The 144179-nt window shown below is 42.6% G+C and overlaps 1 protein-coding gene across 4 annotated transcripts; it reads left to right on the plus strand.

Moving 5' to 3' along the window:
• Positions 1-14089: 14089 nt before the first annotated feature.
• Positions 14090-69910, plus strand: SMARCAD1 (SWI/SNF-related, matrix-associated actin-dependent regulator of chromatin, subfamily a, containing DEAD/H box 1). Of its 4 annotated transcripts, none has more exons than XM_063136170.1 (24): positions 14090-14251; positions 16241-16577; positions 26363-26534; positions 32334-32523; positions 33098-33161; positions 38938-39029; positions 39781-39864; positions 40959-41043; positions 45862-46253; positions 54510-54712; positions 55255-55345; positions 56663-56762; positions 57711-57770; positions 57958-58033; positions 60033-60168; positions 61577-61714; positions 62057-62152; positions 63100-63217; positions 63398-63519; positions 64344-64532; positions 65530-65648; positions 67017-67199; positions 67417-67526; positions 69375-69910. In XM_063136170.1, the coding sequence occupies exons 2-24, from the start codon at positions 16325-16327 to the stop codon at positions 69434-69436; spliced, it is 3135 nt and encodes a 1044-aa protein (XP_062992240.1). In that variant the 5' UTR covers positions 14090-14251; positions 16241-16324; the 3' UTR covers positions 69437-69910. The 4 variants fall into 4 exon arrangements, with proteins under 4 accessions (XP_062992240.1, XP_062992243.1, XP_062992245.1 ...); XM_063136173.1 differs by lacking the exon at positions 14090-14251 and adding an exon at positions 14893-14910; XM_063136175.1 differs by lacking the exons at positions 14090-14251; positions 16241-16577; positions 26363-26534; ... (4 more) ...; positions 40959-41043; positions 45862-46253 and adding an exon at positions 46351-46912.
• Positions 69911-144179: the final 74269 nt, after the last annotated feature.

Genomic DNA, 144179 nt, shown 5'->3' on the forward strand with positions numbered 1-144179 from the left:
TTTTGATGTTAACTTTCCTCTTCTGGGGGCGATGCATAAGTGGCCACCCTCCCTGCAGCCCTGGTTATAAAGGCCTGTTCCCGACCCCTTTAACTTCAGTGGAAGGGTACTTTCTACCAATAACTGCATAAAATTCCCTAAAGCCTGCAGCACTGCTGTTCTGTGCAAAGGAAGCCTGGCATCTAGTGGACATTTAGCTGTTGTGACACAATTCTGCTCTTGAACAGAAAAACAGTTGCGCACACAGGGCAGAGGGAAAGCAACGTAAACAAGCCTGTAACCAGACAATTTGTGGCGAGGAGGCCAAAGGGAGAGAGGAATTACTGAAGAACAGCCAGAATATAAATATGGTAGCCTAATACATTTAGGGCGCAATCCTATGCATGTTTAGACAGAAAAAGTCCTACAATTCCCAGCATTCTCTAGCCAGCATGCTTGGAGTTGTAGGTTTTTTTCCTGACTACATGCATAGGATTGCACTCTTAATTGTATTTCTTCTTAGTGAGCAACTGGATTGAATGCAGCCTGCATGCTTTTACTTCTATCTTCACAAATAAAAGAGAGTAAGCCCCATTGAACAGAGTAAGATTTTCTGCTGAGAAAACATGCATAGGATGGCCGTGTTAAAGATTTACAGCACAACTCCTACACCTGTCTACTCAGAAGTAAATCCCATTGAGCTCAATGGGACACACTTGCAGGTTAATGTGTACAGGATTTCAACCTTACTCTTTTTGCTATTTTGTTTTTAATGAAAGCTAAAAAAAAAAAAATCCAAAAAAATATATTGATGGAGTGGGTCTAGAATATCTATTAGGTGATTAGGCTCTCTCTGGCTAAAGCCGTGAACATAAATTTTAAATACAAACGTTCTAGATGTGATTTCAAAAAGCATTTTGGCTAGCTTTTAGCATGCTGCAAAACGTTATTATCGTCCAAATTAAATGAGATTGAAATGTATTAATGCTGAACTGAAATGTAGTGTTTGGTTCTTTGGTTTTGAGGTGATGTCACATCCCTTCTCGTCTGATATTAATTTCTTTCACACACTGGTTCTTAGCACACAGTTAAACGTCACAAATGATTTAAATAAGGGCAAGATGCCAAATCCTCATGTATGTTACAAAACAGAGGACTGGTACGCTGCCAAACTACTTGGTCCAACTACAATCAGTCCTTAACTACAACAACAACAATAACAACAGCAAGAAATACATCAACAAATATCCATGATGCACATGAAGCATTGATGGTATCTTTTAATATGCATGCCTTTGTAAAGGGAGGGCCTGCCCCATGCTTCTAGAGATGTGGAAAGGTCCAGTGGTATCCTAATGCCGCTAGACAAGTTATCTAAGTTATCTATATAGTGTCCTCCCATATGGGCCCTGGGCTTTGCTTATTGTTCCACACCTTACAAATATGCTTTGGGCCATAGTCAGGGCCAGCCCAAGACATTTTCCTGCCTGAGGCAAAGAACAAGATGGCACCCTTTCTCATTCAATGTACAAAAGCCAACTGGACTGACTGTTGAAACAGGTAATGGAATATCATTCTCCACTGCTCCTGAAGGCAGCAGGCTAGGTTAGGGGAAACAGGACAAGCACTTGGCATACAGGTCTCTCCTCCAATTACTTGCTGCCACACCTCCCAGCATCTGCCGCCTAAGGTGACTGCCTCACTCTGCCTAATGGTAGAGCCATAGTGTGGAGGAGCATCCTCTCCATTGTGGCGTCCACCATATGGAGGCATCTCCCCGAGATCAGTCGGGCTCCTAGTGTGGAGTATTTCTGCCAACAGCTAAAAACATATTTGCTTGTCTGACTGTTTTCCTGCCAGCTCCCCTTGCTTATTTTAATGAGATGTTTTATTGCTTTATTACTGTATTACTGATTCATTGATTGGTTTTATTGTATTTGAATATCATTTTACTTTGTAAACAGCTTTGGGATTTATTTATTTTTAAAAATGAAAAGTGTTATAAAAAGTTTCTGAAATAAAAGAAAATAAATAAATATATGTGTGGCATATGCCTATAGAAGGATGGCACTGCCTCTGCCTGTGCATCACCATCAACTGGGCTGAGGAATCTTAGAATGGTGAGAGAGCAGCGGGGACAGCAGTCAACCGAACATTGGTCTGAAGTCCCCTGGTGGACCTGCTCACCTCTCTTGTAAAGATATGCCTGCATAACATGGCAAACTATCTGCCTAATCGAGTGGTTCCTTGTATGTACTGGAACTGTTGGACGTCACACCCATACAAAGCCACACAATGACCCTGTTCAGAAGACACGCTAAGCCATGGTGGTTAGCATTTTGAGCTAAACATTATGACTTAGCATGTCATGTGAACCATCCCTAACCATGGTGGCTACATAACCACAGTTTACACACACTCACTAATCATTTACTTCAAAAAGGGTTAACAGCCTAACCATAGCTTAGTGTGTTGTCTGAAAAGGCCCAATTGGAGATTTTTAAAAAGTAAATAGGAGGCACTAGTGGAGGCTGAGTAGCTCCAATGTCGATAGGGCAGTGAATCCACTCCAGATTTCAGCCGGAACTCTGATGGACCTATCCAAGGTGTGAAGCTGCCACTACATACCATTGAACAGAGAAACTAAACCTATAGTTTTTGTTCTTTATATAGGGCTACATATACTATGAGGTTTTAAAAAGCATGATTCAGCATATGGAAGGCACCAGGTTGGGAAAGGCCATGTGGCATTCAAGCATACAGTGCACAGTCCCCGTAAATACAACCCAACCTCCAGACTCTGCCTCCTTCATTTTTTTCGGATTAGAGGAAACCTTGCTGCAGACCTGTGTTTGAGAGCCCTGCCAAGGATCTGTATACCCTGCATTAAAACTGAATCAGTAATCGAGGTTCAACATAAAACACATAGATTGCCAACTTTATGCTTGCGGTTTGCAATGTTTTGTAGATGATGTGTTAGTTGGGGTGAGTCTTTTCTTCCATGTTATCTCCTGATTCATTTCTTCCTTATGCAGTACACAAGGGATAGGCAATGCGGTGCTTTGCAGATGTTTTGGACTACAACTCTCATGATTTCTGACCTCTGGCCATGCTAGTTGGGGCTCATTATCAAGCAAATGGAGTAGTCCATTAAGAATGGGCATAGCGAGTGAAGGAACAGCGACTGAGTGTCAGACTGTCTGCACTACAGTCTTCATAGAGCTGAAGGACAGTAACTGTGCACTCTACAATTTCAGCAGATCACATCTACTTACACAACCAAACTAAGTGTGTTAAAGGATTGCACACCTCTCTAATGCCACTTCTTGACTTATCATTAATGTACGCCCAAACTTTCTGGACTTATCAAAGTGATGAAAGGGCCACCCACATGGGCACAGTAATTATTACTGAGGAAGATTTTTCTATTGCGGTCATGAATATGCATCCTGAGAACTAAGGGCCTTCCTAGACGAGGCCTTAGCGCGCCTTCTGTCCCGGCTTCCCTGCTGTGCGTCCAGATGACGCACAGGGGAATCCAGAGACAGGCCACACTGAGGCCTCCTCCAATGCGCCATAAGCGAATTCGCTTATGGTGCGCCTTTTCCCCAGCTCCGGCCTCAGGCCGGAGCTGGGGAACGTCTAGAGACTTCCGCAGCTTTTCGCGGCTCCTCGCTTACTCGCGAGGAGCCGCGAAAAGCCGCGGACCTGCCTGGCACAGCGCTCATAGGAGCACTGTGCCCATCGGCGGGGGGGGGGGCGAAGGCTGGGAGGGTGGGTGGCAGGGGGGGCACGGGGGGAGGGCGGGTGCGATCGCGCCATGCACCACCCAAGCCCGGGCAATGCCTGGCATGGGGCGGCATTGCCCGGGCAATGTCGCCCCATGCCAGGCATTGCCCGGGCTTGGGCGGCGCGCGGCGCGATCGCACCCGCCCTCCCCCCGTGCCACCCACCCTGCCACCCACCCTCCCAGCCTTCAGCCCCCCCCCCCGTAAAAAAATAAATAAATAAAACACTAACCTTGTCCGCCGTCTTCGGGCCGCACCCGGCCCCTTTAAAATAATAAAAAAATGGCGGACGCCGCAGGGACGCGACGTCCCTACGCGTCCGCCGTGTGGTAGCCTGGGGGAGGCGGCTAATGTTAGCGCGCCTCGGCCCCGCCTCCCTGCCGGCGTAAGCCGGCAGGTCTAGCAAGGCCCTTAGATGCACAACCCGTCACTCACATGATGTACCCTCACCAAAATTGTATGACTTCAAAGGGCAGAAGTGGAAATCAGATTTATTTATTGCATTTATATCCCGCCCTTTTTTTTTTCCTCCAAGGAACCCAAGGCAGCGTACATAATCCTCTCCATTTTATCCTGACAGCAACAACAACCCTGTGAGGTAGGTTGGGCTGAGAGTCTGTGACTGGCCCAAAGTCACCCAGTGATCTTCTATGGCTGAGTGGGAACTAGAACTTGGATCTCCTGATTCCCAGTCCAACACTCTCACCACTACACCAAACTGGCACTGAATGCTCATCCACATGGGGTGAGATGTGTGTAATGCTCTACTTTCATGCACATTCAAACCTGTGCAGGGACTGTGGCTCAGTGGTAAAAGCTTCAGTCCCTGACATCTCCAGGCAGGGCTGGAAAAAATCCTGTCCAAAACCCATAAGAGCTAGTTCCAGTCAGTGTCGAAAATATTAGGCTAGGTGGCTCAATGATCTGACTCAGTGTAAGGTAGCTTTTTTATGTTTCTATGTAAAACTATAATGTTAGGGAGAAAAATAAGGTAACAAAACATGGATTTAGGATAACTTCAGTTTTTTGAAACTACATATCAAACAGTGACTGTTAAAATTGGTCTGGATTTTGTAAATGAACAGTGTAATCCTATAGATGTCTACTCAGAAGTAAGTCCCATTGAGCTCAATGGGGCTTATGCCCAGGTAAGTGGGTATAGAACTGTAGTCTAAAAGAGACATTGTTAAATGAGGGTTACCGCCTATGATTCTAGGATATGAACATGAATCACAGACTTTCCTCCCCCTAGTGGACATGAAAGAGGATTAAAATAAAAACAAAACCTACATCTTCCCTTTGTGGCTTGGGCAAAGCTCGCTTTGACACTCAGCAAGATTATTAGGTTCATTACTTGCCCCAGAAATAACTTTTATCCCAAATTTAGAGACAAGTCACAGTTCAAGTGATAAAGGGGCGGCATGGTAGCTCAGTGGTAAAGAACCTGCTTTAGTCCCCAGCAGGAAAAAAATCCTGCTTAAAATCCTGGAGAGCTGCTGCCAGTCTGTGTTGACAATATTGGGCTAGATGGACCAATGGTCTGACTCAGTAAAAAGCAGCTTTTGATGTGCTTCAGCCCAGCCTTCCCCAACCTGGTCTCCTCCAGATGTTTCGGATGGCAACACCCAGCATTCATGACCATTAGCCATGCTGGCTGTTCTTTCATAGCTGCAGATCCTTTGGGGGATCTTGAACAGGAAAAGGTCTCGTTGAATTGTGCACTGTGCTTCCTTGGTGTAATTAGGATAATAGTTAAAAACTCCAGCAGATGTTTTGCATGTTAAAATGTACCGCAGAAGAACAGACCTGGAGATATTATTATTATTACAGGTATTATTATAAGTCCTCTGGCACATACCTCTGGCTAAAGGTGCATTATAAGAAGATAAGCATATCATCAATCATTTTGGGCTAGTTCGGGCTAGTAAACATTCATTTTATAGAACATTAAGAAAATAAAAGGGATGTTATTATCGCTAGGTGTGGTTGCCTGGGTGGATGAAAAGAAAGTGGCATTGATCTTTGTTGGTACTTCAAACCACACAAGCAACTGTTCTAACTTTATTGGAAGAAGCAAACTCATTATTTTTACTGGACTGATTCCACTATTTAAGTCTTTATTATGCTTGCTACAAATTGCAAAATCAGTTTAAGGCAGGTATTAGGCAATATCCTGGGGCATGTCCCCATAGCAGGTTCCTGTACTCCAAGGATCAGGAACTAAAACATTCAAATAGGAACCAGAGAATTCACCCTGGAAAGAGCAGTACCTTGTAGTCCTTCACCATCTCATAGGAGACCATAAGTCTCCTGCTTTGGTCTTAGCGTGGCCCTTAAGAGATCATCAGGGGCAAATCTACACAGAGTCTTCGGGGCGCCTGGAGTGTGCCTGCAGTGCGCCCTGAAATCGATGATGTAGACAGTACCTCAAGTGTTCCAAGAAGAGGCGGAGGAGGAGGAGGAAGAGGAGGAGGCCCCGCATCGCCCCTCGCAGGGATGGGGTGAAGAGTTGCCTGGCCCGGCGGCTTCGCCAGGGAATCGGCTGCGTCCTTGGCGCTGCCCACCTGCCCGCCGGCCTCCTGTTGCCGGCGAAAGAGCCACCCGGGCCCACCCGGGTCGGAGAGCTCAGCAGAAGAAGCCGCCGCCAGCTTCTTCTGCCGAGCTCTATGACCCGGGTGGCTCTTTCGCCGGCAACAGGAGGCCGGCGGGCAGGTGGGCGGTGCCAAGGATGCAGCCGATTCCCCGGCAAAGCCGCCGGGCCCGGCAACTCTTCACCTCATCCCCGGGAGGGGCGATGCGGGGCCTCCTCCTCCTCCTCCTCCTCTTCTTGGAACGCTTAAGGTACTGTCTACATCATCGATTTCGGGGTGCACTGCAGGCGCACTCCAGGCGCCCCGAGACTCTGTGTAGATTTGCCCCAGATCATTCTGCAGGGAATCAGATTTGCTGAAACAATCTACCTGATCCCTAAATCAAATCTGTCCAAGATCCCTAAATTAAATCTGGGCTGTGGACCTTCAGCAGATGCCCAACTATGCCTACCCTTGACACTGCCAATGACCCTAAGGTCATTGTACATGCCCGGTAAACCCCCCCCCCATCCTCTCCCTTCCCTGCCTCCATCCACGGTCCCTCGGCTTCTTCAATTGAGCCCGCGGTTCAACCAGGAAGTCTAGGCCGCACGGCCTAGACTTCCTGGTTGAACCGCGGGCTCAACTGAAGAAGCCGAGGGACCGCGGACGGAGGCAGGTAAGGCCCCCCTCCCCCTTGGTCCCTTACTGGGCTCTGCTGCCGTTGCCACCCGTGCGGCGACGGCGGCAGGGCCCGGTAACACACACCCCCGCCCTCCTCTCCTGGCCTTACCTGGCACCACTCCCCTCCACTGCAGAGCTCCGATTCGGAGCCGGAGCTCCGCGGCGAACAGGAGCGGAGTATGGGTGGAGCGGCGCGGAGCGGGCCGAAATTTTCGGATCGGCCCACGGGGTGGAGCGGGGGGTCCGTGCACACCCCTAAATTAAATGGTCCCCAATCCCTGTCTCTTTAGAGCAAATAATAGGGATGTGAGCCCCAATTACTTCTATGGACTTTTTGCAGATTGCGATCCCAGAAGTGTGAAGATTTGTCAGATAGTTATTACCGTATACATTTTTAAAGTTTTAAAAAAGAGATCTTGAAACAAAAGAGATAGCACTGGCGCAATTTTGACCTGAGGCTTTACTCTGTACTCACCAAGTGTTCACTTCAAAAAAGTATGAGAGTCTGTGCTTAAGGTATGGTGCCATTGCTATAGCAACCTCATGTACTCCATACAGCATTGCTCACCAGTTCGCTAACTACAGATGTGTGAGTTAGTTTAAACATCTTTGTATTTTTTTTTAATTGGCAATCAAGTACAATCCCATCTGCCGTTGACAGCTTGTCTTGTTGCTCACAATTTATAATACTAGAAATACCTCCCACCAATTTTATACAAGAGTTAGAAGCAGGCCTCGACGTGTGCTTTGAGATTCCATAGAAGACCCTGTGCTGCAGTTTACGTTCCCATACTAACTGGTTTCAGACAAATTTTAAAACTTACTGGATTTGCTGTCTAGTTTTTCATGAGAATCTACACTTGACCTTACACTATATTCAACAGCATTTTCCCAGCACCCCAAAAGAGAACATAGTGATACAAAGTGCTTTGTAGAGATAAGTCAGGGATCGAAGGTTTTGTGGAGCTCAGTTAAGATCTCTGGCTGGTCTCCTCAAAGCACCTCGTATCTCCGTTTTGGGCTGCTGGCAAAACACTGCTGAGTATAGCTCATTGACAAGTGTGGCCAATGTATCCTCAAGGCACTTTTACTAGCATTTTATAGAAAAGTGCCCCCAAATAGCCTGCTGCTATCTGCAATTACATTTCAGTGGTTTGTAGATGTCAACATATGTCAAACAAAAGAGGTGTACAAAATTATGCATGGTATGGAGAAAGTGGTTAGGGAAACATTTTTCCCCTCTCTCATAATACTAGAACCCAGGTTCATCCCATAAAGCTGAATGGTAGGAGATTCAGGACAGACAAAAGGAAGTACTTCTTCACACAATGCATAGTTAAACTATAGAGTTTGCTACCACAAGATGTCGTAATGACCACCAATTTGGCTGGCTTTAAAAAGGGATTGCACAAATCCTTGGAGGATAGGGCTATTGCTGGATACTAGTCAATGATACCTATATACTACCTCCAGCATTAAAGGCAGTATGCCTATGTATACCTGTTGTTTGGGAACATGAGCTATTGGCTCATGACCTGCCTGTGGGCTACAATGGCAACTGGTGGGCCATTGTATGAATGGAATGCTGGCCCAGGTGGACCTTGGCTATGATTTAGCATGGCTCAAGTAAAGTGTTATCCAGGTAGGGTGACCAAAGGGCAGGGATTTGGTATCTGTAGTAGTTTGCAGAAGAGGGCATTTTTGCAGAAGCAGCTTGTCACACCAATGTGTAGTACAGATGAGAACATTCACATCTACTGAAAGTCCATCTTCTACACAACTTGTAAAAGTATAGGTGTGCTATCTATAAGATCTTCTCCCCTACAAAAGTCTGAGGCCTTTCCCTGTGTTCTCCTTTTCAGAGGTTATAAGAATGATGATGATGAGAGAGAGAGAGAGAGAGAGAGAGAGAGAGAGAGAGAGAGAGAGAGAGAGAGAGAGACTTTTTCTTGTGGGGTGAAATTCTCTCTTAATCACAACAGTTAAAGCTGCAGAAGCTATACTAGAGTGACCAGTTACAAAAGAGGGCAGGGCTTCTGCAGTTTTAAATGAAGAGGGAATTTCACCAGGTGCTGCATGCATACAAGACACCTTCTGAAATTCTCTTTTCGATACAACTGTTAAAGATATCGGATCCCTGCCTTCCTTTTCATATGGTCACCCTAGTTGACTCCATAATTATGACCTTATAAGCACCAGCAAACACTATCCCATTTGCTCAGACTTTTAATAGGATTGGATCCAAACTTGGTCATATTTGGGGTAGACCCAATGAAATCAAAGGGACTAAGTCTAGGAGCAAAGTCAGTCTTATTAAGTGTACAATCCTATGCATGTTTAGGCAAAAAAAAAAGTCTTACAATTCCCAGCATGGAACTTGTAGGACTTTTTTCTGTATAAACATGCAACTTAAAATACCCATTGATTTAACTCTAAGTATGACTAGGGGCTAATCTATACCTACAGCTCTTTTGGAATGGAGGAGGGATAATTGCGATGGTTCCCAGCTTCCACGGGGCGCATGCCACTGATGTTTCCCACAGTTAAAGGACAGCCGTTGCGGGAGCACATGTGCCCCGTGATGGCACTTCCACATGTGGATTGGGAGAATTGGGCAGGGATAGGCAGATTACGCAGCTACAGGGATGGGTTTTTTTTATCACTCATCAGAGATGCGTACGAACGCAAATGCACAGCTACAAATGGGGTGAATAGGGAGTCCATCAAATGTGTGATGCTGTACAGAGATATGTTTGTGTTAATGAAATACATACTCTTGGTGCCACAACACGCCAATACATATCCAAAGCATGTGGCGAAAATGGCGGCACACGCCCTTGCCAGCAGGTTGGCTGTTCGCTGAGTCAGGAACTTGCACTGAACAGCAATAGCTTTGTGAAAGGGGGGGACACCACCCACAGATTTCAGATATGTAGCGAGACAGCTGGAAAAAACGTGATAAAAGCAGTCAGCAATATTCCAGGAAAACTGAGGGGTGGACCCAAGATCACCACAGGAGGAACTGTGCGTCATGTGGCCCAGTAGGGATGACTTCGATATTATTTGGAATAAATGGCTAGTGTAGACAAGGCCCCGGTCAGGTCCAGCCCATAGTATTTAAGATCCCTGCTGTAACTAATACCTTTACAGCCTTTCAAAGCTTTGTGACATTCTTGATGATTTGTGATGCTTTTATGAGTTTGAAAGCCAACTTGAGAGCTTTTTCAGTAGAAAGATGGGGCAATATTTAATTTTAAAAATTCACATATTCTATTGTGACCATTTACTGTAGGCCAAAGGCTTGAGAACTACACTCAGATCTGGAACAGCTGAGTTCAGATCCTGCCTCTGCCACAGACTTATTGCATGGGTTTAGACAAACTGCAAAGAACATCATCTGAAAAATAGGAATAATAGTGATCCACCCTACAGAGCTGTAATTAAAGGGAACATCATAAAGCTTAGAAATTAAAACTAAAACCCCAAATTAAAACCACAAAGGGTTGGATCCAAGTGTAGTCATATTTAGAAAAGACTCATTCAAAGCAATGGAACTGTAGCTAATTCACTACTGCATTGGGCACAGTTCAGCTGCATAACTCGTTTGCTTTGGGTAAAATCATACATAGAGTACACCCATTGAAATAAATAGAATTTAAGTTAGTCATGGCTAACGAGTCCTGTTAATTTCAATGGTTCTACTGTAAGTAGGGCTTAGGTTGGATTTCACCCTTCAAGAGCACTCATTTTAGGAACTGTCCCTGAATCAAAAGTAGTAAGTGCACTGGCTTTAGTGATTTATAGACTGAACTGGAAAAAAAAGTGCTAAACTGCAGATCTTCCATGATAATATGTCAAACATTTCTGCTGATATCTATGCTTTTGTTCCTAAAATTACAGCTCTTTTGATGTGCAAAGTTGTTGTTTTTTCTTCCTTACTTTTTTAGGACATTGTCCTAAAACACCCCTTCTATTCTTGGCGGTTGGATTTTCAATCCTACACAAGCACAAGCACCAACAAAAACTCTGACTTCTGCTTTCCCACAAAGCAAGCTGGTGCACCTGATCCCTCAATGGGTTTTTTTAGCCCACTTCCTTTGCCAGGAAGTCATCCCAGATTGTAATATTTGTAATCATAACAACACTGAGCAATTAGAGAGTCTTTACAAATTCAAAACAGTGTAAAAAATAATAATCCATCTATTGCAGTATTATCTAAACTTCCACTAAATGTTGTTTTAATATCTGACATGCTTTGCCTTGTTTGTATTCTGTAGCTGTGTTTTCTTAATATTTAATCTTTACATTAATTCTCTCTTCCTGGTTTTCTTCACCCTGCACCTCATCAGTGTGTTCCTTCCAGTATCCTGCTATCTTTCTTCTGAATCACTTGCTGCAGAATGTATAGAATGCTCAACCATTATGGAATTCTGTTGCCTGTCTGCTTTTTTATTTTTTTAATCTAGTGGCAGAACAATGTGGAAATTTGTCCTTGGCAGCTATAGATATTTCTCTAATAAGCACTTTCCTATTCAGCTTGTTCATCCACAGTAAAACACAAGCAGAGCTCAGCCCACTGATTTCCAGGAGCATATATATATATATATATTAGTTCTGCTTCTGCAGGAGACTGCTAAGCTCCACCCCCTGGCCTGTTCCTAGATCTACGCAGGTACCAACATGTTGGAAATCCAAAGTGGGCAACCTTACTAGCATCTCTGACTCTGCTTTACTCTGGATCAGTCTTCCCCAACCTGATTTGGATTTAAAGTCCCAGACAGCATGGCCAATGGTCAGTCTTCCTGGAAGTTGTAATCTAAAACATCTGGAGGGTACCACATTGGGGAAAGCTGCTCTCCAGCATGGATCAATGTACACATCCATTCTGCAGGGGTCTGGATCAGGTGTGCAAACTTTTTGGCCCTTAGGGCCACAGTGGGCAGTGCCATCCATATATACACGCATGCACGTTTGCAGAAACATGAGCATATGCACACAAACATGCACACACACAAAAATGTGCATGCATGCATGCACACACACGTACACACATGCACACCTGGGGTTTCCTGTGCAAAGGAATCCCTTTCTTATCTCTCATCAGAGATAAGGGAAGGGATTCCCTTGGTAGGAAGGAAAAGGTTGGAGTTTCTCTTGCTAGTGCTGGCAAGGAACCCAGGCTTTTCATAGCTAGCGCTAGCAAGGAACTCCCTTCCTTATCTTTGATCTCTAAGCAGAGATTGGAAATAAGAAATGGATTCTCTTGCTACTGCTAGCACAGGAAACCCCAGGCAATGCCACCACAATTCTTTCAGCAGCAGCAGATGCTGGGTGGAGTGGGGGGCGGTCTGGTGGACTGCCAGAAAGGGCATGGTAGCTGGCACTTTTTGCACCCCTGGCCTGGACAATGCTTATTTCAGCCTGGACTACAGGTAACATTTGTCATGAGTGTAAACCAAGCTGATCCATCACTCTAAAGACAAAAATAGACCCACCTCTAATGTGATGACATGTTACAGTATGTTATCATTTGTTTTCAAGTCACTTTATGAAACTTGTAGGTTTTCCAGATGGGATTCTATATCTTTAAGAGTGGAATACAACAGTGAATTTCCACATGCACAGATTTGTTCATCCTTTCATTACTATGATTGCTGAAACTGCAGGATCTTCTCATCCTATCCAAGAACGCTTGTCCTAGGGTCGGGCTATTTCCCTGCTTTCCTGCAATGTCTGAAATTGAACTTTCTCATCTCCTCCCTTGTGGTTGTTGTCTTTAAATTATGCTAACTTTTACATAAGGAGCACATTAAAATAGTTATCTTGTTCCAGTTCAGGAAACAGAAGTCATGCGCCCCAGTGTCCTCTCCTTTCTTCTGATGCACGTGAAGTCCACAGAACTGCTTAGCATTAGACCAGTTATTCTCTTCCCTCCCCACACCCACCTGACATTTGCAGTTCGTTTGTCCTTGATTCTCTGTACATCCACTTCTGATATAATTTTAGGTTTGTCAGGATGCAGTCCTATGCTTGTTTAGACGGGGTGGGGTGGAGTCTTACAACTCCCACCATGCCACAACCAATATGGCTGGCTAGGGAATGCTGGGAGTTGTAGGACTCCCCCCCCCCAAATATCCATAGCATTCATCTTCAAAGGCTTCTGCATGATTCCAGCACATCTTTCAACCCTGCCTAAGACTGCAGCCCTCAAACCAATGAAGGGTGGTGGCTCCAATGTCATGGGGCATTATATCAGTTCTCAGTTTCAGTCAAAACCAGCTAGAACTCTAAAGGAGCTATCCAAGGTGCTGAACCCTATAGACTTCTATTATCACATTGGAAGGACAAATTCACAGCTCCCATAATGCAATGGATCGAGGCCCTAATAACATTATCAACTTTTGAACGAGTGTTATATAGGCGCAACTTGCAAGTGGATAAATATACAGATATTTGGTCAGCTTTTCTTGAAACCTTTATATAATTCTTTCCCTCCCCCACCCCCCACCCCCGGTTCATATGCTGGAAATGATAATTCAATATACACAATGTACGGGTGGGGTTTTCTTCACGTTTTTTCACGATTTATTTTGTGTTTTGTTTGTTGACATTCACAAGCCCCATGGACACGAGAGCCACCAGCCTCCACTGCCTACACCCGTCCAGCTCCAAAGGCCGTGGCTGAGTTCGGACGACACACTAATCAACGGCTGTTTCCCATTCTGCTTCTATTACCACCCCGCAGTTGATTAGCGGGTCGTTCGAACTCAGCCCGTGAACGAGTGGACAGAATTCGCTAACCAAAGAAGGCAGGCGCACGAGGGCGCGCACGCTCCTACGTTCCTGCTTGCGTGCGTGCTCGCGCGCCTCCCTGTCCTGTCCCTTGTGCGCGGACCGAAGCAACGTTGTCCCTCGGCATAGAGGAGGAGAAAGAAGAAAAGGATGCTGGGAAAAAGCCAAACTCAATGAGGTCATCACTAAGCGCCCATTCTCTCTCTCTCTCTCTCTCTCTCTCTTTTTTCTTCTTCTTTTCTTTCCACAACCCTCCAGCGGTGCTTTCTTTCTTTGATGCTTTGAGGTGCTTTTCGTCTTCGTCATCATAATCGCCGCCGCCGCCGTCATCGTCCCCCTCCCCCGCGTCTCCTCATCTCGGCATCCACCTCGCGCCGCCGCCCCCGCTGGCCGGTGTCGGCGCTCTGAAGGCTCGCGCCTCGTCGGAGTGGGGGCGGGGTAAGGAAAGAACAAGGGAGGGGGAGGCTCCTGGCTGCGCCGGTTCCCTCCCCTCCTCTTTGTCTGCATCTCCACTTCTCGCCTCCCCCCTCCCCCCTCCCTCTCCACCCCACCCCCACCCCAGGTCTCTTTCACACCATTTGCTTCAGCCACGGGGCAGGGTGGGCGTCCCTGTGGAAGAAGTTGTGAGGTGGTCTCTGCCTGTGGGAGGTTTAAAGCGGGGGATGGGGGAGAGAGGAAGGGGGGCCTTTCCTCAGCAGGAAAAGGCAGGCAGGAAACCTGGGTTCTTCCAATAAAGGGAGGCGTAGTGGGGGGGGGGGGAAGGGGGGCATGATGTACGCTCAAAGCAGTGAGAGAAGATGGTGGAAGGAAAAGGCCACAGCTATTGTGTGGTGATTATTAAAAAGGAGGGGCGAGGAAGGAGTGGGTGGGGGGTTAGTGCAAAGGGATATCTCAGAGTAATGCTCTCAAGGCAATGTGGGGATTAAAACCGGCTGGATGATTATTATTATTATGTAGCCATGCAGGGGACGGGGCGGGGGGGGGCAGTGCGTTTAGTAGGAGGGGGGTGTAAAATCTGTTTTCTCTTTCCCTCTCTGTTTTGTTTTCCCCTGTGGTGTCCCATGTTCTTGTCCCAGGAGTCTGGTTGCAAGCAAATGGTGAGCCGGTTGTTAAAATAACGTCAAGAATGTGGAGGGAGGGAGGGAGGGAGGGACAGGACGTGAAGGGATCTGACCAGATATACTTCTGTAGTTTTACTTCATGCCAAGTTGCTAGTTCAGTCCATTCTCATATGAGGAAATAGGGTTTTGTTTTTTTTCAGATTAAGGATTTCTGGAACTACTATTAAAACTATTCCATCACTGCTTGAAGTGCCACATTTAAAAGGCACGCAATTTAATTTGCTGAGTGTATAGGCAAATGAAGCCCCATAGCTGTGGGCTGTCACAAAAGAATTACTTTATGCTAATTCTGAGCTGCATGGGCATGCATAAACTTGGTTAAGTCAAGAAGACGATGGTCTTAAATATTTTGGTGTAACAACATGGTGAAGATGGTTGCTGAGATGCGTGGGGTCCAAGATGTTTAAAAATAAATAATTCAGAAGTAGTGACTTCAAATGCACAAATTAATAGTGTTGATGCTATAGTATTGGTGAAATGCACTCTTAGACTGCAATTCAATACACACTTCCCTGGGAGTACATTCTATTGAACTCAATGGGGCTTACGTCCGAGTAGGTATGTATAGGATTGCACTGTGACCCAACTCCACATTACACAGCATTTTGCACCAGTTGAAGCCTCCAGATGCCTTCTGTAGATAATTTGCAGCAGTACATAGTACCAGAGAGAAAAAGGGATGTATATATTGCACATATAATATCTGACAACCAAGATTAATGCTAAATGCGTGAGATCAGTTTAGCATGTCATAATAAATGTGTTGGCCTTTAAGATGTCACAGGACTCTGCAACAGAAACTACAGACTAATGTGTCAGCCCACTCACCCCCAGAATGTATAATGGGTGTCCCTCTCCTTGAGTCGGCATAGTTCCTTTAGTTGTGTCTGAATGCAGCTTCAATTGGTTTACTTTTATTTTTCCCAGTATTAGTGCTAGATACTGAGCTAGCACTGAGACTGCAGAAGTTCAGCTGCTGAAGGATGTAGATTTGTACATGATCAGCATATTTATGGATGACTCCAAACCCCTGCATAGTCTTGCAAAGTGATTCATACGCATTTCAAACAGGAGTAGGACAAGATGAAACCTTGTGAAACTTCATATGGAGGGATGCAAGAATACGATATGTAGTCATCACCACTGTATTGAATGTTGTCACAGTGCATCACTTTCTTTTGGTCAGCAGTATCAAACACTAGATAAAGCAATAATAGGATCAAGTCGTATAGAGATAAGGGACTTCCATCATATTCTATGGCTTTGTCATGTCTCTTCCACCCACACCCTGCTTCTTGCTTTCCAGATACACTTATATGGTGCCATTGTCATTCCTTTGGACTGCAGAGTTGCACACCATAAACTGTAGTAGAAGTGAAAGGCTAAAACAATGAGTCTGTTTAATTTGGACCGCTTTCGCTTTGAAAAGAAGAAAAACATTGAGGAAGAGAATGCTTCATCCCCTGGCTCTCCTGCAGATCAGGAGGAAGCTGCTACTTCCGCTGCTTTGGATGCTGTAGATACAGATACTGCACTTCCTTCGGCTTCAGAAAATCTTGCTCCTGTTGGCGGGAAAGATGGCAGTGCTACTGATCATAGTAGCAGGCCAGCTACTCCAGTATCTGATGTGTCAGAAAAAACGGGTGAGTTCTGTTTTGTCTAATTCATAAATTATTAGAAAGTCTATGCTTTAATTTAGTTTGTCTTGTAATGCACAATAGTTTTCATAGTTTTCAGTTTTGGATTTTCTAAAAAAAATATCTTTCATTGAAGTATTTTATTCATTGTACACAGTTTAAATCTCTCAACGTTATAGAGAAGTTTAAGCTCATCCAAGGTCTGAAGTATGTTTTGAATTGTGCAATTTTTTTTCTTTTTTTGTTGAGTTAACTGCTTCTTGTTAATCTATAAACATAAGTACAATAACATGGAAGAAATCTATACAGTAGTGAGTGCTGGTAATCAGCGGCTTTCAGGCCATTGTGGAAAATGGGATTTTAGACTAGATAAATCTTCAGTCTGATCCAGTAGGGCTTTTTAATGGTATGTCCATTATGTTTCATTATTCAGTCTCGATTGGAGGTGTTTTCCAAAATCCTTGCCCGGAGAGGGTCCCTGTTGATTTGTTTAAAATATTTCTAAAGGCACAATACTATTCACGTTTAGACAGAAAAAGTCCTACAACTCCCAGCATTCCCCAGCCAGCCATGCCCTTCATTCAGAGGATCCCAGGATGGTGTACAATAGTGTGAATAAAGCTACTTATGCAAAAATAAAAATACATTACAATAAAGACCAGCAAATAATCGCAGTAGACTAGAACATAGGAATTAAGCAAAAACAAAATTTAAACAGAATAAAAGCATAAAAACTGAATAGATTTTCATCTAAAATGCCAGGTCTATTAAGAAGGGTAGAAGGCCGTACTGTTGCCAATAAGTTTTTAGTGTCAGCACTGGTCCAACCTTTTTGGGGAATGTATTCCAGAGTTAGATTGCCACCACAAAAAAGGTCCTCTCCTTTGTAAATGCATAATACACCTCTGCTACAGAGAGTAGTTGGCTAAGGTTCTCTGCAGAAGTTCTTAAGGCATGGGCAGGCCGGTATAGGAAGAGACACTCCTTCATTTATTTAGGTCCCAAGCCATTTAGGGCTTTGAAGGTAAACGCATTAAACTGGGCTTGGAAGCAACCAGGGAGTCAATGAAATTCTTTCAGAGTTGGTGTAATATGAGCAATTCTGGATAAACTAGTCAGGATTCTGGGAGCAGAGTTCTACACTAAGTAAAGTTTCTGGGTGATCTATAATGGAAGCCCAACATATAACACATTACAGTAATCCAGTTTTAAGGTTCCTAGAGTGAATTGCTGTAGCCAGTTCTTAAATACAAACCAGGTATTTTCCATTGGGCTATTTGACTAGTTTAAAAGGTCTAGAAATGCCTTCCCAAATCTGGTGTGCTGGCTGGAAATGATGGGAGTTGCATTCTGCATACATGTTGAGGGCACCAGGTTGGGAAATGCTGGTCTAGAAAGTGGAGAGAGAAAGAGAGGTGTGCTATACGTTGGCTTAGGAAGGGTGAATTTGAAGCTGACCTATGAGAAAGCAATTCAGGTATCTGAGATTTTATTCTCTTCAGTGGGGAACCTACTTAGCTTATGTGATTACCATTCATGCAGTTTTCCATAACCTGCCTTTTTGGTGGTTTATTGCTTTTGTGATTGCAGGGATTTGCAATCTAGCTTAATATGACTATTATTTAGAACAGTGGTCTTCAACCAGTGGGTTGAGACCCAAAAGTGTGTAGTGGTCACAGCAAAGCTGTTGCCGTCTTGTTGGGCAATTGTGAAAGTGGATTCCATGTTGTAGATTGGGAGTCCAAGGTGGATCTCAGGTTTGGGCCAGTTGAAGACCGCTGATCTGTCATTTTCTTTCCTGGATTTGTGTATAGCTCTGTGTGTGTGTGTGTGTGTGTGTGTACGTGTACATGCATGCACACTTCTTGTTCATTGTTCTGTTCATTTGAGTAACCATTCTTGCCACAAACCTGAAAATTTATAGCCTATAAAAAATTATACTTTGCTAACCTTCGAGAGGTCAGAATTCCTTATTAACATGTTCTTGTCTGGAAGATAAGCATAGCTGTTATATAGAAAAAAAAATGTTGCATTCAGTATTCATGGTGATAACTTGGTGTTTGGCCCCAGCTTAAATGACAATGCAGTATCAATAGCAATGGTGGCTCTGCATTGCAATATCTTCCTTGGCTCTGTGTGACCCAGACTGAATTCTCATTGTTTTTTCAAAAGAATAGTTTTAATTTCTCTCTTGAGTGTGAATGGGTAGACTAACCATTCACATACCCTGATCTCAATGCTTGTGTAGCCAAAGATGTTGAGGAAGTCTGGGCTGATTAAGAACATGCAGGTAAATACCAATACATCGGCCCTAGTAACTTTATATGCAAACTTCATTTACCCTATTTCTTCGATTCTAAGACGCACATTTTCCCCATCTCAAAAAATGGGGTATGTCTTAGAATCGCGAGTGTATCTTGGGGGGAGGGGGAGTTCTGTTGGTGGTACTGAAATTAGTGTGCATCTTACAATCGATGGTGTCTTACAATCAAAGAAATACGGTATATTAAAAATTCATGACAGAGCTTACCTATGACAAAACATGATGCTGCAGAGGAACAAGCCAGACGACCTCTTGATATGTTCTAGGTGTGAGTAGAGGTATCTACTATTGTCATTACTATTCCATGTTTTATTTGACATATGTATCTAGCTTTGAGAGCCACTGTATTGTTCAGTGATAATGTGATCTCTCTCTTCCTCCCTCACCCACCTTGTAGAGTGAAACAGTGTAGACAATATTGTTGCGTAGATTCTTGTTTAGTCTTGCTCTTGTATAGGTTCTGTTTAGTCCTGCTCTAAGGAGGACTAAACAACAATATTTTTTTCTAAAACAACATTTTTTCCTCTCCTCAAAATGTGGGGAAAACTTGAACCATAGGTGATGCTATAAACTCAGTTGATAGCATTATTTAGGCTGGAATCAGTATGGGTGGAAATCAATGCTGTTTTTTTTAATTTTAAATTTAATTTTTTTTTTAAAAAAAAAAGCATGAATAAAGTGCTAACCTTTACTTCATTTAAAAAGTGTGAACCTTCCTGTATTTCCATACTTATGTTGCAAACCTATAACCACTTGCTTGGAAGTAATCCCCATTGAATTGTGTGGAACTTATTTCTGAGTAGAAATAACTGCCATGGGTGCCGGTCATAAGAGAGACCCTATATGGAAATATTTTGAAGGCATATCCCTCCATAGGTAAATATATACAGTGAGACAAAGAGATGCAAAGTCTGCTTATAAGAGTGAAACAGTGACCTTGTTAACCCATGACAAGATGCTGTTTGTTTTTAAGCTTTGTTCTTATTCAAAAGACTTCCATACCACCTTCAGCAGAGCTTCCAGGATAGTTTACAAAAACAAGCTAAAATACAAGTAAAGCATACAATGTATTTTTAAAAATCAGTAATACTTTAAAGTACATTTAAACGCCTAGGAAAATAAAAATGACTTTGCATTGTGCTGAAAAAATAGCAATGTTGGTGTCTAACATATTTCTCTGGGGAGGGAATTCCTCAAATAGTATGTCTCCACTGAAAATGGTCTCCTTCTGGTCACCACCCTCCTTACCGCAGTTGTTGGGGAAACTAAGAGGGCCTGGAGGAGAGCCTCCAAAGATTATTTTGTGGACAGGGAGGTTGATATAGGAGCATTATTTGTTCAGGTACCTAGTAAGAACCAGCACTTACCAAATTTGCACACAATTATCACGTTTCACAGCTGCATGAATTGGAGCATATCATTGTTATAATATTCTGTCATTACTTTGACCATTGCTTTGATATCAACAGAGGCAGGCCTTATCAGTTCTGAGGCTACCAGTCTGAACATCCCAAGCCAGCTGGTTATGTTTCTAGATTTAGCCCAGGCTTTGATCAACTCAAGACCCAGGTCTACTGGGAAGAGATGACTTCTGGGAGGTTCATCATGGGTTGTTCAACTGCCAGTCAATACATTTGTTTGCATTTAAAGAGGCAATGTTTAAATTATTATTAATAATAATATTAATATTTATTTATATAGCTCCATCAACGTTCATGGTGCTGTACAGAACAAAATAAAACAGAATACAAAACACCCTGCCATATGGCTTACATTTTGGTGTTGGACTATCATTAGTCATGCATTTGGAAGTATACATGGATACTATCTACACCGCATTTGATTGTATTATAATAATCTCAAGCTTAGATTTGTTGTTTGAGATTGCTGCATCTTTATGGATCGAAGAAAACAGAATCACCGGTTGAGAATATTGTATGCAAGCAGTGTGCTAATGCATGCAGTCTAGTTGTTCCTACTTGACTCCTCTCAATATCTCGGGTGAGCAACTCATGGTCTTCAAGATGTTTTGGCTCATGTCTCCCATCATTCCTCACCGTTGGATATGCTGAATGTGCTGATAGTAGTTCAAGGCCAAAACATTTGGAAGGCCACAAGTTACCTATCCCTGCATAAACAGGATCAGGAACTCACCAACAGAAGCTTAGTGTTACATAGGAACCAGAACTCCGGTTTTGTCACTCCCCCAACAAACCTGAATTGAAAAGCAGGTTTTGTTCTTGGTTAATGATTCGTAGTTTGTTTGGGAATGACAAGCTAAGAGTCCTATTTTGGAAGTAGCACCAAGATCTAATTTGCATGTTCACGGCAGCCCACCATGGGTTGTTTAATCCACAGTGAGCCGCAGCATGTTCCAAGTGTTTTTTGAATATTCAAGCTGTTGTCCGAACCTGGGCAGCAGGGGTTGTGTAAGCTTAAACAACCCTCACATAACTGCAGAACAGTCTGTGGGTAGTTTTAACTTCAAATAATCTCCACCGGCCAGGTTCACACACCACAAGGCATGACAACCTGGGTCTGGGGCTTGCATATTGATAATGGCGGCCAGTTCACACCAGAGCTCTTTGCAGGTAAATTGGCCAAAGTGGGTTGTTGTGCTGTGTGAACTGGCCCACAATCTCATAAAAATGAAGTTACCTACTAATCCAACGTGAGCATTCATTTCAGTTTTACATCTCATGAAAATGACTTTGTCCAACCTAACTACTAGTTCTTGCTTCTTGAATATTCTAGGCTTTCAGTTTCTCTTATCAAAGTCTCATGTGGAAAAACACAGGCTAGATAGCATACTGGATGTTTAAAAAATAAAATAAAAATTATGGATTTTTAAACATTCAAATTGGATTTTTTTCCCTGCCCAGTAATGATTAAACCTTACTTTGAAATATCAGTCATGGACATGTCGGTTTTGTTTGCTACTCTGGTTTCTTTTGAGGTCAAGGCTGGGCTAAGAAAGTGTGAAGCAGGAAAGAGCAACACTGGAAAGGAAAAGAGAAGACAAAATTGTCCAATGTGTTTTCCTGTATTTCCATATAAAGGTTCTAATACTATACTTATGTACTTGGGAATAAGCAATGGAACATATTTATGAATAGAAATGAATAGGTTTGTGTGCTGGTCATAAGAAAGACCCTATGTGGAGATATTTTAAAGACATTTCTTCTATACTTTTTTTAAAAATGAAAATCATGCAAAATATATACAGTGAATCTGGAGATAGAACCTCCCTTATGAGAATTATCCCAGTGCTTGTCAGATCAGGGAGTTGGATCATTACAAGGGAAGGGTATTAGTTGTTCCCAAACTTCATTCTAATTCCGAAAGCCTGGGTGGTCCTGGATACAGTCCCCCTAGGTTGAAGGTACTGCTGTTGAATGCCAGATTGGAGAATGGGAAAACAACCATCCAGGACTTGATCTTGGATGAGCAAGTTGTCCTGGCTTGTATCATGGAGTCTTGGCTAGATGGGGGTGCATTGAGGAATCCTTCCCAGCTGTACTTGCTCACTTGTTCACAGATTTTATGTGTGAGCATTGGATGGAATGATGGTGTTATGGGTGTGGAGGGACTTCCTTTAGCTGTCATGGACATATCACTACCTGGCAGGGTTTACACTTACTGGGAGTTGGAACTGCTGCAGCAGCACTGGGGGACTAATTAAGATGGTCTGCCCCAGACGACTGATGGATTCAAATGGCTTCCTGATGGCTATTGGAGGATTTTTCCATCATCTTCACATGTGATTCTGTGGAAGCTCTGGTTGACCTCTAGAATAGGGAAATTGCCTGGCAAATGACACAATCACCCCTGAGCACCCTCCCACTGAGTAGAACCAAATGAACTCCCTTTTTTCAAGGAAGTTGGGGGTGATGAAGCAAGTGGGATGACAACTGTAGCAACATTGGCGGAAAACATGAAATAGTTTTTCCAAGTCCCCTCTCAGTCCTACCACTTTCAGTGGCACACTTGATGGGGGCATGGGAGAGGGCCTTCTCAGTGGCTGTTCTCAGGCTTTGGAACTGCTAGCAGACTGCTTGGCAGTAGGGCAGGTATTGTAGGCTCCTGTATTAGTTGGCAAACCAGGATTAGGAGATAATTTAAGACAAAACAGGCTTGCCTAAAATCTCTGCAGCTCAAGTACATAACGTGTTTTGGGTGCGAATCATTGGATCCCCTGATGCCATAAAGCACTATTGCTAGGGTTAAAAGTTCCCTTAATGAACTTGCTGCCTGTGGGTTTTTAAGCTGGTGGGTGCTGCTATTTCTTCCTTTTTGATGTTCTTTTACTTGTCTTTTTATTTCTGTTTTATTGAATGTGTATTTAATTGATGAGTTTGAATGTCATTCAGGGTTTTGTGTGTGTTTTTTTTGTATGTTATTGCTAGCTGCCTTGAGAGCTATTATAGTGGAAAGTCGAGATATCAATTTAATAAAGAAAATAAAGCTTGTCTGCTCCTCACTTCCAAGTGAGACCTTATCTAGTTTAATCCTTGATTCAGCCAATGTCATAAAAAAGTTTCAGCTTCATTTCAAACTATACCAACAAGGGTTCTCCATTGTCTGCATTTGGACAATCATATTTTCATATGTCTGAATGAAATTCAGATGTTTCCAATTTACCATAGTTTCCTCCTTTGTCCAAACCAGGGAACTATGGGCCAGTGTGGTGTAGTGGCTAAAGTGTCAGACTGGGAGTTGGGAGATCCAGGTTCTAGTCCCCACTCACCCATGGAAACTCACTGGGTGACTTTGGGCCAGTCACAGACTCTCAGCCCAACCTACCTCACAGAGTTGTTCTTGTGAGGATAAAATGGAGAGGAGGAGGATTTTGTATGCTGCCTTGAGTTCCTTGGAGGAAAAAAGGTGGGATTTAAATGCAATAAATAAATAAAATAAATACCATCTTTGGAACGAATAAGAATCTTTAATAGATATAAACATTTTTGTTTATTTACGCAGTTTTTTACCCTACCTTTTAAAATTTTGTTTCCCCACCAGGTGGTTAACAAACACTGATGCTGTAGTATCCCGTGAAACACACACCACCATTTTTTGGGACAACATCTAACAGAACTGTTTAATTTTATGTTTTCAGATAAAACTTAGTATGCTGACTCTGTTTTGAAAGGGAGTGGTGGTAAAGCATACTCTTTACACATAGAAGATCATGGGATCCATTCACGCATCTCCACTTAAAAGGATCTCTACCTAAAAGGCAGTGGGGCAGGAAAGACTTCTGTATTAATCCTTGGAAAGTATTGTACTAAAGTATAAAATACTCAGCTAATTGGACCAATGGTCTGTCAAATTTGCATTCATCTAGAAAGCTGAAGCATTGAATTTATAATGGGTTGCTTGTTTATTTATTACTAAATATATAATCAGTAAACACTGTAATAAATAAACAAGCAACCCATTATAAATCCAAACAAGCCATTTATGCTTCAGCTTTCTAGATGAATGCAAAGTCCAATTAGCTGAGAGTCTGTGACAGGCCCAAAGTCACCCAGTAGGTTTCCATGACCAAGTGGGGACTAGAACCTGGATCTCCCAACTCCCAGTCTGACACTTTTTTTTTTTTTTGAGTGATCAGCACAACTGGATCAGGCAAGACCTTTCTACATGCAAACTTCCCCAGATATTATTCTTGTTGATTTATAGTTTAAGTGGTGTGATTTGTTCTGTAATTTATAGTACGTCACCGTACATGGCGTAGCAGTTCTTATTTGCTGTACTACTTTCTGTTAATGTGACAAAACAACTGGTATTTTATCTTCCCATCTGCCTTCTGGTGGTTCTTTCAGTCTTTTTTTTTAACCAGCCACAGTCCAAAAGCCTATAGAAGGCTTTTCAGACTTCCCCTACCCATACATAACACAGCAGCTATGCTCCGCAGCTGATTCAAATCCCTATTTTCTGCTTCCTGTCTATTTCCTCTGAATAACCAAAGTAGCCTTAATTCCAAACATATATATTTGGGGGATTTGCTTGGAATAATTGTTTTAATCTATTATATGAAGCATGATGTCTTATTGAATTTTAAACAAACTAGTGAAACAGCTTGATGGCTGGCTGTTGCTTAACCCTGGTTTATTGGGTACTCCAATGCAGGTGCTCCTAAGCTGCATTTAGCATAGCTTTAATCAAGCTTGATGATAACGGGCTCAAGTTAAAGGAAGCCAGATTCCAGCTGGACATCAGGAAAAACTTCCTGACTGTTAGAGCAGTGCGACGGTGGAATCAGTTACCTAGGGAGGTTGTGGGCCCTCCCACACTAGAGGCATTCAAGAGGCAGCTGGACAACCATCTGTCAGGGATGCTTTAGGGTGGATTCCTGCATTGAGCAGGGGGTTGGATTAGATGGCCTTGTAGGCACCTTCTAACTCTGCTGTTCTATGATTCTATGGTCAAGTGAGCCATTGAATAGTGAGAGTGGAAGGAACATGTGGTCCCATGGCCTGATTATTAAATCATGATAACCTCGTTTTACAACTAAATACAGCTGTTTCTGAGCTCATAATTTAAATTTCAAAATCTCCTGCACTCCCAAGTTGCAAGTTCTTTCTTGATTTATATCCCCCCTCCCTCTTCAGTAATCTCTTCAATTGTATGCCCTTGCTACCACTTGGCAATAAACTTTGTCTAAAACTCAGGGGGCATGTCACATCTCCCAGCTTCGAAGTTCACGCTGTGTAGTAGTTTTCAGTGTCAGTAGGTTGCTTGAGGTTATAAATGCTCAAGATTTATTGAGGTTTCCATTAAGCATCTCTTGAGCACTTTCAGATTTTAAATTTATTTCCAGTAAACTTTTGTCAGGCAGCAGTCCCATTCTGCAGCTGCTGTTCTCCTGTGTGCTGCTGTCTTTTCTTTTTAGCCTTGCATGCCTCCAGGGTCAGAATATTTCTAGTCCTGAAAGGAGCTATAGATTGCTATTTGTTTTTGTTTAGGTTCTACACAGTGGGGAAACCATTATCTTTTCACTTCTTTCCCTGTCCCCTTTCCTGCTGCCAGACATTTAAAGTAGGAGTGAGGAAGGACACTGAGGCTCTGCCCTCTGATGCCAGAAGAGCTTTACAGGCACACACTAGTTTCTGAACTTACACATGGCTCAATATCTGTGTTCAATATTTTTTTTGCCTTTGGGTTCGGTGACTTTAAAAAAAAATGTAAACTGAAGCTTTCAAAATGCCACAATTAGGACCAGATTTTTAGTAATTCACCACATTTTCATGCCACTTTATAACACACGTGTTCTCAAACAGTGTATATGTATATAACAAATACCTGAAATTGCAGAATGTTTAATTAAACAATTCAAACGCAAAAGAAACAATAAAAACACACTTCATGTTAATTTAGCATGGTTTTGTCTGGTGAAACATCAGTTAGAGTAAGACATTTATGTTTATGTGTGATGTATTTCTTCTCCTTTAAAATGCTTTCAAAGATGACTCCAGTGTTCCAGAAACCCCTGAAGCAAAGAGGACGACGCAATTGTCTTACTTTAAGTTTCGGAAAGATGTTATTGAATTATCATCAGAAAGTGAAGAAGAGGAAGAGCCACCAAAACACTCCCCTGCAAAGCAACTCACTGCTCCCAGGAAGGATGTGATTATAATGTAAGTGTTTATTACTCCTTTTGTAATGCCTGCTCATTTTGAATTTGGCAATCAAACTGGATTCCCAAATTGTATTTGTGAGGTGATACTGGGTGCATTTGGATGACACTTTAATCCATGGAGTGTGAATAGTCCATTCCACGGATGACTATTTGCGTGCCGCGCTTCGACGACACGGAAGTAGTGCTCTGTGCAGAAGAATATTCACACTCCGCTGGTTCCTGCTTACCTTATCAGGGCACCACCATTCCGTGGGGAGGGGCAGAGTGGGGAGGAGAGATGAAGGCATGCTGCGGCTGTAGCCGGAGCAACGGCAGAGCCAGCACATTTATCCACCTCCTGTCAGGAGGAGCGATGGCTCCACTGCCGCTTCTTTCTCCAGTGATGGCCATGCAACATGGCCATTGCTGGAGAAAGAAGCGGTGGCGGAGGCATCGCACCTCCTGACAGGAGGTGGAATCAATGTGTCGTTGCTCCAGCAGGCACATCGCCTCCCCTGTCATTGGAAGCAATGCGCCTGCCAGTTCTCTCTGTGGTATCCACGGAGGGAGAGGCAATGGGGATGCAGCTCAGTGCTGACACGTCCTTCACTGGTGGATGGAGCCCGTGCCCTGACACACAAGGAGACCATTCTGTAGCTTCTTGCTTCTGTGGCACACATGCATGGAGGAACATGCACCACCCTCGCCGCAGAAGCAAGAGGCTGCAGAATGGTCTCCTCATGTGTCAGGGCATGGGATCCATCCACCTGCAAAGGATGCGTCAGCGCCAAGCGACATCATTCCTGTTGGGATCTTATGGCTCGGTGGCGACACATCCTTCTCTGTCGGGGCCATAACAGGGAAGTGGGCAGCTATAGCAACGTCATCGGATGGATTTCTCCCATTGACATTACATGTTCAGCCGCAAGAGACATCCTTTCCCCTCCCCCCACCCCGCCCTGCGATCCATTTGGGGACTGGCTCGAGGGGATAGAAGGAGCTCCTTGCCCCCACCCCACAGGAGCTCCTTGCCCCCACCCCACAGTGGGGTGGGGGCAAGAGACATGCACATCCCTGGGAACATGTGGGGCCCTGCGATCAGTGGCACCCCATGCAGGGATGGCATGTCCTCATCCCAGGAAGCACGTGGGGAGCCCCCAATCACTCCACCCCACCAAGGGATGGCACGATTGGCAGCTCCCCAAGTGCTTTCCACAACGGGTTTATTTTCCATGCCACATGCGCTAGGCAGGAGCGGCAGCGGTTTCTGCCACTCTTGCCTCGTGACTCTGTAAGCACGGGAAATAATCCATACAACACGATAGTCAACAGTTGTGCAGATAGTCAACTCTGCAAACCGTTGGTTATTTCTGGAAAATAACTAGTGTGTGCTTTCCCCCCCGAAAGATGACACATTAGTCAATGGGGGACTATTTAAGCAACAGTTGTCTGAATTGAGCCATTAAGTTCATGTTTCTGAATGTTTCCTTCCCAGTACTGAATTTATAGCATAAAACAATAAGATCGCAATCATATACCCCCTTACCTGGAGGTAAGCCTCATAGAACACCATGAGACTTCTAAGTAAACTAAAGCCTTTTAATCGGTAAGTTTGTGAGAGCCACCGGATGGAGTGTGGGTCTTGGTCAAATTCCTGTTCAGCTGTAGAGGCACTAAGTGTTTATGGAGAAGCGCATCTCTGAGAATGTTCAACCTGTGTGTGTGTGTATTTTTTATATGTCTGTATCTCACATATACATGCATGCCAAGACGGAGGGAATATCCATTGAAATCAACTGTAAGATGCAGCCTTAACTTTATTGCTGTTTGGTCATTGTACCTCTCAGGATGTCAACAACATCAGGAACCATTTCTTGTGTGTAAAATAACTCTGTGGGGGATATCGCCATATAATGAATTATTCTACCTCATAGTACTACTTTCTAGCTTAGTTTTGCGGGGATGAGGCAAGGCAGAGTGAAGCAGAAAAAAGAAATACCGAAAAATAGAAGACAACTTAATCTAGAGCTCCTCTTCCTATATTCTCATTCATATATATATATATATATATATATATATATATATATAGTGTCTACAGGTTGTAAGAAAGACCCTATTTGGGAATACTTTCAAGACATTCCATCTATAGGTTAAAAAGCAAGAACCATGTGCAGTGCAACAAATATATGAAAATCGTGGTTGAAAGAATGAAACAGTGTAGATAATACTGTAGTTGTAAATCTACATGGTCAGATTTGCACCATTGTTTAGGAAATATATGAAGTCTCAATAGGAAACTTTATTTAAATTGCCCTCTTTTTCTTTCTTATGTAAGAAATTGTCTTCTTTTTTCTTACTTATGCTCACCATTGCCTGTCATAATCAGGAGGGCTCACCAGAGCTTCAGGCATAGGTCTTTCCCAGTTCTGCTACCTGAGAACCTTTTAACTGGAGGTGGTAGAACTTGAATATTTGACCTTGATGCATACAAAATATGTGTTATAGACCCTTCTGTTTGAACTTTCTTGTGGTTACTGCTGCATGCCTTTGATGCAGCAGTCCCTGGATCAGAAGTTGAAGGTGGTTAGAAAGCTTGTTCTATGTGTTCATCTCTTCACATACACACTTATCCCTAGAAAAGAAAAAAATAGAGAATAAACCATACTGCCAACCACTTGAAATTCAGGAACTTCTGCATCAGAAGCAGAGATTACCTTTAGAAGGGATGCACTCCTTGCAGAGATAGGCAAGTGCAATGAGTAATCTCCACTGACATCTGCTTCCGATCTGAATAGCTCAGATCAGAAGCAGGTGAGGGAAGGGGGCACAGTGTTCTCTGGCTTCGAAAGAAGATGGGGTTCCTGTAACACTCTCAATTCTGCCTTTACAACTGTGCAAAGTGGCAAGGGAAAAGTGAGAATGAAAGTTTCTAGGGCCCATTCTTTGCATTTATGCTTGAACAGAAGGGACGAATCTGACTCCTAAGTCATGAACATTATATGAAAAGGCAGGATATAAATAAATGCAGCCCTTCATTTTCATTATACTTCTCATTTTCCTAGCCCAAGATTTAGGCCAAATAGCATATATTCCAACTATTGGGCAGCATTGAAATGTAATAAATAAATAAATACAAATATTGACAAGAATGCAAGAATGTTTTATGGTATCGTAATGTAATGTTCTTAGTCATAGCAGCATTGCTCTGTGCCACTCATCCTTTATACACCCCATACTGTTGAAAGTAAAGTGGAAAATTTGAGATTGAAATAATCATCCATTTTAAAATATCTCCAAATTATAGATGTATATCTTCAACATTCTGAATTTTAAATCTGTCTTTTGTTATAAAATTATTTTCCAAAATCATAAAATAAATTCTCAAAAGAATACTTGTTTATATGATAAATTAAACGTCTTTGCTTTATTTTGAATGTGCTAATACTTTATGCTCATTAGTTACATAACATCTTCAAGAAAAAAATATAAATGACAACTTGGTAATTAGATATGCACTTTAACATGCCCTCAAGTATTCCATTTTATAAAAGATTTAGGAGATAATGTCTTGAAAATTAACTTTTCAGAGAAATGAATAGGGTTTTGGAACTTCTACTTGCCTATGCAATTAACGCAAATATTTAATCCTTTTTCCCAAGGCAAATTTAAGGCAAATTGACATGGATTTAACACCTTCTGTTAAAAAGTTCTCCTGCATTTCACTGTCTTCAGATGTTGCAAAACAAAACCTCAACAAAACCCCTCTTGCTTAAGCATGTAAACTAGTTAATGTTGGCAAGAAGCTTCTTATTCCTGTTTGTTTCTAGCTGTGTTTCAGTGTCTTCTGCTCTTAAATATTTACTGTGGTCATGAGATACAGGCTGTGTTCAGACAACACAATAGTTGTTTATCTATGGGGTACTCCCCACACAACATGGTAGTAATCAACCATGGGGTGGATTAGGATCAGCAAGGAGTTGATTATTAATCCACGTTGAGTTGACTCACTCATCCCCCACCCTCTCTCCCCACCTCAGTCCTCCCACTAGTATCCCATCAGTCATTGCTGCCAAAAATCTATCCTGCCAGCTAGACTAGAGCTGCAGTCACCATTTTGACCGCTCTTGCCTTGCGACTGTGTGGCTGATGAAATAACCAAAGGTGGCCATGGAAATAACCAAAGGTGCCCTCCACAGAACACAATAACCAATGGTGGTTCAAATAGCCAACTCTGCACAGCATTGATTATTTGCATGTGTTATTTCAGTCAAATAACCTACTGTTGGTTAAAAAAAAACTCCTGCCTCACAACATGATAACCCTCTGTGGGTTAAATAACCAACCATCGACTATTTGAACACCATTGGTTGTTGTGTTTTCTGAACCCAGTAACAGAGAGAGAGAGAGAGAATATTTCTCAGTCTGTCCCTATTCCATCATGGTGTGTTCACTGCCTTTTTCCTATTTAGCAGGCTTTATAAGTAGACAGTAACTTCCAGGTGTGCAGGAGGACAGATTTTTGTAAATAAAAAAATGGGTACTTTCACCCCCATTTCATTGACAGCTAGCAGCATTTGTGGATATCATTTGCAAATATAGCCCCATTCCATTTTCGTGGCTCAGAGAATGACCCTGGATTGCCTAAAACCTTTATGTATGACCAGTGTTGTCATATGACTCAAGGGCATTTAGTGCCATACTCCCCTCCCACATTTTCCAGTCAGGATTGGCTCCCAAAGGCTCTTAAATTTTTTTAAAAAATGCAGACAAAGGTACAACTATGTAGTAGAGATATGAGGGCAAGAGATGAATGGCTGTTGGTGACATAGCCCAGGAGAGGGTCAGAAGAGGTTGAAGATGGATTCAGGATAGCTGATGGGGAAATTGTCAGCCCACAGAACCAGCCGCTTCATTGATCTGCAGAGTGTTCTCAGTCTACAATGGAAGACATGACCAATTTATGCATGAGGCATGTGTTACCTAGGAATCATTGTTGTTAATGCTATACAACTAACGCAATTCAGATGGCCTTGGCTGTTCCTCTATAAGGTTTTTATTTTATTTTATGATTTCTTAGCCACCTTTCAAGGCAGGTTACAATGGGAAACATACAATTCAGTATCACCATAACAAATTCACAAAATCATAATGTGGTTTAAAACAAGTTTAAGAGTGAGCTAATTAAAAAAACAATCTAAAATGTAAAACAAAACAGCACATACAATAAAATATTTCAGCTAAAAGCCAAAGAAAACAAATCAGTGTTCCAAACCATAATTAAAACAGCAACAGAATGAGCCAGCCATATATATAAGGCAAGAAGCATCATGAATATAGATGCAATATTAAAAGCCAGAATGGCTGGGATACACAAAATTTAAAACAATGGTCCAGTACACTGTACAATACAGCTCCATATTCTGACATGATTTTGAGGATGTTTTAAACGTAATTCTGGGCTTGTTAACATCAATTCATGGTTTTTGCTTTTGTTTTTTGCTCCTGTGTCACTTCGTGTGTGTGTGTGTGTGTGTGTGTGTTCCAATTTTAGTGATACATTGTGTTTCCTTGTTTGTTTTTACAGTTCCCTTTCAGGGTGGGTAGGGGGAAAAACATACCATATAAACAACTTTTCTGTGTGATAAGAGCTTATGAAATGGCCAGAGTTGAGTACTTGCTCTCCTGAAAATTTGACTGTTGACAGGACAATTGGTTTCTAAAAGTTATATTCCTACAGGTGTTACTCCAGTTTTTGAAAATTCTATTTTACAACTCTAAACTAAAATGGCCTTCATATTTTTATGTTCACACATGACAGCTCTGAACCTTCTGATAGTGAAGAGGTTGAAGATAAACCATCACAGTCTCTACATAGAAATGGACCGGCACAACCTTCAAACCCTACAAAGGAAGAGGAAGAGGAGGAGGAGGAGGAGGATCTGAACTATTGCAAACTCCAAACACTAAAGGAACTCTTTCCACAAAAAAGTGACCAGGAATTATTAAAAGTACAGTAATATAATTTTGAATTATTAACAGTTTTAAGTGAGCATCTATATATAGGCCTCTTGTACATTTGGAAGGTAAATCTCACTCACAAAAATCTAGTAATAGTATGCAGATTGGTTTGTTTAGTCTTCTTGAGCAGTGTTAGTATACAATTTGAAGAAAGCTCCTTATACACATACACTACATCATTACTGTAGCGCAGTGATTAATACCGACCCATGCTCTAGGAAATCCCTGTTACAAATCCTGCATCTACCTGAATGCATCAGCCAACTCCTATATCCATATAATAGGTTAGCAAGTGAGACTCCTGTGCTATCTACCTTTCATGGTTTATGTATTTGTTGGTTAAAATATTTATACCTTGTCTTTCTGTCCCACAAATTCCCCCGCCCCAGGTGCCTCACAAAAATGATTTAAAAACATAATAAAATAACGGTTTAAATAAACATCAACTTAAATGGAAAACATTCAAAGCAGCATATAAATGTTAAGTATTGTTACTGCCATTGTCCATGCAAGAATATAAAGTGACACAGAAAATATTTGGCTTATTTTGTTTTCTCTCTCTAGCTGATAGAATCTACTGATACAATGGATGAAGCTATAGCTGCTGGCCTGAAGTTGGTTGAAGAAGGTATACAGTCTTTTTCTGTTAATGATTTCTTTTTCAACCAGGGTGTTCGATGTAACTTCGCTTCCAAAGAAGTCCTTAGCTAAACAAGAGTACATTGAAGTATTAGGAATTACAAGGCCTTTGTTGCTATGCCTTTCTTTACAAAGAATGAAAGGACAGTTCCCTATTCCAGGAGACTTACATTCTTAAAAATAGACACAACAGAGATGACAGAGAAATAGTTGGGAATGGAGTCAAGACATTTAGGAATATCTCTGTGTTCTCGCTTCCACACAGGTTGGAATGTGCATCTATCCAGGCAGCTATGTAAATTTATATCCAATCCACATTTTCATGTAAATCAAACTTTAACTTTATTGAAAACAAAAGTTGAACAGCAAGCAACTAATAAATATAGAGTATCAAATACTCAACAGTAGAAGGAAGATGAATGGAAGTTGAAGCAGTTGAAACACAAGAAATGGTATGAATGATATGCAGCTCAGGATAGCAGCAGAGAACCAAGCTGGAGGGATATTTTGCCAAGAACTACAAACAGGATTAGAAGTTATTTCTAGGAACAACCTGTCACTGTATGATAACAGGGCATGTCTAGACAAGGGGGGTGGAGGGCAACAATCTCGCGATTTTATGATCGCAAGATCGTCACCCTCATCTACATGTAGCCTGTGACGTCCCAGGAGGAAGAGGACGTCATGGCCGCCATTTTGTTTTTCAATTTGAAAAGAGCGCAGGAGCACTCCTACAAAAAAGGTAAGTTTTTTTTTTAAAAAAAAAACCCTCCCACTCCCCCCACCCCACCCCTGATGGGCACAGAGCTCCTGAGGAGCTCCGGGTCCTCATGGTTACTCGCGAGGAGCCGGGACAAAACTGCGACGCCAGGCCACGCATTCTGCGGTCTCAGGATCATCCCAAGACAATGGAAAAATCGGAATAAAACTGTAGAGCGATATCCTGGGGCAAGGGAGGGATCATCCCTCCCTGCTCCCGGGATCCCTTGTGCGTCATGTGGACGCACAGGGATGATTCTGGGGCGATCCCCAGAATATCACCCCAGGATGCCATGCCCACAGTTGGGTGATAGATTTTATTTATTTAGAGTATTTATTTATCCCATTCTTCTGCCAGAAAGGCTCCCAGGGGCAGCTTATATGTAATCAGTAAAACAAGATGGTCCCTGTCTGCAGGCTTACAATCTAAAATGACACAATACACAAGGAAAAAGGAATGAAGAGGGGTGGGAATGGCCCTGCTTTCCCTGCATCTATCTCAGTACAGCCTGCTGGAGTGGCTGGTGAGGGTGGCACTGGAGGGAGGAAAAGCCTCTATAGGGACAGTCTTCAGCAGGTCTCTTGGACAGCCCCTGCGTCCGGGAGCAGGGAGGGATGATCCCTCCCTTGCCCCAGGATATCGCTCTACAGTTTTATTCCGATTTTTCCATTGTCTTGGGATGATCCTGAGACCGCAGAATGCGTGGCCTGGCGTCGCGGTTTTGTCGTCCCCACCCCACCACACCCCTCATTTCTGTCTGTACAAATCTATAAAGAAACAAATCAAAGCACTTTTAAATGCAAAGGTTTAGAGGAGGCAATATGATGTAACACAAGCCCCAATTGGGGCAGGGCACTCTTAAATACCTTTCCCCTTATCATCCTTTTCTAATAAGAGTTCCCCCTGCGAGGTATGAGACCTTGGCACTGGAGCCTGTGAAAGCGTGCTACTAGTAACGCTTTTGGTCAGAGGAATAAAAAGCAGACCAGAGCGCTTGCTTCTGTGCCCTCTGTGCATTTCGATTATAATTTTAATCAATGAAATATTAACACAAATTATGGGCTATTTTTCCAGTGTCCTTTTTAACATAAAAGGCTGGATTACGGAGCGAGCTGAGCACTTCATCTCAAATAAAATAAAAATTCATTGGCTTAGAACTGCAGCAGTTCTATTATCCAATGTGATATTGTATCCATGTGTTTGATGCAGTGCTTCCCTATATCTTTTAAAGCATTTAATCCAATTTTGCAAATGTCACATTGCAGATTCTCTTTCGCCTTATCATCCTAAATTCAGATATGTTCAGCCGTGGTGATTCTGCCTCCAGTTTATTCCTTTGCGTGGTTTTTCATGTGTTTATATGAATATTGGTTGTGTGTTTGTTTGTTTTTCCTTTTCTTTTTTTACTTCATTTGCTCTGAATTATAAAGCTTATTTTGAATGCTACGTATGGCAACAGGACCCAGGGATCCCACAGCTGAGCAGATACAAATATGTAGTGATCCTCTATGTGGAAGTAATTTCTTCTGAAATTAAAGGGAACCACAACACAATCCTATGCATATTAACTCAGAAGTAAGTTTCACTGTGTTAAATGGGGCTTACTCCTGGGAAAGTGTACATAGTATTGCAACCCTAGTAAACTACTGAAGTTTTGGGTATGAGTCATTTCAACGATACATCTTGTAAATGTTCCAGAATGTGTTGTATTTTTTAGTTTCAACACTTGACTTTTTCTTCTTCAGACAAGTTCTTGTTTTTCTACAACTAAAATTTCAGATCTTGCTTATAGTCTGTCACATGAGTATCATCTCTGCGACAGCAAAGATTTGTGGCAAATATTACAGTGGGTGTTCCTATGTATAAAATGTTGGACAAGAATAAACATGCCTGAACATAATGTAATGATGCCTCTGACTCTGGGCACATTTTAAAAGGCAGAAGAATTGCTGAACACCTGTTTTTCAGTCAGTGCGTTATTTTGTTTTTAAGGCTATAGTTTATTGGACAGTTTTAAAAGGTAAATTTATCTATTTTTGACTGCTTGAGTAATCTGAAGTGTTAATTTAAACCAGTGGTTCCCAAACTTTTTCAGGTAACCGCCCCCTTGGTTCCACAAACTCATGTCCAGCGCCCCCTACCCTACACTATAAAAATCATTATTCAGAATAGCGGTTTTCAACGATCCGCTAAGGAAGACAGTAACAATTAATTGAATACTTTATTCAAATTTTTTTTCCTGTTTTTTTTTCTGTTTTTATTTTCATTTTACCTTGTACACCGCTCTGAAATTTTTTCAATGAGGAGCTGTATATAAATATTCTAAATAAATAAATAAATAATAAAAAAATCCAATTGGTGTGCCCCGCATACTGGCTGCAAACAGAGGCGTTCGCTCTTTTTTCCCCCTCCTTCCCTCGGCAAGCCTGGGGCAGGTGCTTCCCATTTAGAAGGGATTCTAGGAGCTTGAAGGACTTTTTTCTGTCTAAACATGCATAAAATTGTGCCTTTAACTTATCATGTCACACTAGCATGAATACAGGACTCAAATAGGATTTCCTTCTTCAGTGGAACACACTTACTTAAGAGTAAGCACCATTTTGTTATAGGAAAATATAATGTATTTTAATTAAAATTTAAAAATAATTATCTGCCACGTGGTACAGAGTTTTCCTATGGAAAACCTGGCTGGGACTGAAGTAGAGGGGCACTAATTTTACTGTACTTATTGTCTTTAAATATGGTTAAATATCCCACAGTTACCTTGCTATTCCATTTCTACAATTCATTTTCTCCTGTCTTTTCTTCAACCTCTGTTTGTTTTCAGGCTGAATCCTATGCACATTTACCTCAGAGTAAGTTCTGTTGATCTCAGTGGGGCTTACTTCTGAGTAGACATACTTAGGATTGTGCTGCAGCTCTGTTTTTATGGTGCCAGAAGATACACAGATACTATGTTTACCAAAAGAACGCTTGAAAAAAGGGGGTTGGACACCCTGAAATAAGCAAGGGCAGATAGGAATTGTTTCCGCAAGCATCCTGGAAAAAGGTGCTGCTGAATCTTCTTTAGCCAGGAAGGACCTGGGGAATTGCAATTCTCTCTCCCTCCCCCTTTTTCTCTCTCTTCCAATCCTGTTGTAGTCCAGATTTTTTGTGGGGTGGGAACAGCCACACAGCATCTCTCTCTCTCTCCAACCCCCCCTCCCCCCAAGCCTCACAATAGCTGCCAGGCTGATTAGGACAGGAGGGCAGCAGCTCAGAGGGGAGGTGGCCCCAATCTGGAACTCCTGATGGGGGAAGGGAGCCTGGTGATACCTTGCAGCAGCACAAGCAGTCCTGCTCCCCACCCACCCAGCTGGCTGGCCGCTGTTCTTGGCAGCTGCTCTGCCGCCCACCAACCTCCACGTGCTCCTTCCTCTCTGCTGCAGGGCTGCTGCTCCTGCCTTGTGCAGCAACTATCACGAGAGGTCTGCTGGGGCAGCTTGTAGTAGGGAGCAGCTCTGGCCAAGTGGGAGGGAGCAAGCGAGCGGGCTGCGGTGGCTCCAGCAGGAAAGAAGCCCTGGACCCTCCTAGGCAGGAGAAGAGTGGGCAGAGCAGCTGAATTCGCTGCTGTTTCCTGCTCTGCTGCCTCCTGTGGGCTTGAGATAGGAGGAGAGAGCAGCTGCATGAGTGAGAAAGTCCTTCCTGAGCAGGGGCAGTGTGGGGAGAGCAGCTGAATTTGCCGCTCTTTCCTGCTCGTTTCCTGGGTTTTAGGACCTTCTGGAGAGTCCACCTCAAGCGCCCCCCTGCCGCCCCTTTCCCTCTTAACGCCCCCCTATGCAATCCCACCGCCCCCAAGGGGGCAGTACCGCCCACTTTGGGAACCACTGATTTAAACAGTTTTTAGTTGCATCAAATTTCTTCTATGAAATATTTTTATATTATGTTTATTGCTTGAATTATGTTGTCATTTCCTTGATAGTTATTAATATATAGTAATATACCATTTAGTATATAGTTGGTATGCATAAAAAGTGTTACTGATTAACACCACTAACAGAGCAATCCTAGGTATGTTTACTCAAAAAATTAGCCCCAGTGTGTTCAGTGGGGCTTACTCCCAGGTAAATGTACATAGGATTGTACGTAAGATTGAAACCTAAGTGAATTATAAAGTATAGCTCTCACTTGAGAATCCAGCTATTGCTGAGATCCAGCTAAGCCATTTACACATATCAAGAGGTTGCATGCACACAGTTTGACTTATACGTTATAACATTGTAGTACCATGAGTCCCTTGGATTTCAGAAGTGACTTATAATTTAATGCTGACAAGTTGGAGGGTTGCTGTGCCATAACAAAAAACCCTAATATAGTGGATGTCAAATAATCTAAAATACACAACATAATGAAATCATGCAGTATTCTGGATTGTGGTTAATGTCTTTACTCAGCCTCTAAAAATGTGCAAAGGTGTTGGATATTCAGCCAACAGTGTGCGGAATGGCCCTATTTTCAGATATTAAGACTGCAGCATAGCCTTGCTGAAATCCGATGCAACATCATATTTATGATGGGCTGATTCAGAAATTGTTAACTGCTTGCTTGCTGGTGCAGCAGATGTAAGATGGGGCCGTATGTAGATATGTCTCTTCATATCCTTGTAAGCACTAACTTATGTAATGGGAGAGCATGAAATGGACTTGAAGTGTTAATATGCTACATTAGGACAAAGATAAATTTATATCTCTATAACCGGCACATGTATAGAAAATAAGTGTTGGATTTCTAAAATGTGTGGGGATAAGACCGGTCAGCATTTTTAGGTCTTTCATTTTGATGGGGAAGATCACGAGACTTGTTTGTTAATGGGATTCTGTTCTGCGTTATCTGCTTGTATAATAAACATGACGAATAACTATTTTGATTAATTACCAGAAATAACTTAAATACCGTAAAGTACTTTAATAGTAGACTAAAAATAGTTTCCAATTGTATTTTTTATATATCCTTTTTATTTTAAAAGGTGGATCTCGAAAGAGGAGGCTTGAGGAAAGCGATACAGATGGTCCTGAAGATAATGATGACCAAAGTACAAAAAAGAAAAGGCTTGATCCTGTAAGTAGATGGTCATGCCTTCTTTACATACTTGAAACTAAGAGTAGAATTTTGCTTGGGGCCCAGATATCTGAGATATCACCTCTGCCCATATGAACCTGCTGCAGCCTACATTTTTCATCTGATGCACTGTTATTTGTCCCACCTCCTGTACAAGTGAGGTTGGTGGGCACCCAGGGGGAAGGCTAAGCTCTTATTAACTAAGGCTGTTTTTTGGTGTTGGGAGATTCAATTGTTTTAGTATAAGGGGCAGCATTCAGTGGGGCCAATCTGTTCCTCAAGCAAGTGGTAGGTCTTGCTTGAGGAACTAGAATCAGCGCCCCATTGAGATTCAGAAATATATTCAATAGATTTCATTGAATAATTTGTTAAGATTTTCCATCTGTTTTCACTTTGTGAACTAATTCTGAGTACAAAGACAGCGTAATCAAACCTGAGATGTGCTGAGAAAATATTAATGGCATTAATATTTGCAATACTTACTACTTCTGGTTGGAGGAAGGGAATACTTGGATACAGTCCATAGAACTTAAGCCATATCTGGCTACACAGTTGCAGCTGCTGAACATAAAAGGTCAGTTATATCTGGCGACACAATTGTATATTATTATCATCATCATTATTATTATTATTATTTTGTTCAAGGGGAAAGTATATGTCAGATTTGTAGGACTATGTTTTTCTACTTAGTAGTATTTTAATTAGTATAGTAAAATCGCAGTTAAATAAATAGAACCTTTTTGAACCATAGTTGCAAAGTCCTGAAAACCAGTGGGAAAAGCGTGAGAATTTGGTAAGCAAACTGCATAAAGAATTTCCCAGCTTGGATAAAGAGGTATGTTGTGTTTGACATTAAAGGTATGTTTTATTTAACCGTTATTCAGAAACGATAAATAGATCTATATTCTAGCTACTGTTATTAGCTGCTTCTCCTTTTGAATACATTTGGACTTGCACAAAGTCAGTCAGTTCTATGACTTTGGCTCCCTAGTGCTTGAAAGTATTTCCATGAAGAAGTGTGAAGCGTATATTCCCTTCCTGTCTGGCTGCTGTTGCTCTGGGCCCTTGGAAGTACATTAGAACATAACCAGCATGTGGCTTTTGGCTTGCCCATTTTGCTTAAGTAAGGTTGCAATCTTATGCACACTTACTTAGGAGCAAGCCTTGTTAAACTCAGTGGGGCTTTTCCCCAAGTAAGCATACATAGAACTGTTGTGTAAGGTCTGTCGCAGGGTATAGACTTCTTTCTGCCTTAGGCTCTTGCTACATTATGAAAGTAGTCTTGCATAATTTGTTACCTGGCTATTTTTTTGGTGGAAGAATTGTTAGAAGGCATAATGGTTGAAATCCAAGTAGTTTAAGCAAATGGGACATGCAATGGAAAGTTAAAGTCTGGAACGTTCCGATTCCAGGTACATGCCAGCCATGCCCTTTTGCAGGGTGCTTCACGACAATTCATTCCCCATTCTCCCCACATGGAATTCTGTGTCCATGGAGCATGCTCAGTCCTCATTGGTCTGTCTTTGTTACTACGACCCAGTTAGGGCTTTTTTTCTAAAGACTGCAAACCTTGTGGTTCCCACAAGCCTGCTGATAATTCCACCAGCACCTGCATGCATGGTGCTGTTTTGTGTCTGGATGGTACCTTTTTGACTACGTAAGAATTGGCAGTTGGAGATGAGTTTGCTTTTAGTATATATTTGAGCAACCCAGTACGAGATTCAGTGAGCATTCTGCATTATGAAGTAAAATGGAAAGTTATTGTCAAGTTGAAAGATTGTGTCTGTAAATGCAAAGATCCCTAAAGTTTCTCTTCCTGGTTTTAATGTGCATAGACGTACGTTCGTGTAGATGTGATAATACTTTGCTATTTGTAAGTAATTAATTCTGTGACTATACAGGATTTCTTGTGATATTTTCCTTAACTAGGAACTGAGAGATGTGCTTCGGGAACACAACTGGATATATCAGGAAGCTCTGGAGTCTTTAAAAGTATTTATGGAAGATCAAGATGGTAACTATTACTTCATTTTCGTTAATATGTATCATTCACCTAAGAAGCATAAGTCTTTTTTTCTGTCCTAATTTGCTTTATTTGTCCCAATGTGTTGCATTTCTTGTTGTAAGTATTGTTTGGGAATAATTTTAAATAGGGAAAAATGTCTATATTTGATGTTAATGTGGAAATTACCATTAACCATCAATAATTTTGTGGAGGAGTTATAGCTGAGTATCCATTAGTCATCTAAGGCTTGAGTGAGAACTGTTGGCTAATGTGGGCAAAGATACTGTAATTTATTTTTTAATAATGCAATCTCTTACCTTTGGTAAGAGCCTCATATATGTGTACCTAAGCCCCTTCCATGTAAGGAGAATTCACCAATTGCTGCTTTTGCTTGAAGTCCCTCACATAACCTAGTTCACATGTAATGACAACCCATTGGTTTAAAAACTGATGGGGTATTCAGCAGGGCATCCACCTCTTCTGCTGTTACTTCACAACCCATAATCAGCTGTTTTGTAAGTTGTAGAGTGTGACATCCAAACCTGGGCTTTTGTTTAGAGGCTAAAGAACCCAGCAGTTCATCCATGTGGTTTTTTTTCATTAATTGTGATCAGGGCCATTATGTCAAATACCTCTCCGAAATGTTCCCTGACCTTCACACATGACTTTTGGGCAGTGGGGTGAGATAAGGGTGAGGCTGCTGTGTGGAGGGAGAGCTTCAAAAGTCCCAGTTCTTGAGCAGAAGCAACTTATTTGCTGAGTTCACATGATTACGGGGGTAAAAGAACCCACGTGTTCTGGTTGTTACATAATTCAGCATCTCATCTGAATGTGGTGCAGCGATGGTGGCGTCATACCCCCCCCACACACACACACACAACGTGCATTTGGGGTCATGGGGTGGGTATGAAGCCACCCCCGCTGTGGCGCTCACTGGCTTTGGATGACATACCAAGGCATGCTGCAGTGCAGATAATTATGTGAACAACCGGCGCAGCAGAGGCTTCTTTTACCCTTGCAATCATGTGAACCTACTCTTAAAGTGCTTCTATGGATTTCTCTCATCCTGTGTTGTTTTCTGCGTTTCCTCCTCCCCACACAGATATTTATAAGATTGATATAACAGTGTAGGTGTTCTGGTTATTTCAACCAGCCACCTTTTCTGTTAATGTCCATTTATTGCTATTATTACTATTAAAGTAATTTAGATTGGACGCTGTACAGGCACAGACCTTGTCTGCTTTATTCTCCATTTAGATTGAAGTGCTTAATACACAGTGCTACCATATCCTCTGTTCCTTGATCATTACTAAATTTTGGCATTCTTTTGACATTCAAACGCACTGCTTTCTTAATTTTCAATTCAATCTTGATGGCGCTTTCTGCTGCCATTTAAGTAGGTTTTCACTTACGTTTTCTGCCAGAGAGCTTCCACATACTTACTGCTACTACTACCACCATTGTCATTTGTGGTGTTTCCAAATAAATGTATTTCTAATTCCAGTCCTGGGCTGATACCCAAGGGCACCAGGCCTGAAGTCAGTATAAAGTAAAATGGCAGTCTCACTCTGTGCTTTTTTTTAAGGTGTATGTATGGATTATGTTTTCATACAACAGCCAGTTCTCCGTGGCAGCTCAGAAGTTTTATGATATCTGGATAGGCGAAGCAACCTTTTCTAACTTAAACAACCGGTCTTCTACCTGTTACACTGATACTTTCTATACAGAAAGCATGACATTTCCAGGCATTCTACAACCCCACCACCACCACCACCCTGGGGCATCAAATGAGGAAAAGGGTCCTGTAAAAGAGACAATTAAAGAAGGTTGGCATCCTGTAAGTTTTTCATTGCATGCTGAGCGCATGGCATTAATTGCCAACATAGCATACGAATGCATAAGGAACTGGGTGTGTGCACCAAACATCTTTGGAACACACCCAAATGATACACTGAGACAACTGAGAGACTGTCCCTTATGAGAAGGCCTAGTGTCATGTTGTAGAATAAGAAACTGGCAAGCATGGTGCTCCATTGCCATTTTTGGCAATGTGCATATAAATACAGAATGGGATATATAGCCCCAAATAATCTTTAGGGCACTCCAAATCCTACACCGATACTGCAAGGGAAATTGCCAGTACAAAATACCATGGCATTGTGTCCAGCCCAGGGCTTCACTTCTAGAAATGCTGCTATGCTGCTGCTTCAAATTCATGAGCGATGAGAATACCTTGGCCATTTTGGAAGATGAGAAAGGCTGCAACACCAGTGAAAAGGTAGCTCTGCTTGGTTATAGTGTATTGAATTCAGGTCAACGAAAGAAATGACATCTACTCCGTCTTTTTCGTGTGTGATGGTGGGGAGTTTTTCCAGTCTAAAATGTGGCAGGTCAGATATTCTTGAGGGGTAGTAGAATGAAAATGTTACATGTGATTTAACACATGTAAGTTACAAGCGGACGTATGGCCTCATGGACCTTAAGGCTGTCGGTGGCTACTATTCATGATGGCTGTATGCTTCCTTCCAGGTTCAGAGGCAGTGTGCCTCTACACCAGTTGCTTGGGAAGTACAGTGGGAGAGGACTGGTTTCCTTCATGTCCTGCTTGTGAGCTTCCCAAGGCATCTGACAGGCTATTGTAGGAATCAGCATGCTGCACTAGATAAGCCTTTGATCTGATCCATCAGGGTAGTCGTTATAGTCTTAGCTGGGCCTCCGATTGAACGCATTGGGAAGCTTATAGGATGCATGCCTGCTTTAATTGCCTCTGAAATGAGGAGCATTGTCCAATCTGTCTGATATCCTCAGAGGGGTAGGTGGTAGAATGCCTGCAAATGTCATGCCATTTGGATGGGAAGTACAATGTTAGAGGCAACAGAAGACTGGCTGCATGTTGACAACATAAAATTTCTAAGGTGCCACTCAGAACTGGCTATCATAATCCATACGTACACGTACACCTGTTAGAAAAACAGAATAAGCTTCTGCTACCTTACATTATACTAAGATGTTTTACTTTATAGGCAAGAGCTTGAAAAAGTAAGCACATAGCTTACTGAGAAGTGTTGGGGAAAGAGAATAGGTTTGTGTATCTTGAATGTGAGAAGCTAGAAATTAATCATAGATTAAACATATAAACTTTGGAGCACATTTATTGATTTTAAGTATGTATATCTTGTATTTCTGACTAACAACTGGCCTCTGAGGCAACTGACCATCAGAAAACTTAACTTATGATAAATAGATTATTAATTTTTAGGCAGTTGTGACTGATTGAAGGCACTGATTGGAATGATAAAATACCCACTCCTAGTCCTTAGACTTTGCTGCAGCTGCTGTAACTGCTCCAGCTACTGCATTTTAGTTCTGCAGTAGCTATAGGGGAAATAACCTCACCTTGGAAATGTGCTATTTAATGTCCAGAACCAGACAGCACCAGATGTTTTTATACAAAATGAGTGAAGCTTATTACGTGGGTGGTCGGACAGTCTGCAGCTCCTAGCTCTACCCAGCAGCAATGGTTACTGTTGAAGACTCTGAGATGCATAATATGAAACATCCACTACGCACGCACGCACACATTCATGTACACACACACACACACATACACACATACACGTCATGATGTTACAAAGCCTCGTCAGTTTTAAAAGCAGTATGTATTTGTGTATAGAAGCATCTGAAAAATACACATTTAAAAGCATTCTTGCCTTCACTGTTCTTTATGTGGCTTGGATATGCTCAAGTGAACTGCATTAGTTATTTCATTTGCAAACATGCAGACTACTTTAGGGAACAATCTTATGTATGCATAGACAGAAAAAAAATCCTAAACTTGCATCATTCCCAAGCAGTCATACTGGGTGGGGAGTTCTGGGAGTTGTAGGACTATTTCCTGCCTAAACATGCATAGGATTGCACCTTTAACTTCAGTTTTAAGTATTGTGTGGATTAATTTAATTGCTGCAACTCCTTGATTTAAATAATGTGCTGCTAAAATTCTGCTAAATGCATTCCATTTGCCTCTATAAAAGTCTGTAATATGTATTCATACTGTATGGTGAAATTCTTAGACTTCCCTTAACAAGGCTGAAATACAAAGGCCACTTACTATGACAGCAAATTCTTGCTCTAAAGTTGAATTCTGTAACTGTGGTCTATAAACAATACTTATTACTACTGAGAAATATTACAAAATAGCAAGAAACAGTTAAATAAATAATGCTAGAAGGAGAACTGAAAAGAGTACACGCATTAAAAAGATATGTGTTACTTTCTGAAAATATTTCTCAACAGGTAACATGTCTTTAAAATGTAGGAATACTTAAAACTGTAGGTGGTGCTTGGATTACTAATTACTAATACAGGAACATGTTTTGCTGTTATTGAATAGTGCTGTGTGATCACTTTATTAAAACAGAAGTGCAAAATAATGTGTTGTGTTTTAAACTGTCAACAAATTCCCTTGGGAACAAGACATTAACTTTAATAAACTTAATTTTGAAGACAGTGGGTACTTATTGCTCTGATTTAACAAGGTGTGATTTATACAGAGCTTGGGGAGCAAATATTTATTCCTGGTTTTAGAACTTATGTCCACTATGTATGATACTGACAATGATATTTAAGCTTTTAGATGCAATTGTAAAATGTTCTGTTGCAACTGTGTCTATGGTGTGATCATGGAAAGACTGCCAAATATAGGATAAAACGTTTCAGAGTGAAGAAAAGATATGTATTAATACATTCCAGTCCAACTCCCACCACCACAATTTTTACTGTCCAGCTCTTAAGTTCTTTGTATCTCTTTTTATGTTGTATGTACAGATACACAATATCCTTCCAAAAGTGAAGTTTCAAATGGAAAGGGAGTCTCCAATAATAATACCCATTATCCCCAAAATGACACTAATGTGATGCTCAAAGAGAAACCCACAAAATCTCAGAATGGCTTCAGGAAAAAAGATAAAAAGAAAAAAATTTGGAGTACTAAAAAGGACTCGCAAGATTTGGAATACGAGTCTGCTTCAGAGGCTGGTAGCTCCCTTGATGGGGACTACAGCAGTGGTGATGAAGTGATGGAGGATGGTTACAAAGCTAAAATACTTAGCTTTCTACAAGATGCCTCACTTGGTGAACTCACTTTGATTCCACAGTGTTCTCAGAAAAAGGCTCAGAGAATAATAGAGCTCCGTCCCTTTAATAGTTGGGAAACTCTGGTAAGTCTGCATTAATTTTTTTTAATATCCACAGAATATAATATAATCAAGGATGTCTTAAATCCATGAAGACATAGATGGGTGGCCTTTTCCTGATTAGGCTAAAACACTATGCTCATTCTAAGCCAATAGCATTTCAAATAGTGTCATATGACCTAATTTTGAATGAATTAAGGGGTGCTTTTCCTGAAAAACACAACCTGATTGGCTGGCAATACTGTCACTCACTCTTTAGCACCGAAACTTGGTTCATTTCACTGCAGAAGAAGAACTTCGAGCTTTCATTTGGGAAGCTGTTGTTTGCTAGCTTGTTCTGATCGGCTGTAGCTGAAAAACCATGCAGAAAGCAAGAATGTGGCAGCATTTTTACTGCAACAACTTCAGAGAATCAGCAGCCAACTTCCAGGGTTGCTCCATGATTGAAGATGCCAGGATGGATATTTTAAGCTGCTCTATTTCTTCAAACAGTTCTTTTGATGATTAGTATTAGTATTTCGTTGTTGTTTCTCCTTTAAATCATTATTATGCGCTGTCTCTTTAACCCTGGTTTTGCTAACTAAGCAGCGTGGCCATTTTATGGAGTGCTGTAAGTTTTTATTTTCAAAAGCAAAGTCAGAAAGTCTTAACATGGGGATAAAAAGAAGAAAGCATATCTACTGGTGAGTACTTGATTCACTTCTCAAAAGTACAGTGCTGGTTTTTAAATGTTTTCCATAATGGTGTGCTTCAAACTATGTGTGTTCCAGCAACGTGAACAACCTCCAGACTGAGCAGTGTGAATTCTGTGATTAGAAATGCTAATTGTTCAAAGGGAAAGTTGTGGAATTCCATTATTTCGTACTCCGTTACTTCTGTTTGAAGTAGTTTTAGAGAAATATTAGAACATGGGCCCTTTTATCCAGTGAGCTATTGTGCTAAGAGTTTGTTCTTTAAAACAGCATTTCTTGTGGGAGAGGAGATTCCCAAAAAGTAGAGTTTTGGGGAGATGTATTACATTTTTTAAAAAATTGTGTGGTTGTTCTTGTGTGTGTGTTTGAAAGTGTTTTTATGTCTGCTGTGCTACTGTGTACTGGGAATTTCATCGTAGTAGACCCTAAGATAACTTGGTCAGCTTTTGGAATGAAAAAATAATTCATGTATATTTTAAAGAGCATACGTAAAAGATGCAAAAGTAGAGCTTTACAGAGACACTGCTACAGAGACTGTTTCGCCTGAGGCCTTTTAACTTTGAACAGAACATCTGTCCCTTTTGAAACATGTTGAGCTTTGCCTAAACGGATTCTTTCCAAAAGTAATTGCTAAAGGGCTTCCATTCTTTGAAATAGCCCCATAGAATTAAGTTGTGCGGGCCTGTTTGGATTCAAAATCCCTTTCATAAAAAGTGCATTTGTCAGCACAGGGAAATCTTCATAGTTGCTGTAGCTACATGCCCAAAGATTAACAAAATGCAGCAAATTAGAGTTCTTGGAGGTTTAAAAAAGGAATAGCTTGAAATGTACTTGAGACAAACTGTATAGCAGTCGAGCATTTTTGCTACTAAGGCCTAAGAGGGTGTTTTGTAACTTGTTTAAATCTATTTTGTTTAAATCTATTATTTTGGTGAAAGCTGTAAAATAAAGAAGAAGAGTTCTAGTCTGTTTTCAACAACACCATGTTACAAATCTTGAATTTTATTTTATGGTCTCTTTATCCTGTTTAGTCACAAGTTAAAAATTATTTTCTTATTTAACATATTTATAAAGGGTCCCTCCGGTCACCAGTCATTTGTGGAGATATGCACGATTTAGAATAAATCAGAATGCAGCCAGACAATTCATCACAATAAAATCAGAAAACAACATTAAAAACTATTAAAAGCTTGACAGAACAATATAGTATTCACTGCCCACCTAAAGTATAATAAAGAGGGAGTTAGTCTGACGTCCCTAGGCAGTGAGTTCCATAATCATCAAAATACAGTATTCAAGGAATAATAGTTCTTAATGCTAATAAGTACATAAATATGACAAAGCAGAATGAAAATTAATTGATTTTATCGATACAGGTTTGCACTTCAAATATTTGCGGAAACTATTCATATAGATTAGGAGTCTGTGTATTTAATTCTATGTAAAAGAGCATAAATTTAAATAGTTAGTTGGAAATGTGCTTCTTTAATGAATAGAGAAGTTGTTAACTGTTAAGTACATCCAAACGTTCCCTTCCTCCAGCAGTAGGAGCTTCCTCCGAAGCAAGGGCATATTTTGGATGCAACCCATTATGTTCATTCTGGCCAGTTACACTTTTGTGGAAAGGAAGCATGTGCCTAAAGCTTCTCAAGCGACATTGGTACTTAGTGGGACCTCATCTTTATATCTAGTTTTTTCTACACTTAAACAAAAGCACAGTCTTTTTTTAAAACAGAAACCACATGCTTAAACCAAAGCATGTCAGTTGTTTTAAATATGAAATGCTGCATTTTGCCGTGTGATATTTGTGTGTGTATGTGTGTGTGGTAGGGTGGTTTTTTGACAGATACCTGGTGAAATATGTGATACTTTCATGTTAGACAAGGGGTATAGCTTGGAAGCCTGGCATGCAGAAGTTCCCAGGCTCAATTCCCAACATTTCCGTTGTTGTTGTTGTTGTTGTTGTTATTATTATTATTATTATTATTACTATTATAAAAGAAGACAGACCTTGGAGAGTAGGGCTGAGAAACAATCATTGGTAGCCAGTATGGACTTCATATATTTTATTTGTTTTACTATTTTTAGACTGTATAGCCCTCATAAAAGTGGCTTACAGGTAATCATAACATATAAAATATATATTTTAAAAAAAACAATTTAAAGAAATTAAAAAGGGGGCAGTATCCAATGGTGTCATTCAGCAAACACAAAACCACTAGTGAAACACTGTCAAATCTTTCCATTGTTCAAGCAGTTGCGAATTATGCTTCTGCAACTGATTGCACAACGCGTTGCAGACACGTTATATGCAACCGCTTGTGCAAGAATAAAGTACAATCACTTGTGCACCTGTGCTTGCACAAACATAACTTCAGCTGAATTCTCCTTTTGCGCATAGTTTGGGAACTCGTTTCTGCTAGCGCAGTGTCCTTTCCGTTAATGGAATGACACGGTTTCATGCTGCTCAGTATCAACGGTTATATAAACAGCAGCTTAACTCCTTATGCTATACTTCCATAAAAGTCGGCTTAAGATTTTTCAGAATTCACAATTAAGAAAAAGCAGACAATAGGAAAGTCTGTTGGAAGGTTTTGTACAACCAAGGGTCATCATCATAAAGGCCCAGCCCTTGTGCCCGCCATCCTGAGAAATCCCTTGGAGTACTTATGAGCAGACTGATATTAAAACATGGGAAGGTTCATATCAGTAGAGGTGGTCCTTCAGGTAACCTGTCCCCAAATTGTTTCAGGATCAAAGGTCAACACCAACATTTTGAATTGGGCTTAGGAATGCACTGGCAGCCAGTGCATGTGGTGCAGTATTGGTGCCGCATGCTGTGACTGCCTGGGCCCCATCAACTTCTGGGTGGTCACATTTTGCACCAGTTGACAATTCAGAACCATCTTCAAACGCATCTCCATGTAGAGTGCATTACAGTAGTCTAGACTTGATGTACAAGATGGACCAATGGTCTGACTTGGTTTAAGGCAGAATCATATCTTCTTAGATAAGCACTTAACAGATTTATTGACTGAAACTCTTCCATTTAAGTCGATTGGACTTTAAAATGCTTAACTTTGGCTGGATTGTGGCCATACTTACGAAATGGAACAATGTCTAAACCTGAACTTCTGTGTACAAAGTGGGTTTCGCCTATTATTCATGTGGCTCATATTATAAAACAGCTGAAGGTACTTCTTGTTGTGACTTGGAAACAGATGTTAACAATCTGACATGAAACAAAATGGGTGGTGCTCTTCTTTATAACAGATGGTTTCACTTCAGATGCATTATTTAAAGATTACAAGTCTTATCTTCATGCCAACATGAGCTTTAGGCATTTAGAATAATTATTAAAATGTTCAGTCTCTTATTAAAAATATTTTTGTGGTTTAAAAGAAACCCACTTCTTCTACTCTTGGTGGTTCAGAGTTGCTTAAATTCAAAAATAATTTATAAATGTTTAAAAGGTTCCACCAAACTGCCAAATCAGAACTATACCAAGTTCTTGAAAGTGCTGAAATACCCTTGTTTTCAAATGGAGTGCTACTTAATCTTGGATTTTACCATTATAAAGTAATTAGTTACCATTTGAAAGGATTAAATGGGCTAAATCCATTGGTATGCCACTTTAAAAAAAAAAAGCCCAAAAAATAACAGTTACAGCTGAATTAAAACTCTTACAATAGGGAAATGTCCTGAATAGTAAACTATATACAAAAAAGTAATTGAGCTGCTACAGAACTCCCTCTTTTCTTTTAAGGACTAATGTCCCCAGCTAGTATGGCCAGTGGTCAGGAATTCTGGGTTTTGTATTTCAAAACATCTGGAGGGTGCCAGCTTGGCAAAGGCTGGTGTGGATATATGCTCCTGAGCATTCCTGCTCACATAAACCATGCTTAAATAAGTGGGCACACACAGGCCATGCTTCCTCTCCTTTCATGTGGAAGTTACAGCGTTAATCATGAGTATATATTAACACCAACTGGTTAATGCTAATCAACCTTCATTTTTTAAACCCGCTTCAGACCCTGGTGAAGAGCTAGTCCTGGGTTCATATAAATCAAGATTAATGTTGGTGCTGATGATAATCTTAATCGTTGAAGTTGTATGAATTGTCTTATGAGAGAGGGAGAACTGTGCAGACTCATGATCTATTCTAAGCCCTTAGCTAAGGTTAAGAGATCAGTAGCATTATGTTTGTCTGTCATTAAGAGTAGAGATGGATTTGCTAAGCAGTTTATTCCCTTTTCTGTACATAGCTTAGAAATTAAAGACATTCCCTCGCTCTAAGAACTGTAATGTTTGAAGAGACCTCAAAAGCGTTAGAATGTGTCAACACAGCCTAAATATTACTATTGACCTGGTTCATACATAACAGCCCATAGTTTAAATGACCCATGGGTTGTCATGCAAGTGGGAGAGAGTGGGCGTATTGCCTCTCGCCCACATGCCATTTCCACTTCCAAAGAACAACCTACAATCAACTCATTTGAATGCAGTTAACATGATGCCTGAACCCAGACGTAATTAACTCATAATTTGCCACCAAATGCCACAGCTACATGCAAACAGGCATTGAATGCTCCCTTTGCTCTCTTCTCTGGCATCTTGTGGTTTGCCAAGTTATCACTCGTGATGGTGTCTCCTCTATATCCATTAAGCTATCTTTCTTTGCTTCAAATTCATCTTCAGTGCTCATTTGTTCGGCAAACCTCTTCTTAGACCAATACTTTCATATACTTCCTGTTGCTTGTGAAGCCTTCTGACTCCCATCCCACTACTCTACCAAGTGACTGCCATGCCATTAGGTAGGGAGTACTCATGCAGAATGTGAGAATGAGTGGTAAAGTAGACTGTGTGCCTAAAGACTATTGGTAGAATCTCTCTCTTTTTTTTTGTTCCTCATGAATAACAACCTCCTTGGAAAATAGAAAACAAGCCCATGGGGGAGGTGTTCTCTCTCAGCCCTTTGCCCGATGTGCTGGCTTTCTATTTGCAGGGAGTTTTTGGACATGTATCAGATTTTTAATGCCCCCCATTCTGCAGTGTGAAATGGCTCAAACCATTCTACCGTCTCATTCTGCTGCAAGTATAGACTGTGCCATACTCTTGGTTCAAAGGAAATTTTATATAACCTTTTTTAACTCATGATTTTTCAAGATCCATTTTAATGGAGCCCAACTTGTGAAGCTGCATCATGGCAAAGCAAAATAAAATAAAAGAGGCTTCATCTTACACATTATGTGTGAGATTAACTTCTATAGAAATAGATGCTGTCTCTTACTGATATGCAATAGTAGGCGCAACAAAAGAATTTTAGGATTAGAAAAATACTGTCTTATTTCATATTCTGGTTTTCGTATCCTTGAATCACATCCTTGTTTAGACAAGTGTAGAGGGTGGCTCTGGTGCTGGAGGCAATCTTAGAACACCAGCCAGATACCTTGACAAGTATTGTCTATGTTCATTATCTTGGCTTTGAAAGGCCATTTCCCCCCTGTCCATGTGGGAGGTGCAAGGCCATCAAAACCTTAGCTGCTCGTGCCTCTTTTTCGAAATGGCAGTCTGGTGCATGACAACCTGCAAGCTGGAAACCTAGTCCCCAGGAGGTCACAAGTAATCTCCACAAATGCTCTGTAGTTCTTTATTTTGACTGTGTATGATCCTTACTTTGTTATCTTATCTGCAGTTGAAACATGCAAAACAAATAGAAGCATGCATCAAAGCCACTTACATTTAACTCTGTATTGACAGTGCCCTCTGTTGTTGAAACATGAATGTTCAGTTCTCATTAAGTGGTCTAGATATGATAGTTAGAAACTCTACTGATTTTGGAAATGTTGATATTTTTAGTTCAAATAAAAAGACCAACAAAAGCACATCAATAAGAAAATTAATAGTATCCACCAGATTTAAAACTCAGTTTAGCAGCACATCTGCTTAGATGTCAAAAGCCTGCCTGCGCTTATATAGCTCCTCTCTGCCAACGCTATTTACAGTTTAAAATTCTAAAACAAAACTAATGCTGCAAACGACTAAAAAGAGAGAGTGAGTTAGTTGTTTTGGTTGTGGATGATCCCTTCAGGAGCTGATTGCAGAAGAGATTGCTTATCTTCTGCATTCCTTTAGGGCACACAGGTCTTTTAACCCTGGGGAAATTTAGAGAAGGAACTGCTCCATTTCGTTTAGCCAGGATGGCTATTAGCCACTGATAGACTTATTTGCCATGTATAATTGAAGCCTTCCAAGCCAGTGGCTGTTTCTTTTCTAACTTTTAGAGGTTTCTGTCTTCTCTATGTCACACGCATGGATTTTCAAGCAAGCTTCCCATCTTCATTTTGCTTTTGCTAACTCAGAAGGAACTCCTGGTACTTCAGAGAAAGCACAAAACTTGTGTAATCAAAGTGCTAGGGAAGGAAATCCAAAAGCAATGTCTGTTACCAATAAACACATTTTTAAAAGCCTTCATTGCCACAAATAGATTTACAATTGCCCATCCAAAGGACTGCTTTTTACTCATGTCCTGAAAATAATAATCACAAATATGTGTTCTCAAATATAAGTTGCACTTTCTTCCACGTACATCAGTATTGCCCTCTGTTGATTCGGGCATGATAAATAGGCTTATATAAATCTAAGAGAAGTCCTGCTGGATCAGACCAGAGCTCGGTTGGCGAAACATGGTGTTTCTCACAGTGGCCAACCAGATGCCTTCAGAAAGCCTGCAGGCAAAGCATGAAGACAACACCTTCCCCACACCTGGTACTTGGTGGTATACTGCCTCTAATCATGGAGGTTTCATTTAGTTGTCATGACTAGCAACCATTGCTAGGCCTGCTCTCCAGGTATAATTAAAATCTTCTAAACTGGTAGCCATAATGACATTTTGTAACAGGGAATTTCACACAATAATTGTTGTATAACTACTAATTATGGGTAATTGTCAAGATTTCTGGATGTGCAAGTGGCAAATACATCCCTTTGTTTCCTCCAGTAAGTGGGTTTCCTTTGCAGAAAAAGAAAGGATCTGTACTCGGAGACAAAACTTTCCTCTTACCTTGTGTTGGCCAGCCTCAGCCATTGGGGACCCTTCAGTATACATGTGGTCTGGGTATTTTATTAGGACAAAACATTTTAATGGACTTTTATTTGCTTATTCTTTTGCTGATCTCTAACACAATAGGCTGAATCCAGAGTTGGGTAGAGTGAAACTGTGCACACTGGATGATCCAGCAGGTGGAAGGGGAGAGACATCTTTTATTGATACTCCTTCCCCTTTGCCCCAAAAAAACTGCTCTGCAGGGTTGGGGGATCCTACAGAACAATGTGTGAGGTGGTGCAAGGGGTCACACAGGGAAGGAGGAATTAGAGAAAAGTGCTTCCCCTTCCTCCAGTGGGAAGTCTTACCTGGGCCCCTCTGCCAACAGAAGGAGCTGTTCACAGAAGGTCAACTCTGGACCCAACCCAGAATATCTGAGTAGTCTGGGGCACTAAGCGACATAGGAATTTCTTCAGGCTCAGTTCAATTTTGTCTGTTGTATTTAGGCCTAGTGGCTTTTTCTTTCTTTCTGTCCTCCCTCAGTTTACAAAAATGTGCCGAACCAATGGCTTGTCGGAAGATATTATATGGAACTGCAAAACGTTACTAAGAGAGAGGGATGTTGTGTTAAAACTTATGAACAAATGTGAAGAGATCTCAAATAAACTGAACAAGCAAGTGACAAGGATCACCAGAGATGGAGAAGGTGGCTGGAATATTGAGCAGCCTTCCATTCTGAATCCAAGGTTGGCAGGATTACTCTTTTCTAAATTCTAGAAGTACAGAAAAGATGAGGTGATATACATTTCTAGAAGCCAGGCTTCCAAATCCTCAAAGTCTAAGTAAGGAAATTGGCTTTTGAGAAGTGACCAACTCTTCAGCAGCATCCATGTGCCTTTCTTGAAATTCATGTTCAACAAATCCTGAGGAGTTGCTTAGAACTCCCCATCTCTGTCTTTTAGCACTAGTTGTCTGTATTGGATCTAGTATTAGTGTCCAAAGTGTTATATATGCATTATCTAGTCATAATCCTTACAACAACTATGTACACTAAGTCAATATTTTTAAATATTGTAGTTTGTTTGTGGGGGTGGGGGTGGCTGAGGCTGAGTGTGAGTGGTTTGCCTAAGGCTACCTAGCGAATTCGTAGCAGTGGCAAGATTCAAACTGGGAACTTCCTGATTGTAGCTCCTTCTCTTAGCCAATACTCTACATCTCATGTGAAGTGCAGGTCACTAGTTTTGAGTTTTTATAAGAAATAATGTTGTACTTTCTTTTCTGTTGTCAGCATGGAGCTTAAGCCATATCAGAAGATTGGTTTAAATTGGCTAGCACTTTTGCATAAACATTCACTGAATGGTATTTTAGCTGATGAAATGGTAAGTTGAAAATATTATGATAATTCATAATTGCCAGCACTGAATAAATTTTCTAGGGCTGGCCTTACCTATGTAGAATGACAGTGGAATAGGAGATAGAAAGGAAGTTTCCTTCAACTAGGCCTTCCTGCAAGTTCTTTTGCTAATTAGTAACAGCAGGAGGGGTGGTTTAAACTAACCAAAGGACTGATGACCAGCTATTCAATAGTTTTAGAAGCTGGACCATAAAAATGAATGAGGAAGGTGATGGAAGTAATTAGCATATGCATATTAAGCTAGGTTGGACACTTGTGGAAGAGGCATCTGCTCCTCTTGAAGGAAAGTGGGGAAAATTGCAGATACCCCAGCAATGAATTTCAAGTTTCCACTGTATGAGTGAGAGAGGGAGGCATGTCTGAATAGGTTTAGCTGCTGCCATCTGTAAGGACCTGGGGGCTGAGTCGTACTGAAAGAATTAACCCAGATCGCGAATAGAATTTGGCGAGTAAGAGGAGTGAAATAGTGATCTTATAACTATAGGAAAGAGGGACTAAAATGTCAAGCTTCCATTTGTAGGCTACTGCTTTAGCCAGGATTCCAAAATATCAGCAGCCTATACTGACAGTGAGGCAGGCAGGCACTCATGGATGGATGAATAGCAGTTGCCTTTAAGGACTTGAGGATCAAGGCATACTCAGACCTAGTTCGCAAGATCACCGCTGCCTACTGTTTGTTTATGCCATGATGAACCATGGCGCATGCCATGCAGTTTTTGAATATTCAGGCTACAGCTTGTTGTGTCATCTGAAACCAGGAACCATGGGTTATGCAAGGATTAAACAACCTCTGCATAACCCATGGTGTGTTGTTAGGTTATGAAGAGGTTGTTTAACTCTTGCATAACCCATGATCCCCAGTTGTGTACAACAAAACAAGCCGCAGTTTGAATATTCAAAATAACCTCCATCCACCTGTTTGATCGTGCAAACTGACCCAGAGAGCGAGGATAGATGGGACAACCGACCCAGTTGGTTGGTGGAACTCTGTAGTTCAGAAAGCATTCTTATGCCTGCAGAAAAAGCAATGCATTTCAGTACTTCAGTGTTTAGGGTTGTAATACCATGCGATGCATTCTCTGCTGGTAACAAGAAGTAAGTAAGCGATTTTAATATAGTTATCTTGTGTGGTTAAAGAGTAGAATTTAACAACATGATTAAAGTGTTTAATCTTAGAACAAGAAATAGTTTGAAAAGTGCAATTAAAGAGCCAAATATTAATCCACAGTACCAAACCATAAAAGTAACCATATTGTATTCTCTTACTCCAATTTTCGCTTAGGGTTTAGGAAAAACCATTCAAGCGATTGCATTTCTGGCATATCTTTACCAAGTGGGTGATATAGGTCCACATTTGATTGTAGTGCCAGCATCAACAATAGGTAAGTATGGAATTTCATAAACTGTTTCTATATAGGTTGCAATTTTAAACAAGCTTACATAGGAGCGAGCTCCATTGAACTCAGTGGCACTTACTTCCAAATAAACATACAAAAACTGCATGTTACACTTTAAAAGAAATATTTCACAATTTTATTGTATGTATATCCCACCCTCTCTCCATGGAGCTTATGGGCAGCATACATGGAATTTCCACAATAACAGTGCAATCCAACATGCATGTGTGTTCAGAAGTATACTTGAGTTCAATTACACTTACTCCCAGGTAAATGTGTATAGAATTCAGACAGCACAATAGTCACACAATAATCAACCATAGTGACGATTAAGGGTTGGGGTTAATAGTCAACTCTTCTCCCCTCAGTCCTCCCACTGGTGTCCCATCAGCCATTGTGAGTTCTGCTGGCTAGACTAGAGTGACAGCCACCGCTTGTGTCACTCTTGCCAGGAGACTCTGTAGTCACCAAAAATAACCAACTGTGTGCAAAGAAATAGTCAACGGTTCCCAACACGTGAGACAATAACCAATGGTTATTCAAATGATCAACCCTGTACAGCGTTAGTTATTTGCATTGGTTATTTTGGCCAAATAACCAACCGTGGTGTGAAGAAGTCCCAAAATTACACAATAACCAACCATTGACTATTTAACCCACCGTTGGTTATTTAACCCAGAATTGATTATCGTGTCGTCTGAACCCAGTCACTGACTGACCCTAGGGCACCCAATGAACTTTATGGCTACGTGGGATTTTGAACATGGTTCTTCTTTGCTCATATGCACTCTGTCCACTACACAACAGTGAATCAAATTAAAACAGTATTCTAGATTTGTAGTTTAGTGAAAATAAAGTTGGAACTGATATTGATCTGTATACATTTCTAAACTCCCTCTTTTGTACTGATTTCTAATCCGTTTTTTTAAATAGATAACTGGATAAGAGAAGTTAATCTGTGGTGTCCTGAACTCCAAGTCTTATTTTATTATGGTAAGAATTTATGTTTCAGAATGAAACATTGGGAGCTAAAATATAGCCAATATATTTGTGTGCAGGGTGGTCCGGGTGTAACATAACAAACCAGAGTTATGATCTGCAGTAATGTACATAAGAAGTTGTTGAAGCATTCTCTAGAACTGCAAATAAAAATATTTGCTGAGCTCTTATTTCTGCTTAGGATCTCAAGAAGACAGGAGGCATCTCAGAATGGATATCCATAATAAAGTTGTGGATTTCAATGTGATTGTGACAACGTAAGTATAATTACTGTGAGTTACTTAGCCACTTGCTCATCCCTAACATGGTTCTTCATTCCAGCTCTTCCATTGAAACTTTGTCTATTGAATCAGTTTCAAACATTCCATTGTAGAATCCATGGCGAAGCTTACTCCATGATTGGAGTAATGGCTGGGATCACAAGAAACAGCCTTTTATTCCCATGGTATCTGCATTTGCATCTCTTCCCTTTCTCCTGTATAAGGGCATAGTTAGCATTCACTGCTATGTAGAAGAGAAAAGTTGCATTGGGAGAAATGGTTACAGCGTATGCAAAGCATGTTCTCATGACACTCTTTGGCCCAAACCCTCCTCACTCTCACAATCCCATGGCGGGGGGGGGGGGGGGGCTTGCAATGTTCCATTTGTACAGAGCGATGTACAGTGCACTCCAAAGGGTTTGTACAATATACAAGATCTCTCTGTTCATATCCATTCTGCTGTCATTTTTATAACATCTGGGGATACTCCTGGATTCATCTGTCACTGGAGGCCCAGGTGGGCTCGGAATAGCTTCTATCAGTTTCACCTGGTATGCCAGCCACAGCCTGTCCTGGACAAGGATTGTGTAGTCACTGTGGTATAGGCACTAGAACCCTCAAGACTGGGTTACTGCAATGCACACCATGTGGGGCTGCCCTTAAGTTGGTCCAGAAGCTGTAGCTAGAGGGCAAAATGCAGTAGCTCAGCTGTTGTCAGGGGCCACCCCCTTTCATCATGTAACACTTTTGCTGAGGGAACTGCACTGGCTGCCTATTTGCTACAGGGCCAGGTTTAAAGTTTTGCTATTGATGTATAAAGCCCTAATCAACTTGGGACCAGGATATTTGAGAAGGCATCTTCTCACTTATCAGCGTGCCCAGACAGTAAGGTCGTCAGAAGAGGTGCTCCTGGTGGTTCCACATGGGGCTGAGATTCATTTAGCATCTACTCAGAGTAGAGCTTTTATTATTTTAGTTTCCTCTCTGTGGAATTCTCTGCTCGTTGAAGTCAGACATGCACCAGTGTTGCTTTGTTTGGAGCATCAATTAAAGAAATGTGTATTTAGAGAACCTTTTCCTGCATGCCCAGCCATGGTTTGATTGGTATTATTTTATTTTATATATTTTTATTCTTTTGTAGTTTGATTTTTTCCCCTTCTGTCTTTTAGGGAATCTTTAATTTATTTTTATTTTTAGAATTAGAGTGGTTTATAAATTTTGTGAGTAAATAAAAAACTGGCTGTTTTCTAGTCTTGAATAATGATCAGTACAGGGTTAGGTATTAGGGAAGGAGGGAAGACCATTGCTAGAGAGGAGAAATAGGGAGTTCTCATGGTGACACCAATCTTTTAAACTACATTGAATGTAATATGTGCATGCAAAAACCACACTTGTAATTAAACGTACCCATTTGCACCTATACATTAATAGCTACATTTTCATATGTTATCTAAAGGATTTTATTATTTGGGCTTTTATTACAGCCATTTAAAAAAATCCATAGTAGGGGTAGGGTTTTAAAACTCTCATCTGATCCTGGTTTTAATAGCATTTGCTAAAAAAAACATTGAGTGTGCTATAAAGCTGCAAAGTAAACCTAGCTCCTAACATTCATCATACAGGAATACAGTTTTCTACTAGAGTGTTGACTCCAGGGGTTTCTTTCCATGTGTACAAGGTGTTTTCTACACATGGAAAAGTTGTTTGATGTTATGTGCTATAGTGTTGCATAAAAAGTGAAATTGAAACCAAAAATGTTCTTGAAAGCATGAAAACTGCAATAGAACTTAACTGTTGTGCTCACTTGAATCTTTGCTGAACAATACCAGCATCATATTCCTTCTGCCCACAGTTCTTTGGATCCAACCCAGGGTTGAGTAGCTATTACCACGAGATGCCTGTTCCATGAAGGGCGCCAAGGTGAAAAGTGCATTATCGTGCTATCGCAGCTGCCTCTCTGTATTTGTATATAAAGTGGTGTTTGCTCTTTCGATAGGTATAATTGTGCAATTAGCAGTCCCGAAGACCGTAGTTTGTTTCGCCGGATGAATCTTAATTATGCAATCTTTGATGAAGGTCATATGTTAAAAAACATGGGCTCTGTTCGCTATCAGCACCTAATGACTATTAACGTAAGACTTTGTCTCCTTCCTCTTGGCACTTTATCTCAAATATTACCTTACATTTTCAAGTTTTGTTACATTTTTAAGCTATGTCAAAATGAAATTGTTTTAAGAGGTGCATAGGTTGTCCTCAGATTCCAGTTTTACTTAGTTAAGCTGCAATCCTATGTACCTTTGCCTGGTTAAATTCTATTAGTGTATGGTAGAGCTTACTTCTGAGTAGACATGCATAGGACAGTTGTGGAAATCGAGTAAATCAGGTGTGCTAGGAAACAAATCTCTCAAATTCTAAAAACAACTGGGAATTGAAGTTGGATTGTTCTTGGATTGTAGTTGAAATGTGTTATTTAAGAAACTTAACTATCATTGTATGCATTCATTGCACAACTGAGAAAAAGGTTAATCAGTGTTTCGATAGTACATAAGTCTATACTCCAAATCAGGGATTTGCAGCTTGTTGTCTGCCAGATGTTTTGGCCTAAAACTTCCATGATCTCTCATTGTTGGCCAAAACATCTGGAGGCCCAGAAGCTGCCCACTCATGCTCTAAATCATTTGTTGGCTGTTAACTGTAATTGGTCAGAATTTTTAACAGCTAGAATTTCACATCACCCCCGGCAGGAGATATGCAAAAATTATATCACATAAAACATGGGAAAGTGTGGAAGCACTTAAATACAAGCATGTGCATCTAAGCACTGAAAGAGACTTTTTCAGTGCTACTCATGGGAAAGTACTTATCTCCAAGCAGCTGTTGATTGGAGTTAAAAGAACTTTCTCTATAGGACAGAGAGGATGGAGTCAGTGGAGGAAGCTGCCAGGCCAGTGAGGAATCCCCATAGGCCTTGTCAGGCCTGCAGGCCAGAGGTTCCCCATCTTTAGCTTACAGGGTATAGCAGGTAACTGGTTTTGCCTCTTGCTTGAACCACCGTTTTGGTGGACCTCGTGATTCTGGTAAAGAAAACAAAAACAAAGTAGATTCCTCAGACTACACTTGGTTTAAGGAAACAAGCCACCTTCCTAAGTCACAGTTTGAAGTTGCTCGTTTCCCAAAACCATCATTAAGATTAAAGACAGTTTGTCTGTGTTTGGTCATAACAATAAACTGTAGTTAATTAAAAAGAAGGAGAGGAGAGAGACAGCAGATGAGGTCGAGGCTCTATGTAATGTGAAATCATTCATTTGTTAGAGCCAAATGAAACCATTATCTTCCTGTCTGCAGCTGCTGCTTCATTCAAATAAGACTAGACAGGATGTCACCAAGAAACTGAGTAATTCTTTTTTTAAGATGTAACTAGCTGAGAGTATTAAGTTCCTCAACAGTGAGATTTGTTGTGATATTTCTCTAAAGAGACTGGTAATCTCATTTTGAAACCGCTAACTATTTTCTGTTATTATTATTTTATTATGGAAATAGGCAAAAAACCGTTTGCTGCTAACAGGAACTCCAGTTCAAAACAATCTTCTAGAACTTATGTCCCTCCTGAATTTTGTGATGCCACACATGTTCAGTAGTAGTACCAGTGAAATTCGGAGAATATTCTCTTCTAAAGCAGTAAGTATACCTCAAATGTATTTTTACAGCTCAGAAAAGATTAGGTTCATGTGATTTTTTCATAGTAGAAACTGTTTTACATCTTACCCTAACAGAAATCTTAACACATATTTCTGGAAAGTTATCATGCAGTCATAAAACTCGAGAATAGTTCCCATTTTTGTCAAGTAGGGTTATACCATAATAAAATGTTCTAGAAATCTTAACCATTCACCACAGTGTATTTGGGACCGAAACATTCACAGAACTATCACATTCCATTGGAGTAAATGGTAACATTCTTTCTCATGTTAACATTCACTGAATGAAATACACTTTATACTTTTAAATTTTCCTCCCTAGAAAGCATCAGAGGAGCATAGTATATATGAAAAAGAGAGAATTGTACATGCCAAGCAGATAATAAAACCATTCATCCTGAGAAGAGTAAAAGAAGAGGTATGTCTTCATTTTTAATCTATGCTAGTTGCATTAGGTTGCAGTGTCAACTAATCCATAGGTGTCAAGTCCTTGAATAGGACAAGTGTAACAATTCCAAGATCCTTCTCATTTGTAGTATTGCTGAGCCAAGTATCCCCCATCATGCACAGTTACAAGATGGAGGATACTTGGCTCAGCAATACTACAAACGAGAAGGATCTTGGAATTGTTGTAGACTGCAAGCTGAATATGAGCCAACAGTGCGATATGGCTGCAAGAAAGGCCAATGCTATTTTGGGCTGCATTAATAGAAGTATACCTTCCAAATCACGTGAGGTACTGGTTCCTCTCTATTCGGCCCTGGTTAGGCCTCATCTAGAGTATTGCGTCCAGTTCTGGGCTCCAAGATTCAAGAAGGACGCAGACAAGCTGGAACGTGTTCAGAGGAGGGCAACCAGGATGATCAGGGGTCTGGAAACAAAGCCCTATGAAGAGAGACTGAAAGAACTGGGCATGTTTAGCCTGCAGAAGAGAAGATTGAGGGGAGACCTGATAGCACTCTTCAAATACTTAAAAGGTTGTCACACAGAGGAGGGCCAGGATCTCTTCTCGATCCTCCCAGAGTGCAGGACACGGAATAACGGGCTCAAGTTAAAGGAAGCCAGATTCCAGCTGGACATCAGGAAAAACTTCCTGACTGTTAGAGCAGTGCGACAATGGAATCAGTTACCTAGGGAGGTTATAGCCTCTCCCACACTAGAGGCATTCAGGAGGCAGCTGGACAACCATCTGTCAGGGATGCTTTAGGGTGGATTCCTGCATTGAGCAGGGGGTTGGACTCGATGGCCTTGTAGGCCCCTTCCAACTCTGCTATTCTATGATTCTATGACTAGCTCCCAAGCAAACGTGTTAGGATCCAAGTATATTCTCCAAATAATTAAAAAAAAATGGTTTTTTCCCACCAGGTCCTCAAACAACTACCTCCCAAAAAAGATATTGTTGAGCGGTGTGAAATGTCTGAAAAACAAGAACAACTATACCAGGATCTCTTCAGCTGCTTAAAAAAATCTATTGACAGTCAAGGTATGCAGGCGTTTAAATTTTCTTTCAATGCATCTCTCCTTGTAGTATGAGGCAGAAATGCTGAGCTTTTTTGGATTTGTGTGTATATCACTTAAAATAACATGTTTTACTAACACATTTATAGGTGGCAATCTGATTCAGTAGATATTTTCATGCTGTATCATTTGTTTCTTTCCACAGAAAAGAATTCAGAAATGGGCAATGTCATGATGCAGCTAAGAAAAATGGCCAATCATCCTCTGTTACATCGCCAGTATTATACCTCTGAAAAACTTAAGGTGATGTCAAAACTCATGCTCAAGGTAAGATGCTGGATTTAAATAATGCAACAAGCTCATGGTTCGTTTTAATTTGGTTGCAGTCGTACCTGTATTTTCACAAAATAGGAGCTGTTTAGCTGTGTGTCTAACATTTTTTGAATTATTAAGATTAAAGCATCAAATTAGCTAAATAGAACAGGCTTCCTTATGAAAAAAATGGCTAGAATTGTAAATGGGTCACATTGTGGGATAAAAAGTTAAGAGTCTGAGTTTCTCTTAACTGCCCACAGTTGGAATTAACTACCATGAATGGAGAGTGTGATAGCACAAGACACAATGGCCCTGTACACACATTATGGTAAAGCAGTCTTCCCCAACCTGGTGCCCTCTGTATTTTGGACTACCAGCATTCCTAGCCATTAGTCATGCTGGCTGGGTCTGATAGGAGATGACATCCAAAACATCTGAAAGGCACTGGGTTGTAGAAGGCTGTGATAAATCTGGCTTAGCTCAACGTATGGGAGCTGCATCAAGGCTTGGGCTTGCCCCCGCTCCCCCCGCTGTCTCCTCTTGCTACCTGGCCAAGAAGAGGAGTTTGGAATCTCCCGCTTTTAAGGCCTAGCTACATACTGTGTTAATTGCGTGACTTGCACCCACATCAGGATTTTAAAAATGTTTAACTTGGGCATCGGGACTGCTGTGTTCAGGGAAAAGAGGTTTAAGAGTCTGAAGAATGAACTGTGCTAATATGAACTACATTTCAGATTTGACAAGGTGGCTTTATAACAATATGTGCACAAATGCCAGATGAAATTGCATTTTTATGTCCTAAATAACTTGCTTCGTTTGCTACCTTTTTGTCTTAGGAGCCTACACACTGTGAAGCAAACCCTGACCTTATATTTGAAGACATGTCTGTGATGACAGATTACGAATTGCATTTGCTTTGTAAACAGTATGCAAATATTAATGAATTCAAGCTTGAGATGGACCTGATTTTGGATTCTGGAAAATTTAGAGCACTGACAAACATTTTGTCAGACTTCAAAGAAAAGGTTATATTTTGGGAAACCTACAATATGCGCATCTTATATATAAATGAGCTGATATTCATTGTAATTGTTCTGACGTCATAAAAGCATGTAGAAAACCATTAGAGTGTTGTGCTTGAATTTGGGAAGCCCTGCTTCAAATCTCTGGCTGTGAAGGTCATTGGAAAATGCAGTAGACATATTGCTAACCCGGGTTAACGGGTCAGCAGTTATTTGTAGGTTTTTAAACTCCCTTCTTCACCCGCCTCTATCTAGGTTTGTCATTAACCCTTGCTAGAATTCCTGCCAGTTCCCAATTTACCCAAGGATAATGTAACATCTGCATCAGGACTTTTCACCTCAGAGGTTTGTTATGCTAAACAGGTGTTCCAATTTTCTTGGAGAAAAGGGAGAACAAAATGTAACAAAAACAAAGCTTACATTGTTCAAGTAAACATTTGCATTAGTTTGCTCTTGAGTACTCTCCAGGCTTGTTTGGAAAATTTCTGAAATCAAGATTTCCGCCCTTGGGAGGAAAATCTGATGAAATTTGGTATGTGTGTTCACATAGCATTTTTGTACTGTTTTAGCTAGGATAAATTAGTATAATCCTGGTGCACTTTCAGCCTATTCCTGTATTTTATCAGCAATATATTGTGGTTGTCTCCAGTAGGGTTTTGGTTACATCTTACAAATTTCTACTAGTCATTGCTCAGATACATGCTTGCAAATAACACAGGCAAGAACACTGTTTATCTCTTGGTCCAGTGAAGCTGTACACATGGACTGTTCCCTGGCATGGAAGAGAATAAAGTAGTCCTGCTGAACCCTCTGCTTAATATGCATGTTGGATCCCCTCTGAAATGTGAATCCTGGCTTTCAGGGGGCTCTTGTGTAAGCGCCTAAGCGTTGCATCAAATTGGCATACAGATATAAGCCAAACATCTCATTTTTGTGTGCGCTAGTTTCTGAAGCATGCATGCAATTTTTCTTAAACAGAGTTTGCTCTTTCTCCCATTAGGGTGATAGAGTTGTCCTGTTCAGCCAATTTACTATGATGCTGGACATCCTAGAGCTTCTCCTGAAACATCAAGAACATCGATACCTTAGGCTGGATGGAAAGACGCAGATTGCTGACAGGTGAGTAAAACTTCCATAATAATACAAGAGCATCAATTTTAGGCCCAACTAATGTTCAGTTTTGCCTCTATTTGAATTTGACTCTGATTATGTACTAATAATAAGGGAGAAAGTATAGAATACCTTGAATTACTAATAATAAAAAAGCTGCTTAAAACAAATTGGCTTAAATTTCATACCCTTGATATTAATGTAATTGAGGAAGAATTTAAAATAAAATTATCTTTGAAGGAAAGTCAGGGTCCACCTGCCTTCCCTGCAAGGTAGGCCCTGGACCAACCATCCAGTTACGCAGGCTCCCACATCCCTAGCCCCGTGCAAAGACGGCAACAGCCAGCCTCTCGGTGAATAACTACACAACAGACTAAGCACTGAAGCAGTTTATTTAAACCTCGAAATCTAAACATGGAAGGCCTCAGTCTTAGATACACAAGAAACCTCACTAAACCCAAAGTTGTAACCCTACTTGCCAGGGGATCTTCCATGCTCACTTGCATTCAGTTCCAGGGAAGATGGCCAGCCCCCAGTTGCTAACTCATTTATCCCTTTTGGGCCAGCCGGTACCATGACCCGCTTCGGCCAATCCCAAGCCCCTCTCAAGACTCCGGCCTCCCTCCTTTCTGGAAGGGAGCCCTTCCCACCAGGCCACTTTTCCCACCCCTGAAATCAGTCACGCACCCCTCACCAATTACTCCCAGCCTTGAGTCACATTGATAACTACCCAGGTGCTGTTTTCTGGGAAAGTGCCTAACAAGCTGTTTTTTTCAGAAAAGGTCCTTGAGAGCTCTTCTTGTTAACTCTCTCTGCCAGAAGGCAGTAGCAAGACCACAGCCATCTTCGTCAGTCTTCACAGTATCCATCTCCATTTGTTTTGAAAATGGTTCTGAAGTTAAATAAGTTTACTATATAATTTCACACTGCAATTTCTTTCCTTATGTGATTTGTAAAACAAAGGGAACTAAGTCTTAAAACAAAGGTAATAAATTGCACAGTGCATAGGTGATCTATATATAATTCTAGATAGAATCAGTGGAAATAAGAATATAAATGACTAATAGTCAAGATGACAAAGAAGCTTACAGTTGATTCTCACACGCAGGGTTCAAGGTGTGGGTGTGTAATGTATTTGCATTCAATGACTGGCTGATGAATATGTGAGTTGACTCCACTGAAATGCATTGTATTACAGGTAATAAGGATATGCCTATGGGACGAAATCTATAATGGTTCATTTGCACTTATGCTTGATACTGCAGTCAGTAAATGAACATGCATGCATGCATGCTACAGTATGACCAAATTTTGGAGAGTTGCATGCTGATAAATGCTTTGCTTTCTCTTTCTCTCTCTCTCTCTCTCTCTCTGTAGGATACATCTGATAGACGAGTTCAATTCCGATATGGGCATCTTTATCTTTTTACTTTCAACTAAAGCTGGGGGTCTTGGGATTAATCTGACCTCAGCCAATGTGGTTATCCTTCATGACATTGACTGTAACCCTTATAATGATAAGCAGGCTGAAGACCGATGCCATAGAGTAGGACAAACTAGGTAAGCTGGGGCGGAGGGGGTTGTTTAACTTATGGTGACAAACTTCAGTAATCTTTGCAGTTCACATTTTGCTTGCAAGCCCCCTCCCCCTTTTTTAAAAAGTTCATCATAGTACCAGAAAGTCTTGACACTGTTTCCTGAATGTATGAATTATCTCCATTGAAAAATATTGATTTACAGAATTATATGAATAAACTAGCTCTTTTGTGTGTTTTAGAGAAGTGAAAGTTATAAGGCTCATAAGCAAAGGAACTATAGAAGAATCCATGCTCAGAATCAGTCAGCAAAAGTTAAAACTAGAACAAGACATGACTGCAGCAGATGCAGGTAAGTTCTTGCAGGCCAGTTTTGAATATGTTAAGTTGTAAGAAGCTGCTCTTGGTTCAAAACTATGTGAGATAGAAAAGTGTTAGGAGTATTCACACAACACACTAACCCACACTGGGGCTGTTCACACAACCCACATTCAGTGGTTGAACCGTGGTTGTTTGTTGAACCATGAGTTAGTGTGTTGTCTGAACCCAGAACATTTTCCACCAGATGGCTTGTTAACCATGCAGTGTGACTTGTTAATCACCCTGAACAACCCAACAACAAACCATGGGTTCTCAAGATGGCTTGTTCAAAACAAATAAGCCACACTGCATGGTTAACAAGCCACCCTGCAGAAAACATGCTGTGTTCAGACAGCAGACTAACTCATGGTTCAACAAACAACCCACAGTTCAAAACAGCCCACACTCAACCACTGAGTGTGGGTTAGCATTTGTGTGAATAAATGTGTTAAGATCATTGTGCCAAAGATTAATGGCAGAGGAAAATAAAGAGTTAGCAGTCAGGTGTAGCTAGTGTTACTTTTATAGAGGTGTTAAATGCAGCAGAATCCTCAGTTTAAGCAAAATGTAGTTTAGCTTATTTGCAGCACAAACAGCTGATGTAATGGCAGATAAATTTTGGTACTATTAACTGTAAGTTTAATGTATGCTGGAGAAAGACCTTGTGTATTTCTCCTTCCCAGTTTGGCTTCTGAAACAGATAAGTATTTAAGGGAAAGAAAATAGACACCGTGGAACAAAGAAACATGTTGCTATTTGGAATGAATGTTCATGCAATAAATTCAGTCCCAGCTCAACTTACAGTTCATTGCTTGATATTCCCAGAGTAGAATGTCCCATATTGCTTCAGTTTGTTTTTGCCACACTATTCCAAAGGCAGAAACTGGGTGGTAACATTTGCTGAAAAGCTAATATGTTACGTTTGTTGTATTTATTTTATGATTCCTTGGCAATATGCAGAATCGAATATTACTTTCCTAGCCTATCTCCATGGTCAAAATCCAAAGAACCATGCAGCTATAGTTCTGTACTCCCAAGTGCGTTTTGAGATGGTGTTTCTCAAGTAGCCCCTTAACATGCTGCATAGTGAATCACTTCAAAAACTCAGCATAAGAACATAAGAAGTGTCCTGCTGAATCAGGCCAAGGGTCCATCTAGTCCAGCACTCTGTTCACACAGCGGCCAACCAGCTGATGGCCAGGGACCAACAAAGCAGGACATGGTGCAACAGCACCCTCCCACCCATGTTCCCCAGCAACTGTGCATATAGGCTTACTGCCTCAGATACTGGAGGTAGCACATAGCCATCAGCACTAGTAGCCATTGAGAGCCTTCTCCTCCAGGAATTTATCCAGCCCCCTTTTAAAGCCAACAAATGTAGTGGCCGTCACTACATGTTATGGTAGTGAATTCCATGGTTCAGCTATGAGCTGTGTGAAGAAGTATTTTCAAAAGCAAACTTTCAAAAGCAGCTTGTGACATGGCATTAAAAATTCCAGATGTTGACTGTGCTAGTTCCCTTACTGGATCACAATCTGAACATACTGGCAGGCAGAACAGCAACTGTTGTGCAAAACCTGGAGACTCACTTGGAGCACATAGACTGGATTTGAGTCAGTGGCTTACAAGTACAGGCCCAAGCAACCCTTTCATCCCTGATTCCATTTTACATTAATATAACATCAAAACTGACCCAAAATAACAGAGTTTCCCCTGTTAGAGAGTTAGCAAGGTTGCAGAAAATGATGTTCCTTTATTTTAGGTGCCTAGATTATAAATATTAGGTTGCATGAAATGATTCTTACATGTGCAGCTCTGATACATTCCTTTTATTCTGCAGGAGAAGAAGGAGCCATTCCAGCAGATATAGCAACACTATTAAAAACATCATTAGGTCTCTAATAATATAAAGAAAAATGTTGTAGATATCTTTTTTATTTGAGGAAAAATAAAATGTGGTGCTTCAAGAACTTTTTGTTATTAAATACATTTGTATGGACATTTATAACTTTTTGTAACTTCCTTGTTGTATTGCTCATGGCATAGTTCTTCCCCACCCCATCCCACCCCCAGAAGTAAAATGTAGAGTTGCCACAAAAATGCCACATAAGCTATCTTACCAAGGTAGTTTTTAAATGGGGACCCTAGTTTTAACCCTAGTTTTAACAGAACTGCTAATGCTTAAAATTGTTCCATATTTTTGTAATTATTTCTACCTCCAAATATATATATAGAACCTGTCTATTTCACTGGATGTTTTTTTTTTACATGTGCCTTATTTGAAATGCCCATAATTGTTGTCTCTCTGCTTGTTTTTATTTGGAGTACTGTAATGTTTTGTATCAAACTGTTCACATAATAAAAGTTGGCCCTTAACAGATTGTGTTTTGCTAAATGGTTATTTGAAATGCAGAGGGGATGCTAAAGTTTTAAGCTGTTCAGATTTAATTTGTGTTACATATGGTAGCATTGCGTTTTGAGGCCTTGGTTCTTTGCCTCAAATAGTGGTCCTGGTTATTTGCCTAAGTCTACGCTTCGATAGTGTCTAGACAGCAAGTCTTTTTTCTTCGGAAAGCTCTGGGAACCATGACTTAAAAGTATTTTGGTTTAATGTTTTAAGCACTTGTGCATTTGTAATCCCTTTTTAGTTGTCAAATTAGTTTGAGTGTATGGATTATGTATTACATTTATTGACTTCTTTATGGATTTTCTCGTAAAGGCATAATTGTATGGATTTTATGGATACTCTCTTGAATCTTATGAGAAAAGTCAAGATGAAGATGATAACTGAAGCGCTTAAAATAGTAGGTGCTGTACAAAATGTATAAAAAAGGGCAGAGCATACCCAAGGGTTTGCAATCTAATACAAATGTAATAAAGTGTTACCTGCCTCCTGTCTTTTCACTGTCCTGGAGTGACGGATCTTTTTTCCTTGTCTCTTTCTCCCTCCATGTGCCCCAGTTTCTTTCAGTGGCTGTTTCTCAGATCCTTGTTTATTTTATTTATTTGGGGAGGGGAGAAGCAGGCCAAGAAGATCTCAGGGTCTGCACCAGCTGGAGTCACCTACCCTTCCCCATCCCATATCTACCATCCAGTGTCCTGTGGGAAGAAATCCAGGAGAGAGAAAGGAAGTAGATGAGGTTAATGCCAAACACCTACTCCTGTTCCAGCTGGATTTTCCCTGCCCCCAAGGCCATCTTCCACTAATTGCCCTGTGGAAAGAAGCCCAAAGGTTTATTTATTTATTTATTTAACTTGTTACTATTGTTCATGTGATTTTACTAGTTTTATGTTACTTGTAAGATGCCTTGGTAGGATTTGTATCCTGAATGGTGGCATATAAATTATTCTTTAAAATAAATAATAACATATGTCCCACCTTTAGACCCATAAGAAACCTATACTGGGTCCACAGGGTGCTTTATACAACATTATAGAAACAGCCATGAAGATAAGGCAGCCTCAACTAAAAAACACAACAACAAAACAACAACAACCCAAATCAATTGAGGTAACTTAAGTCAAATAATAAGCTGAGAGAACTTATCTTTATACTGTAAATCAGGTACCCCCAACCTTTTTGGACCTGTGAACACATTTGGGAATTTGAGAAATGTCTGTGGACACCCCAATGAAGTAGCTCCCTTGGAGGATATGGCTAGTCACATAATGCCTGTTGTGACTGCCTGGATCGTTAAAAGTAAGCCAAATAGAGGCAAGGGAGAGAAATAGGCTAGAGACTAGGAGGGGGCAAAATAGCTCAGCTAAAGAGAAAATGGGGAGAGAAATAGTGAAGCTAAAGGCCAGGAGGGCAGGGAAAGTGCAAGGCTAGAAAAGAAGAGAAAGAAGATTGCCCTAACATTTTCCAAGGTTTGTCTTAAGACTTTTTCTCATTTTTTGGAAGGGGACAGGGAGAGAAAAGCTTTGTGGGCACTATTGGAGGCCCTGATTTAGTCTGACCTCTCTACCATGACCTTCCCGTCTTGGGTGTCCCTTCACGGTTTAGCTCATGGCATCCTTGAGGTGCTCAAGCTCCAGCACCACGACAAGGTAACGATCTCCTTTGCTGGAGACCAGGTTGGGGACTCATGCCATATATCAACCCAAGAATTTGTTTTCAGGACCAGAACAGATCTCAGTTCTTCTACGCACAAAACTACTGCTGTTCCTTGCCACAAACTTCCTTTGTTTTGTCAGCCAAATTGGGGTGAGGGAGCTGTTTTGGTTGCTCTTGTCAAACCATCGGAAGTCAAACTTGCCAATCTACTACAAATCACTATAAAATCTAGCAGTACAACCCACTCTATTTTCTGCACGCACGTACACCCCTAACAGATGTAGATGCCCGTTTATTTTCAGTGTGTTCCTGTTTTACGATTTGAATTTGTTTGCTTCTTTTTGCCCTTTTGGTTTTTTTTTTTAAATATTTTTTGGTTTTAGATTTCTGGTGCAATGGCTTCTTGGCAATGATACAGAAATAGTAAATAAATCAAGTGTGTAGATAGGCTGGGGAGATGGTGGTTGTTTTAAAGAACGCTGCTCGCAGACTTTTTAGGAATTTCAGTGTCAAAGCTAGCACTAAATTTGGTTTGGAACATACTGGATGCCAGTGGAGTTGTTTCAAAATCAGTAAGTTATATGCTTCTAGCAGTTTACATCTGTTAACAATTGGGAAGCCACATTCTGGGCCACTTGTAGTTCTGGGCTATTATTTAAAGGCAGACTACAGATAGCTGATTACTCTCTGAATGTCACAAAACCATGAATTGCCATGGCCAGATCCTGTCTGTCCTGGCAAGGATACTCCGCTTCTGAAATCTCTTCATTGGCTCCCAATTCATTCCAGAATCCAATATAAACTTCTCCTGTTGACCTTCAAAGCTTTTCACGGTCTAGCTCCTGCCTATCTCTCCTCTCTCATCTCACACTATTGCCCCGCTCGTGCTCTTCGCTCCTCTGATGCCATGCTTCTTGCCTGCCCAAGGGTCTCTACTTCCCTTGCTCGGCTTCGTCCATTTTCCTCTGCTGCCCCTCATGCCTGGAATGCTCTTCCAGAACACCTGAGAACTACCAACTCAATCACAGCTTTTAAAACACAGCTAAAAACTTTTCTTTTCCCTATAGCTTTTAAACTTTGAGTTTGTTCTGACTCTATACTGTTAGCTTCACCCTTCCCGGTGCCTGTTTACACTTCCCTGTGCCTGTTTGCATTCTCCTTCCCTTCTTATTGTTTACTACAACTTTATTAGATTGTAAGCCTATGCGGCAGGGTCTTGCTATTTACTGTGTTATCTGTACAGCACCATGTACATCGATGGTGCTATATAAATAAATAAATAATAATAATATTCCAACATTAATTGATAAAAAGGACTCCTGACCACCATCCGGGAGCAATGTTTTAGAAATTAATAGGAAGCCAAGCTGAGTTTGGGGTGGGAGAGAGCTCCCTGAAGACAAAGAGATAAAACACACCAGATCTATCATACTTGTATATGCTGTGATCATAATTCTCACGTTTTTCAAGGAGGAGCCTTCTGAGATCCTGGGGACCTGCTTCCAGTATGGTGTAGTAGAGGCAGGACTCACAGGGTTGAAGTACCCAGATTATTTTACTAGCTGGGAAGATGGCATCATCTGCTGCCCCTCTCAGGATCCCCCTGGTCTTCACAGTAGCTGGGGAGTAGGGATGGATTTTTTCCAGTGATAGTATGTTGTCATGAGTTTGTAATGCAAATTATTTTGTGGTGAAGATGAAAACTGCTATAACTAGACACAGCTGCCAGTATTTTTGGGCTCTCCTTGAGGGCGTGGCTATGGGTACTGTTGGGATGACCGCCTCCACTCCAAAATTGACCACCATACTACTGACTGCCAGTCAAAGTAAGCAACACTTGTCTAGGTGTCGGTTTGCTATGTCCCAAAGTAATAATTAGATGGAGTTGCTCACTTCTTGCCTTAGGTTAAGAAGTTGGGCTCCGAGATCGATCTATATTTTCTGAACTTCCCTTTCTAGACCGTGGCTAAACAAGCAATCCTGCTCAAATTCTTTAATATCTCTTTGCCTCAATCCACTGGAATGCATCCAGCTGTCCAGGAAGGTCTCCACGTACTCACCTGCCAAAGAGATGGAAAAATAAGTTTGAGATTGTTGACTTTAAAAGATTTGAGAAATACTCTGCAAGGAATGCTGCAGGATATGGTCATCTTCATTTCCCCCAGAAGGTGGCAGCATTAGAACTGAAAGAAAAGTATGGGAGGTCAATGAGAGAAGGTGCAATTAATGTGCAAAAGGGAAGGATGGCCTAATAAAATGATGGTTATTTAAAAATGTGAGAAGTGACTTAAAAAAGAAAAAGAAGAGCCAGCCACCATTTAATTTAATGCAGCTTAAGCCAATTGCTTCTTTTAAATTTTGTTTTAACTGTTTTATTCTGTTTTTATTTTCATTTTACCTTGTACACCGCTCCAAAAATTTTCAATGGGGAGCGGTATATAAATATTCTAAATAAATAAATTGATGGAATCCATGAGGGCCAATGTAGTGAAGCTGCCCATGAGCTCCATTCCACTACAAAAGTCGTCCTCTGATTCCTTGCTGGCAAGTAGGGCAGCTGGGCATTTATTTATTACATTGTGTATGGACAAGGGTTTTCCAAGTGGCTTACAATATTTAGAAGATACAAGGGATACAGCAAGAACCACTTGCCCCCAAAGCCCAAGCTGAACAACCCAGCACTACTTGAGCAACAAGCAGCACCTGATGTTCCTTCTCACAAGACAGTTGATATCAGTTGGCCCTATTGTGGGAGGAAGCTATCCCACTGCAACAGGCCTTGATGTTTTCATGCCCCGCTCCTGTCTCCTTCACTCTTCCCTTCCTTCACAAATGGTACACGAGAGGGGAGGGGCTTCTCAAGTTGTGCCATTTCCATTCCCAAATACTTGCCAAAAACGGTCCCTCTGCTGCCTGCTTTGCACAGGGTAACGAACAATGGTTTAATTCCAGCATGCCTTTAACTACTTTTTGCCTCTGTAAAGGCCTATTTTAACTGTTGCCATTTATTATTTTTATTCTGTCATGGCTTATATTCTGTTGTTGTTGTTAGCTTCTTTGAGTGCATTTACTTCAAAAAGGCAGGATAGATGGTGTTCACTGTATGATTTTCAACAGTTGCTGTCTTTCCCTCAGCCCACCTCCCAGGCTTGTTGTGAGGATAAAAGGGGAGAGAATTCTGAAATTTAATATCACTGAAATGCTCTGTTGTCTGTGACCATTTCCTCATGAGAGCTTAGCACATCTTACCACAATCTGCTACAATCCAGATGTGTTGGACTACAGCTCCCATAGTTTAACACAGCTGGATTGAGGAAGGTTGGCTCAGCAATATATATATCTACTGTCTTTCCATATTATTATATTATTACATCTTTAACTTGCATTTCCTCCAAGGAAGGCAGGGCATAAAAATTTATTTATTTATTACATTTTTATACTTCCCATCAGCAAAGCTCTTAGAGCAGTGCACAAGTTTAAATATAACAAGTATAGATACATTTAAACATTAAAAGTGAAAAAGGCAATATAAAAACCAGCGAAGTTAAAATCCAGGGAAAGCCTGTGTGAAAAGGTATTTTTCCAGGAGACATTTAAAAGATGTTTTCCGCTTTCATAGTGCTATTTCCTGCTTTTTATTCCACATTCATAATGATTTGACACAAGGCCTTTGTTGCTTTTGCTGCAACAGCCCAACCAAACTACCCTGTGGAAGTGTGTGTGTGTGCATGTATATAATAGGAGTCACCCTCTGCTCTGTTTAGAGCTCCTCAAATTCCACATACAACATGGTCAGAGCAATCCTATAGTCCCTAGACTTTGTCTAAGGAGCCATAGGATACTGGAGATTTTCACCTCAGACTGTAGGCAGAGGTGAAAATTCCCACTCATTCCCCCCACCCAAATTCCCCCCACCCAGCCACTATGGAAAGTGCCATGGTGGCTCCTCTTTCGAGGTTGGTGTCACAACCTCAGGAGGGGATAGGGAGAGGAGAAAGGGTGTGTGGAAGGGAGCCCAAGCCCAAGGCCTGCCCCCAGCACAACTCCCTCAGACAGGTTCAAAACCCTGTCTAGTGGAAAACTGTAGAGGACAGGAATTAACTCCAGCACTTCTGCTGGGAGCAACCAGACAAGGCATAGGATTCTTGGAAGCCTACAAGGTCGGAGGCCTCCATCTAGTGGACAGCACTCCAGTAGCTATGTATCCCATTCATCTTTTTCTGCCCAAATGCACTTTCACTGTTTCTGCCTGATGTACATGAGTTCTTGGAACAGGAAGGGGTTATAAAAATTAAAAATTATATTGCCTGATTAAATTGCACTTCACAATTCGTTTCTTCCTTCTCCCTGTATTTCACATTCCCTTAGCTAGTGCTGTTACTTTCCTCTTCGCTGTTCCAATTTACCGGCTTTTTCCTCCCTTTCAATCTCCTCATAATTTTGATCCTCCCTCCTGATGTGAGTTGCTGTGTCCCCCCACTCCCCTTTTGTCTACATTAAAGCCGTTTAATAGTGTGGGCAGAGGTTAAGCCTGCAGAAGTCACGTCAGTGATAAAGCACTCACGTGGGGCCCAAAGCCTCATTCACTAATGGTACGTTCCCAGCAGACTAGAAACTGGGAAAGAAACTCTTAGGCTAAGTGTGTTGGAATAGTGCTGTTCCCCCACCCCTCTGCATACATGTACTTTGAAGCTGCAACTGACTACTGACATCGGGGTGGGGTGGGGTGGGGTATACATATGACCGGTAAAAAAACAACCTATATGTTGGACAGAGGTCCGCCTGGCACCTACACTGTATTCTTTTCATCGCTAGCTAAAGACCTTTTTATTTTCTCAGTATTTTAATAGCTAATTTAACTTAAATTTAAAATTTGCTCTTTTAATTCTGTATTTTAATCCTATATCAATTTCTGCTGTGTGGTTTTATCCTGGTTGTGCTTTTTATATTGTATTTTGTATTTGGGTTTTTAGATCATTGGTTGTTTTATCATGTTCCTCATAGTTTTAATTTTTGTGAACCACCCAGAGAGCTTCGGCTATTGAGAGGTATAAAAATGTAATAAATAAATACTGATACTCAGAAGTGCTGTGTAAGAATTTTGTAATGTGTGGAGCAGCTCTTAAATGAGTTTAAGGCCCATTCCACACAAGCAGAACTGTTCAAGGACATAAATGCTCCCTTTGAGAGTTTACAATCATAGTAAGCTACTTTGTTTGCCATCCAACCTGGGATTGCCTTCTTCTGATTGGCAGCCTCAGACCTGATTCGCATGATCACAGAATAGTTAAGTCACTGTGGCTTGTTGTTAACTAACCCCACACATGCTGGTTACATGCTGGCTGTTTTTGCATAATTGCCCTCACCAGGCAAAGCTTTTCATGTCATCCAAACCCAGCAAACATCCAGTACCCATGGGCCGTTATAGGGTTGTGTGGTGGTTCATTAACCATTCCAACAAGCCACTCTCACCAGCTTCGGACAAAGCAAGAGGCCACGGCGGGGACTTAGTCTAGCAACCTGGCATCCACAGACACTTCAACCAACTGCGAGCTGTGATGATCATGTCAACCAGGTCAGAGATCTCTTTTCCATCACCTGAACCTTTTAGCAAGGAATGCCAGGGGGTGAATCTGTGGCTTTCTGCATGGAAGGCCTCTACTCTACTGCTGCACGATGGTCCTTCCGTTGGGTGACCACATGCCCATTGCAGAGGAAATGTGCAACCCAAAGAGAGGACAAGGGAGGACACAGATTTGCATATGCTAATAATTACTATAATTTAAATAGGGAGGCAGTATAGTCATGATCCGTCTGCTATCCAGGTGCTAGCTGTTGATGGGCAACTTCAAGGCCCCTGCCACTCTCCTTTCCTAGGGTTCTTTATCTTTAAGCCAGACTTGGACTGGCTAATCTTTCCTCTATGGCCACCTTTTCTCCTGGGTAGGGTCAGGAACTAGAGCAGGGGTAGGTAACTTATGTTATCCAGATGTTGGAGTACAACTCCCGTGATCCCTGACAATTGGCCATGCTGCTCCGGGCTGACAGGAGTCAGAATACTACAACATCTGGTGGGTACCAGGTTGCCTCCCCCTCATCATATGACTTCATAGGCAATTGCCTTATTTTTACTTATTTACTTATTTACTACATTTTTATACTGCTCAATAGCCAAAGCACTCTGGGTGGTTCACAACAATTAAAACCATGTCCTGATTGTCGTTTCCCACAGGAAGCTGATTGGCCACTGTGTGAACAGAAAGCTGGACTAGATGGACCCTTGGTCTGATCCAGTATTGGCTCTTTTTATATTCTATGACCCTCTGGAACAGCATGCAAGGCAACTCTGTGTAGGGGGTAGGAGGAATCAGAGAAAATCACTGCCCCATTCCCCTCCTCCACTGGGAAATCTCTGCTGGATCCTGTTTCCCCCTGAAAATGGAAGGAGACCTTACGTTCGCAAAGGGGTACATCTAGATCCAACCATAGAATCACAGGGTTGAGTCAGAATTACTGACTGATCCAGTTGAAAAAAATAAGTTGCACAAAATAGGCTGGTCTCTGTGGACATTGAGACAAATCCCACAACTAGCAAGCGCCCGTGGGACTTTGCAGCAGCTTCCATCACTGCCAGCATGGCATTGTAGTCGAAGTGCTGGTTATAGACCTGGGAGTCCTGGGCTCAATTCCCCATGCATGCTACCTTCAGATCTTTGGAGAAAGAGTGGGACATTAATCAGATCAATGTTTCACAATGTGTTCATTCATTACAAAGAGTTACATTGAGCTTACGATCAAGAGGGAGGCAGGTAAGCCAATTTCCTGAATTATACCCTGTTGCATACCTATAGGTCGCATTTGCACTTTATTTATTTATTTATTTATTTATTTATCATACTTATACCCCGCTCCTCAGCCAAAAAAGGCTCTCAGAGCGGCTTACACTTAGGAAAAAAGACAGTCCCTGCTCTCAGGCTTACAATCTAATAAAGACATGACACACAAGGAAAAGGAGTTCAGGAGGGAGGGAGGGAGGAGAGAGAAAGAAAGAGAGAGAGAGAGTCCAGCAGGAGCAGGCCCCGATGTTACTTCTGCCTGCTCCTGTCCCCTTGGTCCTTCTTCTTCCCCACAGGGCCAAGATGGCAGTTTGCCCTGTGGGGGGGAGGGGAAGAGTCCAGCAGGAGCAGGCCCTGATGTTCGATGTTACTTCTGCCTGCTCCTGTCCCCTCGGTCCTTCTTCTTCCCCACAGGGCCAAGATGGCAGTTTGCCCTGTGGGGGGGGGAAGAGTCCAGCAGGAGCAGGCCCCGATGTTACTTCTGCCTGCTCCTGTCCCCTCGGTCCTTCTTCCCCACAGGGCCAAGACTTTACATTTGTTGCTGTATCCCCACCCACAAAATGTAATGTTTAAGTTGCCTTATGATTCTATCCATAAGGTGGCTACTAGGAGGAGGGCTTTCGCCGCTGTGGCACCCCAGCTGTGGAATGAGCTCCGCAGAGAGGTCCGCCTGGCGCCTACACTGTATTCTTTTCGTCGCCAGCTGCAGACCTTTTTATTTTCTCAGTATTTTAACACCTAAATTTAAACTTTGCAGTTTTAATTCTGTATTTTAATCCTGTATCAATTTCTGCTCTGTGGTTTTATCCTGGTTGTGCTTTCTATATTGTATTTTGTATTTGGGTTTTTAGATTGTTGGATGTTTTATTATGTTCTTAATGTTTGTGAACCGCCCAGAGAGCTTCGGCTATTGGGCGGTATAAAAATGAAATAAATAAATAAAAATAAGGTACTTCCAATGCATCTTGATCTGGACCCAGCCATGGAATTTCAGTTCTGCTAAGCGTTTCTCATTCATGCAGACCTGTAAGATGGAGCATGCTTAGACCATTGGAAGCAAAAGCCCTGCAGGGAAGGCCATTCACTGTGGGGAAAGAACAAAGAGAGTTGCCTGAGGAGACCAATTATTTATTTATTTGGCAAAGTCTCTCCAGATTTGCCTGTTTTTCATTACAGCAGAATGAATTATCGTCACAGTAATTGCCGCTCTCCTCAACTTGCCTCTGGGCATATCACACACTTGGCAGCCCTCCTGTATTTCCTGAAAGTGACTGGTAAGTACTTCAAACTGAAGGATCCAAACAGAAGAGGGGAGCACAATAGGCCGTAGAGACTCCATTCCTAAAGTAGGAATCATTGGGGATACAGTCTATTAGGAAAGCCTTTTCTGTTCTCTTCTATGTTTAATAATATAACAATAACAGAAGAAGAGCCATGCTGGATCAGACCAAGGTCTATCTAGTCCAGCATTCTGTTCACACAGTGGCCAACCAGCTTCCTATGGGAAATCCACAAGTAGGATGTGAGTGCAATATCATCCTCCTGGTTGCATTATGGACTGGTGTACATAAGCACACTGCCTCTGAGATTAGAGGTAGCATATAACCATCAGGACTAGTAGCCACAGATAGCCTTCTCCTCCATGAATTTCTTCAGTCAATGCCATTTAACACCATCCAAACTGGTGGCCATCACTACATTTTGTGGTAGCAAATTCTATCCCTTTACTATGTGCTGTATGTGAAGAAGTATTTCCTTTTATCTGTCCAGAATCTCCGATCAGTCAGCTTCATGGATGACCCTGGGTTCTAGTAGTATGGGAGAGGATAGGGTGACCAACTGTCAGGATTTCCCCGGATTTGTCCTGGTTTTTGTTCTTTCCATGGTGTCAGGGGGGATTTTCTATAATTTTCAATAATGTCCTGGAATGACACACCTTCCCCTTTAAGGCTGCCATTAGCATGGCAGGAGGGAATGACATGCTTTCTTGAGGCACATCATTCCCCCACCCCGAGCTCCAATTGAGGTCTTAAAGGGGAAAGTGGGTCATTCGTGGACATTATAGAAAAGGCCCCAATTGGAGTGGATGGTGGTGGTGCAGAATAAAATCCTTTCCCCTCCTCCACTCCAATCGGGTTCTTTAAGGTGGCGGGGGAATAACGTACTTTTTGCAAGACTCAGAAAGCTGCTTCCCCACACACACACTAGATGTCCTCTTTTTTGGTTTCCCAAATATGGTCACCCTAGGAGAGGAAGAAAAAAAATCTGCCTTTCCACACCATATACTTTTATTATGTCTCCCCTCACTCACCTTTTCTCTAAGCTAAATAGTCCCAGATGTTATAACCATTACTTTATTAAGTATATACATCCTTATTGCTATGAGTAGAAAGCAGTTAAGATAACCCAGGTCTAACCCAGTTCCTCAATACAGGCCCATATTGCTTTCACCAAGAAAAGTGTTCTATCCATTTTTAATTTTATTTTTATACACTTTCCTACTGCACATCCTCCTTTATATTATTCTGTGTCTAACTCTCTCTCATTAGTTCTACTGGGCTTCAGAAGGACATTGCCCATATTTTCTTTCTTTGATTTTCAGTTTGTTCTCCAGTACAGAGTGGGCCTTTGGGATAGTAGAATTTTAAGAGCCACACTATGAGCATACTAAACATTAAAACTGCTAAAGGCACTTTTGGATTATTGCAAAGGCAGATTCCAGTTGGAAAAATGGAAAAAATTGTCAGCTATTGTAAACGGGTTGACAAACTGAATTTGTCTAATATTCTTTTAAAGCCACCCAAATTGGTGCCCATCACTACATCTTATGGTAGTAAACTCTATAGTTTATTTAAGCACTGTATGAAGATGTACTTCCTTTTATCTGTTCTGGATTTCCCACCGATCAGCTTAATGGAATGACCCCAGGTGTTTCACAATCCCAGAGATGCTCTGCACCATCTTCCGTGTGTAACCATTACAAGACGTACATGTCCAGTTTCATATTTCTTCACTGGTGCTACTGGCCAGTCCTGATTAGAACTTGCAAGCTGGAAAAGTGAAACGTCAGAGGATAATTCTCCATCCACTAAAAGCCCTCCCTTTGTCACCATTGGCTTTGTGTCTGAAGCCTTCTAAATCTAATCAGACAACCTTCAAGGAACACCAGAAAAGATTCTTCAGTTCAGGGCATTAACCTAAATACCAAAAGGAAAGGATGTATAGTAGCTGCATTTTTAAAGAACAATGACAAAGAGAACCAGACCAATAACACCACATTAATGAAATTCTTATTAACAACGGAAAATAAGATCTAAGATGACAGCTAGCTTCCTCCTTAGGCTGTGGAGAAAAGGTGGATATGGCTGATTCAGCTGTTTCTGTTTGTTTCTCCACAGCCAAGGGTAGCCCTTTTGGTGAAAATGTCACATTTAATTGCATTTTCTGGTCTTGCAAATTAGTTTCTACAAGCCATGTTTATTTATGCTGCAGACACCATTGGGAACAAATTGTCCCTAATTGTCAAAGGAACCAAAGGGCTGCTTTTTCCCAGACTTTTGTGACATTTCAAAGGGCTTCCGGACTTTTGGGGTGTGGGAGAGAAGGAGGAGTTTATTATCTTTATATAGCATATTGATTTGATTTTTTTTAAAAGAGAGAGAGAGAGAGAGAGAGAGAGAGAAGTTAGGCTTCCCTCCACAACTCCATTTAGAGGTTAGTACTTCATTATTGTCAGCATAATTTTGTTTTAATGTGTGATCCATGTTTGCCTCCTGGTTGCTGAACCTTAGTGGGATTTATCAGGGCTTTAGTGTGAGTCCCACTAGCCATTTCTCCTGAGCTATTCCCATCCCCCTGAACTGGTCACCCATGTGGTGGTGATTCTTGCATGATGCAGATTTAGGCCAGCTGGTTGTCTCACCAAATTGCATTCTCCCAGTGTGTCATAAACCAAAGGTGGAGAATGTCAGGCTCTGAGGCCCAAATTTGGCCTTCCTGAGGTCTGGAACTGGTTCCCCAGAGAACCATGCACTTTTCCCCTAGCCCCATCCCCATTTTTCCCAAAGACCAATAGTTCAGTAGTTTCCCACAATCCTACACTTGTCTACTCAAAAGTAAGTCCCAGTGAACTCAATGTTGCAGCCCAACAGTTCTTAGGACTGTAGTCTGTCTGAATCTCCATCCAAGTTGTGTTACCAATTTTATTGAGATCTGACTTCCAGCTAGTAACAGAATTTGTGTGTGTGAGAGAGAGGGGGGGTGACGGAGGGAGAGAGGCAGGCAGGGCGAATTAAATTTTTCAATATAACAATGTCAAGACTGGGAGAAAATAAAAAAATGAACCACTTATAAAATTCCTGACCATTTTATTTACTCTAATAACAGCTTTGTTTAATTTCCTTAAATTCCTGCTTTTTCCAGACACATTTATTGGGCTTCCTCCAGACAATGGCTTTCTGTTTTGATGGGTGATTTCAGTTTCACAGCTTTGTGTTGTTGTTGTTTTCTTATAAAGCTCTCCAGGTATCTAAAATATGGCACTCTTAGGAGCCACAAATATGGCACTCTTAGGAGCCACTCTTACGTGCGCACAAACAAAACAAATGGGATGGGCAAGATTTCTTTTGCTATTTGAAAGCTACAGAAATCTGCAAAGCTAATTTTTGCCATTGTGTATTGTTGTGTTTCTTGGCATTTCTGTTCAGAATGAGAATCATAGAATAGCAGAGTTGGAAGGGGCCTACAAGGCCATTGAGTCCAACCCCCTGCTCAATGCAGGAATCCACCCTAAAGCATCCCTGACAGATGCCTGTCCAGCTGCCTCTTGAATGCCTCTATTGTGGGAGAGGCCACAACCTCCCTAGGTAACTGATTCCATTGTTGTACTGCTCTAACAGTCAGGAAGTTTTTCCTGATGTCCAGCTGGAATCTGGTTTCCTTTAACTTGAGCCCGTTATTCCGTGTCCTGCACTCTGGGAGGATCGAGAAAGAATGTCAAAACCATTACTTAGGGTGACCAACTGTCAGGATTTCCCCGGATTTGTCCTGGTTTTTGTTCTTTCCATGGTGTCAGGGGGGATTTTCTATAATTTTCAATAATGTCCTGGAATGACACACCTTCCCCTTTAAGGCTGCCATTAACATGGCAGGAGGGAATGACATGCTTTCTTGAGGCACGTCATTCCCCCACTCTGAGCTCCAATTGAGGTCTTAAAGGGGAAAGTGGGTCATTTGTGGACATTATAGAAAAGGTCCCAATTGGAGTGGATGGTGGTGGTGCAGAATGAAATCCTTTCCCCTCCTCCACTCCAATCGGGTTCTTTAAGGTGGCGGGGGAATAACGTACTTTCTGCAGGACTCAGAAAGCTGCTTCCCCACACACACACTAGGTGTCCTCTTTTTTGGTTTCCCAAATATGGTACCCTACATTACTGGAACATTCTTGGTGAACTTAAACATTTGTTTGAGTGTGTATAACAGGATAGTTTAAACAACCACAGATAAAAACAGTTTTTAGATTAAAAATTCCACTTGTTAGTTAGTTAGTTACTTAACAATATTTATAGGCCACCCCATAACAAGTTCTCAGGTTCACTCACAACAAGAAAGAAAACTATTTAAAAATCAACAATAACACTGTAAATACAGCATTAAAATAAACACTTAGAGGTCTCTGCCAGATGAAGTTTGTATCCTGCAGTCACTCACCTCAAGCATAGAATTGTATTGAGGGGGCGGGTGTTCTAGGTGACATATCCACCATTTGTAACCCTGCTGTTTTCCGATCACTTCTTTCATCTTTTTTCTTACAAGAAAAATCCATTAAGGAAGTAAAGATGGAATACAGCCCTGGGGTAGGGTGTCCACTTATGAATCTCCAAAGAAGAGGGAAAAGAGGAACTGTGATTTTGCATAAAATTTACCTGTGCTGATTTATATGTATAGATAAAAAATTAGAAAAATCACTATAATTTAAAAAGAAATACAGTTAATCTCACCATCATGTGGAAGACTGTGCCCAGGTGACTTCTGTGCCCACCTGTTCAAGCGTGCTGACCATGAGCTTTCAATGAGCAATAGTCAATATGGTTCTTTATCTTTAAAATAGAATTGGACTGAACAGCCCTTCAAATAAGGATGACTTCAAATAGAGGACAGTGCTCTGTAAAAGAGGGCACATGGCCACCATGTGGGCCAAAAAAGTATCCCTGCCATTGCACTAGAGTGTCTGTTTGAAGTTACTTTGTTCAAGACTGTCCACTGTGAGGTCAATAACAGAGGTTCAAATGTTATCCCCCTGGTTTCTCAGTAGAGTCCTTTGGGGTGTTATGTTTATGGTCATTTATTCTTACATGCAGAAGTAACCTCTAGTTTTAAGCCTTCTCAGGACCAAAATATTCATTTGCAGCTTTCTAGCTAAAGGGGAGGGGCTGTGGCTCAGTGGTTAGAGTACATGCTTTGCATGCAGAACGTCCCAGGTTCGTTTCTCAGCATCTCAAGGTATCACTCTGGCATCTCCAGGAAAAAAATGCTTCTCAAAAGCCTGGAGAGCTGCTACCAGTCCGTGTCGATGATACTGGGCTAGATGGGCCAAGTATAAAGCAGCTTCCTATGTTCCTAACTGCAAAGGCAAATCTCCTTAAGATTTAGCCCTCATAGCTGCAGTTCCATGACTATTTCCTAATACTTGTTGTTTATTCGTTCAGTCGTTTCTGACTCTTCGTGACTTCATGGACCAGCCCACGCCAGAGCTTTCTGTCGGCTGTCGCCACCCCCAGCTCCCCCAAGGTCAAGTCTGTCACCTCCAGAATATCATCCATCCATCTTGCCCTTGGTCGGCCCCTCTTCCTTTTGCCTTCCACTTTCCCTAGCATCAGCCTCTTCTCCAGAGTATCCTGTCTTCTCATTATGTGGCCAAAGTACTTCAGTTTTGCCTTTAATACCATTCCCTCAAGTGAGCAGTCTGGCTTTATTTCCTGGAGTATGGACTGGTTTGATCTCCCACTAATACTGCTACTTTCACCATCCCTCACTTATTAACTGTGGTCCAGAAATCTGGAATGAGTCAGCAGCTGGGAACCAGAAGACTGCACCAAACAACAATCAAGTTCAGAGGGCAAACCAGAATTTAGGACAAGCTCGGACCAAAAGAAAACTTTGAAGAGCCAAGAGCCGGTCTGGGTGGATTCAGTCCAGAAGGTTCTTTACTGAAAAGATGTAAGGATGCAGTTCACTACATGGGGCAGTGGTGAGCAGTTCCTGAAATTCCTGCAGTTACCCTATTTCTTTGATTCTAAGACGCACTTTTTCCCCCATATAAACATCTCTAAAAATGGGGTGCGTCTTAGAATCGCGGGTGTGTCTTAGGGTTTTCTTTTCTGTTGGTGGTACTGAAATTAGTGTGCATCTTACGATCGATGGTGTCTTACAATCGAAGAAATACGGTAGTAGCAATATGACAGCATATCTGTCATGGCAGCAGCGTATCTGGTATTGTGCTGGTATAGGGGAGATACTGCTAAATCCTAAAGCCCCTCACCTTACAAAACTCCAATATAGGATTGTACCATATCAAAACTGGGCAAAGAGAGATAAAGAATTTCTCAAGCCTAAATATTAAATACATAGCATGCAACTCAACCTCACGTCTTCTTCTTTTACCTGGAAGAAAGTGTATAGGGTTCCAAGCTGAACAGGGACATTTCCCCCTAAATCCCCCCACAACCACGCTTACACAAACACACAGGCTTTAAAAGCAAAAGCAAAACTCAATTGGCACCAATGGAATTTTCTCTCTCTCTCTCTCTCTCTCTCTCTCTCTCTCTCTCTCTCTCTCTCTCTCTCTCTCTCTTTTAGCCCTGGGGGAGAGCAATTTAGGAGAGGAATGGCCGGGTGGAAAGGCTTAAACCACCCCAACACAGCCATGATAGTTGGTCCATGGCACTGATGCTTACTTCAAAGTATGTTAAAAAAAAAAAGTAAAGGTCAACTGCACGCCACCATAGCATGTTGTTTAGCCCCCAGCCAACATGAAGTGCAAAGCATGAGAAATCTTTCCTGAATGTAGGTGTCAAAGCAGTTGCTTGGCCAAGTATATCCTAAATACTTGTTTACCTTCTTTTAGGGATTTGTTTTTATTATTTGGTAGCTACCAATAGGGAACATGCAAAGACCCTGTTCATCATTCTGTTTTCAAAATGTACCTCTCATCCATTCTGAATATTTCCTGTTGTGTTTATTCTGTCTGCAGCAATATGTGCTTTTAAAGGCTTTGCATGATACTGACCACCATTCAAATTACTTTGATGTGATACTTAAGGTAATTACCAAGAGAGAGGCTATTTTTACCTTTTTGTATGTTTATCACAGTTGTGCTCCATTCAACTTCTAATGGTGGGATGTTCAGGGTGATAAACATGAGATGGTTGGTGCATTCCTATAGCTCCTCCCACTGTATGTTTGCCAGAAAATCTCTCGGTTGAATGCTGCATCTGCATCACCTAGGCAGAGCAACAATTGCTAGATTACCAATTGTCCGCTTCCCACACATACACACAGAGAGAAAGATGTGCAATCACGAATCGTTCTCCAGTACTCGGTAAGAGATAGGGATGCATGGATTTTGTTGATTCCGTTCCTTCTGTGTTTCACAGATTGTCAGACGTCTTTAGTTCCATCATCCTCTCATTGATGGAACTGGACTGTTTTTTTAAATGCAGAATTTCATTCTACTTGTGCTTAGTGTGCTTAATGGAATTAGTGCTAATGTGAATTAGTGCAAATCCACCCCTAAAAGTGGAAAACTGCTCCGCAATCCCCGGAATCTGCATGACTTGGAAAAAGCCGCTATGAATGCATTCCTATTGGGAAAGGGAGGACCTCTCTGGATGTAAAAAAATAACCTGCTAGAGAGCAGAGCTGAAGTCAAAGGTAGGCATGGTCAGGCATTTGCCGAGGGACCTCACCACTGCAGGGGCCCACTCAGGGCCGGCGCTACCATTTAGGCAGGTCAGGCAGCCGCCTGGAGCGGAGACTTCAGAGGGGCGCAGTACTGCCCTTTAAGGGTCACAGTTTTATACCATATATGGGATGGGAGCGGTGCGCACTGCAGCGCCCGGGCCTGAGGAGGCAAACTTCCAAGCGACGCCACTCTGAAAATCGTTGGCTTTCAGTTTAGTGCCAGAGCTGGCTCTCCTCTCTTCACTTTTTACCTCTTTGGCCCCCTTTCTGATTGAGGCAGTTGCCGTGGCGAAGCCACGCGGTGTAGGTTAATAGCGGGTGGGAGCCAATTGCTGAGGGTGACGGCAGCGCCGCCGAGCAGCCATGGCGTGGAGTGAGTGACTGTCCCCGCCCCTGCCCGGAGAGGCTAGGCTTCTTGACCCGGTGGTCTGTGTGGGGGAAACAGGGTGCCAAGTGGGCGCTGCTGCCACTGCCCTTGTGCAGGAGCTCATCACCAGCGTCAAGTTCGACCTGCAGGCTGGTGAAGCAACAGCTCAGGGTGCAGCCGCTGCCCTTCCTGGCCATAGACAGTATGGTCATGAGGGGACGAGGGAAGGAGGGAGGGAAGGGAGAGCTAAGGCACAGGCTGACCCGTGCGCCGATCCACCACCCTACCAGGCTTGGGAACCACTTTCCTTGCCTTTTAATGATTAATGTTATGATTCTCTTCCTTTCATTCATTTAGGGCGCGATCCTATGTCGGTTTAGACAGGAAAGAAAGCCCTACTACAGCTCCCAGCATGCCCCAGCCAGCATGTTTACTTCCAAGTAGACATGCATAGGGCTGCACTGGAGGTGGCCCTTTGGTCTCACACAGCAGGGCTCTTCTTAGGGTTAAGGTTAGAACTAGGCCCAAGAGCTTGTGCTTTTGTGAAATCAGCTTGAGTTAGGGTGCAATCCTATAGACAGAAAAAAGTCCTACAGCTCCCAGCATGTCCCAGCCAGCATAGATTCCTGGGGCATGCTGGAAGTATTAGGACTTTTTTCTGTCTAAACAGGCATAGGATTGAATAAAAGAGGATGTATTAAAAAAGGGAAGAGTGGCATGAAGATTGCAACCCTAGTCATACTTTACTATTACTTAATTTATATATTTATATGGCCTATATAGTTTGGTCTCAATGTGTCTTACATCTGCACAAAAATGAAACATAGAATATCAAAGGGTAATTGGCACCAAATTTACAACAACAAAAAACACCAAAATACAGAATCCAGAGAGGGGATAAAGTCTCATTGTACTTGGTTGGGCTTTCTTCTGAGGAAGCAGGTGTCGGATCACTCTATAAATCTTTGCAGTGAAATCCTGGAGTTGTCTAGTAATCTCCAATTATTTCAATGAAACTTAATCCCAGGTAAATGTGCATAGGGTGTTCCATGTTGCCATCATGACTAGTAGCTGTTCACAGATGTCTTCTCTTCCATAAATATATGTAACCCCTTTTTAAAGCCATCTAAGCTACTTCTCACTCTCACTCCCAATATCTATTTTTGCCTTTTTCAAACTCTTTCTCTTACTTCATCATCATCTTTCACTTAACATCCCCTAAATAATTAACCAGTTGTGTGGGCCCTGATCCATCAGTTGAAGATGAGTGGATGCAAAGAAGGACCGAGCAATTTAAAATAAATTTAGCAGTTTTAAGTTTTGTACTTTTTATTTTTTCTACAAAACATCTGTTCTTAAAAATCGAAGTTGGCAAAATAATAATAATGGGGGGTGCAAGTAGCTCGCCTTGCCTAGGGTGCAAAATAGTCTGGCACCGGCCCTGGGCCCACTGTCAAGAGCCTCAAGGAATTGCTACTCCTCTTAACCTTCTCATTGCAACCAGTTTGCTCAGCTGCCTCTTGGTCTGGCCCAGACAATGACAGTGGTGAGAAGTAGAAGCAGTAGGTGCCACTGGCTATGTCCTCACTGGCTCTCTAGCTCTCAGGCAAGTGCTATCATCAATGATGAGAACGAGGATGAGGAATAAGAGCAGCTAGTGACAATGGTCATGAGAAGGTCAACTCACTGAGGGATGGGCCCCATTGAGTGTCTCATGCCAAAGGGTCCTGAAAAATCTGGAGCCGACTCAGGTAGAGAGAAAGCTAAGCTGAATCGTTCTCCTTAATGTACTGTGTATGTTTTCTACACTCAGAGAGGCTTCTTTTTCTCAAGGAAGACATCTGTAGTACAGTTAGGAATGTGTAAGAAATGCATTTTGTTTGCATTTTAAAGCAGACTTACCTGATTTTGCACTTTCGAACCACTATGTCAACCGAAACTTAATTATCCTTTGAAATCCACACCTCTCTGAATTTTGCAAAGAAGTTGCAATTTCTTTTTTTTTTTTAAGTACAGTGTTGTGTATTTTAGAGAAGATAATGTTCAAAAATGCATTATAGTGGGGAAATGGCTTGCAGAAATGCTTTCATTAGGCAAACTTCCATACAAAAATGCATGTATTAGGAGAACTGTACCCAAAATGCTGATGAATTTTCATGTGAATTTAAAAAGAAATTCTCAAAGTTTGAAATGAAATGAACATAAGATTGGAGAAATGAACAACTGAGGGAAACCCAAATTCATAGATTCATCCATACCCAAGTATAGTATAGGAAAAACCTTACTGCTGCTTTACAGAACCAGTGCCAGGTTAGAGAGGGTCCTGGGCAAGTTGCCATCCAGGACCCCTGCAAGCCATCCTGGTGTCCCCTACAAGCTTACCAGAGGCGGCAGAGTGACTGTGCAGGGATGGCAGGCAATGGGGATGGGCAGACCAGTGCTGAAAAAAGAAGCAGCCATCATCATCTTGATTATTTCTAGAATGCTTTGGGCTCTATGTCAGGTCCTAGAAGCATTCTGGGGAAATTCAGATGGCAGTGGTTGCAGCTGACTTCTTTTCAGAGAATCAGGCTATAAAGTGTGTGGGGGGGAACAGCATCAGCAATGGTGGCCATCAGCAAATGTCACTTAATTAGGATGTCCAACACCAAGAAAGAAGATAAAAGAGGATACAGATTTGCATTAAAACTTGCATTTGCTAATTTATAGAGATGCACATTTAGAAAAAATGCTATAATTTAAATAGTAATCCAATGTAATACATCTCACCATAGTAGGGAAGGCTGCGACCAGCAGTGTGCCTGGTAGGACTGCTGTCCAGGTGCTAGATATAGGGATCTTCAAGGCCCCCGCTGCTCTTCCTTTTGTGGCTCTTTATCTTTAGATTGGACATGGACTGGAGAGCCCTTCAAAGAGAGGAATGTCGTCTGTAAAATAGGGCACACAACCACCCCAACTTAATTCTATTTAGTGTATAAACTGGGCCTAACTCTGCTGCTGTTACACAGAACTGCCTTCATATCTCGACTTCCCTCAGGTTTATCATTTCACCTGTTTTCAAGCAGGCTTCCCCTCACAACCTAGATAGGAGCCTCCTAATGCTACCAATCAGAAGCCATTGGGCATAAATGCTGTCTTTTCTTCCTTAAGGGACTTTCTGCTGCAAGAAAAAAAGATGGAAGAAGCGCTGGGAAAACATGGGAGGGTTACGAGTGGAAGGCAACAACCTCTAGACCCCCGTAAAATTCTGCGAATGAGGAAGGGAGGTGGCCTAATAAAAGCCTCAACTGGAAGCACCCCAGGAAAGGATGAGGCCATCCCCTCATCCTAGGAAGCTAACTAATCCTCATGCTCTTATCCTCCTCCTGCAGGCCCAGTGAGTATCTGCCTAATTTCTCTGAAAGACAATAAAGTAAATATACTCAGTTTCTAAAAGTGACATGATTTATATTGCTGTGTTTGGAACCAATGCACTTAGAAATGAAATGAACTGATTTCAGCTTAGGCTTCCTTTGATAACAATTTCTTACAGTTTAAGCACTTTAACGTGGGTTCCCCCCTCCCGCCCCCGCCCTTGCCCCCGCTCTCATTTCAGCCTGCAGCAGATGGTTATACAGAATGAAAAGAAGAATACCATGCTGTCTCATTCTATATGGCAAAGCAGGCTGTGTTCCTTTTTCATTTGCCTCTGAAATCCTTAAAGCAATTTCTAACATTTCTATGCTGCCCTCAGCGTTGTGTTTTAGCCCACCAGGAGTACAAGCTGGGAGACAGCAATTTGCCCTAAGTTATTTGTCCATAGCTATGGGACAAATCACACTTTAGTAGTGCTGTAACTAGGCCTTTCCCTGCCCACAGCGGGCTCCCAATTCTATGCCTTCCCCCAGAAGCTACTGCTGGGAAAGTAAAGAATAGTTGCGGACCTTTAAGGGAACTGATATCGAAATTCAAAATTCTATGTACACAGGTAAATTACTCCTACATAGAAACTTCTGTACAAACAACTTGCTGGCTGCCCAGTATCACATGTCTCCAATTTTCTCCTCCCTCACCACAACTATTCAAAGGCTGAATGTACTCTGCTGTGTTAGGCTGCAGTCAAAGGGCCAATTAGAAGCTGCAGCTGCACCATACAGCCTGGCCTACTGCTCCCGAAGTTAAGTCTGTGAGTGACCTGCTATCTGGCTTTCCATTTATTATTAGGTCTGTCACTCGATGAATAAAATCTTAGTCAATTAATTATACATTTTTATCAATTAATTGACTTAATCTGCATAGATTTCCATAAAAAGAAAATGCAATAGTTCTAAACAAAAGAAGCTCATTTGTCATAGTTCATTTCCCATTTAGTCTCCTGTTCCTGGCATGTATCCCATAAGCCTTTGCAGCAAAATCTCAGCAATCTACTCCACTAATAAGCATATTCTTTTTTCACCTTTAGGGAGATTTGCACACATTTAACTCTCTTTTTTCATCTTCAGAGAGATTTGCACATATTAAACATTATTATTATTTTTCATTTCAGGGAGAACTCCATAAATTCGCTGAAGCACAGTAATGACTGTGTTTTAACGAATTCGCGCAAATCTCGCAGAAAGTTTTAGACATAGAGGGAGAGAGCAGAGGTGGTGGTAAATTTTTGCAAATCATGCTAAAGGTGGAAAAACTTTAAATATGCGCAGATCTCCCCAAAGGTGGAAAAAATAACATTAAATTTGCACCCTAAACAAATTAATGCCTAAACAACCCAGAGTTTCAGATTTTGACATAACAGTAACAACCCAGGAGTAGGGTGTTCCTGGGTTGTTTAGGAAATGAGAAATACGCAAGCAGGCATGAACCAGTAAGCATGCTCGCTCCCATGCAATCATGTGAACCAAGTCAGCATGTCCTGAAATACTACTGGGTCTGGACAAAGAGTTTTAGCACTCCAGTGCCTATATTCTCACCAGCAGGAATATCACCCCTTTGATAGTGGTCCTTCATCCTTTCACTGCACCAGGATGGTTCATCTCAAGATCCTGTTTAAAAAACAGGTAAACGGATTGGTGACAGCCCTTTTGGGAAAGAACAGTTTCTCCCATTCTGGTTTTGTAAGTTATGTGGGTATCCATCAGTTCCCCCTTCCCTCCTTTTCATATTACATATTCAGATTCTATTAAAACACAGCATTATAGGTGTGTGTGTGTGTGTGTATGTATGTGTGTGCGTGTGTTCTTTTTGCTGAGGCAGCATAATAAATCACAGTTGCACTACCATAGGTGTATGGCTAAATTTTAGGATTAGTAAATTACTTGGATGATTTCCCACCATCTCTGCTATTTCCACTTTTTTTTGGAGAAGGCACAAGAGGGGATACATTAAAGGAGATGAGAACATTAATTAAATGACATACTTTCTTGATGAATTCTGAGGCTCTGCTCTTTATTTGAAAGCACCAACTAAATCCAGAGGAAGTCAGATGGATTAAAATTAAATCCAAGATTTAGTTTGGCAGATGTCTGTTTTGGAAGGTTCATGGGCTATTATTGGATCAGTAAATCATGGTACAGTTTTGTACAGCCCTCTTTCTCAATAGCCCTGTAAATATTGTTGAATCACTATCCTGACCCCACCTCACCTTCCTCTAGCCCCCTCCCACAGCTATCTACTAGGGGCAAACCCTATTATACTTGATGATCATTCCAGCACCATGTTTTTGAAGCAACAAGCCAAACAGCAGTTCATTCAGCAGCAAAAGAGGCTTAATGTAAAGCCAGCATTAAATCACAACATTTGCAGGAGAGGAAATAGACTAAGAGAGTGCTCCTGCTTTTGTGTAACTACAGAGTGAAGCAACCACCATCTTCACTGAGATCTGAATTCCAGCCATCATTTGCCATTTGAGATCTATATGGAGCCAGTCTAAGACGTTCGCACTTTGAATCTCAGGAGGAGAATTCCAGAGCTAGGAAGAGCCACAACAGCTGTCCGTTGATGCAGTCTGGCACTTTGAACTGTACGTGCAAAGAGTGCACTCACTTGATCTTGGAGACCAAAGCAGGATGTAAGGGCTGAAAAGTCACCACAGGTGTGTCAGTGCTGAACAAAACTATACCATTGAATCGTGGTTGAAAGATTATGTGGAGTTACTGCATATAACCTCAGAGCAGTTGTAGAATGACTTTAAGCTTCCCTGTCATAGAATCATAAAATAGTAGAGTTGGAAGGGGCCTATAAGGCCATCGAGTCCAACCCCCTGCTCAATGCAGGAATCCACCCTAAAGCATCCCTGACAGATGGCTGTCCAGCTGCCTCTTGAAGGCCTCTAGTGTGGGAGAGCCCACCACCTCCCTAGGCCATTAGTTCCATTGTACTGCTCTAACTGTCAGGAAGTTAACTTTCAGATATCTCAGCCTGGCTGCTTCATCGTCGTTTGAAACTTAACATGGCAAAAACTGAACTGCTTGTTTTTCCTCCTAAACCTTCTCCTCACCTCTCATTCTCTCTTACTGTCAACGATGTCACGCTTACTCCGGTCAAGGAAGCTCGTAGTCTTGGCTTTATATTTGATTCCTCGCTCTCCTTTATTCCTCATATCGAGGCAGTAGCTAAATCCTGTCGTTTCTTCCTGTATAATATTGCCAGGATTCGACCATTTTTGTCTGTCTCTTCTGCCAAGACTCTCGTTCATGCACTGGTTATCTCTCGGTTGGACTACTGCAACCTTCTTCTCTCTGGCCTTCCTTCATCTCACATCAGTCCGCTGGTCTCTGTCCACCACTCTGCCGCTAAGATCATCTTCTTGGCCCGCCGCTCTGACCATGTCACTCCACTTCTGAAATCTCTTCATTGGCTTCCAATTCACTCCAGAATCCAATATAAACTTCTCCTGTTGACCTTCAAAGCTTTTCACGGTCTAGCTCCTGCCTATCTCTCCTCTCTCATCTCACACTATTGCCCCGCTCGTGCTCTCCGCTCCTCTGATGCCATGCTTCTCGCCTGCCCAAGGACCTCTACTTCCCTTACTCGGCTTCGTCCTTTTTCTTCTGCTGCCCCTTACGCCTGGAACGCTCTTCCAGAACACTTGAGAACTACAAACTCAATCACAGCTTTTAAAACTCAGCTAAAAACTTTTCTGTTCCCTATAGCTTTTAAATATTGAGTTTGTTCTGACTCTATACTGTTTAGCTTCACCCTACCCAGTGCGTGTTTACACTTCCCTGTGCCTGTTTGCATTCTCTTTCCCTCCTTATTGTTTACTACAACTTTATTAGATTGTAAGCCTATGCGGCAGGGTCTTGCTATTTACTGTGTAATCTGTACAGCACCATGTACATTGATGGTGCTATATAAATAAATAAATAAATAAATAAATAAATAAATAAATAATAACCTGGTGCTGTGAATGCGTTTTTGATGCCTGAGGATGTGGACAAGATGCTTGCATCTATGTTGCTTACCATCTATACGAAGCCACTGGGAATGGTCATCGACCATGGTATCCTTCGGGAATGTCTGGCTGAGTTGGGAGTGGGAGGCACTGCATTGCAGTGGTTCCGCTCCTACTTGGCAGGTCGGCTCCAGAAGGTGGTGCTTGGGGGACATTGCTCGGCCCTGTGGACTCTCCAGTATGGGGTTCCGCAGGGGTCGGTCTTGTCCCCCATGCGGTCATCCGGAGTTTTGGAGTGCGCTGTCATCAGTACGCTGATGACACGCAGCTCTACTGCTCCTTTTCATCCTCATCAGGTGTGGCTGTGGATGTGCTGAACCGGTGCTTGGCTGCGACAATAGACTGGATGAAGGCTAATAAACTGAAACTCAATCCAGACAAGACTGAGATGCTGCTGGTGGGTGGTTCCTCTGATCGGATGGGGGGCGTCCAACCGGTTATGGATGGGGTTGCACCCCTGTGAAGGAGCAGGTTCGTAGCTTGGGGGTTCTCCTAGAACCATCTTTGTCACTTGAGACTCAGGTGGCCTCGGTGGCACGGAGTGCTTTCTACCAACTCCGGTTGGTGGCCCAGCTATGCCCCTATCTGGACAGGGATAACCTAGCTTCAGTTGTCCATACTTTGGTAACTTCCAAATTAGATTATTGCAATGCCCTCTACATGGGGCAGCCTTTGAAGACGGTCCAGAAGCTGCAACTTGTGCAAAATGTGGTGGCCAGATTGATAGCTGGAATAGGGAGGTTTGAGCATATAACACCGATTCTGGCCTGCTTGCATTGGCTGCCTATATGTTTCTGAGCCCAATTCAAGGTATTGGTTTTAACCTATAAAGCCCTACATGGCTTGGGACCGCAATACCTGATGGAACCCCTCTCCCGACATGAACCTACCCGTACACTGCGCTCAACATCTAAGGTCCTCCTCTGAGTGCCTACTCCAAGGGAAGCTTGGAGGATGGCAATAAGGGAGAGGGTCTTTTCAGTGGTTGCCCCCCAACTGTGGAATGATCTCCCCAATGAGGCTCACCTGGCGCCAACATTGTTATCTTTTCGGCACCAGGTCAAGACTTTTCTCTTCTCCCAGGCATTTTAACAGCATTTAACAACGTAAGTTTGTTTTTAATGGACCCCAGAATTGTTGTTTTTAATTGGATACTGTTGTTTTTATACTGTTTTGTATGTTTTTGATGGTTTTTAAATTTTGTATACTTTTAATGTTTACCATTTTTAATTGTTGTAAACCGCCCAGAGAGCTTCGGCTGTGGGGCGGTATATAAATGTAATAAAATAAAAATAAATAAATAAAATTAGGAGATTTGAGGCAAGGTATCACCAGTATGCTAATGACACCCAGCTCTATTTCTATGTGACATCTACATCAAGAATCGCATGCCTCTCAGAGCATGGAGAAAGGGATGTGGCGGTGCTGGGAGGTGGAGCTCTTCCCCCTGCCAGTGCTATCTGAGTCTCTGGCTCTCTGTGGTACCTGGCCTCCTTGTGGGGTCACCATGCAAAGTGACTCAGCCAGGGCCAAGAGAGAGGCCTTGCCCCTTGCTGCCCACATCCCTGCAGTTAGCTCCAAACTGAGATTGGGGATCAGTAGGGCTTCCCCTGTGCGCTATTCCCCTACCACAGTGGGGAGAGGGACTGGCATGAAGGTGAATCCCCACTTATCTCCAATCTCAGATAACAGCAGTAGATTCCTCCAGGGGATGGGGCTTGGAGGAACACATGTGTCATGGCCCCTCCTGAGGAATCATCATCAGAAGAGGAAACTGACTTACCAGAGGTTGTAGACTCTCCTTCCTCCAGCAGCTTTTAAAGCTCAGCTAAAAACTTTTCTTTTTCCTAAAGCTTTTAAAACTTGATTTTGTTCTGACTTTTATACTGCCTGTTTGGTGCATTCTCTTCCCCTCCTTATTGTTTTATTATTATTTTATTAGAATGTAAGCCTATGCGGCAGGGTCTTGTTATTTATTGTTTTACTCTGTACAGCACCATGTACATTGATGGTGCTATATAAATAAATAAGAAGAAGAAGAAGAAGAAGGAGGAGGAGGAGGAGGAGGAGGAGGAGGATATGCCAGAGGCAGCATTGAAGGGAGAGAGAGGCCATGCAGCTGAGGAGGATGTAGGCCCCTTGGAAGAGCCCCGCGATTCATGAAGGCCATCCTCCTCTACCTCCTGTCTCCAACAAAACAGACTCTGAGGCCATTGCTAGACGAAGGTTTAGCCCGGGCTGATACCCAGGCTCACCCCTGTGTGTCCAGATGACGCACAGGGGATCCCAGGGTCAGCCCGGGCTAAACCCTCCCTTGGCCTGGGATAACTGGCACCGGTTGTGGCCCGGTATTTCTGTAGCCCTGGGCTGAGCCTGGGGCTATGGAAGGTCTAGCCCGTTCCACGGCTTTTCCCAGCTACGTGGCTTACTTACAAGTAGCTGGGAGAAGCCGCGCTGTGCCCATTGAGCGGGAGGGAAATCACGTGGGGGAGAGAAGGGGGCCAGGGGGGAAGAGCAGACCCGGTGGGAGAGATGGGGGGGAAGAGCAGAGCCAGGGTGGGGAGATCGCGGCCAGGGGGATCAGAGATCGCGACCAGGGGGGGCTGAGCGGGCATCGAACATTGCGGGGGGAGCGGGGAACCCTTTTTTAAAAAATAAACAAAAAAACACCCTGTCTTTGTTGTTGGTGCGCTCCTGTGCACATGGTCCCTTTAACCTCAAAACAAAATGGCCGACGTGATGGGGCTTTCCTTTACCCCGTTGTGTATCACATGTAGACTGGGGTGACGGACCGCGCTAGCTGCAGCGCGGGCTCGCCCCTACTCCCGACCCGATTAACAGGTAGGTCTAGCAAGGCCCCGAGTAAGAAGTAAGTCCTCCACCCAGCCCCCAGGAAAGAAGGAGAGTGAGGCATGCAGAGCAAGTCCAGCTGGTGAGAAGAAGTCTGTGGCTGCAGAAACGCACCTCTGTGAACACTGACTTTAAATAGCTGGCTGAGCCGAAAGGCTCAGTAATGAGCCATAGCTGGGGATGGGTGGGTCCAGGTTGAGGCCTGGCATAAAAGGAAGCATCGGGAAACAATGGGATGCTGGCAACAATCTACATGAAATTGCTAGTTCTGCTGCTTTCTTGGTGTCTCTTGACCTTGGAATCATTGTGACTTCAACCCCGGACTGGACTTTAGACCTCTCTGCCTCCTCTATACCTCTCTGCTACCTGGACTGTGACAACTTGACCTCTCAGACATCTGTAAGTTAACTTTTCACTGCTTAGCAACCAGGAGCATCACAGTTGGCTGCATTCCCGGAACAGGCTGATAAGCTGGCTGGTTTCCCAGGAAGGACAAGATAACTAAACTAAACACAACACCATGGTTCTATGGGCCTGACTAGGGCACCCAGTAGGCTGGATTAGGCCATTGAGTTGTGGACTCTATACCAGCCATCATTTCTGGTATTCTCCATGAGGATAGCCCTCTCCCTTTCTTGCTCCTCAGCATACTGCCTCTAAATCTGGAGGTTCCATTTGGCCATCATGAGCACAAAGGAACCATAAATGGACTTATTTGGTGCTTCCAGACAGAGGGCTCCTATTGCTACCAATCAAAAGCCATAGTGCATCTTTTCCTCCTTCATTTTTTTTTTTTTTTTTTTGTATTCTTGTGATAAGGAAAAAGGCAGAAGCAGCAGTAGAAAAACACAAAAGGGTCCCCAATAGAAGACAGCATCATCCAGAACCCCTGAAAATTTTCTATGAATGAGGGGTGCATGTGACTGCACAATAAAAGCCTCCTCTGGAAATACCCATCTGCCATTAATTTGTCTAATCCCCTTTTAGAACCATCTAAGCCAGTGGCTAAGAGCCTCGTGTGGCGCAGAGTGGTAAAGCAGCAGTTTCTGCAGCCGAAACTCTCCCCACGGCCTGAGTTCGATCCCAGTGGAAGCTGGTTTCAGGCAGCCGGCTCGGGTCGACTCAGCCTTCCATCCTCCCGAGGTCGGTAAAATGAGTACCTAGCTAGCTGGGGGAAAGGTAATAATAGCCAGGAAAGGCAACGGCAAACCACCCCACTGTAAGGCCTGCCAAGAAAACGTCAGCGAAAGCTGGCGTCCCTCCAAGAGTCAGCAATGACTCAGTGCTTGCACGAGAGGTTCCTTTCCCTTCCAAGCCAGTGGCTATCAGGTGTATCTCGTGGCCATGAATTTCATGGATGTAGTGTGAAGAGTATATGTGTAAAATACAGGGGAAGAAGTACAGCACTAAATTCTCTTCATCCAGAATCTCCTGCCAATGAGTTTCACTGGAAATTCTATGGTCCTATGCAAAAGAGAGAGAGAAACATATGTTTATCCTCTTTATCCATGCCATGCATCATTTTATAAACCTCTATCCTGTCTCCCACTGGTTGTTTTCCTTTTAATGTGTGAAGCAGACCTGAGCAGAGGAGAGAAAAGGGGCAGGTGCTGGACTACGCACAGTGGCAGTAGAGTAATGGGCGTGGGGGTGGGGGGAGGTATCCAAAAGAAGACCAGAGCAGGGAATTCTGGAAAGGATGTAAGGTCAAAAGGGTCCCCAGTTGCCGCTTGTCTACAGGTCTGTTCTTTAATTCTCTTAACAAGCTGTAAATTCCCTCGTTGCTCTCTAATGGATGCTTTTCTGTTATGAATTGCTGCTAAGAGTGTCCCCCTGGCGCAAGAACCTTAAGAACACATTGTCTTGATGTGGTTTCTCACTTTTAAAATTAATGGCTCAGCCATTTGACCTCTGGAAATTTCATACATAGATAAATAGATAGATGATAGAATTTTACGGGAAAACGCCATACAATAATCTCTGCAATTCATAAAAACCAACACACTTGGATTTAATTTCTTCAGTCAGTGAGCCATATAAAAGCAATGGCCATATATGTTTTTAAACCATGGACACTCCCAATTTTAAGAATCCAATTCCCCTTTGCACTTCTGCAAACTTTGGCGATTTCATACATTCTCTTTTTAGTCATAGTGTTCTTATTTTTTTTTCCAGCCATGTAAAAGCAAATGGAGTATTGGCTATTTTTAAAACGACATGCCGGTCAGCTTTGATGTAGACAGGAGAGCCCATGTGATGTAGTTGGTAAAGTGTTGAGCTTTGGACCAAATTCCCACTCACCCACAGAATTCATGGGGGCACTTACTAGTCTACCTCACAAAGCTGTTGTGAGAATTAAGTGAGATAACCCCTTGTACACCACTCTAATTCCTTTGAGGAAAGGAAAAATATAAATGGGAATAATATATGGAAGTAAGCCAACAATGACAAGTAATAACTGTGTTAGATTTTGCTTTCTTTCACAAGGTTCTTCATCGTGGTCCCTATGCATCACACATATGGGCTTTGCGCCTGCGCAGAGACCAGACCGGAACCTTCTCTAGCTGAGTGGAACGTTTTTGGCGGGAACCCCTCCCCCACGCTACCGCGCATGTCCATGGGGTTCCCGCCCTTACCTCAGTTCTTCATCGTGGTCTCTATGCATCACACATATGGGCTTTGCGCCTGCGCAGAGACCAGACCGGAACCTTCTCTAGCTGAGTGGAACGTTTTTGGCGGGAACCCCTCCCCCACGCTACCGCGCATGTCCATGGGGTTCCCGCCCTTACCTCAGTTCTTCGTCGTCCGCCGTTGTGCCTAGACCGAATAACTTTACCTCTAGCGTTTTCTCTGTTAAATCTGTTTAAAATATTTTCTAACTTACCTTTTCTTCAGCTTTCTTCTTTTTCGTCCTTTTTCTCTCTTTATCTATAAAAAAAAAAAAAGTTTTTTGTAGTTAGATTTCTCCTCAGCGACTTCGGTCGTGTGAGGCTTTTATGGCAATCAAAGCACCATTTAGAAAGTGCGTCAAGTGTGGAGCTAAGCTCCCTCCGTCTGACGGCCATTCTTTGTGCATTGTCTGTTTGGGAGAGGGACATGTGGTAGAGACCTGCCACCATTGTATGTCTTTTACCAAACAGACCAGAAAACACCGAGCAGACCGACTCCGCTCCATACTTTGGGAGAAGGCTCTCAAGGCCACAGAGGCCCCTTCGATGGAAAGAACGGCGGTTCATAAGTCTGTTGCCCGTAAAACGGCAGTTACAAAGACTGTTACGGAAAAACCGTCAGACCATAGCACTGAAGTGCAGACCAGAGCAAATAGGGCTGAGATACCCCTCACGCCTGGTCGGTCTTTATCGAGTTCGATGGCTAAAAAAATCTCTAAGAAAGCCGGAACTCTGATATCTTCTTCTGAGCCGGAGAAGAAAAAGAAGAAGAAGAAAAAGAGGGACGCGGAGAAATCCTCCGTACCGTCACCTCGACCGCGGGAATCGGCCAGGAGCCATTCCACACCTCCTGCCGCGCCGACCACGTCGATACCGAGGTCACCTTCGGTATCGAGATCGATGTCGGTACCGATGGCCACGGTACCGACATGCCCTCCAAGTTTATCAGAGGGTGAAATTCGAGATTCCGTGTCGGTAGCCTCCGCGCGGCAACCTATGAGGCCGCAAGAACTTGTACAGCTTTCTCCAAGACGGGCCTCAAGAAACGATTGGGACAGAGCATCACAGTACTCTGATTCCCAGCCTAGATACAGCACTTATGATTGGGAAAGGTACCGTCCTCAGCAATTTTTTCAAGGGGATCAAGGATACTACCCGCAGGAAGGATATTATGTTCAACCTCCTCCAACAACAAGAGTCTGCCAGTTACCTTTGCCATCTCCTCCTGCTCAGTTAAGGTCGACGGTATCGACGCCTCGACACCGTGTTGCATCTGCTACTGTGCTGCCGCAAGAGGAACAACACGACCTGCAAGTGGTGACGTTATCATCACCAGAGGATAAATGCAGGTTGCTTACCTGTAACTGTAGTTCTTCGAGTGGTCATCTATGCATTCACACATATGGGCTTTGCGCCTGCGCAGAGACCAGACCGGAACCTTCTCTAGCTGAGTGGAACGTTTTTGGCGGGAACCCCTCCCCCACGCTACCGCGCATGTCCATGGGGTTCCCGCCCTTACCTCAGTTTACAGGAGTCCGACGTTGTGCCCCCATAAACATGAGAGTAAAGAAAATAAAGTACATTCCACAATAAAAACAGTGTCATTTATAAGTCTCACACCACCAAGTGGGGATGGTGGGTGGGTTGTGTGAATGCATAGATGACCACTCGAAGAACTACAGTTACAGGTAAGCAACCTGCATTTCTTCATCGTGGTCTCTATGCATCACACATATGGGCGAGTAGCAAGCTGACATACCTTTGGAGGTGGGTTGGTGCATCATCCGAAGATCTCTGAAAGCACTGTCCTCCCAAATGAGCAGTCCTGCCTCGCACGGGTGTCCAAACTGTAGTGCTTGACAAACGTGGATGGAGTAGACCACGTTGCGGCTCTACAGACTTCAGTCAGTGGAACACCTCTGGTGAAGGCCACCGACGTTGAAACAGCTCTGGTGGAATGAGCTGTCACAGGTTTCACTAACTCTAATTTAGCAATAGAGTAGGCCAATTCTATTGTCTCCACTATCCAACGTGACAGTCGTTGGCAGGAGACAGGGAGTCCCTTAGAAGGCTCACCATAACAAATAAACAGTTGCTTTGTCTTTCTAAATGTCTCTGTCCTGTCTTTGTAAAAAGCAAGAGCCCTTCTTACATCCAGAGTATGCAAAGAAGACTCAAGAGGTGAAGTTGGATTAGGAAAGAAAGCAGGTAAAGTAATATGCTGGGACAGATGAAAAGTTGACACTACCTTAGGTAGGAAGGCTGGGTCTGTGCGTAGCACAACCTTGTCCTTATGAAAGATAGTGTATAGAACATCTATCCTAAGAGCTTTAAGCTCACTTGCACGTCTTGCCGATGTGATGGCTACTAAAAAGATTGTCTTTAAAGTTAGAAGCCTAAGGTCTGTCGAAGCCATGGGCTCGAAGGGTTTGCGTGTCAGAGCTTGCAGCACAACTGACAGGCTCCATGGCGGCACGATACTCTTCACAGTCGGTATCGTGTTCTTCAGACCTTTCAAAAATTTCTTGGTTGTTGGATGGGTAAAAGGTGTAAAACCATCTATACCCCGGTGAAAAGATGTAATCGCAGCTAGGTGTACTCTGATGGATGTGAGTTTGAGCCCCTGCTGGAAGAGAGTCAATAAATAATTGAGGATCAAGGATAAGTGGCAAGACTCTGGTGTATGGTTCTTTTCTGATGCAAAGTTCTGAAATCTTTGCCACTTTGCTGCATAAGCTTTCCTCGTGGAAGGCTTTAGTGCTGCCAATATAATGTGGTCCACAGTCAAAGCTCTGGTTCCAGAGGAGGAGTGGTTGCTATCCTCCATGCAGTCATCTTGAGGGTCGACAGATCTGCGTGTCGAACCCTGCCCTTGTGTCGAGACAGTAGCTTCGGTATCGACGGGAGCCTGATGTAATCCCCTCTCGATAACCGAAGGGCGTGAGAGAACCACGTCTGTCGAGGCCACCACGGTGTGATCAGGATGCAATTGGAGTTGTCCATCTGGATCTTGGCTAACACCCTTGTCAATAGTGGGAAGGGTGGAAATATGTACAGGAGATTTCCTCTCCAAGTCCTGGTGAAGGCGTCTCCTAGAGAGCACTTTCCTCTTCCTGCTCTGCTGCAGTACTTGGCACAAATTGCGTTGTCTTCGGTAGCGAAGACATCGACAACAGGACGGCCCCAGTACCGAAAAAGGCTTTCCCGCACTTCGACATCGAGTTCCCACTCGTGGTCGACATGGAAGGACCTGCTGAGAGAGTCCGCAACGATGTTCTCCTTGCCGGCTACATGGATCGCAGTCAGGTAAGTCCTTCTCTTTATGCACCAGTTCCATATTCTGAGTGCAGAACGGTTCAGGGGGTGTGATCTTGTTCCACCCTGTCTGTTGATGTATGCCACCACGGTAGTATTGTCCGTTGTGATCAAGACATTTCGGCCCTCGATCATCTGTGCAAATGCTTTTACTGCATTTTCTACTGCCAGGAGTTCGAGATGATTGATGTGATGTTCTCTCTGGGATCGAGGCCAACGACCTTGAGAGGTAAGGGAGTTGCAATGGGCTCCCCATCCTTCTAACGATGCATCCGTTGTGATCGTTACCGTAGGCGCCTGTTGTTGGAACGGAACGCCTTCGAGAAGAGTCGACATCGAGAACCACCATTTCAGAGATGACCTCACTTGCTTCGGTATCGAAAGGTAAGTTCGCCGAGCATTGCGCCTGAGATCGAAAGTTCTCAAAAACCAGGCCTGCAATACCCTCATTCTGAGTCTTGCAAACCTGATGACTGCCGTAGTGGCTGCCATCAGGCCTAATAGTCTCTGAACTGTCCAAGCCGAAACTTTCCGGCGGCTCTCGGTATCGATGGCTAACTGCTGTAAAGTGTTCGCCCTGGTTGAAGGTAAGTATGCTCTCCCGTCTCGAGAGGATAGGGTTACCCCTATGAAGTCCAATCTCTGCTGTGGAGTCAAAATGGACTTTTCGTGGTTGACCCACAGTCCCAACGAATCCAACAGGTTGAGGGTGGTTAGTATATCCGACTGGAGCGCCTCGCTGTTGTTCGCTACGAGGAGCCAATCGTCCAGGTAGGGATAAACGTAAATGCCTCTCTGCCTTAGGTGGGCGCATACCACCGCCATGACCTTGGTGAAGACCCTCGGCGCCGTGGCCAACCCGAACGGAAGAACGGTGAACTGGTACTGGGATGCACCGATCGAAAACCGAAGGTAAGCTTGATGCAACTTCCTGATGGAGATGTGGAAGTACGCATCCTTCAGATCCACCACTGCGAACCAAACTCCTTTTTGTAGAAGCTGTAAAATAGAAGTAACCGTTGTCATACGGAACTTCCTCGGGGTGATGAACTTGTTCAGTTGTCTTAAGTCCATGATCGGTCGAAGACCTCCATCCTTCTTCGGGACCGTGAAGTACCGGGAGAAAAATCCCTGATTGAGTTCCTCTGCAGGTACGGGAGAGATGGCTCCCTTCGATAGTAAGGTCTGTACCTCGAGCAGCAGAGGAGGGGATGGAGTCGTTACTTTCACGCCGGAAAAAGGAGGAAGGGCATCGAGCTCGATGGCATAGCCCGAGTTGATGATAGTGAGCACCCAGGAGTCCGATGTTATTGACTCCCATTGATGGTAATGGGGTGCTAGGCGGTTCGCAAAAGGGAGTGGATCTGGGGCCGAAGAGTCAAACCCGCTGCTTCTTAGAGAAGTCAGGTTGCCTCTTGTCCAGCTGGAATCGGCTTTGGTAAGGTCTCTTCCTCTGCAACTGTTGTTGCTGCTGCCGAGGTTGAGGCTGGTATTGGGGTCGATGCTGTTGTTGCATCGGAGGTCTTGTCCATCTTCTCGGTCGGTACTGAGTCTGAGGAGGAGGAGCAGTAAACCCCATCTTCTTGGCTGTTGTTCTCGCCTTGTAGATAGAGTCCAGTGTCTCATCAGTCTTTGTATTAAATAGACCTTCGCCATCGAATGGCATGCTCTCTATCCTCCACTTTGTTTCCTGAGTAAGATTGGCTGATCTGAGCCAAGCGTGCCTCCTCAAAGAAATGGCCCCCATCATTGATTTTGAGTGGCAATCCACCTGGTGTCGAGCGGTAGACAATTGCTGCCTTGCTATGGCTGTGGCTTCGTTCTGAAAGACTCTTGCGAGCTCCTTTTTATCCTCAGGAAGATGCTCGCATAGGGAACCTATCTTTTCCCAAAGGAAAATCTGGTATCTCGCCATAGTTGCTTCGTACGCAGACGCTCTGATGCCCAAGGATGAAGACGAATAAACTCTTCTAGCAGCTTGGTCCAATTTTCTACCCTCTCTGTCGACAGGTGCAGAATGAGTCTTTTGTGACTGTCCTTGTGCCGATTCCACTACAATGGAATTCGGCTTAGGATGCTGAAGCAAAAACTGTGCATCCTCTTCCTTAACTCTATAGAGAGTTTCCAACCTCTTCGATGTTGCCTGTGTAACTGCAGGGGTTTTCCATGACAGTTGAGCCGTTTTTTTCAAAGCTTGAGGAATAGGAATGGCCAAACGTTGGTTCGTTGTCGATTGAAACACATCATAGATTGGGTCGACTACCGATTCATCTGTTTCCTGTATGTCGAGTCTCAATGCTCTGGACATCCTAAGCATATGGTCCGAAAAACGCACCATATCGTCCGAAGGCGAGGAAGGATCGACATCTTCGATTACATCGTCCGGTGACGGAGCAGCTGGGACAACTGAATGTTCAGATTCAGAGTCAGAAGGATAGTTCTTCATCGTGGTCTCTATGCATCCACACATATGGGCTTTGCGCCTGCGCAGAGACCAGACCGGAACCTTCTCTAGCTGAGTGGAACGTTTTTGGCGGGAACCCCTCCCCCACGCTACCGCGCATGTCCATGGGGTTCCCGCCCTTACCTCAGTTCTTCGTCGTCCGCCGTTGTGCCTAGACCGAATAACTTTACCTCTAGCGTTTTCTCTGTTAAATCTGTTTAAAATATTTTCTAACTTACCTTTTCTTCAGCTTTCTTCTTTTTCGTCCTTTTTCTCTCTTTATCTATAAAAAAAAAAAAAGTTTTTTGTAGTTAGATTTCTCCTCAGCGACTTCGGTCGTGTGAGGCTTTTATGGCAATCAAAGCACCATTTAGAAAGTGCGTCAAGTGTGGAGCTAAGCTCCCTCCGTCTGACGGCCATTCTTTGTGCATTGTCTGTTTGGGAGAGGGACATGTGGTAGAGACCTGCCACCATTGTATGTCTTTTACCAAACAGACCAGAAAACACCGAGCAGACCGACTCCGCTCCATACTTTGGGAGAAGGCTCTCAAGGCCACAGAGGCCCCTTCGATGGAAAGAACGGCGGTTCATAAGTCTGTTGCCCGTAAAACGGCAGTTACAAAGACTGTTACGGAAAAACCGTCAGACCATAGCACTGAAGTGCAGACCAGAGCAAATAGGGCTGAGATACCCCTCACGCCTGGTCGGTCTTTATCGAGTTCGATGGCTAAAAAAATCTCTAAGAAAGCCGGAACTCTGATATCTTCTTCTGAGCCGGAGAAGAAAAAGAAGAAGAAGAAAAAGAGGGACGCGGAGAAATCCTCCGTACCGTCACCTCGACCGCGGGAATCGGCCAGGAGCCATTCCACACCTCCTGCCGCGCCGACCACGTCGATACCGAGGTCACCTTCGGTATCGAGATCGATGTCGGTACCGATGGCCACGGTACCGACATGCCCTCCAAGTTTATCAGAGGGTGAAATTCGAGATTCCGTGTCGGTAGCCTCCGCGCGGCAACCTATGAGGCCGCAAGAACTTGTACAGCTTTCTCCAAGACGGGCCTCAAGAAACGATTGGGACAGAGCATCACAGTACTCTGATTCCCAGCCTAGATACAGCACTTATGATTGGGAAAGGTACCGTCCTCAGCAATTTTTTCAAGGGGATCAAGGATACTACCCGCAGGAAGGATATTATGTTCAACCTCCTCCAACAACAAGAGTCTGCCAGTTACCTTTGCCATCTCCTCCTGCTCAGTTAAGGTCGACGGTATCGACGCCTCGACACCGTGTTGCATCTGCTACTGTGCTGCCGCAAGAGGAACAACACGACCTGCAAGTGGTGACGTTATCATCACCAGAGGATAACTATCCTTCTGACTCTGAATCTGAACATTCAGTTGTCCCAGCTGCTCCGTCACCGGACGATGTAATCGAAGATGTCGATCCTTCCTCGCCTTCGGACGATATGGTGCGTTTTTCGGACCATATGCTTAGGATGTCCAGAGCATTGGGACTCGACATACAGGAAACAGATGAATCGGTAGTCGACCCTGTTAAGTATATGAAAAGAAATACTTGCTTAGTCATTAAAATTGTGTGTGTATGGCTATCTCAGGGTTAAACAGAGAAAGACTATCTGTGGGCAATTACCTTGAGATAGAGGCTGTTCTGGGAACCTTGCCAAGATTCTAAGTTAGCCTCATCACAGCTGTATGTAATGTAGATAAGAATTGTGTAAGATGTGTATATAGTTTCTCACTTGTGTAAAATGGAACTGATCACTGCTTACTGATCACTGCTCTCTGATCACTGCTCTCTGTGCATGCCTCAGTGTGCTGATCTGAACTGATCTGATTTGGACTGCACAGAAGCCTGAAGGAAATAAACCAGCTCTGCTGTGTAAGACCTGCGTGATGTGTGTTTGTTTCTGAGCACAAACAGAGTTCCAGAAGGAGAAAAGTTCTGGCACAATAACCCAACAGAGGTTATGGGCCCAGTCTAACCTAGACCAGCCTACGCCAGCCTAATCCAGGCAGAAGAACCAGAACTTGATGGGAACGGTGCAGTATCAGAACCAGGAGTCTGCTAAAACAGAAAACTGTTGATGAAGGAAGACATCAAGCTAAAGCCAGTGCTGCAAAGTGAGGAAAAATCTCAGTCGGCTGACTCTGAGGAGGACTCTGAGCAGGAGGACGGTGAGATACCAATTCCTAAAGCAGAGGGAATGGCAGGAGCTAATATGTCTGGTTTGCATCAATTGTTAGAAAAGCTGAATGACTCTAACTATGCATTATGGTCTTACAAAATGCAAATGTATCTGATTCAGGCTGAACTGTGGTATGTAGTCACAGAGGATCCACCAGATAGAGCAGATCCACAGAATGCTAAATGGTTTAAGGACGATGCAAAAGCAATGGCAGTTATTGCATTAGCTGTGGAAGACTCTCAAATTTCCTTCATTCAGTTTTTGAATACATCAAAAGAGTGCTGGAATGCGCTACAAGCTGTATATCAAAGAGAAACAGCGGGCAGTAAAGTAATTCTAACCCGGAAACTGTATGGAATGAAGCTGAAACCAGGGGAGTCTATGTCAAACCATTTGAAAAGCATGAGAGAAATCTTCAATCAACTCAGGGCACGAGGGATGGAGTTTACAACTATACACCAAGTCTATGTGATTTTGTCAAGTCTTGATTCATCGTATGACGCGGTTGTCACCATGATGGAAAGTCAAGAGGAGAAAAATTTAACCCTCGAGTATGTAGCTGGAAAACTACTGGAAACCTATGAAAGAAGACAAGCTTCAAAACAACAGAGTTTTAAACATCCTGTGGCTGAATTTCAACAAAGCCATAAATCTTCTGACGTGGTGGCTGCATTAAAGGCAAGGAAATGCTTTAATTGTGGTTCCACGGAACATTTACGGCGGGATTGCAACAACAAGAAGAAAAAGCAGTCAACAGCAAAGTGGAGAGAAGAAAACAACATGAATGAAGCTGAATCAAAAAAGAAGTGTCTTCTAGCAAGAGTCAAAGAGACAATGAATCCTTGGTTTTTGGACTCTGGGGCTTCAATAAGTATGGCAAAAGACAAACTTTCATTTGTAACCTTGGAAACTTCTACTTCAGAGCAAAAATGTGTTACCCTTGCAAATGGAACAAAAATCCAGATTTGTGGTGTGGGTAATGTATATTTTGATTGTCTGGGAGTTGAACTACAAAGTGTTTTATATGTACCAGAATTAGAAACAAACCTTCTAAGTGTGTTTCAGTTAACAGAAATGGGGTATGAGGTTTGTTTTACTGAAGAAAATTGTACTATAAAACAGGGAAACAAGGTGTGTGTGCAGGGAATAATGAAAGATTCTTTGTATGTGATTAATACTTGTACAGAAAATGAAGTTGTAGCCAGCAAAGTCACAACAAAAACAATAGCCAATTGCAAACCACACCAAGAGTGTATCCATTTAACTCATAAAAGGTTTGGTCATGCTAACTATAAAACAATTTCTAAGATTCCAGAATTGTGTGAAGGGGTGAAAATCAAACCATGTTCTAACTATGTAGAATGTAATGTATGCAGTGAAACCAAGTGTCATAAGTCAAACATTCCAAAACATAGTGAGAGAACAACAAAAAGAATTTTTGAATTAATTCATGCAGATCTTGCAGGTCCTTTTGAGACAAGTCAAGGAGGAAACAGATTTTTCTTGTCTATTGTTGATGATTACAGTAGATTTGGATTTGTGTATGTGTTAAAACAGAAGAGTGAAACTTTTGGAAAGTTCAAAGTGTTTGTTAAGTGGAGTAAAAATAGATTTAAAGAACCTATAGCTAATCTAAGAACGGACCGGGGAGGTGAATTTCTCAGCAACCAATTTAAAAAATTCCTCAGTGATGAGGGTATACAACATGACCTTACTGCTCCATATTCACCATTTCAAAATGGAGTTGCAGAAAGGAAAAACAGAACCTTGCAGAACATGTTAAGAGCTCTATTGAAAGAGTCAGGATTGTCTAATCTGTTCTGGGCAGAAGCTTTGTCCACCTCAAATTATTTGTTAAACAGGCTTTACCACTCTGTACATGAAAAAACCCCATATGAAATGTTTTACAAAAGAAAACCTAGAGTGTCACATATAAGGGTTTTTGGAAGTAAATGTTTTGCTCATGTTCAGAAAGAAAACAGACCAGGAAAACTAGCTCAAAGAGGTTTGGAATGTAAACTGTTGGGATATGATACACAAACAAAAGGCTATCGTTTGTGGTCTCCATATCACAAAAGTGTAATTGTGAGCAGAGATGTAGTTTTTCATGAACAAATGCAGGAAACAAAACAGTATGTAAGTTTGCCTGTAGAACAGAAAGCTGTAGAAACAGAAGAAATTCCTGAACAATCTCAGCAAGAGAGGGAGGGGGAAGAAACTGTAAAGGAGGAAACTATGCCTGTAACTATGCCAAAGCGACCAGAAAGGGAACGCAAAGCTCCAATTCGTTATTCAGATGAATACCAAAGCAAACAGGTTTCTCATAGAGCTTTACTAAAAGCCTATGAACCTACTTCATTTGAGGAAATTCAGGAGATGGAACCTACAGAAGCTCAGGGCTGGCATGAAGCAATGTCAGAGGAAATCAGAGCAATGAAAAAAATGAAACGTGGGAGCTAGTACCTTTACCTGAAGGTCGTAAAGCCATTAACAGAAAATGGGTATTCAAAGTAAAACAAAATGAGGAAGGACAGGTGGAACGTTCAATGGTAAAACACAAAGAGATGCTTTTAAAGCTGGGTCTCAGATTGTAACACAATTTAAACAACATGCGCAAGAGGAGGACTGTTAAGTATATGAAAAGAAATACTTGCTTAGTCATTAAAATTGTGTGTGTATGGCTATCTCAGGGTTAAACAGAGAAAGACTATCTGTGGGCAATTACCTTGAGATAGAGGCTGTTCTGGGAACCTTGCCAAGATTCTAAGTTAGCCTCATCACAGCTGTATGTAATGTAGATAAGAATTGTGTAAGATGTGTATATAGTTTCTCACTTGTGTAAAATGGAACTGATCACTGCTTACTGATCACTGCTCTCTGATCACTGCTCTCTGTGCATGCCTCAGTGTGCTGATCTGAACTGATCTGATTTGGACTGCACAGAAGCCTGAAGGAAATAAACCAGCTCTGCTGTGTAAGACCTGCGTGATGTGTGTTTGTTTCTGAGCACAAACAGAGTTCCAGAAGGAGAAAAGTTCTGGCACAATAACCCAACAGACCCAATCTATGATGTGTTTCAATCGACAACGAACCAACGTTTGGCCATTCCTATTCCTCAAGCTTTGAAACAAACGGCTCAACTGTCGTGGAAAACCCCTGCAGTTACACAGGCAACATCGAAGAGGTTGGAAACTCTCTATAGAGTTAAGGAAGAGGATGCACAGTTTTTGCTTCAGCATCCTAAGCCGAATTCCATTGTAGTGGAATCGGCACAAGGACAGTCACAAAAGACTCATTCTGCACCTGTCGACAGAGAGGGTAGAAAATTGGACCAAACTGCTAGAAGAGTTTATTCGTCTTCATCCTTGGGCATCAGAGCGTCTGCGTACGAAGCAACTATGGCGAGATACCAGATTTTCCTTTGGGAAAAGATAGGTTCCCTATGCGAGCATCTTCCTGAGGATAAAAAGGAGCTCGCAAGAGTCTTTCAGAACGAAGCCACAGCCATAGCAAGGCAGCAATTGTCTACCGCTCGACACCAGGTGGATTGCCACTCAAAATCAATGATGGGGGCCATTTCTTTGAGGAGGCACGCTTGGCTCAGATCAGCCAATCTTACTCAGGAAACAAAGTGGAGGATAGAGAGCATGCCATTCGATGGCGAAGGTCTATTTAATACAAAGACTGATGAGACACTGGACTCTATCTACAAGGCGAGAACAACAGCCAAGAAGATGGGGTTTACTGCTCCTCCTCCTCAGACTCAGTACCGACCGAGAAGATGGACAAGACCTCCGATGCAACAACAGCATCGACCCCAATACCAGCCTCAACCTCGGCAGCAGCAACAACAGTTGCAGAGGAAGAGACCTTACCAAAGCCGATTCCAGCTGGACAAGAGGCAACCTGACTTCTCTAAGAAGCAGCGGGTTTGACTCTTCGGCCCCAGATCCACTCCCTTTTGCGAACCGCCTAGCACCCCATTACCATCAATGGGAGTCAATAACATCGGACTCCTGGGTGCTCACTATCATCAACTCGGGCTATGCCATCGAGCTCGATGCCCTTCCTCCTTTTTCCGGCGTGAAAGTAACGACTCCATCCCCTCCTCTGCTGCTCGAGGTACAGACCTTACTATCGAAGGGAGCCATCTCTCCCGTACCTGCAGAGGAACTCAATCAGGGATTTTTCTCCCGATACTTCACGGTCCCGAAGAAGGATGGAGGTCTTCGACCGATCATGGACTTAAGACAACTGAACAAGTTCATCACCCCGAGGAAGTTCCGTATGACAACGGTTACTTCTATTTTACAGCTTCTACAAAAAGGAGTTTGGTTCGCAGTGGTGGATCTGAAGGATGCGTACTTCCACATCTCCATCAGGAAGTTGCATCAAGCTTACCTTCGGTTTTCGATCGGTGCATCCCAGTACCAGTTCACCGTTCTTCCGTTCGGGTTGGCCACGGCGCCGAGGGTCTTCACCAAGGTCATGGCGGTGGTATGCGCCCACCTAAGGCAGAGAGGCATTTACGTTTATCCCTACCTGGACGATTGGCTCCTCGTAGCGAACAACAGCGAGGCGCTCCAGTCGGATATACTAACCACCCTCAACCTGTTGGATTCGTTGGGACTGTGGGTCAACCACGAAAAGTCCATTTTGACTCCACAGCAGAGATTGGACTTCATAGGGGTAACCCTATCCTCTCGAGACGGGAGAGCATACTTACCTTCAACCAGGGCGAACACTTTACAGCAGTTAGCCATCGATACCGAGAGCCGCCGGAAAGTTTCGGCTTGGACAGTTCAGAGACTATTAGGCCTGATGGCAGCCACTACGGCAGTCATCAGGTTTGCAAGACTCAGAATGAGGGTATTGCAGGCCTGGTTTTTGAGAACTTTCGATCTCAGGCGCAATGCTCGGCGAACTTACCTTTCGATACCGAAGCAAGTGAGGTCATCTCTGAAATGGTGGTTCTCGATGTCGACTCTTCTCGAAGGCGTTCCGTTCCAACAACAGGCGCCTACGGTAACGATCACAACGGATGCATCGTTAGAAGGATGGGGAGCCCATTGCAACTCCCTTACCTCTCAAGGTCGTTGGCCTCGATCCCAGAGAGAACATCACATCAATCATCTCGAACTCCTGGCAGTAGAAAATGCAGTAAAAGCATTTGCACAGATGATCGAGGGCCGAAATGTCTTGATCACAACGGACAATACTACCGTGGTGGCATACATCAACAGACAGGGTGGAACAAGATCACACCCCCTGAACCGTTCTGCACTCAGAATATGGAACTGGTGCATAAAGAGAAGGACTTACCTGACTGCGATCCATGTAGCCGGCAAGGAGAACATCGTTGCGGACTCTCTCAGCAGGTCCTTCCATGTCGACCACGAGTGGGAACTCGATGTCGAAGTGCGGGAAAGCCTTTTTCGGTACTGGGGCCGTCCTGTTGTCGATGTCTTCGCTACCGAAGACAACGCAATTTGTGCCAAGTACTGCAGCAGAGCAGGAAGAGGAAAGTGCTCTCTAGGAGACGCCTTCACCAGGACTTGGAGAGGAAATCTCCTGTACATATTTCCACCCTTCCCACTATTGACAAGGGTGTTAGCCAAGATCCAGATGGACAACTCCAATTGCATCCTGATCACACCGTGGTGGCCTCGACAGACGTGGTTCTCTCACGCCCTTCGGTTATCGAGAGGGGATTACATCAGGCTCCCGTCGATACCGAAGCTACTGTCTCGACACAAGGGCAGGGTTCGACACGCAGATCTGTCGACCCTCAAGATGACTGCATGGAGGATAGCAACCACTCCTCCTCTGGAACCAGAGCTTTGACTGTGGACCACATTATATTGGCAGCACTAAAGCCTTCCACGAGGAAAGCTTATGCAGCAAAGTGGCAAAGATTTCAGAACTTTGCATCAGAAAAGAACCATACACCAGAGTCTTGCCACTTATCCTTGATCCTCAATTATTTATTGACTCTCTTCCAGCAGGGGCTCAAACTCACATCCATCAGAGTACACCTAGCTGCGATTACATCTTTTCACCGGGGTATAGATGGTTTTACACCTTTTACCCATCCAACAACCAAGAAATTTTTGAAAGGTCTGAAGAACACGATACCGACTGTGAAGAGTATCGTGCCGCCATGGAGCCTGTCAGTTGTGCTGCAAGCTCTGACACGCAAACCCTTCGAGCCCATGGCTTCGACAGACCTTAGGCTTCTAACTTTAAAGACAATCTTTTTAGTAGCCATCACATCGGCAAGACGTGCAAGTGAGCTTAAAGCTCTTAGGATAGATGTTCCATACACTATCTTTCATAAGGACAAGGTTGTGCTACGCACAGACCCAGCCTTCCTACCTAAGGTAGTGTCAACTTTTCATCTGTCCCAGCATATTACTTTACCTGCTTTCTTTCCTAATCCAACTTCACCTCTTGAGTCTTCTTTGCATACTCTGGATGTAAGAAGGGCTCTTGCTTTTTACAAAGACAGGACAGAGACATTTAGAAAGACAAAGCAACTGTTTATTTGTTATGGTGAGCCTTCTAAGGGACTCCCTGTCTCCTGCCAACGACTGTCACGTTGGATAGTGGAGACAATAGAATTGGCCTACTCTATTGCTAAATTAGAGTTAGTGAAACCTGTGACAGCTCATTCCACCAGAGCTGTTTCAACGTCGGTGGCCTTCACCAGAGGTGTTCCACTGACTGAAGTCTGTAGAGCCGCAACGTGGTCTACTCCATCCACGTTTGTCAAGCACTACAGTTTGGACACCCGTGCGAGGCAGGACTGCTCATTTGGGAGGACAGTGCTTTCAGAGATCTTCGGATGATGCACCAACCCACCTCCAAAGGTATGTCAGCTTGCTACTCGCCCATATGTGTGATGCATAGAGACCACGATGAAGAAATGCAGGTTGCTTACCTGTAACTGTAGTTCTTCGAGTGGTCATCTATGCATTCACACAACCCACCCACCATCCCCACTTGGTGGTGTGAGACTTATAAATGACACTGTTTTTATTGTGGGATGTACTTTATTTTCTTTACTCTCATGTTTATGGGGGCACAACGTCGGACTCCTGTAAACTGAGGTAAGGGCGGGAACCCCATGGACATGCGCGGTAGCGTGGGGGAGGGGTTCCCGCCAAAAACGTTCCACTCAGCTAGAGAAGGTTCCGGTCTGGTCTCTGCGCAGGCGCAAAGCCCATATGTGTGAATGCATAGATGACCACTCGAAGAACTACAGTTACAGGTAAGCAACCTGCATTTTTCAATCTGGCACTCATCTCATGATGGTGTGGGAGGGGGGACAGCTTGACTATTTTCAATATAAGAACCCAGCTCCCTTGAGTTTCCATTAGGTATTACCTGGTGGTGGTGGCAACAGTCAAAAGTAGCCATTTTAATTTCCCACAAGTGATGTTCACTTCTCCATCCACCTTTGTTTCTGCCCACGCACTTACTTTTAGACAGGGCTCTGAGCCCATCTAGTAGAGGCATGCTGATAGGGCTGAGGCTGGAGAGGCCATAGGATTTCTCATATCCTGGCCTCTCATCCTCCCCTTCCCACCTACCGCAATGCCCCCTTTCAGACCTCTCCAAGATCCTCTGAGGCCACTATTATGCAGGTGCCACAATTCTTTTAGTAGTGGCTGAAAGGGGATGGGGGAGTGATCAGATTCTGGAATCCCCCTTCCGAGGTCAGGGTAGTATCTACGGCCTCAGAGAAGGACTCCAAAGAATCCTATAGTCCCTGGGGCACTCTCCAGGGACCATGGAATAGCTCTCTAACTTAGGGTGACCATATGAAAGTGGAAGCTAAAAAAGACAGTTAGATAGGGTGGACAGGGCACCTGTATCTTTAACAGTTGCATAGAAAAGGGAATTTCAGCAGGTGTCATTTGTATATATGCAGAACCTGGTGAAATTTCCTCTTCATCACAACAGCTAAAGCTGCAGGTGCCCTGCCCTCTTTAGTATCTGGTCACTCTAGTATAGCTCCTGCAGCTTTAACTGTTGTGATGAAGAGGGAATTTCACCAGGTTCTCCATATATACAAATGACACCTGCTGAAATTCCCTTTTCTATGCAACTGTTAAAGATATAGGAGCCCTGTCCACCCTATCTAACTGTCTTTTTTAGCTTCCACTTTTTATATGTCAAAACTAGGGTGACCATATTTTGGAAACCAAAAAGGAGGACAACATGGTCGCTCCCAAGGGGGCGTGTCTAGCACCAAGGGGGCGTGCCCACCCGAACTTAGCCTTGGTCAGATATCTGATTTTACAGCACACATTTAAGACAAATCTGTTCTACATAACATCTTAATGTTAAAATCACTGAAATAAAGTACAAGTGAGAGATTCAATGTATCTGAAATTAACTTCACTCACTCCTACTTTTGTAGGTTTCGCCCCTTCCCTCAAATATATTTTCTGACTGTATCTTCACTCATTGCAAGCTGCTGTTGTTGTTAACAGGGTTTGCTACTGGCCCCAGATCTGTTTCAAATTTGGTATGGCTAAAGCTCTACCTAAAAGCTATCATGGTGCCAACTTTCAGCTCTTTATATTTAAAAATGATGATTTTAAAAATAATAAATTTAAAACCTCATTTTTAAAAAAATTCCTAAAAAATCAATGGATGAACAGATCTGTTTCAAATTTGGTGTGGCTAAAGCTCTACCTAAATCCTATCATGGTACAAAGTTTTATCTCTTTAACTTTAAAAATGACGATTTTAAAAATAATAATTTTAAAACCTCAATTTTTAAAAAATCCCTAAAAATCAATGGATGAACAGATCTGTTTCAAATTTGGTATGACTAAAGCCCTTCCTAAGAGCTACCATTGTGCCAAGTTTCATGTCTGTATCTTAAAAAATGACAGAGTTATAAGCATTTTTGTTAATTCCCATTAGAGCTGCTCTTTGGAAAAAAATCCGGATTTCCCCTCCCCTCCCGGATTTGCCATCCAGTCATATGGTCACTCTAAACTAGCTTAACTCTTTAACTTTGGCTAATCAGTTGCACTTTTGCCCTAAATTCCTTCTGCTGAGATCTTCATACTTTTTTGCAAAGCCTTTGCACTTTGCAAACTGAAACCTGTCTTTCTCTCTGAGTGTATGCTTCCGAACCCAAGAGCTGAGCGAGGCTCCTGACCTGTAGCTGAGCAACCTGTCCCGTCCATAGATCTATAGTCTTAGGAGCAAGTGCCTCAACTTTTTGACCTTTTGGTTTCAGCAAATACAGAGGAAAACATTAGCCCTATAACATCCAAACTAAACTACACACAAAAACAGAAGACCGTTCTGTTTCTTTACACAGTGCTTGAGTAAGAAGAAATGGAGATGGAGATTTATAGTTCACCAAATCAGGAATGGAAATTGCAAGGCACTATGGGAATGGCAATGCAGTCTTTGAAGGACTAAAAACAAGAATAATTCCAGCTTCAATGGCACAAGGTGGGCAATACTATGAGGGGTAGACTGGATAGATTTAGAGCAATATCAGGAGAAACAGAGAGAAATCAAACCAGATCAAGTATATTTATCTTGACCAGATCTACACCTTGTGTCAAATCATTACGAATGTGGAATTAAAAGCAGGAAATAACACTATGAAAGTGGTATGTGGATCGTGCCCCAACAGTTATGAGTGCACTTCAATACCCCAATGAAGCAGTAGTGTAGATCTAATCCAGATTTCAGAAAAAGGGGCCCAAAGGACTTTGCTTCCAGGTAGTCTGTAGGCAAGGTGAGATTACTTGGAAACTCACTGTGCCTACAGGCTGCCCTGTTGTTGATCAGCCTTTGGACCTGGCCTTTGGCCTTAGTCTGGATGGGACTGAGGACCACAATGGGCCACCATCCTCTCAAAGGCTGAAATATCATTGATGCTGGACAAAGGCAATGATGGAGAGACTGAAGGCTGAGTAAGCCATTATTAGGGATCTAGAGTGCTGCACATTAATGAATACAGTTCAAAAATAGAATTTGAAATGGAGAACACTGAAACAAAGGTGTAGAAGGAACAAAGAAGTAGAAAAAAAGAAAAACTGTTATCTGAAGAGGAATTTAAAGTCAGGTTTGTCAAGAAATTTATTGTTCACTAGCCATGGGTTTCTTTATTGACTTTCAGGTCTTATTTTGTCTCTGTCTAGTGCTCTTGCAACACAGAGAGGCAAATGTGTGAAGTAGTGTATCACATCTTTTCCTGGCAATATATCACAAGGGACAAAGGTGTTGTTGTTTTTTTGCTGCCTTTGGTCAATTAAATCCATCCTTTCCCCCTCCCATCTTACCATATCTTCAATTTAAAGTTTTTTTTCCTTCCTTTTTTTTACAACTGTGTTATTTCCCAGATGGCTGGTGGAGATCAAAACGTCCTTCTTCCATGTGGAGAGGATGGAGTTTTCCCACTCTGTGTACAGAGATCTGCAAAAGGGTGTAGGTGCTCTACGCAATTAGGACCCATACGTAATTGACAGTGATGCTATGGAATGTGTATATGTGTCCATATAAATATACATAGGTGTGCATCTGAACATATCAGGAGATGGAACCAGGACATCTCCACTCCCTTCTCCACACATTAGCCCTACATATGGAGGACCACATGAGTAGGGCTCATGTCTCTTGCGTTGCATGAAATAATATCCAGCCAATGAGGTGTAAATTTGCCTCTAGGTTCATTCTCCAAACAGCAGTTTTCTCTGTTCCCTCTTGAGAATACACCTGAGAAGGTAGCCTTGAAAGATTTGCATCCTATGCAGTTGTTTACTTTGCCTCAATGGTTATGCTGGCCCTGTAGAACAAAACCGTTAAAAGCATTTCTATGGTTGCTTTTACCTAGCACTACAAACTGGAAACATATTGTTAAGAAAAAAATGCCTTCACCTCAAGGTAGCATTCCTCTTGTTTAAGTTGAATGCTGAAAGTTGAGGAGCGTCATCACACAGAGGAAAATTGTGTTTGCTTACTGTCGCTTCTCTGCCCACGCATTTGTCCCTCATTACTTCCTCTTTTGGAAGAGGAAGTAAACAACTTGCACATGGCCCATTCAGTGGGCCATTTCGATCCTGCTGCTTCTCCTGCACAAAGCAGGAGATAGTGGCAACTTCTGTCTTTAAAAAGAAGTCAGACTTACTGGGGGGGGGGTGGTATTGCACAAAGAAGACTAGAAGGGGCACGAGGCACACAAGAGCCAGATGATGTCATGAGAGGGACCCGTGAAAAACTGTGAGTGCCCAGTAATGAGCATGAAATAAAACACTCATCTGATGGTGCTTATAGTGTATAGGACCAGATCCAAGCAACAGCTTTTGCGGCTGGGAAGGGTATTCATGTTGGAGTTTACCTGCCATGGTGTCCTCCCTTCCTTGCTTCATATTATTAATCTTTCTCTGTCCTCTGGTTCATTTCCTTCTGCTTTTAAACATGCTACAGTCTCTCCCATTCTCAAGAAACCTACTCTTGATAGGCTATCTCTGTCTAACTACCGACCTGTCTCTTTGTTGCCCTTTGTTTCAAAGATCCTGGAGCGGGCGGTCTACTCTCGCTGTCTTGACTTTCTTTCTAGTAACTCTGCGTTGGATCCACTTCAATCTGGATTCCGTCCTCTGCATTCCACCGAAACAGCCCTTACTAAGATCACCAATGATCTCCTTACTGCCAAGTCTAAAGGCCATTATTCCGTTCTTATCCTCCTTGATCTAACTGCAGCCTTTGACACGGTTGATCATGATCTTCTCTTAGATTCCCTTCATGACCTTGGATTTTGTGGCTCTGTCTATAACTGGTTTGCCTCCTATCTAGCGGGTCGCTCTTTCAGCATGTTGGCTAATGGCAGCTCGTCTTCCTCCTTTCCCCTTTCAGTAGGGGTTGCGCAAGGCTTGGTGCTTGGCCCGTTGTTGTTTTCCTTATACATGTTGCCCTTGGGCAAGCTTATTCAATCTCATGGCCTCCAATATCATCTGTACGCCGATGATACACAACTATATCTGTCATCTCTGGAACTTTCTCCTGATGTTCACGATCGTATCTCGGCATGTCTTTCAGATATCTCAGCTTGGCTGCTTCATCGTCGTTTGAAACTCAATATGGCAAAGACTGAATTGCTCGTTTTTCCTCCTAAACCTTCTCCTCATCTCTCATTCTCTCTTACTGTCAATGATGTTACGCTTACTCCTGTCAAGGAAGCTCGTAGCCTTGGCTTTATATTTGACTCCTCGCTCTCCTTTATTCCTCATATTGAGGCAGTAGCTAAATCTTGTCGATTTTTCCTGTATAATATTGCCAGGATTCGATCATTTTTGTCTGTCTCTTCCGCCAAGACGCTTGTTCATGCACTGGTTATTTCACAGTTGGACTACTGCAACCTTCTTCTCTCTGGCCTTCCTTCTTCTCACATCAGTCCGTTGGTTTCTGTTCACCACTCCGCCGCAAAGATCATCTTCTTGGCTCGCCGCTCTGACCATGTTACTCCGCTTCTGAAATCTCTTCATTGGCTTCCAATTCACTTCAGAATCCAATATAAACTTCTCCTGTTAACCTTCAAAGCTTTTCACGGTCTAGCTCCTTCCTATCTCTCCTCTCTCATCTCACACTATTGTCCCGCTCGTGCTCTTCGCTCCTCTGATGCCATGTTTCTCGCCTGCCCAAGGGCCTCTACTTCCCTTGCTCGGCTCCGTCCATTTTCTTCTGCTGCCCCTTACGCCTGGAACGCTCTTCCAGAACATTTGAGAACTACAAGTTCAATCGCAGCTTTTAAAGCTCAACTAAAAACTTTTCTTTTTCCTAAAGCTTTTAAAACTTGATGTTGTGCAGACTTTATACTGTTAGTTTTACCCTACCCTGTGCCTGCTTACCTTCTCTTCCCCTCTTTATTGTTTTACTATGATTTTATTAGATTGTAAGCCTATGCGGCAGAGTCTTGCTATTTACTGTTTTACTCTGTACAGCACCATGTACATTGATGGTGCTATATAAATAAATAAATAATAATAATAATAATAGTTTTTCAACATTTTAAATTATGTTCTGTTTTATTGGTATTATTTATTTTGATAGTATTTTATTGAATATTTATTTATTACTTTTCTATTTGGGTTTTTGGTGGAATATTTAAATATTTTTATCTTGTATGTCAGCTTCAGAGGGTTCTACCCTTAGAGACCACCTCACATCATTTTAAAAATCATTTACAAAAATACTTAAAATAGTCAATTAAATTTACCTTAATATGTATGTAAGCAAGGTTCCTGTGGATCTCTTTCTGTTTAAGAGAGAAATACTTCAGACCAACCTTTTAGTGCTCCATTTGACCGAATGGTATCTTGCAAGTATGAACTACTTGATTTTTGCTACCTAGCTGTTTATCTCAGTAGTATAAAATTGTGATCCAATGTATATTTAGATGGGGAAAAGTCCTACAATTCCCAGGGTTCCCCAGCCATTATCCTGGAAGCTGTAGGACTTTCCCCGTCTAAACATACATAGGATTGTGTCTTAAATGCAGTTTATATGGTTTATGAATGTATCATACTAAAATCTAGTTCCTAACTCAGTCATTTCCCATTGTATCCCGCTTCTTTTCAGAGAGAGAGAGAGCTGCCTCCTGCCATCTTGCTGTGGATAACCACCCATCGAACAAATGGGACATAACACTGGAGCAGTCTTTGGAAGGGGGTGGTAAACAAAAGCTAGCTCCCAGGAACTACCCCTCCCTCCTGCTGCATCGTGCCTGCCCAGCAGAACAATATATTGGTTTTTGCTAATGTGCTGAATGTACATCCTAATCCTGATTAGTAAGGGTGGGATTCAGCAGACTTTTTTGGTCAATTGTAAAAAAAAATTTTTTAAAAAAATTATGATTTGCAGGTCACCTTAAGGTAAACGCTTTAGGGGTTTGGAGCAGGGCAGGGGGAAGCCATCGGATAATGACTTAAAGCTCATCCTTCTTTAGAAGCAGCAAGCGAGCCATTAATATAATAAAGGTGCAAGCCATTGACTGCATTGCTGACCTACTTATAATTTTAATAGCACTATGATATCTTGCAAGGAAGAAAGCATCAGAGGCTCTTGAGCTTTAGTATCCTTTAGAAAACCAACAGTCCCTTCTGACTTTATTACCTTCTTTGCGCTGGAGCGGTTGCACTGCAAGTGCACAACCCCTTCCTGTTGTTCTGTTACAGCCAGCAACCCCTGTTGCAATGGGTGCCTAACTTTATTGGGCACTATGTGGTCCAGTTCACACCAAGGTCTTGTGCAACTCAGGTTCAAGTTGGATTCCAACTAAGCAGGAGTCAAGTTTCTCTGAGAGACTGGAACAAGAATAGAGTAGCACCACGGAGCTCTAAGCAACAATTGACTGGAAGCCAAAGAAACTTGCCTGAGCAGCAGATTGTGACTGAGCCGTAAGTATGATTTTTGGCTTCCTTTAGGATGGTTAGCCCCACCTTTCTATTTGCTGAAGCATTGTGGTCTAACATGAAAATGGCTGCAGGATGGTGGCATCTTCATGGCTAAAGTCCTCAGAATCTAAGGATGTCAATGCTACCTCCTCTGGTCACAGGGGAGCTGGTCCCTGTGGCCTTCCTGGAGACCCGGGATGCATACAGAACTAAGGACATAGAAACCAAACCATCTCCCTGATCCATTAATTGAGGTTGAGTGGCAGGGATTTTATGCTGGGAAGATAGTGTCAGAGCTCCAGGTCACATGAGAGTGGTTCAATGATGGCATGGAAAGAAGTCACGTCATGGACTCCTCTAATGTGACCCAGGGCTTATGACATTACCATCATGATACAAAAAGGAGTTCCATTGCAGTGGATACCACAGTGCCAACCTAATGTTAAAGGAGGCATCAGAGAATTTTGCCATAGTGGATTCTGATCAAGAGCCCCCAAAGCATTAAAAATTTAACGCACAATGAAAAAAATGGCTAGAAAAGCGATGATCCTAAATTTGCCCTATTTAAAGCATCAGTTCAGCTGACAATACATTCCACTGCTGGAACTTAACTTTGACCTAGCTTCCTACTACTGCCCATCAAGCCAGCATTAATCAATGAAAACTAATTTTGGTTGCTCATGGGCCTTTGAAAGCTACACTCCCTACACTGTGTGCAAATCAATACAAACCTATGTGAAAGCAGCTGAACAGGAGTAGTTGAGAACATACTAGATCTGTTCATGGTACTATAAAAAACTGAGAACTCCAAGATATGGGCTCCAAGCCCACTGCAGTAATGTATTGTTTCATCCATTAAAGGGAAATACAAGCTGCTCCATAAATATTTAGGATTCATTATCAGTGGTGAACATCTTTGCCAATTAGGGAAGTGGTTTCCTTTTGTGGCTTGGATCTCAGCACTGCTCTGATGATGTCTGTTCTGAAAAATTGTCTGTCTAGGAGATCTTTGCCAGGCATAGATGTCCTATCCAGTCATTCAAAAACCAAATCCAATGAACACTCAAGAAGGGTTTAGGCACCACCCCCAACCTATATATGATCGCTGAATGCCTACACGGGGCTCTTAAACATACATCTATATTTGTGGGGGGCTCTCTTGAGGTGTTTAATCAACACACATAGGTCAGGGGCTGAGCTTCCTATCACAATGTTGCTCGCCTCCCACAACATGGATTCATTGGGTCCTTTTTCTTTTCCCATGGAACACTGGTCATGCTTTACTGATATTTTTTTTTTAAAAAAAACGCAATACATCCAATGATTCAATATTGTTTATGAATAATCTGATCTAGTTATAAAATGTATGGGCTTTAGAAAGGTAGGAACAAAACAAATTGATTTCATTGACCATATCATTATGTTTTTTCTTTGTTTTGTTCTGAAATGATATAGAAGAAAGAGACAAATTGTTTATATCTGCAATTTTGTTTCTTTTTTTCATATATGAAACATATAATTTAAAATGGGTATACATGTACATATATGTGTGTTTTACATGTACACATAATGATAGAGTTTATTAAATAAAATGTGTGCACTTGCGATGAACATGCACATTTTTCTTTTTTAAAAAAACTGAATGTTATTTTTGAATGACTGAATAGGGCAGAAGGGGAACTCCTCATATGCAGAAAGATAAAGGAGAAAGAATCATTCTGCCAATCACCTCACTGAAGGAGAAAAAAATCCAAAGTTAATAAACAGCAGCAAAGGCCTTGGTGTTGTTTTTTAACTTACCAAACTCAATAAAATTTAAATACTTTATTCATCATCATCATAACAAAGCATGGAAACAGACAAATCCAATAGTTTTGAGAGAAACTGTGTCTGATCTAATTAAAATCAATGCCATTGGCTGCTTGCAGCCTAGTAGCTGTTTGCAAATAACTTGTTAGCTTTAATTTGACGGCATTCTGATACAGCTTTGTGTGAGGGTGTCTTTTAACACAGAGCTGCCCTTCAACGATGGTAGTTCAGTTTTGTTTGAAAATACTGTCCTTGTCTTACTACTGTATCCTTTATTAACTGAAACAATATTATTTTCTATTATTATTCATTGTTATGTAATGTAACAAAAAATCTCAATGAATTAAAAACAGAGAAAAAAGAGAGGGAGGAGGAAGAAAGGAAGAGTAAATTCCAGATGCCTAATTCTTAAAGTACTCAGTGGTGCATTTGCTACCATTTATCTACAGATGGTGCCAGCTTTGATTGTGAGGTCATTCCTTGGTTGCCTGGGACAAAGTATTTGTGAGTTCTGGCATATGGCTTCAGTGAGCTGCTGGAAGGCCTGAGCATCTTCTCCAACATCAGCACATCCAACCTGTTCTCCACACACTATGCCATGGGAAAGAAGTTTGGGAAACAGGGGACTACCTTCTCTTCCTTCAGTGGCCATGTTTGCCTATACCAGGAATGGGCAAATGGGACGGGGAGCTCTTAGTCTAATTTCATGTGAGCTGAGGTTAGTCCTTCTCCACACATTAGCCCTACATATGGAGGACCACATGAGTAGGGCTCATGTCCCTTGCGTTGCATGAAATAATATCCAGCCAATGAGGTGTAAATTTGCCTCTAGGTTCATTCTCCAAACAGCAGTTTTCTCTGTTCCCTCTTGAGAATACAGCTGAGAAGGTAGCCTTGAAAGATTTGCATCCTATGCAAATTGCCTCAATGGTTATGCTGGCCCTGTACAACAAAACAGTTGAAAGCATTTCTATGGTTGCTTTTACCTAGCACTACAAACTGGAAACATATTGTTAAGAAAAAGTTGCCTTCACCTCAAGATAGCATTCCTTTTGTTTAAGTTGAATGCCGAAAGTTGAGGAGCGTCATCACACAGAGGAACATTGTGTTTGCTTACGTCCTCTGAAAGTGATTAGTTCAGACCTCTGGCCAGAATAATTAGTTCCACTCCAAAATAAAAGAGGAGAGAAGAGGTGTCAGAAAGAGAGTTACTCTGTGTGTGAGAGAGGTGGAGGGGGGACTGGCCCAGTTGTAAACTGACTCTGGCAGTTTACAAAGATTAAAAATATTAAAATACAGTATAAAACATTACAAAAAACATTTTCATGAAACGCACAAACATACATTATACATGGAGAAAACTTTTAGCTAAAAACCAACTTTGAGCTATCCTTCATAAACATAAGAGAAATCCAGGACCAATTAAAAACTCATCTTGTGCTGCCAAATGCTTGAGAAAAGATACGGGTCTTAACCTGGTGCTGAAAAGATAACAACGTTGGCACCAGATGGGCCTCATCGGGGAGATCATTCCACTGAGAAACCCTTCTCCCTTGTTGCAGTCTTCTGAGCCTCTCTTGGAGGAGGCACCCAGAGGGGGGCCTGAGATGCTGAGTGCAGAGTACAGGTAGGCTCTGCCTGTAGAGTAGCCATGTGTCCTCTTTTACAAAGGACAGTCGTCAATTTGAAGGGCTGCCAGAGGACTATCCAGTATTTCAAGAGCACCCCTGTCGAATTGCAGTTTAAAGATAAAGTGCCATAAGAGAACAGCTTCCTGTCGCCGGTTAGCACCTGGACACCTGCCTGTACAGGCCAGCACACAGGTATAGCAAACTTCTGCCTTATGATGAAATGTGCTGTATATTTATTTAAATTACCATAGTTCTTTCTAAATTTCCATCTGTACATATAAATCAGGAATTGCAAATTTTATGGAAACACTTGTCCTCTTCTTAGATGATGAATTTCCTCTTTTGGGGCAATTCATAGATGGGACGTTAGGTCCCGCCCACTTCCAACATCTGGGGCCCTGACAGATGGCCCTTGAATGAGTATGGCCCTTGGCAGAAAAGGGGTTGCCCACCTCTGCTTATACACTGCTCGGGCTTCCATTGCTGCTGCTGTGGTCACTAGCGACATATCCAGAGAGGAGGAGGAATTCTAAGATCTCCTTTTCACATTTAATTTGTTGTGTTGGAGCCACAACAGCACTGACTCTTCCTGTGCTACCTGAGGAACATTCCCTCCAAGTGATTCATCTGGGATGGAGACATAGTTTTCTAGCCCAATCCCTCTTCAATAACTGATTTTCTGTGTGGCAAAGTCAGGTGGGGGCGGGGGAGAGAAATAAAAATATTCCCCCCCACAATTCCTTGCAGGTTCCCTTTTTTGATTCACAAATGTAATTGTCCAAAAAACAAATATGGCAGCATAAGCCAAAAACGGGTGCTCTCTTCTTTTCCCCTTCCTCAAATCTCCCCCCAACTTTCTTCTGTGTACTGTTATAAATAAGAATGCTGTTGCCAGAATATTAACACAGAAGTATTTTCCACCCTCAAAGTACCCTGAAAGGATAGGTGTGGGTGCGTGATCAGTAATATCTTCCAATGAATGAAAGCAGATATAAACTAAAGTGCCTAATGGCAACCTAATGCTGGAGAGCAAAATCATTGTTCTCTACTCCTTCTTCAATAATTGAGCAATTGTGAAGCATCTTGATAGGCTGGAGTGCTGGGCTGAAAACAACAGAATGAAATTTAATAGGGATAAATGCCAAGTTCTACATTTAGGAAATAGAAACCAAATGCACAGTTACAAGATGGGGGTTACTTGGCTCAGCAATACTACAAACGAGAAGGATCTTGGAATTGTTGTAGATCGCAAGCTGAATATGAGCCAACAGTGCAATATGGCTGCAAGAAAGGCAAATGCTATTTTGGGCTGCATTAATAGCTTCCAAATCACGTGAGGTACTGGTTCCTCTCTATTCGGCCCTGGTTAGGCCTCATCTAAAGTATTGCATCCAGTTCTGGGCTCCACAATTCAAGAAGGATGCAGACAAGCTGGAGCGTGTTCAGAGGAGGGCAACCAGGATGATCAGGGCTCTGGAAACAAAGCCCTATGAAGAGAGACTGAAAGAACTGGGCATGTTTAGCCTGGAGAAGAGAAGATTGAGGGGAGACATGATAGCACTCTTCAAATACTTAAAAGGTTGTCACACAGAGGAGAGCCAGGATCTCTTTTCGATCATCCCAGAGTGCAGGACACGGAATAACGGGCTCAAGTTAAAGGAAGCCAGATTCCGGCTGGACATCAGGAAAAACATCCTGACTGTTAGAGCAGTACGACAATGGAATCAGTTACCTGTGGAGGTTGTGGGCTCTCCCACACTAGAGGCCTTCAAGAGGCAGCTGGACAACCATCTGTCGGGGATGCTTTAGGGTGGATTCCTGCATTGAGCAGGGGGTTGGACTCGATGGCCTTGTAGGCCCCTTCCAACTCTGCTATTCTATGATTCTATGATTAGCTGGAAAGGGTCAGAATAACTGTTACATTATATATCAAACCTATGATTCATCTAACATTTTAACCTGTGTCTGACTACAGCTGGTTCTGGATACCAGAGCAAAGGTGTACAAGAAACAGTGAAATTATAGATATTGGAGGCATTATGCCCCCATACGTAGCATATATTCCCTATGCATAAGAAAGAACAAAGGTATCTGTGCAAATCACATCTGAATAAATCATTACTGGATTATATCTGTGGAGCTAGGGCCAGGTGTTCCAAAACAGATATGGGAATGTAAGCAGTGGAGGCTGGTGGCTTGATTTTGGTGGGGCTGTGATTCCATTCTGGGTTTTAGTCAGAACCAGCCAGAAGTCTAAAGGGGCTGCCCAAGGGACTGAACCCTAACACACACACACACACACACCCCAATGGGTTCAGCACCTTGGACATCTCCTTTAGACTTCTGGATGGTTCTGACGAGAAGCTCCATCCAACAAGCATTTTATTGCATGCTCGTTTGCTCAGGTCCCTCACATGATGTTGTCTGCCTGCCATGTGCCTTCCGCCCCTTCTGTCCTTCCTTTCGTGACAAAAAAAAACTTTTGAAAGAGGAAGTAACTGAGGAACGAAAACACTGGTGGAAAAGCGACAGTAGGGAGTGTGTCCCGTTTCCCCCCCCCAGCCCCCAGTGTGATGGAGCTCTAAAACGCAGAATGGAGTCACTACCCACCGAAATCGGAGCCACAAACCTTCATTGAATGTAAGAATTCCTCCACTAGTGAACTGACATACCATTCTTCACCCTCTTTAATTATTGAAGAAAGAGAAGACTCTGTACCAAGGATCTAAAGGTTGCCAGTGAAGAGAAAAAAACAGAGGGGGGGGAAGGAGGAGGAGGGGGAAGGAGGAGGAGGAGGAGGAGGAGGAGGAGGAGGAGGAGGAGGAGGAGGAGGAGGAGAATATACGGGCCAAAGCAGAAATTAGATTAAAGAATACCTAGCAGCTATGTCTTTTGTTCTTTTTTTGCCTTGGATTAAGAGAAGCTCCTCCCCCAAATTTCTGGAGAGATCTCTGATCTTCAGAGAACCCTGTTCCCAGGAGTAGTTCCTTTCTCAGGTAAGCCTTAAAAAAAAGAGTCTGCTTCTTAATGTCTGCCGAGACATCTATATTTGTCTTCTTCTCCTTTTCTTGCTGCTGATTCATCATCTCTCCCAGGGACACCCTATGGGGTATGTGATTTGACCTTAATATGCCCTTTTGCTACCAATAGAAATATTGTGTTTATGCTTCAAGAATTCATACATTCAGAAGAGGATTGAACTATATCCTATTAGGTCAGCCTTTCCCAACGTGATACCCTCCAAATGTGTTGGACTGCAGACAGTCATTTTCCCCAGCAACTGGTGTATATAGGCATATGGTCTCTATGATACTGGCAATAGCATATAGCCTTCAGGGCTAGTAGCCATTGATACCTTCCCTTTTTTTGCTCCTACTGACCCAGAGCTCCAATACTGCAGAGGTAAAGACCTCAGAGGTTTCTGCAAGGGCTAGGAGAGGTTATCCGAGATCAGATTTCTCTCACCAACTGCAGACTTCTTTCTCCACCTTGGAGGGGGGCATCTGATCTCTCTTATGCCCCCTGGTGTGCAAGCTCAGGGACCTTAGGATTGCAACCTTAGTAGGGGTGAAAAGAAATGCACAGATATCAGCAGAGGCTGATGGCGTCGAAGTCAGTGGGGCAGTAAACCTGCTCTGGGTTTCGGTCAGTACCAGTCAGAAGTCTAAACGATCTATCCAAGGTGTTCTATTGAAACCCGGAGTAGATTCACCACCCCACTTACTTCAGAGCCACCAACCTCCAGTGACATATGTAACAGTAGCTTTTCTTCTGGGGATGAAGAAGAAGTTTGGGAGTGTGATTGGGAGTGGGGAAAGAGCAGAAGAAGACTTGGTTAAGCACCAACACCAACACCCATCGCTCATGGTTTCTTAACACTGCTTTGGGGTTCGCTGGTTTTTTCAAAGTTGAGGCAACATTGCACACAGCTGCATGTAGTGACTACTTTGGCATAAAGGAAGCCAGCAAATTGAAGGAGAATTTTGGATGAGGTCAGAAGAAATGTTGTTGGTGCTATAAATAAATAAATAAATAAATAAATAAATAAATAAATAAGAAGAAGAAGAAGTAGAAGCAGCAGCAGCAGCTACACAGTGTACATTGTAAATTATCCTCTGCATATTGCTTTCCCCTGATATAAAAGGAACTTGTTTTTCCTCTTGGAAAAAGCCTGGCAATGCCTCTTTTCTGATGAAATTTTCTCACTAGAGATGAATTCATTAGCTTATTTTTTGCTCCATTGACTTATTACATAATAATAGCAGCGTTTGTTAAACTGTCCCAGAGCTGTGCCTGGCAAGTAGTTGGTATTCACAATGCAACCTGGCCATGCAGATCACATCTTGGATTGATCCTTGTACTCCAGCAAGAAAATATAATTTTCAAAATGACAGTTTCTATTAGTCTGCTGCTTGCTTTAACTGGCTATTCATTTCTTAACATGCTGGGTAAAGCCCAGAGAAAATTAATGACATGCAAGTTTCCCTGTAATAAGTGCCCATTTAAACATTTTATTATGATTGATTTTTGAGGGAACTGCAGTGTTTTGTATTTAGCCTCAGGGAATTAACTGTGCATGACCCCTTTAAGTGCAACCCAAACTAAAGATGTCTCCCTCTATCTCTTCCCGCATCCTAGGATAGACATGTCCAAGCTGGTGCCCTCCAGATATACTGGACTGGCCATGAGGGCTGGGAATGATGGGAGTTGCAGTCCAACACATCCGGAGGGCACTAGGTTGGTCAAGATTGACTGAGGAGAAACCCTGCTGCAGGCCTGGGTTAAGAGCCCTTCAAGTGAGCTGTGTAGAACTCAGTTAATTAGAGTGACCACATGTAAAGGAGGACAGGGTTCCTGTATCTTTAACAGTTGTACAGAAAAGGGAATTTCAGCAGGTGTTATTTGTATGCATGCAGCATCTGGTGAAATTCCCTCTTCATCACAACAGTTAAAGCTGCAGGAGCTCTGCCTAGTGTGACCAGATACAAAAAACAACATCAACCTGGACTGGTACTATGGAATAGTTAGCAAGTCATTCATGCCCATGAAACTCAGTCACTGCAAGAGTGGATAATTTCTGCACTGAAAATATTTAAAAGAGATGAGATAACATGTTGCAGCTAGGAATAACTGTATATCTATTAGGATTTGCAGTCATGCCTGAGGTTGGAAAGACTTCCTGTCTGCAAAGGGTATTATATAGGCTCAGTTTCAATATTCATTTTCTTACAGCCAGCTACTTCCCTCTATGTCTTTTGGAAAGAGCTAGACAGAAGACAGGGAACAATAATTTGCCCATGCAAGTGAGCTCATGAAGACTCAGTATGGAAACATGCTGTTTTATGATGGCAGACAGTCAGAACTATCCTGCATCTTACTTCAGCACTAGTATTCTTCCCCCCACCCCCAATATCTAAGGCAGTAGTCTAGTTTAGTGGGGGCAGGCAGAAGAGGCTCTACCCTTCAGCAGAGGAGAATGTTCAGGAAGCTGACGAGGAAGAGCCAGGTGGTCTGCTGTCCCCCAGTATCAGCCACCTGAAGTAGTCACCTCACTCTGTCCCTCATAGCATGATTTCTCTAGCATTCAACCTGTCTAAACGGGGTTGCACTTCCCCAGAAGGAACAGATTCATAGAGCTTCTTCAGATGAGCATTTTAAAGCATGCTGGTGACTGGCCACTCATGGATCTTTGCGGGTCATTTTTAATTATGCCGTGTTCCTCCCACACGTCTCCTGCGCCTTCTGCCATTTTTCGTCATAAAATAGTCATCATTAAATGCGACTCTTCTGGCTATAGTGTGATTTCCTGCTATGTGCAGGAGAGGTTTTGCTATAAAACACACACTAGATGGCGCTGTCCCACTAAACTGAATGGGCCACGTGCTCACATCTCTTCTTGCTTTCTTCCTCTGTGTAATTGCAGCTCGTTACAGAAGTGAAAGAGATGCAGCTTCAGAGCCAAAGTTAAGGGAACGCGATACCACCACCACGTCTGAAGGAGTTCATCGTCTGGTAGTACTTGTAGTAAAACCAACTCTGTCGTTTGAAGCCTAAGTGGCATGAAGTGCCTTTTATCATCTTCAACTAAGATACCAGCTTAGGGAGAGTTTATTTAAAGGAGCGCCTCCTTCCAGATGTTCCTACCTGGCTTTGGAGGCTTTTCTCTGGGTTCCACTGCCCACAATGGTATGATGGGTGGGCAGCCTGCTCTGTAGTGGCTATACGTCTATGGAATGCCCTTCCCAGGGAAATTTGCCCGGCATCTTCAGTATATTCATTTAAACATCAGGCTAAGATCGGAGCTGCAGCCTCGCCTTTAAAAATATATTATTTGACTATTTTTGTTTTTAATGCTGTTTTATTAATTTTCTGCCCCTTTCGTTTTGTAATTGTTGCTTTGCTGTTCTAATTTTATTATTTGGTTGTAAGTTTCCCTTGGAAGTTTGTTTTTAAATATTATTTTACAGAAGGATGGGCTAAAAACCTACCATACACTCGGTGCAAGCATTAGAAACTGTTCATCAAGTTCTTGTCTGTATCTATGCTACATTATTCATTTGCTATGTGCAAAGTTTAATATGTTGTTTTTACCTGACTGCATTTTTTTTTAAAGTCCAGACTTAAATATGTCAGATATCTAGAGCACAGCTGGGAGCTCAACGGAATTGAATTATGTGATTAACATTCATCTGATTAGCCTTTAGGGCTAAAACAAGTTGATGCGTGTCTTTTTGGCTGATGGGTTTTTGATAAAGAGATAATTTTTCAGCATCATTTCAATCAGATCTGCATCACCAGTAAGACATTTTAATCACCTCGACAAAGAATTGATCAGCAAAGTCTGCAGCACAAAGTAAGTGTTGCTTTAAAAAATTAACCCGCTAAAACTTGGTCCTCTGTTATTTGCAGATGACAGAAAGCCATACATCTGCATAGAAATCAGAGGTGGTGATGTCACAGATCTGCATAGCTAGGCCCACTCAGCTGTGTGCTCTTAATATTCCCAATCAAGTAGTTGATTGATTCTAGGGATGTGTTCCGCTTCTAATCGGACCGGCGAATTAGAAGCGGAGTGGGGGGCTTCGCCTGCCCTTAAGGCGGAGGCGAAGAGGATTGGGGGGCCGGCGGAGCGTGGCGAAGAGGATCGAGGTGAAGGCAGATCCTTCGCCTCAATCCAGAGCTCCGCCGGAAAGGTAAGTGGGGTTTACCGGGCCCTGCCGCTGTCGCTGTCACCCATGCAGCGACAGCGGCAGGGCCCAGTAACCCCCCCCCCGCCCTCCTCTCCCTTACCTGCGTCCGTCCACGGTCCGTCGGCATCTTCAATTGAGCCCGCGGTTCAACCAGGAAGTCTGGGCCCCCCTCCCCCTTTGTCCCTTACCGGGCTCTGCCACCCTCGCCGCACGGGCGGCGATGGCGGCAGGGCCCGGTAAACCTCACGCCCTCCTCTCCCGGCCTTACCTGGCGCCACTCCCCTCCACTACGGAGCTCCGATTCGGAGCCGGAGCTCCGCGGCGAAGAGGAGCAGAGTATGGGCGGAGCGGCGCGGAGCGGGCCGATCCGAAATTTTTGGATCGGCCCGCAGGGCAGAGCGGGGGGTCCGTGCACATCCCTAATTGATTCCACTTCCTTCCTACTTGTATCCTGCAATGACATCAGTAGGCCTTGGCATCAACCTGGAAAACATGTGTCCATTGCCCCATGTTACAAAGTAGCTCTCTTGTGAGTATTGACTCCATTTTGAGGCAGCCAAAAAGCCCAGGCATCTTCAGCCCCACCTTCAGCAAAGATGGGACAAAAGCACAGGAATGGGGCTAAGAGCAATCACGAAAGGCTAGATCAAGCAATTCAGTTTCTAATCAATCTCCTAAAATGCATTCCCCAGAGGCAAATGTGGGAGTAATGTTGAGCAGAATATGAACACTGGATGGTAAGACTGATATCAGGTAATGTACCTGGTCAAGCACGTACAATGTGTTCCTATTGTCAGGGCCGGTGCCAGACTATTTTGTGCCCTAGGCAAGCTGAGCTACTTTCACCCCCACCCACCCCCAAAAATGCCAACTTTGATTTTTAAGAACATATGTTTCCTGGGAAAAAATAAGAAGCACAAAACTTGAAACTGCTAAATTTATTTTAAAGTGCAAGAAATATGTCCTGCCAATTATAGCAAACAAATTGGAAAGGAACGTCTATGGGTCTAAAATGCATTATTTAATAGGAATATCACCTCCAAATCATCCCCCCAACTCACACACACACGCGCGCACACACTCAGCATCACTCACTCCAAACAAACACACGCATGAACACATGCATTCACTCAAAGACCCTATGCACCCCATTCACGTTCCGAAAGTCCAAACGTGGAGCCACCCACACCCACCCCAGCGTCCCTGGCTTCACTTCGAAAGGCAAGATGGCGCCCCGCACCCGCCGAAGCGCTGCTCTGGGAGGGCGGCTTCCAGGCGAAAGTCTGAAGTGGCCTCTATGGTAGCACCGGCCCTGCCTATTGTTGAACTTCCACCTGGACACCTGTCTTTAAGACAGTCGTTGGTATCTATGGTCACCTTTTGTTAAAATAATAGAAATAGTAAGAGTTTTGTTTCTGGCAAGTACAGCCACCATCCCCAAGCACCCTCTTTTGTTATATGGGATGAAAAGCTAGCTCAGTCTTTCTCTCATGGTAAGTACCATCACTTCCAGTGCTTATGAGGAGTGATGTTACTGCTTTTCTCTAAATTGTATGCAAACCCTCAGGTTTTGAGAGTCAGGGTCCCCCTCTTCACAGAAGCATGCTGCTGAAATCACTAGGTACCTTACACGCCCACCCTACCCCACCCCTAGGGGTAAAGTGTCACACTGCTGCTGAAATTCCTGGGTCTCTCCTCCTCCTCCCTTCCTCTTCACTGAGACCAGGAGCTGGAACGCACAGGAAAGGGCTTCAGCCCAGGGAAAGCTATATTGCTTTTAGAGATTCTCTCCTCTCTTTCCCCTGCTCTCTCTCTGTTTGTGTGTGTAATAATAACAATTACAATAAAATTTATTCATATAGCCTTTCTAACAAGTCTCAAGAAGACTCCTCACAGTCTTGAAACTACTTCTTAGGCCGTAGCTAGACCTAAGGTTTATCCCAGGATCATCCCGAGTTCGTCTCTGCCTGAGCGCTGGATGCCCTGTGTGGCACTTAGATGAACAGGTTTGACCCCAGGACAATCCTGGGATAAACCTTAGGTCTAGCTACAGCCTTAGTTGTCATTTGCTCAGCTGATTCCCCCCAAACTAATGCATTTGAATCTGCTTAAACCTCAATAAATGTGCCATTGTGGCATTATTCTCTTTAATAGTGTTGATTTCTTTGGGTAGGAAGCACCTTGCTAAGCTACAGATGCTCTATTGCCAATATCTAAAGATTCCTTATAAGTGGGGTGTGTAGGTCTCATGAGAATGTATGCAGGTTTTTACATGAATCTAACAAGAGCACATCATGTAACATCTATGCAGGACACAGGCTGAAACAAGAAATTGACTCACCACTTGAAAAATAGCAATAGGTAATGCTAGGACGATCAACTCTCCAGTTTTGCCTGGATATGTCCAGGTTTTCATGCCCTTAGGGGGTGGTGGTCTGGGAAGGATTATATATATATATATATATATATATATATATATATATATATATATCCAGAAAAGGTGCGGGAAAGTGTTCAGATTGGCCATGCCATTAACATGGCTGGGGGGATATCTGCGCCCCACCACCACCATGAATTGAGGCCTGAAATAGTCCCTTAACGCTTGCACTAATGCCTCACTGCACAATATTTATGTATTTTATTACATTTATATACTGCCCCATAGCTGAAGCTCTCTGGGGCGGTTTACAAAAGTTAAAAACAGTGAACATTAAAAACAAAATTTTAAACCACCAAAAGTATATAAAAAAAACCAATTTCCATTTAAAACAACTATTCTTGGGTCAGTTAAAAACTCAGCATATGCTGTTAAATATGAAAGCATCTTGGCAAACAAACATCTGTAATAAACACTGAGGGCATAATTTTCTTATCAAACAAAACCAAGGATTGCTGGAATACTAAGAAATCAGCGTCTTGTTTTAGGTTATTAAAATATAATGAATACATTAAATTAAATATATCAACCTATTGTTTCTATTTGTTCATAAACAGGCTGCCTTTGCTAGCATTTTGTATCCTTCTGGGTTGCATCAGTGAACGTAAGAAACCTCAGCATCATAGCTTGGCCATCATAGGTTGAAGCCTTCCTCTTGCTCCCCTAAAACCCCTTTGAATTTCATCATTCTCAGCAGGATTTTTCTACAGGATACAATCTTGCATTCAGTACCACTAAGTAAGCATCGTCAGCTGTATCTGCATAATTGCTTTTAATAATACTACCGCTGGGGTGTGTTCTATAACCATCTTCAAAACAGCACCAGCTGCCATTTCATAATTATCTTTTATTTGTGGGAGGGGTCAATTTTCTTTTGACTCACCAGTGCACAAATATGGTGCCAAAACATGTAGGTTTTCTGTAGATGTACCATTTTCAAAGAAGCAGGATGGCAACGGATTTACTGTACAATCCTATGCATGTCTACTCATATGCAAGTAAGTATTATTATCATCATCACAGATATTGAATACAATGCCTGAACTGCAGACACCTGGTTTGCACCCATCTCTATCCAATGCATAAAATGAAAAGAAGTAATACCAAACAATATTATAGAGACAGGAGCTATGCAAGGAGATTTAGCTGCAAGGACCACACACAGCTGGTTATTTAGAAATCCTGCAATGCTTTTTGCAGGAAGACAAGTGACAACCCAAAGTTCTAATAAAATGCCACTGCTGGTAACTTTATTAAACCTACAGAGAGTTCCTCCTTTGTTGCCATTGGATTGAGTAATTTCCCAGCTGCCAAATTGTATCCCAGTGAGGATAGCTTTCAGTTGCTGATAGAATGATATTTCTGTGTTAACTTGCTAAACTTGCTAAGCACTTTGGATGTCTTTAGGGTGAAAGGTGCTATAGAAATGGAGAATTCTTCCTAATTCACTGAGCTTTCATGTTCTGAGTTTCATATTCGTACTCAAAGCAAATATACTATTCTAGCGATCTCATTGTGTGTACACGCAAAAGTGTCATGAGTTGCCATAAAAATATACATTATGCATAAATGTTTCCCATTTTGGTTAATTCTACAAATTATAGAAACAAATTTTGTTATTAGTCTTTTATTTAACCTTTAGGCAGAACCTGGGGAGGGGGGATGTACAGAAATGTGTTTGTGGGGCATTTTACTACTGTAAGGCATTTTCCAATGTATCTTGGAGCAGTAAAATGTCCTAAGAACAACTGTGTCTCTGTGGTGTCAGAAGAACCATGTTTTAAGCTCAAAATATTAGAAAATTATCATAAACTGTCAAGGTAAATTTTAAGTAAACATTGCTATTACTAAGAACTAGTAGGGCTCCCCCCCCCAACCCCATAACAAATTTGTCTCTGGTAAATGTTTTCCACTGAAATCCCGTGGTTTGTGCCAGCATATGGCCACCCAGAGTACATAAGCCTAATTCCCTAGACCAGTTTTCTTCAGTAGAGTACATAAACTTAATTTCCCTAGACCAGTATAGCTTCAGCAGCTTTAACTGTTGTGATGAAGAGGGAATTTCATCAGGTGCTGCATACATACAAATGACACCTGCTGAAATTCCCTTTTCTATGCAACTGTTAGAAAAACAGGAGCCCTGTGCTCCTTTCCACATGGTCACCCTATCTAAACAGCAGACCCCAGACTCCAAACAGTAAGGTAGAAGAATGTTTAAAAAGAGCGTGCAATAAAATGCTCATCTGATGGAACTCAAAGCATGCATTTTTTCCAACAGGCAGGAGCTCTGAGGAAACAAATAATGAAAAAGAATTATGAATATCTCTGAAAAGCAACGATATGGATCATGAGGATCAAGGAGACAGATATAGAGCTCCATCACACCCACATCTTTGCCCTTGTTTACCCTTGTATTATCCCTCTGTCATTTCCATAGCCTGTTAAAGCCTGAGGACTTACACCTGCGTGCTTTGACATTTCAATCGTCTTTACACCTCTCCTCTTCTGTGCTCTACCTTGCCGCTGTTATCTGGTTGAGGTGCACTCTCACCTTTTCGCTTTCCCCATTGCATCGGCCCGTTGATCTCCTTTGTACCTCCCCCTTCAGTTTATTGGTTGTTGGAACTAGGAGAACTCCCCGTCCATTGACCATGAGGGGGACTTCCATAGACTGCATGTGTATGGTTATGGCTCTCTTTCTCTCTCTGCAGATTATCCCACTCTTTTTCTTCTTTAATTCATTTATTTTGATTTTCAAAGGTCCTATACACACTTTCCTATGAGTAAGACCCATTGAACTCAATGTGTTTCCTTCCAAATAGACATGTATAGGATTGCAGTGCATGATTATCAACCTTTCTCCACTTTTCCTCTCCTGCCCCACCCTTCCCTATTTGTGTTGCGTTCTGCCATATGTCCCTCATTGTCCTCTCCTACCCCCCTCCGTGGTTTGAGTTCCCTTCTGCAACCTTTTTCCACTCCCCCCGCCACAATTCCAGGCAAAGGGGGATATTTTGAGTAGGGGTGTGCACGGACCCCCCAATCCGCTTCGTGGCCCGATCCGGAAAATCCAGATCGGGCCCGATCCTCTTCGTGCTGCTCCGCCTGTCTCCCGCTCCGCTCCACGGAGCGAGATCCGGCTTTGCCACTGTCACTATATCGACACCAGCTGCGGTGGCGGCGCCAGAGAAACCACCCACCCACCCCGCCCCCTTACCTTCCTCCATCGCGGGATTCAATTGAGGCCCCGGTTGAAGCCGGAAGAGGCCTCGGCCTTCACTTCTAGCTTCAACCGGGACCTCAATTGAAGCCGGCGATGGAGGAAGGTAAGCGTCCCTCCTCCCTGCTCCCTTACCTGGTGCCGCCGCCGCTGCCGCTGCATGGATGGCGGTGCCGGCAGCACCAGATTAGTCCCCCTCCCCCCCACTTACCTTCAGGCGAAGCTCCAGATTGAGGCGATCCTCTTCACCTCGATCCGCCGGGCCCCCCAATCCTCTTCGCCTCCACCTTAAGGGTAGGCGAAGCCCCTCGCTCCGCTCCTGCTTCTCCGGTTCGAGGAGAAGCGGAGCACATCCCTAATTTTGAGGCTCTTCTCTTAGGCAGAGCTACCTAGGAGTAGTCCACAATAAATTCCGCTGGTGCTACTTCCTAGTAAACATGCATAGGATTGGGCTGTTGGCAGAAGTTTCAACCAGTGCTTAAGAGCGCAAAGCGCAAAATGTTTAGTTGGGGTGGCAGGAAAGCCAGGAAGTGCTTTCAAATGGAATTAAAAAAGACCCGCTGGAGAAAAGGCACATCCCTCTCTTTCGTCAGCAATACCACCCCTTCAACACAGTTTTGTCAGCAATATTGCCCCTTAAGCACATGCCCACAAAACATCATATTGAATATGATGGCTAAAAATACACGTTGAGGGTAGTGCGTTATCCTTTTGATTTACCGGAAGAACCGGACTTTCCCCACGCCAAAAAACAGCACTAAGAGGGAAGAGAGGCGAGATCAGGGCAGGACATGGATGACATCATATGAGCCCTCACGAAACAATGCATGGTGAGAATAGGCTATAACACTAGTGTGATGGAGCTCGGAGTGAAGTGATGCCTGAAGGTTGAGAGAGGTGCCATGGCAGAGTTGGCAGCAAGGGAGTGGGCAGACTAATAATCAGACCTCATTTTGTAGAGTAAGCTGAAAACTAGAAAGAAGAAACTGTCATGACAAACAAATGACTGGAAATAGAGTTCAATAGCTCACGAATGTGACAAACTAGATAAACAGTGAAAATATATTTCATTGTCTCCTACAGTACAATCTTATACATCTCAGGGTGCTTCATCTATTGGGTGGAATAGAAAAAGGGTTTGGAGTGAAGCTTACTGAATTTATTGGAGCTCACTTTCAGGAGAGTTTTGGGCTAGAATCCTATACCACAGAGGGTAAGGAACACGGAGTGCTCCTAGCCCTAGTTTGATGCAGCCCTCAGGATCAACCATATCTCAGGGTGCTGTTGGGACCCTCTTACCATAAGACAGGTAGAAAACGAATGGAGTGGCACAGAAAAGTAAAAGGCTATCTAATCCTAAACACTCAGTATTGGTTCTGACTTCATCCACCATGGGTTGCAGCCCCCAATTGACTTTTCCCATGAATCAATTGTCCTTCATAGGGAGGAAGCCATGTTGACCTCAGTGGGGTTTACTTCTGTGTAAACATATAGGAGTGTGTTGTTAATGTCAAAATTACTTATGTAATTACATATTAATGAAAAAAGAATGGGCTGGTTCACATGTCACAATAAGCCACCATGGGTTAATTCATCTGTGGAGCTTCAAGATGTGCACTGGCTGCCATTTTGAATATGTAAGCCACAGCAGTGGCATGCCACAGCTTGTTGTGTCATGTGAACTTTGACATTGTGGGTTATTTGAGATCTAAACAACCTTCAGATAACCTTAGAACAACCCAAATAATGAAACCTATAATATTTTTTAAATTTATTTATTACATATTTATCCCACTGTTCTTCAAAGAGCTCAGGGCAACATGTATGTTTGCCCACCAGGATTTTATCCCCACAACAACTCTGTGAGATCAGTTTGCTGAAAGATAATCCAGTGAGCATAATGTTTGAGTGGGCATTTGAACCTGGCTCTCCTCAGTCCTGCACTCTAATCACTACACCAAATTGGAGCTGTTTTCACAATACAACAGTCCACTATGGGTTATTTAATCCATGGTGACACTGTGATGCATGCAGGGCATGTACAGTCACCATTTTGAATATGCAATTCTCTCTTGGGATTTGTTGTGTCGAGTGAACTTGGTGAGCATAGGTTATGCAAGGCTTAAACAACCTTTGCATAACCCATGGTTTGTTGTTTAACCCTCGCATAACCCATGCTCGCCAGGTTCCTGCAACACAAGCCCATGGAAGCCGTGACTTGTCATGGGTTAAATAACAAGAGTGACTCACAGGACATGTCTGCAAGACCTGGCCAAATTACATTCCTTAGTGGAAAGTGGGGAGAGGATCCCCTTCAAATCTTGACTCTCTTTGCAATCAGAGTCACTGTGCTTTAAGGAACCCCTGAAAGAAAGGTCATTCAGACCAACTCCTAAGACTATAACTATACTCCAAGATACATGTCACTGTCATGCCATTACTCTATATCAGGTGTGGGAAACACTGGTTCTGTCAGGGACCGCATTTCCTTGGGACAATCTGTCAAGGGTTGCATGTTGGCAGTGTAGGGTTCATAGCCAATGGTGGGCAGAGCCAAAGCCAAATGTGGACAGGACCACCACTTCTCTCTCTCTCTCTCTCTCTCTTTCTGCTGCCTAGGGCCATCCCTATCATTAGGTAGAGAGAGGCAATCACCTCAGGTGGCAGATGTTGGGGGAGCAGTGACAGAATTCCATCTGTTCCTTCTGAGCTCCCTAGCTGCTCCCCACAACCTGTCCTGCCCCTGCCTCCACCTATAGCTGGCTGCCTGCTAGATGACACTGTATCATCACCACTTTTGAAATAAGATTTAACTGCAGTCCAGCCAGTATCTATACATGGAATGTGGAAGAGGGATGTGCCATATTGTGGTTTTCTTCAGGAAGCAAAACGTCTTGCGCCAGTCCTGCTGTTGCTCACTTTTCTCTCTTCCTCTCTGCCATCCCCCTTTTCTTTCTCTGTCCAAAATTCCCAGGGGAGGAACAGATTACAGTTATTAGAAGCCTGCCCTACAGAGGACTTTTGAAATTAAGACAAAAGACACAGGATGCCCACCTTTGGTGTATATGTATAGTGATTTTAATAAATATAGACCCCAGCGATGGGTAGGATTAACTATCTAACCAAAAATAACACAACATCAAACTTTAGAGGACATTTGGGCAAAAAGTGAGTCAGGTGTTGACACCAAAATGATTGATTTCTTCTCTCCTGAAATCACTCTGCTCAAGTTTTTGATAGGTCCAGCCAATATTTGTGGACTTCAAAATCGCTTGGGGCCTATTTATTTTCTCAGGACTTCTGATTTGATGGTCTGACTTTAGTTGCCAGGAAATAGGATGTTGAAAATAGAATAAATTCTGGGAGGAAATAACCACAGCTTTACACAGTTTCCATTACCTGCAAAAAAAAATATGTCTTCAACCCTTACCTTTATAAGATTTCCCAAAACAAATCTTTCTAAAAGCTTCCCATTATTTCCCCAAAACAAACCATCAATACACGCCCTTGTGTCCACTGTCACAATGGAATTTTCAAAAGGATATATAGAAAATACTTTGTTCTGACATATGATTTGGCGATTGTGCAATGTGCACTTATAGTAAAAGCAGTCCTAAGTCCTAAGTTTGACAAGATGTTGCTCCGAATGCTTGGTGGATTTCACATCTGCCTGGCATATATCAAAACTGGACAGGACAGTTACTCCATCAGTTCCTGAATGAGACAGATGAGCCAACATTAGCTGCTATAACCAGCAGTATGCAATTTCTCTAGTAGACATTAGATGACCTTCTGATTTCATTGGAGTAGTAAGGGATGATAACATTTAAGATGCTCTGGTGCTATTCCTAGTGAAAGCAAGAACATCTGATGAAGATTCTAAAGAAATGAGAATGCACAACCCACATTTTCTTTGTTGGGGCTTTGGGGCTGGAGTCCAAGGGGGTAAAAGGAAGTTTACGTTAGGCTTTTCTGGGGGTTGCATGTTAATTGTTTCAAATGTTTTCATAACAGAAAACTGAAATAAATATACAACAATATACTTGTAGCAAAAAATAAAAATAAAACCTTGCTTTGACTTTATTGGTAAAATAGCTCATAATTTAAGAATCAATATACAGAGTTCAGTATACTGGGAATTGTTATGACTCTGATCATATTAAATGGTCTGATTTGGGGTTGGCCCCATGTAAAGCAGTCAGAATGGATATTAGGATATACAGGGAAATGGATCTGTATCAAATGATAGCCATGCACCTTTTGAGGTAATTACCAGTCCCCTTTTTGGAGGGATCAGAAAGACGGTACACCCTAAATAAAGTCACTCAGATTGGACAGTTTGGAATTATATCCATTATTCCTACAACAGATGTTTGTTTCATTCATGTATCTTACGATGTAATAAAAGCCCCAACAGTTTCTCATAAAATGGCAGTTTGGCAATACCACAACTTTTGTAACATGTCCACAGAGAGCTCGATCACACCTAATTTTTGTTCTTGGTTTGCCTCCATGATTTCTACCTCCATTTCATTAGCGCATCAAGCTAATTGTCCTTTTCATGTGTGTTTGTGCTATCACCACTGTACCAGTGAAATCTTCTTTCATTTGTTTGCTCTCCTGCCTCACCCTGCTCCTTCTCCTTCCCTGTCCAGTTCATTGGTTCTTGTTGTTGATGAACATTGTGATGGATGGGTGCCTTCCCCCCCCCCACTCTGGCTTTGTTGTCTGGCATTTTAATGATTTGACATTTCATCAGGTGGGTGCCATTTCTGCAGACAATGAGAGTGG

This window comes from Elgaria multicarinata, chromosome 10 (genome assembly GCF_023053635.1).
Source record: "Elgaria multicarinata webbii isolate HBS135686 ecotype San Diego chromosome 10, rElgMul1.1.pri, whole genome shotgun sequence".
Classification (NCBI taxonomy): Eukaryota; Metazoa; Chordata; class Lepidosauria; order Squamata; family Anguidae; genus Elgaria; species Elgaria multicarinata.

Coding starts and splice junctions, on each gene's coding strand:
- SMARCAD1 (XM_063136170.1), top strand. CDS start 16,325: ATGAGTCTGTTTAATTTGGACCGCTTTCGCTTTGAAAAGAAGAAAAAC. Junction 32,524..33,097: donor GTGACCAGGAATTATTAAAA/GTACAGTAATAT, acceptor TTCTCTCTCTAG/CTGATAGAATCTACTGATAC. Junction 60,169..61,576: donor AGCACCTAATGACTATTAAC/GTAAGACTTTGT, acceptor TTATGGAAATAG/GCAAAAAACCGTTTGCTGCT.